The sequence below is a fragment of the Hyperolius riggenbachi genome, chromosome 5 (assembly GCF_040937935.1).
Source record: "Hyperolius riggenbachi isolate aHypRig1 chromosome 5, aHypRig1.pri, whole genome shotgun sequence".
In the NCBI taxonomy this organism is placed as follows: Eukaryota; Metazoa; Chordata; class Amphibia; order Anura; family Hyperoliidae; genus Hyperolius; species Hyperolius riggenbachi.
Genome location: NC_090650.1, coordinates 203,544,972 through 203,672,014, shown reverse-complemented (window position 1 = coordinate 203,672,014; position 127,043 = coordinate 203,544,972). Strand labels below are relative to the sequence as shown.

Genomic DNA, 127,043 nt, shown 5'->3' with positions numbered 1-127,043 from the left:
ATAACAGTCCTTCCCTCTTGGTGCCCAGGGGTGCCCCCGACCTTCCAGGAACCTAGAAACACCCATGCCCAGCACTTACTTCCCTGGGATGGGATCCAGCGCTGCAGATCTTCCCCTATTATGATCATACAGTGGGCTGCAAAAGTTTGGGCAACCTTGTTAATTGTCATGATTTTCCTCTATAAATCGTTGGTTGTTATGATAAAAAATATCAGTTAAATATATCATATAGGAGACACACACAGTGATATTTGAGAAGTGAAGTTTATTGGATTTACAGAAAGTGTGCAGTAATTGTTTAAATAAAATTAGGCAGGTGCATAAATTTGGGCACTCTTGTCATTTTATTGATTCCAAAACCTTTAGAACTAATTATTGGAACTCAAATTGGCTTGGTAAGCTCAGTGACCCCAGACCTATATACAAAGGTGAATCCAATTATGAGAGAGAATATTTAACCTCCCTGGCAGTAAACCCGAGCTACACTCGGGGTAGCCGTTGCAGAGGATTTCTCTGCCCCGGGAGGGATTTTTTGAATAAAAATTGTTACACAGTTGTTGCAATACACAGTGAAATGTGCGTTACCACAGCAATGCGTGTTACCATGGAGATGCCTGTGGCGCTAAAGGGTTAACGTGTGGTGCTTTCCCAGTTTTATAGTGGGAATAGACGGTGCGTTTCTTCCTTATCAATCGAGCCGCTGATGGCTTGATTGATAATTTCCGACGTGTCCGATCACGCGGCGGATCGATTCCGCACTCAATCCCCGCGGGCGGACAATGGAAGAAAAAGAACCGCTGATAAGGAAGTGCCCGCAGGGACGAGCGGGAATCCATCCGCTAATCGAGCCGCCGGGTCGACTCGTGTATTCCCAGCATTAGTAACAGTAATATTGCAGTGTGCTCCCTGCACAAGGCAACTTTACTGGAGCTTAGTGCATCAGGCCCCATGTCACAAGTCAGTTCAGGTATGCTTTACGTCTCAAATTATAAAGGTATGTTACACAAATGCTACCGTAAGGTAGACCCACTGTAGAACACAAGACAAAATGGGCGCTTCCTGTGAAGTACGTAGCTCTATGTGTCGCTACAACAAAAACTGAGCTACCACCCTCATCCGCAAACAAACAAAAACCAGGCTTATGTGTGTTAATTACTTTAAATGTAGTCTTTTCAGGCACGCCACCCATCTATTCCTGCACCAACAGTCTTTTTTATATCTAAACCACTTTATACTTACTAACTCTGTTCCTGTGACTGTACTCCAGCCGTGCCTACATGTACACCCAGTCTGCGTTACTGAAGAGCAGCAGCCGATTCTGTAATATAAAATGGCTGCTGGTGCAGAGATGGACTGGTGGCTTGCCTGGATGGACAGCCCTTGGACGTGAGAGAAAAGCACATGCAGAGACAGCTCCCACCGCAGTGTAGTGCCTCCAGTATAAGGAGCCAGTATAGTTGCCCCCAGTATAGGTAGGTGCCCCCAGTACAGGTTAGCTAGGTGAGTGCCTCTAATATAGGTAGCCAGAATAGTTCCCCCAGCATAGGTTAGATAGGTAGGTGTCCCCAGTATTGGTTAGTTAGATAGGTGCCTCCAATATAGGTAGCCAGTATAGTTGCCACCTGTATAGGCTAGCTAGGTAGGTAGGTGCCCCCAATAACTGTTAGATAAGTAAGTGCCCCCAGTATAGGTTAGATAGGTAGCTTCCCCCCCCAGTATAGGTTAGATTGGTAGCTGCCCCCCCCCTGTATAGGTTAGATTGGTAGCTGCCCCCCCCCCTGTATAGGTTAGATTGGTAGCTGCCCCCCAGTATAAATCGTAAATAAATAGTAACTCACCTCCCTGGTTCCAATGGCCGATCACTCACTCGCCGCTCTCCTCTCTGCATAGACACTGATACACACGCTGCTGCCTGTTTAGCAGGAAGCAGCGTGTATACCGGCTATGCAGAGAGGAGACCAGAGGCACGTGAGCGGCGATTGGAACCTGGGACGGAGGTGAGTAGCTGTGTATAGCGCTTCCCTGCGCTACCTCTGCATCTGAGGGGGGCACAAAGGGCGGCCCGGGGAGTGGAAGGGAGGGAAAGGTCGAGCTGCGGCTCCCCCCTCTATTACAGCACTCCCCTTCCAATAGCGCTCACGGCAACCGCACCGCTGCACGGCCCCTAGAAACGGGCCTGAGTCAAAAGATGATAGTGTGGTCTCAGCCAATCACATGATGGCCCTGTAAGAGAACTTTCTGTACTATCTTGATGGCGACCATGATGATGCATACAGACCGTCCCTAATTACAAACAACTCGAATTACAACGTTTCAGTGGTGCAAAAAAAGTTGTCTTCATGTATAATATATACAATACTGTTTATTACGTATTTTTGCTGTTCAATGTTGCAGTATTGTATGAACGGTTATTAAAAGTTAAACCACTCTGCGACCACAATTGTTGGTGAATCAATTCTGGTGAATCCTTTGCACCTGCGCAGTAGAGCGGATAAAAATGGGTTCGGCTATTTCCGCCTTACCCGAATGAAGAGCCACTAGTGCGCCTGCACAGGAGGTAAATATAGCCTGCGCACCCTTGTCAAGCTTGTCGGGGGAGCCAGCACTGGATTCCACGAAGCTACAGAAGACTGGGAAGCCTCATTGGGACCCTAATGCTTCCACCTCCCAAGGTAAGTATCCCCCAGAGGGTTTTTTTGTTTTGTTACAGGGTCTCTTTAAGCAGGTGTCTGAGCAAAGACCTCTTATATTGTCTAAGGGCCAGTGCACACCAAAAACCGCTAGTGGTTAAAGAGATATTCTAAACATGCCTAGCGTTTCTTGGAGCATTTTGTGTAGCAGATTTTATGTTTTGTTACAGTAAAGCTGTAACTGAACAGCTTCTGCAACAAAAACTCTTGGAAAAAACGCTCTGATCTAGCATTTTTCAGAGCAGTTTTCACTTTCCTATACTTAACATTGAGGCAGAAACGCCTCAGAAATCTCGAAAATGCTGGAGGACCCTTTGGGGGAAAAACGAGCTGCTCTGGTGTGTACCAGCCCATTGACTAACATTAGCCAAGCGTTTCTCCCCCCCGAAAGTGTTTTAACCTCTTGAGGACCGCAGTCTTAAACCCCCCTAAAGACCAGGCCATTTTTTACTTAATTGACCACTGCAGCTAGCTGCAGGGTCGCACAACTCAACACACAAGTGACTCCCCCCCCTTTTCTCCCGACCAACAGAGCTTCCTGTAGGTGGGGTCTGATCACCCCTACAGTGTTTATTTTTTTATTACAATTATTTACATTATTTTTTTTAGTAATACATTTTGCTATTTTTCTAAAATCCCTCCCCCCAGCCAGCCAATCCTGGCGATCAGCTGTCATAGGCTTCTGCCTATGAAAGCCAATCGCTCTCTAGTGTTCCAGAGGGGACAGCCGTGTCACAGACTGTTAGACAGTTTTGCCGTCTAACAGTCTCCCGAGCTGCGATCGCCGCTCGGAGACTGAAGGCGGGCGGAGCTCCGCCTCCCAGGCAGGAGATGCGTGCACAGCCTGCGCCTGATCTCCTGCAGTAGCCGGCACCAGGACTTGACGCCAATTGGCGTTAGGCAGTCCTGGGGCTGCCCCCGCGGTCACACCCATTGGCGTGACGCGGCCTTTAGGTAGTTAAAAACACTCAGAACCACTCTTGGTGTGCACCAGCCCTAAGGAATAAAGGTGATAGATGCAGCAGAAAGGTTTCTGGATTCGGACTCAATTTTTGTCCCCGTAATCTCTTCTGCCAACATTCTCACCTAAGACCAGAAACCCTTCAGCTTCGGACATGGCCACCAAATATGAAGAAGATCCCCATCTCCAGCATTTATCCTAGATGACAGAGATTTTATGTAGCTTGGCCGGGGTCCGATACCAGCCAGATAAGGGTTTAAAGTTTTGTTCATGGGTAATAACATTGAGCAAACTCTTAGGCAGGGGTCACACTTGTCTTTCAGTTTTCTACACTTTTCAGAAAACTGAAAGGCAAGTGTGACCCGTGCCTTACAGCAGCTATTGTATTTATAGAGAAAACTGTCAAATTGCGCAAGATATTAGTTTTTTTTTTGCGTGCTAAATCTGCAAAGTGCAACTTTGCCAATTGATTAACATGAGTTCTCAGTTGAAATCAGTTTTTCTATGCATAAAACGTGCACAAAAGCTGGCAAGCGTGACCCCTGCTTTATCGTCTAGTTCTATGTCACTGCTCATCTGAGAACTCTGCACCTAGCCAAGTATCCCAATTACGGTTAAACAGATAGGTTGGTTGAAGTGTATCATTCAAAAGAGGAGTCTTCTAAAAATGTTATTTGTATGGCTGTTGAGATGATAATCTGCCTGGTGTATGCAAGGCTGTTTTGTTCATTTGATTTTAATTCTACTGTATTAGGCCAGGTTTACACTGTACCAGATCAAAAGTGATCCTGTAAAATCTGTGTTCTTTTTAAATGGATCAGTTACCTAGCGCATGAATTTTTCACCTAGTGCATTCAGGTCCCTGCATTGTATTAGAAGCATCAGGCTCCCGTTATCTTGCAAAAGAACAGTGGCAATTCACCCTGAGCACCAAGGAGGATTTTCATTGGGCCACTGCTCAGTGAACCAGTGAGAATCCTTCCTCGGAATGAGTGATTTCCATTTGTTTATTGCAAATTTATGGAAGCCTGATGGGGTTTAGGTCAGTATACCAGCTTTTCTTCTGTGCAGGGACCCAAATGGACGGCAGCAAGTGAGCAGCATAGTGAAATCACCACACTTTGCATATGGGGGGGGGGGGGGGGGGGCACAAAAGCGTGTGTAAATGTGCCTATCCACAGGGCACCTTATGTGCAGAGCTATATGGTAACTTCCTATAATGTCCTGAATGAATTACACTATTTTACTCCATGGCTCTACTGATTGTAAACTAGCTGCTGATCTTTGCTTGAATAATGTGATTTGTCCACTAACGTCTACAGTTGTAAATGGATTTTCCACACTCAATCATCCCTCTGCTAAAGTATTGATAAAATCTTAAAACATTCATGATGGAAGACTGATGACTCATTTTTGTAATGTTAATTAGTATATTCGTACACATTACAGCAAAATTTGTTTAGGTGATACCTTTACTAACTGTACAAGATTTCTTTGCAAGCTTTTGAAACTTTACGTTTCTTCTTTAGGCATGTTTCAGAACTGGATGAGAACCAGATTGATCTGATCCAGTTCTGAAACATGCCTGAAAAAGAAAGCTTGCAAAGAAATCTTATACGGTTAGAGTAGGTTTACACTTGTGGCTCAGTTTTGTGGCCCGGACCAAAACCGAAGCCATGGATACCAATGTTAAAAATAGCAGCAGTCTTGACTCCCTTTCAAAACTGATCCGTGCGCGTTCCGGGGGATCCGTTTTGAAAAACTGAACGGACGGTCCAGATTTGCAGGATTTTCACAGACCCCCAGCTACACGGAGGGGTAATGAAAACCTATGCAAAAACAGACCTCCCTCTACACAGACATCTTTGGACACAGAAACTGATCAGTTTTCTGTATCCCAGCCCTGTCTGTGGGTGGGGAGGGTGCCACCATGCTGGAAGGGGTAGCGTCAGGAAGGGAGCAGCGTGCACTACCAAATTCTGATCACTTTCTTCATATAGTTGAGACCATTTGGTTGTCTCTCTTCCCTGGCACTTTAGTATTTTTGTGTATATATTATTCGGATTTGTGCAATTTATTTATCTCTGCTTAATTTAAAGGCACAAGTGTCACTTTATTATTATTGTTCACTGTTTTGGGTATAATTTTTATGACATAAGAGATGTGCTAGTGTGGTTTATTCCATTAAGAATGGTTTACCTTGGTCTGTTTACCACTTGGCTTTTCATTGAGGTTTTGTGAGATATTGTGACTTCTGTAAATATTGGATTATTGCATTATTTTTATGTACACCGCTGCTATCACCTCAGGTGATTTTTATCAATTTTTTAATCTGGTTACTATTTACCAATAAAGTTTGTATTATTTTTGGAATACTATTGAGTGGTCTGGTGCTGCATATATTGGGTACTTCTCTTTTGTCTTTCTAAGTTCAAATTGCCCAATTAGCACATTCCCCCTAGCATAATTTATAATCATTTAAGATGGTGCTTGTCCACAGTTGTTGTCTAAAAAGAGAGCCTGTCATGACAGGCTATGGCTTAATGCTGCAGGATCCAGGGTCTCGGGATTAAAAACGTATCCGATCTTGTCTTAATTTTATGTATTCTTTCTTTTGCCTACACAGTGAGAGAAGTTAACTTAGGACAACTTAAAGGGAACAGCTTATAGGGGGATTGTTGAGGTCAGGAGAGAGAAACACAAAAGGGAGAGTGTGAAGCGGATAATAGGACAATCAAGTGGTAGCCTGGTTGACTGGGATTATGTAAATTTAGATATGTGATCAAGGGAAAGCACCAGAATAACAAAGGGTGGGTTTCTCCCCTTCAGTTGTTTGTGAATACTAATTATAACGACAATGATGTAATGATATGGTGATAAGCTGTTCATAATGGGTGTGTACTGTTATTTTTTTGCAAAAAAATTAAATAAAGAGTTAAAAAAAACAACCAAAAAAACACTTATTCGATCTGATGTAAATCTGGGCTTAGGTGACACTACACCCCATCCTCAGGAACGCAGTGGTGGCCATATTTCCAAAGTCTGGGAGCAGGCCAAGGAAAAAATCCGCAAACGCTGCAATTCAGGGAGGAGGGGTTCGGTGGAGGGTGGGGTTGGAACAATTATTTGCTTGAATGAACTACGTCGGACGAGGTGTTTAACAATGTTGAAGAATAATGTTCCTCAGTCATCAAAAAGGCAGCACGGTTAAAATCTCTTATTAAGCCATGTAATTGGCCGTTAGCATTCCAATAAGTTTTGGCCAAGTAATCAAATGCAGTCCTATGAGAAAATGAATTCATACATTCTTTTGATATCAGCTATTCAAGCATTAGATGTTCCCAGTTGTATTTATTCCTTAGATAAAGTAGAGAGGAGTCTGAACCACATTTGGTTTGTTATAGTTAGAGTCCAATCTGAGATATTTTGCCTCACTTTTCCGGCTTTTTCTGACACCACGTAGTGGGAGGAAGTGAGGGAGATTTCTACAAGATGAATGCTGACAGAAAAAACAATAAGTATTTAAGGTTTTCCACTCTAAAGGGGGGGGGGGGGGGGAAGGATTGCTTTCCTGCCCTGTAGATTTCTTTCTCACCTACTCTCCTTCATGAAACCTGTGCCAATAAACAGAAGTACAATTCTCTACAAGTGACCCCAGGTAGCAATAAATATAGATTTTTACTCTTAATTGCTCTATCGAAACTCCAAGTAGTATCTTTGGGCGGGTGCAGTTAGGTTTTCATTCTGTCTGCCTGTGAGACACACTAGCTTACGCATGAACACAAAGTCTTCCTCTGGCATTAGCCCCATCTACCCAATCCTCATATTGGAGCTAAAGATAGCTTTGGTTGTCCCAAAATTATTATTTCTTTTAGACTTGATTAGTCTGAATCAGAACTTCTGTGGTTTGATTTGTGCTTTTTGTTTTTCTTCTTTTTCTCTTTCTTCTTTTTCTTTTTCCTTCGTTTTTTTTCACGTGAACTGTCACTGCTATCACTACTCTCAGACGTCGTATCCTCAAGGAGTTTCTTGAGCTGCTGTACTCTAAAGAAAGTAAAAAAAATGAAAATAAGAACACAATTGCATATATGCATTTGATGGTTGACTTGAAAAAAAAAAATTAACGGCAGGTTAAACATTTTACGTAACCTTTAGGCTACTTGCACACCAAGTCGTTGCGTTAGGTGCTACGTTAAGGTCGCATAACGTGCACCTAACACAACGTATGGTGCTGCAAGAGCCGACGGTAGAGTGAGCCGCGTTAGGCGGCTCGATTCCTATAATGTCTCCTAGAGTGGCGCTGATTGGCCAGCGGGTCCACGTGATGCGGAGCGAGACACTCCGCATCACGTGGTCCCGCCGGCCAATCAGCGCCCGCCAGTGCAGTGAATATTAAGTAGCCATGTGCGCGGCTACTGTAGCTGGCTCTCCCCGCTTCCTCTCCGCCCCCCACTGCGCATGTGCAAACAGTCTAACGCGGCTATAGCCGCTCCAACGCCGTAGCATGCTGCACTTTGTGGAGAACGTGCAGCGTTACATGTAACGCAACGTGGGCTGTGTGAACAGCCCACTTGTGTTACATTGCTGTGCGTTGGGGGAGCGTTACAGGCGCACGTTAGTCTTGGTGTGTAAGCAGCCTTAAAATGTGGATGTCACCTTAAACATGAAGCAATATTCTTATTCCTGAGATTGTTATGGTATAGCAAAATATAGTGCAGAAACAGCTGGAATTTAATGTCAGCAGAGTTTGACAGCCTTGGAATTACAGTAAGGGCCCATTCATACTAGTGCGATTAGCGGGCGATTCCTGCTCATCGCCGAAGCGTTAGCGCAAATAGTAAGTATGGCATTGATGTCACTGCCACGATTGCCGCCGATCACAGGCCATTCATGATTAGCGGCAGTCGCCAAACGCGTCACTTGCAGCATTTTTTTGCGATTTGGGAGCGATCGCAATTAGCATGCTATAGAAGCGCTAATCTCGATCGCTCCAAGAACGCGTATTTGTCGAGTGATTTTCCCACAATAAATTATGAAAAATCACCCACGCAAAACGGTAGCGCTTTTAAGTGTGAATCGGCCCTAAACACCTTGGATTGAGATTAACTTGGTTTTAGAGCGCTTTGTAATACAAGCAAAAATGTTTGTGAAATTCTGACTTGCTATACACGCAACGTCTTAATATACAAGCAAACAAAAAAGTGTACATGCATCACGTCATCACTACTGAGCCGATATTTCTTCTCCCTTTGGTGCTGCAGGATTGTATTTTATTGAACTTAATCTGTGTGCAGAGACTATGCAAAATCACAATTCCATGACATTCTGAAATTTAGGAAAAATAACTGTCAATGGAAAAGTTTCTTGTTAAAGCCACACTAAAAAAAAAAAAAAAAAAGGTTGGAGTGAGCTAACAGATGACAATGATTCTGTTAATTATAGTGAAAGTATTGTTTGCATTTTTAATACTATTTTACCAACTGTTTTTGGATTGTGGAACAAATCACCCGAGTTTCCATGAATTCTTATGAGGAAATTTGCTTTGATATAAGAGTGCTTTGTATTACAAGCGTGTTTCCAGAACGAATTATCCTCGCAAACCAAGGTTCCACCGTACTGTTCTTGCAGGACCATAAAGCCCAAATCCACAAAAATGTTACTTTCCCTTCCTTCCTACGGTACACTGGGAAGTGGCCACACCCAGAAAGCACTCTGTTCATTCTCCCATAATCCCCACAAAGCTCCAATAATGTCACACAAGACATCTGGCCAATACTTTGAGGTCTTGTAGAGGCAGCCATGTAATAGTGGCAAACTAAACTCCTACACTATCTTATGATGCACGTGTTACCACTATCAGAAGGGGGTATGGTTGTTATAGCCACTCACCACCCTCTCTTGTACAAGTGATTGGCAGAGCTGACTCTATGGCATAGAGTAACAATTTGAGGGGCATGGTTTTGTGGGTGGCAGTAGCAGTGGTGTCTGGTATGTGAGGCAGGAGGTTGTGGAGTCAAGCCTGCCACTCAACATTCCTTACATTATTCCCTATGGCAGGGAGCTGTGTCCCAGGGAATAAGCAACATTCAGACAGCCAGAAGTTGGGGCAGTTGAAAGGAGGCGCATGTATGGGGAACATTACATTATTATCTAGTTTGATTCAACTGGCATTGTGTTATATAAATACCGGTAGCTGTAGCTCCAAAATTAACCCTTGCACTTTCTCACAGGTAATAAAATAAAATTCTGACTTTTGAAATTGACATGTGTTTAGCATTTTCTGAACAAACCACTTTGCTTTCTGAATTCTTGCTGAATCTAACAACTGGAACCTGTCAGACTGTTCTGGGATCACTGCTTTATCTTTGCTCCACTTCTCCTGTGTCTTCCTTATAGGGAGATCCCGAGGCAGAGACAACAAAAACAATAGATTCTTACCTAGGACCATGTCCTCCGGGAGACCACTGCTGCTGCCCGGGAACCACTTTATGATCGTGCCCACACTACTCTTCATGCACGTGCACGGCTACACTGCGTCTGCACAGTAGCACGGAGCCGCGCGTGTATGATCGGCTTTGGTGTACTCGTGCAGTATGGCTTTGGTGTAATGGTTAAGGGCTCTGCCTCTGACATAGGAGACCAGGGTTCGAATCTCGGCTCTGCCTGTTCAGTAAGCCAGCACCTATTCAGTAGGAGACCTTAGGCAAGTCTTCCTAACACTTCTACTGCCTATAGAGCGCGCCCTAGTGGCTGCTGGTCTGGAGCTTTGAGTCCGCCAGGAGAAAAGCGCGATATAAATGTTATTTGTCTTGTCTTTGCTTGTGCATGAAGAGGAGTGGGGCCACAATAACATATCCAACAACGTCTTGTTGGATATGTACTGGAAGTACACGCGTGGCAACAGTGGGGGCTAGGAGGACATTAAAGCGGACCCAAACCAAACATTTTTTTAATTAAAAATATTTAGTTGCACCACTCTGACACATACAAAGATAAATAAACACTGATTCAAACCTATGATCATTTCAGTGCATGCTTTTTACCCTTCTCTTTTCATAGCTAGGGTTATACTAGGGGCAGCCATTAGCAATTTCTCCACTGCCGGACACCATCTACTCCACCAGTTTGCCGGAAAAATCCCGGCAATTTGAAAGGAAGGGAGAGGTTCCTCCAATAAATGTAAAATATTTTATATTTGTCATCATGCAGCTGAAAAAAGGCTGCTATTTATTATTATAATTTAGAAAATAGATTTTATTTCTGAAATCTTGTATTTTTAATTTGGGTCCACTTTAAGAGCTTCCTACTTAGAAATTCAAGAGAATCCAATTTGGGGGCGCATGTGCGGCGCACTGAGAGGACGACACACCTGGATGTGGCTCCGGCCAGATGGAGTTATTAATGCCACTTTCTGGGGATTAACAGCCACTATTTAGCAACTTTTTCGACAGCATCCCCGAGAGAAACGGTCTGTGCATGCCACCGAAGCGCCGGCAGTCCATTACCCCGCAGCAGAAGCTTGTACAAGACTACTTTCTTCCCCCACGAGAGTCAGCTGTGCAGTCTCAAGATGGCCGCGGCTCACCCACAGGCTCTGAAGGATCCGTAGCAGATTCGGGCCCAGACTGGACAACATCCAGGCCAGAGAGACATCGAAGCCTTACGAAGCAGGACCTTGAGTACAGTCTGGACAACATGTACACCAGATTGGCAAGTAAGTTCCAGTCAGAACTTCATAAACTTGAATCCTCACTGACGCATGAGATTACACTACTTGGGGAACGCACTGACCGGCTTGAATCTAAGCATGACGCACTTTTAAAAACGCATACAGAACTCCAAGCAGATCACGATCTTATGAAAGAGACTGTTACAGGTTTGCAATCTCAAGCAGAGGACTTAGAATGTCTCTGCCATTTTTTTTGCACTGGTTCCTGATGCGCAAGATGGCATATTCACGTGTGATAGAATCCACAAAGCCCTTAAAGTGAACCTCCGGACTAAAAATCGACTCAGCAGCACTGAAAAGGCTTTGTGTTTCTTTAACAGTTTCACAGCATCAGAACTTTGTTTCTCTTATACAAGCCTCATTTTTAGCTGCACAGAAGAAAACTGCCCGGGCTTTTTTCCCCTGATGCTGTGCAAAGCATGATGGGATTTCTGATTTTGTTGTTCTCGTTCTGCTGTTTTGGTGCATTTTTTTTTTTACATTTTGAATTTGACATTTGAAGCCTAGCGTGTGCAGCTGGGAGGGGTAATCAGGACACAGGATAGTTGGAACTGTGTATCCTGCTCCTTGTCACCTCCTTTCAACCAAAAAGATGGCTGCCCCCATGACAAAGATGGCAGCCCCCATAAATCACAAACATTTGCCTGTTCTTTTAAAACAGGGTGGGTAAGAGATTATATTACCTATCTATTCTAATTAACATAACTAATGTAACTTAATGACAGTATGTTTGTTTAGGCTGAAGTTCCCCTTTAAAACACAACTAGGCCCAGAGCAACCGCCAAGTGACATAGTACTATGTAGCAAAGGAACAGTAGTGGGACTGGCACTCAAGTGATTCCTGGAACACAGCAGCTGGACCCTGGTTTCAAGCAGTACGTGCTCTAGGTCTCATACACCTTAGTATTTTCCATAGAACAAACAGCAGACCTGGCACCGATTTGCACTTTTCTAAGAGTTTCCTTTAATCCAGCGGGTACAAGCAATACATAAAGAGTAGGTAGGTGGTCGGCCACCTACCTACTCTTTATGTATTGCTTGTACCCGCTGGATTAAAGGAAACTCTTGGAAAAGTGCAAATCGGTGCCAGGTCTGCCGTTTGTTTTATGGAAAATGACATAGTACTATGTTTGAAGGCTTTTCTTATCCTGAAAGAATCAAGGGACGCAACCTTACTGGAATATGAAGACCACCGTATTTCTATATACCAGGATATATCGCCGGTGACATTGGAAAAATGACAAAAAATGAAGGACATAACAGCGGTGCTGCAACAAGCCCCCAAAAAAATACAGATGGTGATTTACCATTTCGCTTGGTGGTACAACAGAATGGTGTTATCTACTCCGCTATTACACCTAAAGAATGCCACCGCCTCTTGTCAAAGCTAGGCCTGGAACCTCCAACACTTCCTCCTACTCCAGCTAAGAATAGTAGGCGACCTCTTTCTCCAATCTGGACACCCCGGCGATCCCCAAAAAATAGGGATCGACGATATTCAGGCGATTAAGAACTCTGGCTTGAAGGGTATCTGATATACATATATGTCTTTAATGCATTTTTCCATCTCATGCACAGTTAGTTAAATTTTGCCTTCATAGCGGTATGTTTCTCCGACCTCGCTCGTGCTTCATTGCCACCCCCTTCGGTTGTTCGTTTTTACTGCAACTGGAGTATTCCAGGTCATCCAGCCCTGTTTTGGACTGGACCTGGAAGGGTTTTCTTTTCTGGTATAGCTAGTCAGGCTATTTTCTTCCTTTATGCTCATTATGCAGTATTGTTGGTTTTATATAAGTTTCCTTTTAGTTTTAGTTTATCTTTTTAATTTTGTGATATTATTGCTGTCCACTCGGAGATGTTCAATTCTCTACTTTTGGGGCAGGAGACCTGCATTTGGGGGAAGGGATGGGAAGGAGACCCCCGTTGCCTTGGTGATGTACCTTTATGATTACGATACTACTGATTTTAATGTTAGTAGAATATGGCATTGAAACTTATCACTCATAATGTACAGGGGTTTAATTCCCCTCAGAAAAGGCATAAAGCTTTTCAGCAATACAAATCCCTACAGGCAAATATATTGTTTCTATAAGAAACACATTTTGCTCGAGTAGATCCTCTGCGGTTTACAGATAGAACATATCAAAGTTTATGCTACTACATTTTCCACCAAGGCAAGGGGGGGTCGCTTTACTTACATAACAGTTTCCTTTGAGCACACTCAGACTTCTAAGGATCCTGAAAGTCGCTATATTATAGTGAAAGGCTTGCTAATGGGTAAGGAGGTTAGTTTGTGTAATGTGTATGCTCCTCAAACTTCACAGGCACAATTCTTTAAAGATATGTTTGCTAAACTAGAAAGCCTGCTATCTGGTCATCTGTTACTTGCGGGCGACTTTAACTGCATTAGCAATTCATTAACCTATTTTGGTTCCTGGACGTAGAAACTACGTCCAGGAACCATGCGCGCTACAGAGGCCGATCGCGCGCATGCACGCGCACTCCAGGCCGCGGATTCGGTAGCCAAGGAATCAATGTATCGGGCTATGGTGCCTGATCACTGATTCCTCTCCCCCGCTGAAAAAGCGACAGCTTCTCTTGGAAGCTGTGCTTTTTCTGGCTGTTCCCTCCCCGATGAATCACTCTAAGCGTGTGTTACGCTTAGAGTGACGTCATGTAAACAAACTCATGGCCGCCATCTTGTGGCCAAAAAGTAAAACTACAACTAAAATTTAAAAAAAATTAAACATAACATACAATTACATTATAAAACTATACTTTACATCCCACCCTCCCAAAAATACCCAAATAAAATGTTTAATATAAAAAAAAAACCATTACAATAAAAAACAAAACAAAAAAAACATGTAAATATTTAACTAAGGGTCTAAACTTTTTAAATATCAATGTAAAGATGAAATATTTCTATATTTTTTTTTATTTTAAACTTGTAAATAGTGATAGATGCAAAACGGAAAAAATGCACCTTTATTTCCAAATAAAATATTGTCGCCATACATTGTGATAGGGACATAATTTTAACGGTGTAATAACCGGGACATATGGGCAAATACAATACGTGAGTTTTAATTATGGAGGCATGTATTATTTTAAAACTATAATGGCTAAAAACTGAGAAATAATGATTTTTTCCATTTTTTTCTTCTTCCTGTTAAAATGCATTTACAGTAAAGTGGCTCTTAGCAAAATGTACCCCCCAAAGAAAGCCTAATTGGTGGCGGAAAAAACAAGATATAGATCAGTTCATTGTGATAAGTAGTGATAAAGTTATAGGCTAATGAATGGGAGGTGAACATTTCTCAAGTGAAAACGACGGAACCTGAATGGGTTAATTGATAGAAATTCAGCTTCTACTCAAGGTAGAGCTTTTCCGAGAGCATTGAGGAAATTGCACAAGACATATCAATTAACTGATCTCTGGAGAGCCTTCCACACGGGAGATAGAAGCCATACCTACTTTTCTCACCCTCAACAATCAAATGCTCGATTGGACTATATAATGGTTTCTTCATTTTTGTTGGCTAATGCCACACATGCTGATATCCATGTCTGCGTCTGGTCCGACCACCACCTAGTCTCAGGTAGCTTTAAGGGGTTTGGGTTCCCAGTCTCTCCATTATCATGCCGTTTAAATGATTTGCTCTTGCAGTATCAGTTTAATGTAAATGAGATCCAAGATACTTTGGAAAATGATTTTATACTTAATAATAATGGGAAAGTTTCACCAGAGGTTTTATGGTCAGCCCACAAAACAGTAATACGAGGCAAGTTAATCTCCATGACAGTTAAACGCCAGAAAGAGCGCCTGGCTAGGATTCAACAATTATCTACTGAGTTGAATGATCTTTATCGCAAGCAGAGTTCCGCTGTAGATTCTGTGTTAACAGAACAAAATCAGAGAGAAAATAATAGAGCTAGAAAAACTTTAAAATTTGCTAGGGCCAAATTCCTTTTATATGGTAACTCTGCAAGCACTATGTTTGCTCGTAAGTTGTCCCAATATTACAAACCTCCACATGTATATAGGCTACAATCTAGATCAGGCACTCTTGAATCCTTGCCAGGGAAAGTTATTGAGATATTTAAAAATTATTACACTAAGCTTTTCGCAGCCCCTGAGAAGGGAAATTCTTCTAAAATACAGGATTGGTTAAATTCAGTTTTGCTCCCCACTTATCTTCATCTCATTTAGAAACACTGAACGAACCTATCAAAGCATCAGAAGTGATTGAGGTTATAAAATCTTTAAAGGTGATGAAATCGGCTTACACTGGTTAATACCCATAGGGAAATTATTCAAGAAATTAATATGTTCTTTGATTATAATAACGACCTTTATAAGCGCTGTACTATCTGGGAAGCGTTTAAAGCTTTTCTTAGGGGGAATCTTTCTGAGGGAAGTTAATAAAATTAGGTCTAAGACTAGAGTGAGACATGTCCACTTGATTAGGGAAGTGATGGAGACGGAGACTGCTTATGTTGCAGATCCTACTGACACAAAAAGGGCTTCTTGGGTCCAAGCACAGGACCTATTGAATGAGTTCGTAATTACCAAAGCTAATCATAAAAGGCTGTTTCTTAAGCAGGCCTTTTTTGAAAATGGCGATCAAACAGGTCATCTACTTTCTGTTATTACAAAAGCCCAAACACTGTTAAGTCATATCAGTGCATTAGTAACGCCTAAAGGGTTGTGTCGTAAAGAGGTGTGCAGGTTGGCACTACAGCAGGTGTAGAAAACTTGAGTAGGGAGCTGGCAGGACCCACTATGCTTCAAACAGTATGGTTGCAATTGCGTGCTCTGGTATATGAAATAGTATTGCTGTGCAGAAGGAGGAGAGGAGACTGGCACTGCAATCAGCTGTTTATTCCATACTATATAAGGTGCATTCAAAAATCACATATTCAGTGTGAAAATATAGACATACCAGTTAGATGGAGCAATGTGGGTGACGGTGGGTGCTGGGCACTGTGTGCCCAACGGCCGTTTCGCGCGAACGTGCGCTTCAATGGAGGCTCTGGTGCGGGCTGGGTGCTGGCCGGGGATTAAATGCATACCGGGGTCAGCGTTCGGCATTTTACCCACTTATCTTTATTGCACTGCCTTCTCAACTTTGGCCACAAGATGGCGCACATCCTTTCTCGGCTTGCCGATTGTATGCAATAGCATCCAGCAGCCACCTAATAAATGTGGACTGCTCAGGCAGCCGTAGAGGGGAGGTGCTGCCCTCCAGGAAGTCCTAGCTGGAATGCGGATGCGTTCCAGCGCGGAATTGGAGATCGTAGGAAGAAGTGGGCGGTCTCTATCGGCGCGGATACGCCGAACGCTGATCCCGGTATGCATTTAATCCCCGGCCCGCACCAGAGCCTCCGTTGAAGCGCACGTTCGCGCGAAACGGCCGTCGCACCCACCGTCACCCACATTGCTCCATCTAACTGGTATGTCTATATTTTCACACTGAATATGTAATTTTGGAATGCACCTTAAATAGTATGGAATAAACAGCTGATTGCAGTGCCGGTCTCTTCTCCTCTCTCTCCTCCTTCTGCACAGCAATACTACTTCATATACCAGAGCACGCAATTGCAACCATACTATTTGAAGCATAGTGGGTCCTGCCAGCTCCCTACTCAAGTTTTCTACACCTGCTGTAGTGCCAACCTGCACACCTCTTTACGCCACAACTCTTTAACTGTATGAATAGGTTAGAACACGCAGCATGTCGATGAGTGTTGCTCAAGATTGTGATATGCACTCAGAATCTAATACTGAAAGTTCGGACAGTGGAAACGAATTGGGAGCAGCTGCAGTAGCAATTGGCAGGAATGACGTTAAGAGCTTCTTCAAGAGCTCTTCATCATCGTCGTTATCCATCAAAACGGTGGGTGCTAGGGTTGCAGAGACCAGTTTGGAGAGATTGAGTGAGAAGGAGATTAAATTATTCTGGACTGTTACGACATTACAACAATATAAGGACGACCAGATTACAGCAAGAGGATTCAGACGGTATGTCGAACCATCTGAATATCAAGAGGACGAGGAATTTGTTAAAAAGTGGTAAACGGCCTACCTAGAGCACGCGGCAAGGCTACAAGATATCGTCTTAGAACGATCCAGACAGGAACAGGTCAAAACGGTCAAGGAAATAGAAGCCGTCAAGCTCCACTACCAGGAGTTGGTAGATCGAACCCAGTATACTAAAACACTGAAGAAAATCGATCGAAAACTTAATGTTGTTCAAGATACCATAAAAGAACGCAAATTGCGGAAGTTCCAAAGGGATAAGGACGATTATCATCCTAAGAAGTACTTCTCCTGGCAGAGAGGAGGTCGACCAAGGGTCCCCAAGAGGGGTGGGGGCCATTGGACCACGGACACTGAGTCAAGCGACGAAGACGACAAGAAAGGCGGCAAAGCCACAGGCGACTCAGTAAATAAATTGGACGGAGAGAAACGTACCCGCCCTTTAGCCGGAGCACAAGGAGAGGGAGAGGCAAGGGCAAGAAACAAAAGGAAAGGAAAACATCTTTCTTGGGAGGACAAAAAAACTCCCAGGAACCAGAAGAAAAAGAGGTTTTAGATTTGTCATTGCAGTCGGAGGACAGTCTTCTTGAAGTTATTAACTTATCCCACTACTCCCTCCCAGAAGGAACGACTGACCTATTACAGAAGGGTTTAAATTACAGCCTATCAACAGATTTTGACTTCGCTAATTTTAAAATAGATCTCTATAAGAACATTAGGAGACTGAATATTAAATTACACTTTCTTAACCACTTAACGACCGCCCCCAGCCGATGGGCGGCGGCAAAGTCCGGGCCCAAACGACCGCAATACGCCCATCGGCGGGGGCGGCATCAGCGGTGGCTGTGCGGCGATCGCGTCATCAATGACGCGATCGCCGCCGGCAATAGGCTCCGCCCACTCTGCACGGAAACCCGCCGGCCAATTAGCAGCGCCGGCGGGTTTCAAATGCGGCGATCCGGCCAATCAGAGGAGTATAATACACTTTGTTATTGTAACAAAGTGTATTATACTGGCTGCCTCCTCCGCTGATGGTCACTCGTCGTGCGACCATCAGAGAGAACGGCAGCCCTTACTGTGAGCATATCAACACCCGTTTTTACCCACACAGACCACCCGATCGCCCACCCCAGCCCTCAGAACCCCCCCTGCTCACCCCAGCACACCACATTTTGCACCCAAGCACCCCCATAAAACCCATCAATCACTCCCTGTCACTATCTAGGGACGCTATCCCCTAGGTTAGGTCCCTAACTGCCCCCTAGGGTCCCCTGATCACCCCCCCTACCCTCAGATCCCCCCCAGACCCCCCTCCCAGACCACCCCCCTGTATAGTGTATACAGCTATATAGCTGCCTTACCCACTGATCACCTGTCTATCACCCATCTATCACCTGTCTATCACCCCTTGTCACCACCACCCATCAGCGCAGACCCTAAACTGTCCCTTGGGGGCACCTGATCACCCACCCAGACCCTCAGATTGCCCTCAGACCCCCCCCTCCTGATAACCTCCCCAGTGCATTGTTTACATCTATTCTCCCCTGTAATCCCTCACTGATCTCCTATCGTCACCCCCTGTGTCTGCCACCCACCAGATCAGGACCCAGTCTGCCCCGTGCGGGCACCTAATCAACCCCCCACACCCTTAGATCGCCCTCAGCCCCCCCCCCCAATCACCTTCCCAGTGCATTGTATTTGATTGTGCTGCAATTGTATTTGATTGTGCTGACATTCAATTTCATTGTGCTGACATTCAATTTCATTGTGCTGTAATTGTATTTGATTGTCCCGTGATTTTTTTGATTGTCCCGTGATTGCCCTTTGATTGGCCTGTGATCGTCTTTGATTGTCCCGTGATCGGCTTTGATTGTCCCGTGATCGGCTTTGATTGCCCTGTGATTGCCCTGTGATCGGCTTTGATTGTGTCGTGATTGGTTTGATTGCCCTGTGATTGCCCTGTGATTGGCCTGTGATTTGCTTTGATTGGCCTGTGATCGGCTTTGATTGTGTCGTGATTGGTTTGATTGCCCTGTGATTGACTTTGATTGTCCCGGGAATTGAGTGCCCTGTGATTGGCCTGTGATTGCCCTGTGATTGCCTTTGATTGTCCTGTGATTGTTTCTGATTGCCTCCGATTCCCCACTCGCCACCACCCCCCTGTCACTATCCAAGTGATCTAAAAACAGTGAAAACTGTCACTTTTTTAGTATCACTAGTGTTAGCAGTTAGGCCAGTTAGCTAGGCCCCTTTGTAAGTGTCAGTTAGTGCTCAGCCCACTGCACCACAGTCACTAATTAGCGTCATCACTGTCGCTAATCAACATTGGTACTATATAGTATCTGTAAGTGATCATTACTGATCGCAGTCAGATCTATTAGGGTCACTAGGATCCACAAAAAAAAACGCAGTGTTTGCCCGATCAGGCCTGATCGTTCGCCTGCACTTGCGTTCAGCCCGCCCCACCGCAGTGACAGAATTTTTTTTCTGATCACTGCAAAAAACACTGTACAATAGCTGTGGCACTGTAAACCTCAGTTTTGATTTATTTTTTTTATCAAAACTCAGTGAGCACAGCTTTCTACCTCTCAAATACTCCCTTTTGCTAGGTAGGTGCTCTTTTTTCTGCGTAGTCTCAGAGGAATACCCCCTAAATTTAGCAGCCCACCATGGCAAGAAAGGGGTATTCCGATGATGAGGTTCTCAGGTACATGGCCCAGTCGGATGAGGACGATTGGGACGCCTCATTCGACGAATCTTCCGGGTCAGAGTTTGAACCTGAATTGAGCAGTGGCTCACTGACCGATAGTGATGACGAGGTTGAGGTCCCGGCTAAAGCCAGGCGTACCACACCCCATGTTGTTGGACTGCAGGTGGCGCAGGATCAGCCTCAAGGGCAGCAGAGTGGTGTTCGTGCTGGTCTGAGATTTCATAGTGGGGCAGGCACCAGCAGCACAACATCTCCTGGACCTAGCACCAGTACTTCCGTAGACCCTGGTGAAGTGGCGAGCACCAGCATGGAAGTTGAAACTGGTTCGGTGGCACGTGCAGTAAGATCCCAGTCGCAGCCACCAAGAAGACGGGCCCGTACTACCCCTAATTTACCAGAGGTGCTGGCAAACCCAAATTGGCAATCCCCTGATTCCGCCGCACCCGTACTTCCCCCTTTCACCGCCCAGTCTGGAGTCCAGGTGGAGACAGATAATCTAGGATCGGCCCTAGACTTTTTCTATCTGTTCTTCACCCAGGATCTCTTGGACTTAATTGTGGCAGAGACCAACCGTAAGGCCACACAATATATAACCGCCAATCCAGAAAAGTACCTTGCCCAGCCTTTTCGGTGGAAACTAGTCCAAGTTTCCGAAATGAAAATTTTTTTGGGCCTTCTCCTTCACACGGGACTAGTAAAGCAGAATGTGTTGCGGTCTTATTGGTCTACGGACCCAGCACATCATGTTCCCCTGTACTCTGCTGCCATGTCCAGGACACGATTTGAGAACATCCTGAGCTTCCTGCACTTCAATGACAACGAAACCTGTCATCGAAGTGACCACCCTGCTTTTGACCGGCTCCACAAAATTCGACCCCTCATAGACCACCTGTCATCCAGATTTGCAGATGCTTATACCCCTGACCAGGACATCTGCGTAGACGAGTCCCTCATACGCTTTACCGGGCGCCTTCGCATCAAACAGTACATCCCAAACAAGCGCGCCCGGTATGGGGTGAAACTGTATAAGCTCTGTGAAAGGGCCACAGGCTATACATCTTATTTTAGGGTCTATGAGGGAAAAGACTCAAAATTGGAGCCGGTCGGATGCCCTGACTACCTGGGGAGCAGTGGAAAGGTTGTGTGGGACTTGGTGTCACCTTTGTTCCAGAAGGGGTACCATCTTTTTGTGGACAATTATTACACAAGTGTGGCCCTCTTTCAGCACTTAAAAATAGAAAAAATCCGATGCTGTGGCACCGTGCGGCCTAGTCGCCGGGGCTTCCCCCAACGGCTCATTACCACCAAACTTCAACGGGGGCAGAGGGCCGCCTTGTGTGCTGACGACCTGCTCGCGGTGAAATGGAAGGACAAGAGGGAGGTTTACTTCCTGTCCACCATTCACGCAGACACGACAGTTGAAATTCAACGGCGAACTAAGGTCATTGAAAAACCCCTTGTCGTCCACGAGTATAATACTAACATGGGAGGGGTGGACTTCAATGACCAGAGGTTAGCGCCCTATTTAGTTGCTCGAAAAACAAGACGCTGGTATAAAAAAGTGTCTTTTTACCTCATTCAATTGGCAATTTACAACAGCTTTGTTCTCTACAGTAAGGCTGGGAGAACTGGCTCGTTTATTCAATTTAATAAACAGATCGTGATGGAACTCCTGTATCCAGGAGGTGCCGTGGCCCAACCCCAAGATGCAACTAGCCGGCTACATGGAAGGCATTACGCCTATCCAATTCCGACTACCCCAGGTCAACGAATCCGAAGAAAACGCTGTCGTGTCTGCAGCAGGGCTGGAATAAGGCGTGACACCACTGTTTATTGTCCCACCTGTCCTGACCAGCCTGGCCTATGCCTAGGGGAGTGTTTTGAGAGGTACCACGAGCAGGTACACTATTAGAGAATAGGGAACTCCACACACAGCGGTAGGCACACAAGGGTCTCTCAGTGCTATTTCACACTGCTGCGATGCGTTAGGGCAAAATGCCTAGCAAAAGTCACACTTTGCGGTCCCCCCCTACGCCGGAAGTGCTTGACTTAACGCTAGTGCATGCCTACGTTACTGCGTGGCTTCTGTGGCAATATCGATCGGCGCGGAAGTCATGTTAGTCTATGGCGACGCAGTTCATTACTAGGCCGAATGCTACTCTTGTGGTATTGCCTGAAGGTCTGTTTTGGACGATACGGTGCGGCGGGCTCGACCCACCGGATATGTCAATATGCAGTGTGAAACCAAACATCGGGTTTCCAGAGACCCTAATACACAGGGCTGCCAGAAACCTCTCCTTTCACTTGGGACAAATTGCGGAATGTATTTCGCCACAACTCTGTGCGATTTGCACTTCGCACATTGTTCCATGGGGGAGGAGAGGTTTGTCCTCGGGAGGTAAGTTAAAAAAAAACAAAAAACAGGTAAGCAAAGAAGTTAATGTTTGGTTTGCAATGTTAAGTTTTTTATTAAAAAAGTTCAAAGGTTATTAATGTTAATGAAGTAATTGCTTTGCTGCTTGCTTGTTTTTTGGGTTTTTTTTTCTCTTTTTCCATCCAATAACCTTCCAGGTGGACCGAGCGAACGACTAACCAGCTGCAGTACTGATGGTGCATCCTGACAGAACGTTGCGCGTCTGTCAGCTTACACACAAGTCGGTGCATGCAGCGCTGCAGGACGAGATTTCTCCTCCGCAGTCAAAAAGATACGTTTGCCGAGGCATATGGGCCGAGGAGTGGTGTTGGGGATTCATATGCTTTGGCAAACACTTTGTATCAAAAAAGAACTCTGGCAATGATTTGTTCATCCACATCGATCGGTGTGAATGGATAAATCAGGTTTGCCAGGGCATACGAGCTGGTGGGTTTGGATTTTTGGGGCGGCAGCTCCTATGTCCTGGCAGACGCCTTCCCCTCCTTTTTGTATTGTTTTGTCTTTTTTTCTATCCAGACCGACCAATCAGCTGCAGCACTGATGGTGCATCCTGACAGAACATTGCGCGTCTGTCAGCTTACACACAAGTCGGTGCATGTAGCGCTGCAGGACGAGATTTCTCCTCCGCAGTCAAAAAGATACGTTTGCCGAGGCATATGGGCCGAGGAGTGGTGTTGGGGATTCATATGCTTTGGCAAACACTTTGTATCAAAAAAGAACTCTGGCAATGATTTGTTCATCCACATCGATCAGTGTGAATGGATAAATCAGGTTTGCCAGGGCATACGAGCTGGTGGGTTTGGATTTTTGGGGCGGCAGCTCCTATGTCCTGGCAGACGCCTTCCTCCTCTTTTTTTTTTTTCAAAATTTTTTGGCATCCACATTGATTGATTGTTTGACGTTCATTTTTCCTTTCAGCCCACAGTGCATTACCCTTATGCCCAATATAAGGAGTATAGCAGAAACTCCTAATACTGGCCATACATGTAATGATTGCAGAGACCCTAAAATGCCAGGACAGACCCCACGAATGATGCCATTTTGGAAAGAGGACACCCCAAAGTATTCCGTGAGGTGCATGGTGAGTTCATAGAATGTTTTATTTTTTGTCACAAGTTAGCAGAAATTGTGGTTTTGTGTTTTTGTTTTTTTTTTCACAAAATGTCATTTTCCGCTAACTTGTGACAAAAAATAAAATTTTCTATGAACTCACCATGGCCCTCATGGAATACCTTAGCGTGTATTCTTTCCAAAATGGGGTCATTTGTGGGGTTTGTTAACTGTCCTGGCAAGTGGGCGGGGTGCTAAATTTTGAGCACCCCTGTAAAGCCTAAAGGTACTCATTGGACTCTGGGCCCCTTAGCGCAGTTAGGGTGCAAAAAAGTGCCACACATGTGGTATTGCCGTACTCGGGAGAAGTAGTATAATGTGTTTTGTGGTGTATTTTTACACATACCCATGCTGGGTGGGAGAAATACCTCTGTAAATGACAATCTTTTGATTTTTTTACACACGATTGTCCATTTACAGAGTTATTTCTCCCACCCAGCATGGGTATGTGTAAAAATACACCCCAAAACACATTATACTACTTCTCCCGAGTACGGCAATACCACATGTGTGGCACTTTTTTGCACCCTAATTGCGCTAAAGGGCCCAAAGTCCAATGAGTACCTTTAGGATTTCACAGGTCATTTTGCGGAATTTGATTTCCAGACTACTCCTCACGGTTTAGGGCCCCTAAAATGCCAGGGCAGTATAGGAACCCCACAAATGACCCCATTTTAGAAAGAAGACACCCCAAGGTATTCAGTTAGGAGTATGGGGAATTCATAGAAGATTTTATTTTTTTGTCACAAGTTAGCAGAAATTGATTTTAATTGTTTTTTTCCACAAAGTGTCATGTTCCGCTAACTTGTGACAAAAAATAAAATCTTCTATGAACTCACCATACTCCTAACGGAATACCTTGGGGTGTCTTCTTTCTAAAATGGGGTCATTTGTGGGGTTCCTATACTGCCCTGGCATTCTAGGGGCCCTAAACCGTGAGGAGTAGTCTTGAAACCAAATGTCGCAAAATGACCTGTGAAATCCTAAAGGTACTCATTGGACTTTGGGCCCTTTAGCGCAGTTAGGGTGCAAAAAAGTGCCACACATGTGGTATTGCCGTACTCGGGAGAAGTAGTATAATGTGTTTTGTGGTGTATTTTTACACATACCCATGCTGGGTGGGAGAAATACCTCTGTAAATGACAATCTTTTGATTTTTTTACACACGATTGTCCATTTACAGAGTTATTTCTCCCACCCAGCATGGGTATGTGTAAAAATACACCCCAAAACACATTATACTACTTCTCCCGAGTACGGCAATACCACATGTGTGGCACTTTTTTGCACCCTAACTGCGCTTAAGGGCCCAAAGTCCAATGAGTACCTTTAGGATTTCACAGGTCATTTTGCGGAATTTGATTTCCAGACTACTCCTCGCGGTTTAGGGCCCCTAAAATGCCAGGGCAGTATAGGAACCCCACAAATGACCCCATTTTAGAAAGAAGACACCCCAAGGTATTTAGTTAGGAGTATGGAAAGTTCATAGAAGATTTTATTTTTTTGTCACAAGTTAGCGGAAATTGATTTTAATTGTTTTTTCCCACAAAGTGTCATGTTCCGCTAACTTGTGACAAAAAATAAAATCTTCTATGAACTCACCATACTCCTAACGGAATACCTTGGGGTGTCTTCTTTCTAAAATGGGGTCATTTGTGGGGTTCCTATACTGCCCTGGCATTTTAGGGGCCCTAAACCGTGAGGAGTAGTCTGAAAATCAAATTCCGCAAAATGACCTGTGAAATCCTAAAGGTACTCATTGGACTTTGGGCCCTTTACCGCAGTTAGGGTGCAAAAAAGTGCCACACATGTGGTATTGCCGTACTCGGGAGAAGTAGTATAATGTGTTTTGGGGTGTATTTTTACACATACCCATGCTGGGTGGGAGAAATAACTCTGTAAATGGACAATCGTGTGTAAAAAAATCAAAAGATTGTCATTTACAGAGGTATTTCTCCCACCCAGCATGGGTATGTGTAAAAATACACCCCAAAACACATTATACTACTTCTCCCGAGTACGGCAATACCACATGTGTGGCACTTTTTTGCACCCTAACTGCGCTAAAGGGCCCAAAGTCCAATGAGTACCTTTAGGATTTCACAGGTCATTTTGCGGAATTTGATTTCCAGACTACTCCTCACGGTTTAGGGCCCCTAAAATGCCAGGGCAGTATAGGAACCCCACAAATGACCCCATTTTAGAAAGAAGACACCCCAAGGTATTCAGTTAGGAGTATGGGGAATTCATAGAAGATTTTATTTTTTTGTCACAAGTTAGCGGAAATTGATTTTAATTGTTTTTTTCCACAAAGTGTCATGTTCCGCTAACTTGTGACAAAAAATAAAATCTTCTATGAACTCACCATACTCCTAACGGAATACCTTGGGGTGTCTTCTTTCTAAAATGGGGTCATTTGTGGGGTTCCTATACTGCCCTGGCATTTTAGGGGCCCTAAACCGTGAGGAGTAGTCTTGAAACCAAATGTCGCAAAATGACCTGTGAAATCCTAAAGGTACTCATTGGACTTTGGGCCCCTTAGCGCAGTTAGGGTGCAAAAAAGTGCCACACATGTGGTATCGCCGTACTCGGGAGAAGTAGTATAATGTGTTTTGTGGTGTATTTTTACACATACCCATGCTGGGTGGGAGAAATAACTCTGTAAATGGACAATTGTGTGTAAAAAAAATTAAAAAATTGTCATTTACAGAGATATTTCTCCCACCCAGCATGGGTATGTGTAAAAATACACCCCAAAACACATTATACTACTTCTCCTGAGTACGGCAATACCACATGTGTGGCACTTTTTTGCAGCCTAACTGCGCTAAGGGGTCCAAAGTCCAATGAGCACCTTTAGGCTTTACAGGGGTGCTTACAATTTAGCACCCCCAAAATGTCAGGACAGTTAACACACCCCACAAATGACCCCATTTTGAAAAGTAGACCCTTCAAGGTATTCAGAGAGGGGCATGGTGAGTCCGTGGCAGATTTCATTTTTTTTTGTCGCAAGTTAGAAAAAATGGAAACTTTTTTTTTTTTATTTTTTTGTCACAAAATGTCATTTTCCACTTACTTGTGACAAAAAATAATATCTTCTATGAACTCACTATGCCTCTCAGTGAATACTTTGGGATGTCTTCTTTCCAAAATGGGGTCATTTGGGGGGTATTTATACTATCCTGGAATTCTAGCCCCTCATGAAACATGACAGGGGGTCAGAAAAGTCATAGATGCTTGAAAATGGGAAAATTCACTTTTTGCACCATAGTTTGTAAACGCTATAACTTTTACCCAAACCAATAAATATACACTGAATGGGTTTTTTTTTATCCAAAACATGTTTGTCCACATTTTTCGCGCTGTATGTATACAGAAATTTTACTTTATTTGAAAAATGTCAGCACAGAAAGTGAAAAAAATCATTTTTTTGCCAAAATTCATGTCTTTTTTGATGAATATAATAAAAAGTAAAAATCGCAGGAGCAATCAAATAGCAGCAAAAGAAAGCTTTATTAGTGACAAGAAAAGGAGGTAAAATTCATTTAGGTGGTAGGTTGTATGAGCGAGCAATAAACCGTGAAAGCTGCAGTGGTCTGAATGGAGAAAAAGGCTCTGGTCCTTAAGGGGCGAAAAGACTGTGGTCCTGAAGTGGTTAAAAAACAAATTCCAACTAAAGAGCAGCACACTATGTGTTGGGGGAATGCTAAGATCGGCCCTTTGGGCTTCAGTCCAACTATCAATTGGACAAGTCAAGATCAGCAAAACTTGGAAACTCTTATGGAGCTTGAGTCTCAGGCTAATGCCAGCACAGAGAATCCAGTAACTGGCTTTAAAGGGACTCCGAGCTCTGAAAAAAATGGAAAGTTGTACTCACCAGGGGCTTTTTCCAGCCCAGTGCTGGTCGGGAGGTCCCACGCCGGCGTCCTGGCTCCTCTCCTTCTCCCCGCTCCGGAATGGCTGGCAGGCCGCAGCCCGGGCGACACTCTCCCGAGTGTCGGGCTGCTTCTTCTGCATATGACGCGGATTACGTCACACGCCGGCCGCCTCGCGTCATCACGGCGGCCGGCGTGAAAGTACTGCGCATGCGCGAACAAAGTGCGCATGCGCAGTACTTTCACGCCGGCCGCCGTGATGACGCGAGGCGGCCGGCGTGTGACGTAATCCGCGTCATATGCGGAAGAAGCAGCCCGACACTCGGGAGAGTGTCGCCCGGGCTGTGGCCTGCCAGCCATTCCGGAGCGGGGAGAAGGAGAGAAGCCAGGACGCCGGCGTGGGACCTCCCGACCAGCACTGGGCTGGAAAAAGCCCCTGGTGAGTACAACTTTCCATTTTTTTCAGAGCTCGGAGTCCCTTTAAACCTTGTAAGTCATTAGCACTGTTCCCAGTCCAGGCAGGCTCCAGCCTGGACATTTTCCAGAAGATCATTGAAAAAGAGTTAAAAGCAGAGATATATCCAAAGGTTGAAAGCAATCTATCCGCCTCTGAGCAGAAGGCCTTGAAATCCCTGGAAGGGGTTTGGAGGCGCCCAAGGTATAGCTAAGATTACTATATATAGGTAAGAAATCTTACCTTATTTCAATCGAATTTCAGAATAATGAACATTTCTCGAGAGGGTAGTTTAGATTTTAATATGCACATTTAGACAACGCGTTTTGCGGACACACTCCGCTTCATCAGGTCAAATCGCAGTGCCTTAGGGGTTAGAACTGTGTAGATGACAGGCGCCCAGGCTCATCTACACAGTTCTAACCCCTAAGGCACTGCTATTTGACCTGATGAAGCGGAGTGTGTCCGCGAAACGCGTTGTCTAAATGTGCATATTAAAATCTAAACTACCCTCTCGAGAAATGTTCATTATTCTGAAATTCGATTGAAATAAGGTAAGATTTCTTACCTATATATAGTAATCTTAGCTATACCTTGGGCGCCTCCAAACCCCTTCCAGAAATTTATAGCGGTCTCCTATGCGGGAGTCCGCTTTAGTCTTGTATCCCAATAGAGTTAAAAGACTATATAATTTTTTCTTTGGAGCTGCGACCGTGACTTCTACCTCAGAGAGAAAGGCCGAGTGAGGACGGTCCTTCCTCACATGCGATTATCAGTGGTTGCTTGGAGTGCAACCCACACTTGTGAGTATATATACACCACCTCACATTTTTTCCATATAATCAGACGATATTGCACTATCGGGCTCCCGGTGTCCCTGTGTCTTTTTCTCGTACCAAAGAAGGCCTTGAAATGGCTACGGAATCGACCTGATCTACAGATAAGGAGAGCAGATAAAGGGGGAGCAATCGTTGTGATGACAGCAGAACAATATCGTGCTGAGGCACTAAAGGCTCATACACACATCAGACCATAGTCTTTTGAAAATGAAAGATCACAGATCTGTTTTACCCCCTTCCATGTAGTATGAGAGCCATACTCTACACAGTCTATTCTATGGAGCTGAACTCCCCATCAGAAAAAAAACTTTGCAAGATGCTGCACACACAGATGCTGTACAGACACAAAAGATCTGTAGCTGCAAAAGATCTGTTCCTGCCAAAAATCCAACCCTGCAAATTGCAATGATAGTCTATGAGAACTGCAGATCATCGTACACACATGATTTAACTGACATTCATCTGCAGATCAGATCCACCAGGTTGGATTTTCAGATCTGCAGATCTGTCAGTTAAATCATGTGTGTATGATGATCTGCAGATCTCATAGACTATCATTGCAATTTGCAGGGTTGGATTTTTGGCAGGAACAGATCTTTTGCAGCTACTGATCTTTTGTGTCTGTACAGCATCTGTGTGTGCAGCATCTTGAAAAGTTTTTTTTCTGATGGGGAGTTCAGCTCCATAGAATAGACTGTGTAGGTATGGCTCTCATACTACATGGAAGGGGGTAAAACTGGTCTGTGATCTTTCATTTTCCAAAGACCATGGTCTGATGTGTGTATGAGCCTTAAGACAACTTGAAGATCCTAAGACATATCAAAGCCTGCCCCCGGACCCCACCCTCCGCTACCAAAATCTACTTAGATCACTGCTAAGAAAGGGTGCTGAACAAGGAGTGATACCATCCACCCTGGCCCATGGCTTGATGCCTACACATCCAACTAAGCCTATTTGGTACCACATACCTAAGGTGCACAAGTCCAGGACCAATCCCCCGGGTCGCCCCATTGTCTCTGGCATGGGGTCGACCACGGAAAGGCTGTCCAAGTATCTGGACCATGTCCTGAGACCTTTGCTTAAATGGAAGGTTCAGGGAGGGTGGGTAAAAAATAAAAATCAATTTCCACTTACCTGGGGCTTCCTCCAGCCCGTGGCAGGCAGGAGGTGCCCTCGCCGCCGCTCTGCAGGCTCCCGGTGGTCTCCGGTGGCCGACCCGACCTGGCCAGACCGGCTGCCAGGTCGGGCTCTTCTGCGCTCCAAGGCCCGGAACTTCTGCGTCCCACGCCGGCGCTCTGACGTCATCGGACGTCCTCCGGGCTCTACTGCGCAGGCGCAGAACTACTGCGCATGCGCAGTAGAGCCCGGAGGACGTCCGATGACGTCAGCACGCCGGCGTGGGACGCAGAAGTTCCGGGCCTTGGAGCGCAGAAGAGCCCGACCTGGCAGCCGGCCTGGCCAGGTCGGGTCGGCCACCGAAGACCACCGGGAGCCTGCGGAGCGGCGGCGAGGGCACCTCCTGCCTGCCACGGGCTGGAGGAAGCCCCAGGTAAGTGGAAATTGATTTTTATTTTTTACCCACCCTCCCTGAACCTTTCCTTTAACCTGGTCCCCTCCCACCTGGCTGACACAATTGATGTCTTGAAAGGTTTGGAGGAATTCCCTTGGAACCAAGGGGACTTGTTAGCAGCTATTGATGTCGAGAGCTTATACAGCCGTATCCCGCACAATCTAGGTCTTAGAGCGATACGATCATTTTTGGACCGCACCGGAAAGGACGTGGCAAATAAGGATTTTATATGCGAGTGTTTGCCATTTGTGCTAACACATAATGCCTTCACTTCTGATAGTAAGTGGTACTGGCAAACCTCAGGCACCGCCATGGGCACAGCTGTATCATGTACTTATGCCAACTTATTTTTAGCTTGGTGGGAGGAGGAATACATCCACTCCATCAACAACCTGTTCGCCGGCCAACTCAGGGCATGGTCCAGGTATGTGGACGATGTCCTAGTGTTTTGGTCCGGGACTTGTGACACCTTCAATGATTTTATGTGTTACATTAACAGTAACACGGCTAATATGACTTTTACTGCCACAATTTCCAAAGAGAGAATAGCTTTTCTGGATCTGGAGCAGATTGCCGAAGAGGATAAGCTCATTCCTAGAGGCTACCGCAAAACTACTACTACTACTTATTTTAGCCACTACCTCCACTTGGCACGCTACATTTTGAGTGCACAGTTTGCAATATATTTAACCCATTCGCGTTCCGTCGTTTTCACTTGAGAAATGTTCACCTCCCATTCATTAGCCTATAACTTTATCACTACTTATCACAATGAACTGATCTATATCTTGTTTTTTTCCGCCACCAATTAGGCTTTCTTTGGGGGGTACATTTTGCTAAGAGACACTTTACTGTAAATGCATTTTAACAGGAAGAATAAGAAAAATACGAAAAAACATTTCTCAGTTTTCAGCCATTATAGTTTTAAAATAATACATGCCTCCATAATTAAAACTCACGTATTGTATTTGCCCATATGTCCCGGTTATTACACCGTTAAAATTATGTCCCTATCACAATGTATGGCGACAATATTTTATTTGGAAATGAAGGTGCATTTTTTCCGTTTTGCATCGATCACTATTTACAAGTTTAAAATAAAAAAAATATAGAAATATTTCATCTTTACATTGATATTTAAAAAGTTTAGACCCTTAAAGGGGCACTACAGCGAAATACTGTAAAATTTAAAATATGTGCAAACATATACAAATAAGAAGTACGTTTTTTCCAGAGTAAAATAAGCCATAAATTACTTTTCTCCTATGTTGCTGTCACTTAAAAGTAGGCAGTAGAAATCTGACAGAAGTGACAGGTTTTAGACTAGTCCATCTCTTCATAGGGGATTCTCAGCAAGGCTTTTATTCTTTATAAAGATATTTCCTAAAAATGATTTAAACAATTATGCTGGCCAGCTTCCCTGCTCCCTACACAGTTTTTTTGGCAGTTGGACAGAGCAACTGCCATTCACTAAGTGCTTTTGAAAATAAATATATCCCTGAGAATCCCCTATAAAGAGATGGACAAGTCCAAAACCTTTCGCTTCTGTCAGATTTCTACTACCTACTGTAAGTGACAGCAACATAGGCGAAAAGTAATTTATGGCTCATTTTACCCTGGAAAAAATGTACTTCTTATTTGTATATGTTTGCACATATTTTAAATTTTACAGTTTTTCGCTGTAGTGCCCCTTTAAGTAAATATTTACATTTTTTTTTTTATTTTTTTATTGCAATGGTTTTTTTTTTATATTAAACATTTTATTTGGGTATTTTTGGGAGGGTGGGATGTAAACCATAGTTTTATAATGTAATTGTGTGTTGATTTTATTTTTTTTTACTTTTAGTTGTAGTTTTACTTTTTCAGTTTGTTTACATGACGTCACTCTAAGCGTAACACACGCTTAGAGTGACGCATGGGGGAGGCAACAGCCAGAAAAAGCGCAGCTTCCGAGAGAAGCTGTCGCTTTTTCAGCGGGGGAGAGGAATCAGTGATCGGGCACCATAGCCCGATTCATTGATTGCCTGGCTAACGAACCGCGGGTCGGGAGCGCGCGTGAACGCATGGTTCCTGGACGTAGTTTCTACGTCCAGGAACCAAAATAGGTTAATAATTCACGTATTTAGTGCACGCGATAATGTAATGCCTACACTTAGGCCACTAATTTGCTATGCAACGTAATAAATTAATGATTCCAGTGTCACATAAGCAGGTTCCTGCCCTTAATCACTATTTTATTATGTTTTATTATGTTTTACCCACTTATCTTTATTGCACTGCCTTCTCAACTGTGGCCACAAGATGGCGCACATCCTTTCTCGGCTTGCCGATTGTATGCAATAGCATCCAGCAGCCACCTAATAAGTGTGGACTGCTCAGGCAGCAGTAGAGGGGAGGTGTTGCCCTCCAGGAAGTCCTAGCTGGAACGCGGATGCGTTCCAGCGCGGAATTGGAGATCGTAGGAAGAAGTGGGCGGTCTCTATCGGCGCGGATACGCCGAACGCTGACCCCGGTATGCATTTAATCCCCGGCCAGCACCCAGCCCGCACCAGAGCCTCAGTTGAAGCGCGCGAAACGGCCGTCAGGCACACAGTGCCCAGCACCCACATTGCTCCATCTAACTGGTATGTCTATATTTTCACACTGAATATGTGATTTTTTTTTAATGCACCTTATATAGTATGGAATAAACAGATGATTGCAGTGCCGGTCTCCTCTCCTCTCTCTCCTCCTTCTGCACAGCAATAACGCCTAAAGGGGATTTAGTTTTTGATAAGCTGGGTATTGCGAAGGAACTTCAGAGGTTCTATACTGATCTAGAGTGGATTACACTCCTGAGGAATTAAAGAGCTATTTGAACTCTATTCCCTTGCTCAATCTCGGTGATAAAGACAGAGCCATGCTGGATGCACCTATTATGCTGGAAGAATTAGAAATTGCGGTTGGTTCGTTCCCTGGCAATAAAGCTCCGGGGTGCGACGGCCTTCCGATTGAGGTGTATAAGCGCTACTCTGAATTGTTACCACACTTATTAGAGGTATTTAATGAATCATTTTGTAGAGGGGCTTTACCAAAATCCATGTCTGAAGCAACTATTTTGATTCTGAAGCCAGGGAAGGATGGCCTTAAGGCAGACTCATATAGACCTATATCCCTCTTAACCGCTGATGTCAAGATACTGTCGAAGGTCTTGGCGAATAGATTAGCAAAAGTGATAACATCTATAATAAAGCCGGATCAATCGGGCTTTATACCATCAAAATCTACAGCCATTAATATCAGGAGAGCTTTTTTGAACATACAATTGCAGGCAGATAATGGGGGAAATAGGGCTATTTTGTCGCTTGATATCGCCAAGGCCTTCGACAGTGTGGAATGGCAATACTTATATGCAGTGTTAGAAGCGATGCACTTTGGTCCGTCTTTTATTCAATGGATCAAAACTATTTACAATGCGCAGTTAGAGACACTGCGTTGAAAGTAGCTACACGTTGGTATCATGTTCCAACCAGGTAGCATAAGAGGTTTCCTCAGGTATCTCCAGTGTTTTCGGGGTTGTCAGACAGATGGCTCCATGATGCACATATTTTGGGAGTGTCCAAAGGCGTTTGTGCTCACGGCTGGGTTCTCTCTTAACCTCCCCGGCGTTCTATTGAGATCGCCAGGGAGGCTGCGGGAGGGTTTTTTTTTTAATTTAAAAAAAACTATTTTATGCAGCCAACTGAAAGTTGGCTGCATGAAAGCCCACTAGAGGGCGCTCCGGAGGCGTTCTTCCGATCGCCTCCGGCGCCCAGAATAAACAAGGAAGGCCGCAATGAGCAGCCTTCCTTGTTTGGCTTTCCTCGTCGCCATGGCGACGAGCGGAGTGACGTCATGGACGTCAGCCGACGTCCTGACGTCAGCCGCCTCCGATCCAGCCCTTAGCGCTGGCCGGAACTGATTGGTCCGGCTGCGCAGGGCTCGGGCGGCTGGGGGGACCCTCTTTCGCCGCTGCTCGCGGCGGATCGCCGCAGAGCAGCGGCGATCAGGCAGCACACGCGGCTGGCAAAGTGCCGGCTGCGTGTGCTGCTTTTTATTTGAGGAAAATCGGCCCAGCAGGGCCTGAGCGGCAGCCTCCGGCGGTGATGGACGAGCTGAGCTCGTCCATACCGCTCAGGAGGTTAAGCAAGTTATGTGAAAAACAAATTAGGTTGGATTCTATGCAAGCTTTACTGCTAGCTCCTAATCCTCTGATACCGAAACTTTGGAGGAGAGAATACTTTGTGTTATTGTGCTCGGTGTTGTGGGTAATTGCATGCTCCTGGAAACAACCAGATCTTAATTTTGAACTCTCTCGAGGGTGGACAGCATCATGTTAACCGATTTTATTTTTCATACAATGTTTGATACTATAGAGAAATTTCATCTACACTGGGATGACTGGCATTCCCAAAGAACCAATATGCAATCTTCATAGTTTACTTTGTTGTTCTGTACTTTATGTTACATAATATTTGGATTATTCCAGATGGACATTATGGAAGATTTCTATTTATGCACTTTTGCTAAATACTTCTTTTATCTAAACAAACACAGAACATTTATATCGCGCTTTTCTCCTGGCGGATTCAAAGCACCAGAACTGCAGCCACTAGGACGCGCTCTATAGGCAGTAGCAGTGTTAGGGAGTCTTGCCCAAGGTCCTCTACTGAATAGGTGCTGGCTTACTGAACAGGCAGAGCCGAGATTCGAATCCAGGTCTCCTGTGTCAGAGGCAGAGCCCTTAACCATTACACTATCCTGCCAACATTCTGGAATAATAATGTTATTGTACTTTTTGATATTTTTATATTCTCAATAAACCTTTAGTGAAAGAAAAGTATCCAATTTTTTTTTTATTTGCTTCGGGTGCACTTTCATAAGCTCTAATGTGGCTAATTTTACAAGAAGGAAAACTGAAAAAAACCACACAGATTTAGCTCAAGCAACAAATGAGGCTTGGTAGGTAAATCAGTATATAGGATGGCTTATGAGACAATATACTTTTTTTTTTTTTTTTTTTTCTTTATTAAAACAAAGTACTGGAAAAATTACCTCATTTGTTTTTCTTTATTCTCCTTTTCCTTCATTAAGCCATACATTGGGTCTTCATGCGCCTACAGAAATAAATACACGCACTTAACACATACAGTGCACTGTAACAAAACAAATCAATTAACTGGAAATACAGCTGGAGGTATTCAATTGCAATTCCAGATTGGCAGCTAGTGACAATCTAACGGAAAATTGTATACTCACCTACCGGTAATTTTCCTTTCCTGCTGTAGTCATGGCAGCATACGAATGGGTAACCTTGCCCCCAGCTTGCAGGTCTTTTAGCTATACATTAAAGTCACTCCTCCTATACCCTGCTTTTTGTTTTTAGCCAAGCGAAAAGGTCTCCGTGACCATTCCATTTACCATTCCACTCAACCTTGTATTACAGGTATGGCCTCAAATGCAAAAAAAAAAAACAACAACTTTAAAAGCGCAACCCCACCAAGCCAGGAAGGCTGAATAGAAAATTGTGGCGGGTAATACGCATGCTGCCATGACTACAGCAGGAAAGGAAAATTACCGGTAGGTAAGTATACAATTTTCTGTTTTCCTGCAGTATTCATGGCAGCAAACGAATGGGATATAACAAGCCAAGATTCACAGAAGGGTGGGAGACTAAACTGTGCCATCAAAATTGCAATTTATTACAAATACAACACAATCCTCACATTATACACAATGTGTAGAGTTAATCCACTCCAAAATATAAGTCATGTCAAAAGAATCATCAATTTGCAGACATTCACGTTCCTTTTTTAAACAGTTAATACAGTATTCAATATTGCTGTACCAAAGTCTCTAGTAGTTTGAACTGCTGGGTCAATTTTGTAGTGTTGCACAAAGGCGTGTGTTGATGACCAGTTAGCTGCTCTACAAATTGTGTCTGGCGAAACCTTAGCGTAGGCAGCCCATGATGTTGATACAGATCTTGTTGAGTAAGCCTTTATCTCTTTCGGAGGTTCTTGTCCCTCCTGCCTGTAGGCCGAAGTAATTGTTTTAACCAGCCATGTTGCAATCGTCCTTACTGATGCAGCTTGTCCTCTTATTCCTGAGGGAACAATGAAGAGTTTCTCCGACCTCATGTCTTTTCCACATATAGCTTTATAAGTATAGGTATGTCCAGAGTATTAGGATTTGATTCTCCTTCTAGAACAAAAGATGGAAGTGTCCACTCCTAATTAAAGTGAAAGCTTGTAGCTACTTTCAGAATGAAGTGCTGTACTGGTCTTAAGACTATTCTGTCACTGAACAAGGTAAGGTTCCTTATGCGATAGTGCTTGGATTTTTGATACCGGTCTGGCTGAAGCAACCGCTACCAAAAATAGTATCTTATATGTTAAATTTTGCAAGGTGCAGTCCTTTAAAGGTTCATAGGGTGTTTTAGTTAGTGCCTTGAGTACTAAAGATAATTCCCACTGTGGAAATATGTTCTTTCTTGGCAGTCTGATCTTATTTAAAGCTCTGATAAACTGTATAAGTGGATTAGTTGCCCATCTTATATCAGTTAGGGCAGAGATAGCCGATATGTGTACCTTTAAAGTGTTCAGACCTAACCCTAAATCCAATCCCTTTTGTAGAAATTCAAAGACATTTACTGGCTTAGGTTGCATTAAATCATCCTGTTTTTGCCCTATAAATTGTTCGAACTTACTGCAGGCTCGGAAGGTCACTACTATTAGTAGTGACCTTCCGAGCCTGCAGTAGTGACCTTCCGAGCCTGCAGTAAGGTTTCCAGGTCTGCCTGCGAACAGCCTATATCCATCAACTTTTTTTGTTAAATATCCAGACCTTCAATTTCAGTTGCTCTGGATGCAGTACTGGCCCCTGTGAGATTAGGTCTCTCCTCTTCGGTATTGCAACTGGGGGTACCCTGGCAAGTTATTTCAGTAGTGGGTACCACGGCCTGCATGGCCAATCCGGAATTATTGCTATTACCCAGACTGCCTCCAATTGAATCTTGCAGAGTATCTTCATGATTAGTGGTGTTGGGGGTATACATACCCCCATGAAAAATTCCACTGGCAAGTCAGAGCATCCCACTGCTCTGCCTTCTGTTCCTTGAACCTCGCAAAATATCGGGGACATTTGTGATTCTGTGATGTTGCCATTATGTCCACTTCTGGCGTCCCCCATGTCCTGCAAATGTCCATAAAGACCTCTTGGTTCAGGGACCACTCGTTGTTGTCTATTTTTGTTCGACTCAAGTAGTCTGCCCTGTAGTTCTGGATTCCTGGAATGTGAACAGCCCTCAGAGATTGAACCGTTTCCGAGGCCCACTGCATTATCGGTGTAACCTCTTTCAGTAGCGTGTGACTTCTCATTCCACCCCGATTTTGAATATACGCCACTGCAGATGCATTGTCAATTCTCACAATCACATGTGATGCCCTCAATTCCTCCGAGAAATGAGTAAATGCTAATAGGGCTGCCCTGAATTTCATAACGTTCGCTGTTAGTCTCTTTGCTGAAAACTTCCAGCATCCCTGAATGTAATTGTGGTCGATCCAAGCCCCCCATCCAGTCATACTGGCGTCTGTTATTATCTTTGACTCCGAGATTCTCAAGGTCTGATGATTCCTCAGATAATCTGAATGTAGACACCAAGCGAGTTATGATCTTGTTTGATCGGTTATCTCTATCATCTGTAAGTAACTGTCCGTACTCCACTGGCTCAAAAGTTCCTTTTGAAAAATTCTTGAGTGCCACCTTGCCCACTTGACCATGGGAATTGTCGAGGTCAGAGTCCCCATTAATCTCCTGGACCGACCACCTTTGGCCCTGTAGAAAGTTCTGTATTCTTGATAGCAATACCGCAATCTTTTACTCTGGCAATTTAATCACATTTTTCTCTTGCAGAATTGTGCACCAAGGTATATCAAAGTCTGTGTGGGCTCTAACTGGCTTTTTTCCAGTTGATCAACTAGCCAAACTCCTGTAGTGTTGCTATCAGCCTCTTCCTGTGCTTGATTAGTTTCCCTGTTGTCTGCAATAAGTAAAACATTGTCTAGATTATGATGAACCTTCAATCCTTGATGTCTTAGATGAGCTATTACTGTTACCAGTATTTTTGTGAAGGTGCGTGGAGCGGTCGAAATGCCGAATGGCAGACTGGGGAATTGATAATGGTTGTGTCCTATTGCGAACCTGAGTTATTTCCTGAAGTCCTGATGTATAGGAACATGAAGGTATGCATCTGACAGATCTATAGATATTAGCCAATCCAGAGGCTGTATAACTCTTGCAATTGTATGTATTGACTCCATCTTGAATTTGCGAAAATGACGTGGTTTAGGCGTCTCAAATCGAGTGCTGGCCTTAATTCCCCCGATTTTATTGTGACAAAGAAAAGTGGGGAGTAAACTCCCTTGAACCTCTCCTCTTCTGGTACCTGCACAATCGCCCTTTTTAGTAAAAATTCTTGTATATAAGAGGTGAGTGTCAACAATTTGTTCCTTTCGAGAGAGATTTTTGTTGGTACAAACAGACTTTCTGGTGGCGGACTTGTAAAGCTCCACCTGTGGCCCGAACTTATGGTATCTATTACCCACATATCCGTTATGTGCCTCACCCACACCCTGTGTAATGATTGTAGGGGTGCTCCCACTGTGTGAGTGTGGGCTGGCGAAATCTTAGAATGATTTATGGACCTGAGTGCTGGCTTGGTTAGATCTTTGCTTACTGAACTTGGAAATAGCAGATTGCACCCCCTGCCATGGTCTTCCCCCCCCCCCCCAAACAGCTGGGTTATCTCTTCCTCTGAAACAAAAGGATCTTTTGTCTGATGAGCCAGGCTGCCTTCTGGTCCTTCTCTCCTGTGGTATTAACCCACTCTTGCCACCTGTAACCCTGGATATTGCAGTATCCATTTTCTCTCCAAATAGATGCTTTCCATCATATGGTATTTTACACCAGGTGACCCTAGAATTGTTGTCTGCTGCCCAGTGCCTCAGCCACATAGCTCTCTTGCATGTTACTGTGTAAATCATGGATCTAGAAGCGCATCTCACAACATCTATGCCAGCTCACCTATGAAGTCTGCCGCCATCCTAAATTACTGTAAACCTGCAATAAGCATGTCCTTCTCATAATCTTCTCTAAGACCAGTTTCCATATTATTGGTCCATGCATTTATGGCCTTAGCAATGGAAGTTAAAGCAATACCTGGTTTGCAAGATGCTCCCATCGTGGCATATGCCTTCTTTAAGTCTGTATCCATTCTTCTTTCCAGGGCATCCTTGAAAGATACCGAGTCCTCAAGTGGGATAGTGGCGTGTCTGGCTAACCTGACAATGGAAGCATCCACTGTTGGGGGTGACTCCAACTTGGTGGGTAGTTCTCCCTCAAGCGGATATAACTTAGAGAATCTGTGAGCCAGTTGAGGTTTTCTTTCCAACTTTGACCACTCCTCATTTACTAATTCCTCTGTCTCCTCCATTATCGGAAACGTAGGCACTTCCTTTTTGAGAGGAGGATAGTACTTAGGTTTCTTCTTGGGGGGTTCAAGAGACTCATCCCATCCAATAGCCTCTTTAACTGATTTAACCAAGTGTGGAACCATAGCAAAGTAAAAACTTATTCATGATTATCACAATCTGCCGTATCTTCATTTTCAATCCCCGGCGGTGCCTGAGAGACTAAATTCCTCTGACCTAAAGATTCTTGAACTGCCTGTTTAACTAAAGTCTGAATGTCAGGCATTTCCTCCTCTTCATAAATCGGTAGTAAATATAAACAGTTAGCACAGACTAGCTTGTCCGGGAGAGAGTAATCACAACAAGCCCAACATGTATTTGTGTCAGGGGGGTTAGTATGTTTCGTTTTACTAGTGGCCTTAGCGCATGTATGTGGCGCGTCCTTATGCATTTTCGTTTTGTCTTTAGCCTCTCTGGCGGTAGAGAGGCTGAGAAGACAAAGCAAAAAGAAAAAAAAAAGAAAAGGAAAAAAATCCTTAATAGGTTTGTTACCTCTCTTTTATTAAATAAATATATTTCCAATACTATAGAATTGTGTAACAGTCATGCCCTTACCCCTCAGGGATATGCTGGCTACCTTCCTGGGCTACTGACTCCATTTCTCAGCAACTAATAGCTGCAGAGAAAGAAGCATGAATGTAATACTGAGCCTGGTACATGAAAAAGGAAAAAAAACAATAAAACCTGAAATAAGGCTAAAAAATATTACCTACCAAGTAATCACCAGTCAGCAGACCCAAACGTAAATGCTGGATAGGAACACACCCTGCAAAACATTTGTCAAGAAAAGCGTTTGCCAACCTAAAACCTCATTGCCAAAACAGATCTACACTGACCAGCGAACATATGCAAAAAAGTATGGAAAAAGAAAACCCAGAGTTCCTACCAGATCAGCAGCAGTGAGACAATCCGCAGCTATGCCGTGTCAGCGTCCGTGTCCTCCGAGAGCGCATCCAGCACATAGAAGCCTCCGCTGAAAGTTTAAGTAGTGTATTTCCGGGACATGCGGCCTGCATCACTTCCTGCTGGTGAAACGCACAGAGAGCCGCAACCAGAAGTAGAGACTCTATGACCTTCTGAAGTGCCGAAATTACGGCGCCCAGCACAGAATCGGGGGAAAAGCCTCTGTATGGGAAAAATAAAGCACAAGCTTCACGCAAGTGATCCCCTCCAGCATAGGGGTCCCCAACAGCGCTCCACATTGGGCATGACGTGGGGCTTCAGAGCAGGAGAGATTGAACCTGGTCTGGAAAGCTGCAAGAATAGCCTAGGTAAGGGCAAAAATGATTAAAACTGTATTTCCCAAATGGGATAGACCTGAAGTAGAAACAGGAAATAAAAAAGCAGGGTATAGGAGGAGTGACTTTAATTTATAGCTAAAAGACCTGTAAGCTGGGGGCGGGGTTACCCATTCGTATGCTGCCATGAATACTGCAGGAAAAAAAATCATACAGAGAGGATGAAGCTCTGTCAACATCCAGTAAATTCCATTATGTACTTATATTCCATTATGTATATCATTGTCTGTATTATTTTGTATCCCAGGTTTGTTTCTTACTTTGTACAGCGCCACGGAATAGGTTTGTGCTTTATAAATCAATTAATTTCGTAATTGTTGTAACGTTAAGAATTAGCAGTCCAGTATTATTCAATCAAATCTGCACAGTCTACTTGCATTATAATGCTAACTTAAAGTGCACGTGAACTGGCATTATGTTTTTTATATTGGGTCTCATAATGACTACCACCTGGGCAATAACACTATTCAGAGCATTAGGCCAGTTCACCTTTTGACCTCTGGCCAAGTTGTACTTTTTACCAGTTAACCTAAAACACACTGCCTCTAGGTATAAATATTGTATACTACCCCACATCATGTTCCCCCCCCCTCACGCCAAAAAAAAAATTCCTTTAGATTGTAAGCTTGCTAGGGCAGGGCTCTCTCACCCTTTTGTGTTTTGGATTTTGTTGCACATTTATTCATATTAATTCTGTCACTGTTATTACCGATTCTGTATTTTGTACCAACTCAGTAATTTGTATACTGGTGTATATCATTGTCTGTATTATTTATTTTGTATCCCAGGTTTGTTTCTTACTTTGTACAGCCCCACAGAATAGGTTTGTGCTTTATAAATCAATAAAAACTAGTCTCTTTCCTCAACAATATACTGTATTATAGACAGGGGATCTAGTTAAAGAAAACCTTAATGACTAATACCAGAACATAATAAATGATCGAAGACAACCATTTTTACATTAATCATCCTGGTTTCAGCATCAGAAGCACTTCTTATAACTATAGATTGATATATATTGGTATGTAGCCCAGCCCTTCCAGACAATGTTTAACGTACACTTCAATCTGAGCACCTATGAGTCTCACCTGTGCTATCCCCTGGCCAGGTAGCAACAGCCGGTGCTCCTCTCCTGCAGGTACACCACCCCTGCAAAGCAACAACGTATCCAATATGTAGAAGAAGGCACTCCACAGGCTCCAAACTTGCGTTTGACTTCTTTATTCGAGCAACAGCACACACTACATGTTACGGGTACTCTGACCCTTCATCAGGTGTAACCGCCCAACACCACACCACCCCTTATATAGGACCACCCACAGGAAGTACAACCCCCTGAAAGTCCAACATTAGTCCACAGGAAGTTCTATAAAATAAATTATTATTGTTCAACGTACAGTAGGCTTAATGTCACACAGCGCTCAACCTCAGAAGACTCTGGGAGATCAATTGATGTTTCTGCTCTTCACAGATTAGGAAGGGGTGGGGAGAGGGGATTCCTATTAATTTGTTTCACACCAACAGCAGCACTATACTTCTGCTGAGGCCCACATTGGTATTGCGGTGCTTGTACCCAGCAGCAGGAGAAATGCAACGACAGATGCAAAACGATGCCAGTGTGACCAGCTGCCACCCAGTGTATACATCCAGGATATGCTGGAAATGCAGCGACGTGCATCAATGCAAGTTTGAAGCAAGCTTAATACTTTCAGCCATAGTCCCCAAACAAGCATACAAATCAGGTGTTCTGATTCAAGTTTGACTGTATTTGCCACATACTTTCTTCAGGTGTGTGATTCAGATAGCACTGATGCATGAAAGATCAGTACGGTCAGTCACAGCAACACCTGTGTGACTGACTGTACTGTGTTATCCGTGATATCTAAGCGCCCCCCCCCCCCCCAAAAAAAAGAAAACCAGTGTCAGACAAATTTGTGACTGTACTGTGTGTTCAAGGTGATCTCCGTGTGCCCCCCCCCTCCCTCCCTCCAAATACATTTTTGATAACATCCCTTGGCTGGTCACTGCTGTGCACTGTTACTGTGAAGAAAAAGAGAGATTTGTGCCAATACCCCTTGGCTGGTCACTGCCTGGCCTGCTGTGTGTTCAATGTGTACTGATTGTTACTGTGTCACTTAAAGGGAAGGTCCAAGCAAAATAAAAAAATGAGTTTCACTTTCCTGGGGCTTCTACCAGCCCCATGCAGCCATCCTGTGCTCTCGTAGTCACTGCTGCTCCAGTCCCCCTCTGGTAGCTTGCCGACCTCGGAGGTCGACGGGCCGCATTGCGTACATTTTTACGCATTCCCGCTAGTGCAGGAACATTAACACATACATTTTTTACGCATTCCCGCTAGTGCAGGAACATTAACACATACATTTTTTACGCATTACTGGTTCAATGCGTACATTTTTACGCATTAGACCAGTAATGCGTAAAAATGTATGTGTTAATGTTCCTGCACTAGCGGGAATGCGTAAAAATGTACGCAATGCGTCCCGCCGACCTCCGAGGTCAGAAAGCTACCAGCGGGGGACTGGAGCAGCAGTGAGTGACTACGAGAGCACAGGATGGCTGCATGGGGCTGGTAGAAGCCCCAGGTAAGTGAAACTTTTTTTTTATTCTGCTTGAACCTTCCCTTTAAACATCTGTGTGACCGTAGTTGCAGATTTCTGTGTCCTAAAAAAATAGATTTGTTCCAATACCCCTTGGCTAGTCACTACCGGTTGTATGATCAACAAGTACTGTTACCGTGTCACTTCAACATCTGTCTGACTGTACTGTGCATTGTAGGTGATCTCTGTGTGCCAATAGCCCTTGGCTGGTCACTGCCCGCTGTGTGATCAACATGAACTGTTAACATGTCACTTTACACTCTGTATGACCGCACTGTGTGTTCTGGGTGATCTCTGGTGTGCAAAACAAACAAAATTAGATTTGTGTAACGATTGTGGAACTTTCTCCGTGATCAGCGCACAACGCGTGCGCTGACACGGCGGAAATCCTCCACAAGCGTGTAATTGCAGGCACCCAGCAAAAGGTGCTACGCACCTGTAGAGGGAAATTCCTGTCGGCAGATCGCGCTGGGGAGTGCAGAGGAACCAATCCTCTGTACCTCCACAAATGCCAGACAGGAATTGTACGAAGCGCAGAACGCAATCGCAAGAGAGGCGATTGCGAATGAGAACGAGCAAAGGGACAGGTTGTATGTGTGTGCGCCAACCTAGTCGCCACCCCGCGACCGCGCACACACAACAGCAGATATGAAATAGGAACGCGATCGCCAGACGTGACACAAGGCAGATCAGAATAGAATACGTGGGTAGCAAAGGCACAGCAAATAATACAATGAGAAGATGCGGAAAATAACAAACGCTAGCTAACCGCGAACACCGCACTCATTCGCAACAGTGCACGTGGTTATGCGCGGTCTCCACGTGATAAGCACAATAGAGACAAGCACGCCTAACTAACCATCGACAGACAAACATGAAACAGAGGACGCGGACGCTTGCTTAACGGTTACCTCACCGAGCCTCCAGCAAGCGGTCGTAGCAGACAAGACAGACACACGAAAACAGGGACAAGCGAGAGATAGGATCCACAGCACTAGCGAAAAGTGGCTAGCGCGATCCAGGTACAGAGTAGCAGAACAGAAGGATCCACAGCACTAGCGAAAAGTGGCTAGCGCGATCCCAGGAGACAGAACAGAAGGATCTACAGCGCTAGCGAAAAGTGGCTAGCGCGATCCCAGGAGACAGAACAGAAGGATCCACAGCGCTAGCGAAAAGTGGCTAGCGCGATCCAGAGAGGCAGAACAGAAGAGATAGCTGGTAGCAACCGCTGCACCAGCTATGCTCCAAGAACAGAGATCAGAACGACTTCCTATCGACCACCGCTGGGACAGGACAATCGCAACAGACAAACAAAACAGATAAACAATCCTAACTGCACTAGGGAAATCTGCCTAGCACAGTTTCCAGGAATTACTCTAAGCTGAACTTCAAACAGAGTAAGGCTGACACCCCACCAGCAGTGTTACATAGGACGAAATCCTTATGAACAGCGAAGCATTGTGGGAAACACATAGTACTTATAGTACACGCCTCCAATGAATGTGGCCAGGCAATTTGCATGACAACGTATGCAAATTCCTCAGCAAGCACAAGCTGCAAAACTGACAGAAGCTCTTCTTTCCAGAGTCCTGCAGCATGCAAACCTACACAATGGTCAAAAAGCTGCCTGCCTGCACAGGCAGCTGAGCAAATCATCACAGTACCCCCCCCCCCCCCTCCATGGTCGAATTCCAGACGACCCTCAAAAGTGCTATTAGCAACAGACTCAAACTGAAGACTCATGAAGGTCGGGACAGCCCGACAAGGTCCAATTCCAGAGTCAGTCCACCCGAAACCGACCTCATCGGAAACAAAAGCCACCGAAACATGCCCATCAGCACTACAAGTCTCAGCGTAACACCCATGAGGACTGTGGATACCAGAGAGGAAGCCATCGACACCCTCCAGACAATGCCCACCACCTTCCAAGGAGCGTCCGAAAATACCAAACTTGCCACAATACCTGTTCGAAGTGTCCCTTAAAACACAAAAGCCACCGTTGATCTTATCCAGGGTACCAAGCAAAATTTCTCCCGGAATCTCCCAGAACCTTTTGAAGCTCCACACAGATCCCAAGAGGGCAGAACAATCACCAGGCTCACATGAAGAATTACCAAGAACCCCCATGGAACCAATGACAATTCCGGTTTCAGAATTACGAGGACACCCATCAAGATCAAAACTTTCAGGGACCACTTCTGGGCATGCAAGCAGGCAGGCTAAATCAGAACATGTCTCCACCGAGGAAGCATCTGAGTACGCTGGTAACCGAGGCACACTTGGGCTTTCTGGGTCACAAAGCACACTGGGGTACACCAGCACAGGAGAAACCTCAGGACATGTCGGGGAACTGCCAACCTCAGAGTCCGGCATGACCAGACCAAAACCAGGACCGGGCAGAGAATCATCACGAGCAATGGTCTCAAGCACTGGACTTTCAAAAGAAGACTCGGATTCAAATTCGGAAATTTCTGTGACTGCAATATCATCATTGACTACACATGACTAAAGCTCCACCAGAGCTGAAAAGGTAGCCAGCAAGGCAGCAATGCCTACGGAAGAGGGCAACACCTCAGAAGTACTTGGGGGGCAGGAGACATCTCCTACAAGTTCTGCACCCTTTGGGAGGAACTCGGAGACCTCCAGAACATCAAACAAGACCTCAGGAACATCATTTTTCAAGTTTTCTAAGAAGGATTCTGTACTATCCATGTTACAGGGCAAAACTGGAACTTTATTTTGTGAACAGGGCAGATGTTCCACCCTAAACTGAGACTGAATTTTATCATCATGAGTGGAACGTACAGGAATATTCACTGAACCACACACTGACTCCCTAACTTTAATCTCGCTGCACCCAGAATTCTGCGTAGCAGTCAAACTAGCTTGCAACTCCAAAACTGCAGAAAAACAGGTAAAAATAGCAGCAATACCTAGACGAGCCTCTAGGGGCAGGGCAGGAGATATTGTACAAGGCAATATTGACTCATCCAGAGTACAGGGTGGAGAGTCAGAACTTTCTTCAAAGCAAGAAAGGGACTCCCAAATGTCAGTGTGATTGGACATCATTTTGTTATTCATGGTACAGGGCAGGCTCAGAGAAACTTTCTCTGGACCCAGCAGAACTGTTTCAGAGTCAGATTCGCAAAACCGAAGTGCTGTCTCACTCTTAGATTCGGCTAACAATGTCAAATCCGAGGAGCCAGAACGCAAAACTTGCGAATCAAAATTCACTTTAGGTTGTGAAACGGACGCTTCCATAGCGCAAACCTCCGCGATCTGCGGAGCAGACTGCAAGGCATCTAGGACCGAAACACTGGAACAACTGTCATCAGGCAACGGGCCCTTACAGGTGTGAACAGGGTGAGACAGAGACTCATCTGTAGAAGAAATAGCGACATCAACAGGATAAACTTTATTAGGCATATTAATTTTACTTTTGACGCTGCATAGTTGAGACATTTTCCCCATAGCAGGGTCACAGACGGAAGATCTCAAAGATCTGTTTCTAAATGACAAAGGATTCCACACATCCTTGAGGAAACCGGCAGACTCATGCCGATCACAATCTGCAGGAACATCCGAGAAAAAGGCATCAACCACAGCGGCACACTCATTCATTTCAGATTGCACAAAGTCAAGCCTCACATGCTTTACCCCAGAAAGGCAGAAACAATCATCCGACAACGATGTCTCTTTATTGGAATCAATTGGTTGGTGTGTGTGCAACTCATCCAAAATCGTTTGCCATACATAGATCACCAGATCCACATCATCCTTGTCACATTCATCGGAATCAATCAGAAGGTACATTGAATCGAGAAAAGCATTCAAGACATTTTCGCTTTTTGCGATGTAAAAATCGCAAAAGGCTTTCCAATCAAAATTGAATTCTTCCAGCAAGGCCCCAACATCCCAGGAAGCAAATGGGGGTTCAAACAGGCCAGTATCTAGATAATCTCCATATGGGTGGAGTTCAGGAACAAGAACAGATTTTTTAACTGCTTTAATATAGTGTGCGATCCTACCTATAGCAGGATCCACATAAGCTCTGGATTGAGACAAAAAACCAGGAGACAGATCAACATCATTGTTATACTGAATGGTTTTGCACATTTCAGGCTTGACAGAAATAACCTTTTTAATTTGTGGTTGCTATGGGCAACGGATCTTTCCGCTGGGAAGCCTTCCTAGATCTTTTACGTTTAGACTTAGAGGCTTTGGATGGCTGCTTTTTAAAACCTGAAGTGGCAACTGACACATTGAACTGATTGTCATACTGAAAGGTTTTGCATGGAAGGGAAAGATCAGCTGACTTATCAGCAGCTACACAATCAATCAGAGCAGGTGGTAAGCTAGGCAGTTTAAACCAGTGAGAAAATATCACTGCAAGAAACTGATACAGATTATCATTCCAAGAATTGGTTTTTAGCACATCATATGCCCAGGTGAACAAATCGTTTTTTAAGAGCACATAGGCAAACAGAAGAGCCGACGTGGACGGATCAGAAATCTGAAAGGTGGGATTCAGACAAAACCTCACACATTCAGAAAGAAATTCCGCCTTGGTCTCTGAATTAAGTCTTTTAAAGCTCTTAAAGACACAGGACCCAAACTCGACAAAATCGTACAAATCAGAATTTCCGTCTACACTGGGGTTTTGGGTTGGGCTGTTCATACTGTAACGATTGTGGAACTTTCTCCGTGATCAGCGCACAACGCGTGCGCTGACACGGCGGAAATCCTCCACAAGCGTGTAATTGCAGGCACCCAGCAAAAAGGTGCTACGCACCTGTAGAGGGAAATTCCTGTCGGCAGATGATGCTGGGGAGTGCAGAGGAACCAATCCTCTGTACCTCCACAAATGCCAGACAGGAATTGTACGAAGCGCAGAACGCAATCGCAAGAGAGGCGATTGCGAATGAGAACGAGCAAAGGGACAGGTTGTATGTGTGTGCGCCAACCTAGTTGCCACCCCGCGACCGCGCACACACAACAGCAGATATGAAATAGGAACGCGAGAGGTGCGATCGCCAGACGTGACACAAGGCAGATCAGAATAAAATACGAGGGTAGCAAAGGCACAGCAAACAATACAATGAGAAGATGCGGAAAATAACAAACGCTAGCTAACAGCGAACACCGTGCTCATTCGCAACAGTGCACGCGGTTATGCGCGGTCTCCATGTGATAAGCACAATAGAGACAAGCACGCCTAACTAACCATCGACAAACAAACATGAAACAGAGGACGCGAACGCTTGCTTAACGGTTACCTCACCGAGCCTCCAGCAAGCGGTCGTAGCAGACAAGACAGACACACGAAAACAGGGACAAGCGAGAGATAGGATCCACAGCCCTAGCGAAAAGTGGCTAGCGCGATCCAGGTACAGAGTAGCAGAACAGAAGGATCCACAGCACTAGCGAAAAGTGGCTAGCGCGATCCCAGGAGACAGAACAGAAGGATCCACAGCGCTAGCGAAAAGTGGCTAGCGTGATCCAGAGAGGCAGAACAGAAGAGATAGCTGGTAGCAACCGCTGCACCAGCTATGCTCCAAGAACAGAGATCAGAACGACTTCCTATCGACCACCGCTGGGACAGGACAATCGCAACAGACAAACAAAACAGATAAACAATCCTAACTGCACTAGGGAAATCTGCCTAGCACAGTTTCCAGGAATTACTCTAAGCTGAACTTCAAACAGAGAGTAAAGGCTGACACCCCACCAGCAGTGTTACATAGGACGAAATCCTTATGAACAGCGAAGCATTGTGGGAAACACATAGTACTTATAGTACACGCCTCCAATGAATGTGGCCAGGCAATTTGCATGACAACGTATGCAAATTCCTCAGCAAGCACAAGCTGCAAAACTGACAGAAGCTCTTCTTTCCAGAGTCCTGCAGCATGCAAACCTACACAATGGTCAAAAAGCTGCCTGCCTGCACAGGCAGCTGAGCAAATCATCACAATTTGTTACAATTAACCTTGGCTGGTCACTGCCTGCTGTATTCAATGTGCGAGACGCCCGCGTCCGGCCAGAGGACGCCACACCTCACAGCAGCAGACAGTGAGCCCAGAATCCTTAGACTCCATGTAAGTGCCAAGGATCCCTACAGGCACGAGCAGCCAAAGAAAGTAAGCGCCCTGCCAGACTTGTGCCCTCTTGCCGCCACTAGCACCTGCCACATTCTAACTTCACAGGCAGTTGAATAAAAAAATAAAAACAGAGAATGAGCCATCCTCTTCAGGTGTTTCCAGATGGAAACAGAGCTGGGACAAGGTCCTCCAGCACCCAAGGCTGAGACACCAAAATGCGCCCCATCATCCCTCCCACCCCAGCTGTCACACACTGATTGCTATTAGACTAAGAGGGCCACAGGGCCCACAACCTCCCCAACACCTTAATATCTGGCTTGCACTCACTGCCATGTATCCCCTTTTTCTTATTTCTTTCTGCTTCAAACACAATTAGGAATGACAGCTAAATGAATTGTGCGCCCCCTCCTACACTGCGCCCTGAGGCTGGAGCCTCTCCAGCCTATGCCTCGGCCCGGCCCTGGATGGAAACACAGATGAACTAAGGGCATAGGGGAGGGATGAGCTTTTAATCCTTTGTTTCCAAAGAGGCGAATTCTGAGAGCCTCCAGTTGTCCTGTATGACGGCTGGACAAAATATAGTTAAATAATGCCATTGATTAGACTTCACTCACAGGGGTATGTAAATAACCACTTCGCATCCAGACCTTGTTTCCCCTTTATGGACCAGAGCAGTTTTGACATTTTAGCTTTGTCCCTATTTAATCAGCAATAACGTTATCACCACTTATGACAACTAAATGAAATACATCTTGTTTTTTTCCAAACTAACTAGCCTTTCATTGTATGTCATTGTTTTCCCTCAAACACTTTTGTTTTCTATGCATTTTAATAGGAAACAAAATAGAAAAAACACATTATTTCTCAGGTTTTACCAATTCTGGTTTAAAAATAAAAAAACACACATTTTATTTGGCTATTTCTACTGTTTATCACAAAACTGAAAATTACCTTCCAGTCACAATTTATGGTGAAGATATTTGATTATGAAATAATGCTATGGTGTGTATTTTTCACTATGAACTGAGAAAATACACATTTTTAATAGTAAAAATCAATCTTATTGGCTCTGGGAACATATATTTAATTAGTGCTGCATCAAATAGTGCGGAGGTTTTGCACAGGCGCAAGCCCAATCGTGCACAGCTGTGCCTTAGCTACACGACTTATATCTACGTCCTCGTGGCTTAGATGAAGTCACAGAGGATGTAGATATACTGGAGTGGTGGAAAAAGTGGTCAGATGACTGAATGAAGACTTACCACTCTGAACTGTTCAATTTTCTGGTTGCCTTTAATAAAGTAGGGACACTCCCGATCGCCAGTTCTGTGGCCATACTGTTTACATCTCCAACCTTTAAAATATAGCAGAAAAATTGGGAAAATTAAAAGATCTGCAAACAAATCTCTGTATCCGTCATAGTACAATGGCCAGCTATGAATCTATTATTACCATATACAGTATATGTATACAACCGTCAGTTTGTTTCATTTTACTCATAGGTAATTGGCAGAGGTTTCCATCAGGGCAAATTAGATTACTACAAGATATTCATAATCTTGGCTTGTATGCATATTTAATGAAAATTGTATGCAGCTTACAACTAGGCCAATCAAAAATTAGCAAATCCAAGCTACATACAATTTGCATAAAATTTGCATGCAAGCCAGAATTATTAGAATCTCACTGACCATTTTGAATGACTAAAGTGATCAGCAATAACAGCCCTTGTTAAGAGCATTTTTAATATTACCAGAGGAATAAAACTTTCTGATGTGGTTTTGGTTAGATTCCATACATAGGCATAACTGTGGAAAGTAACAACGTAAAGACATACCTGAAGTGACATGTTGCATAATGAGATACTTATGAATACACATTTTACATCATGCTGACATGTTAAACTCTTAGGGCCCTTTTCCACTAGTGGCGATTGCGATGCTGAATCGCAAAATCGCAAACCGCTAGCGATTTTTAAATTGCTGCGGTTTGCTTTTTAACATAGGAATCGCGGTAGGTTATTTCCCCTACCGCGATTCGTTTTTGACTCAAACACAATCGCACCGCGGAACGATTTTTGCCACGATTTTGCTATGCAATGCATTGCATACCAAAATTGCGATCGCAAACGCCGGGAAAATTTGTTCACTTTGCTGAATCGCAATCGCTAGGGTTTAGCGCTAATGCTAGCGATTGCTAGTGGAAAAGGGCCCTTAAGGTTTCTTTCACAATTGGTACGGTGCGATTGTCCTGCGGCAGAATAGCCTGGGCAGGACAAACCCACAGTACTTTGTCCCCTTTCACTTTACCCTGCGGCAGAGTGTGCCAACAGGGTAATATGCCACCCACTTAGTGATATACTTCCTACCGTCACTCTGCACATGCTCTATGGTGATCACTCGTGCACACTAACCACATTGCCACAGACTTACATTGCTGCATAATCTGTGTGCGGTAGGCACGGATAATACGGCAATGCACTGCAGAGTTTGCGGCAGCTTAGCGTTAATTTATTCATTTCTGCGGCACTGTGTCGCACCCAGGGTAGTGTGCAGAGTCTCATTAAGACTAGTGGCTATTGCGAGGGGTAAGTGGCGGGGGAGAAGACCACATTGCAGATCGACACGGTATGTGAAAGGGGCTTAAAATGCAAAAATTAGAACCAGAGATTCATCACACTGAAGAGATAGCATTTACATTATAAATGCTGTGACGCAACTTTTCGTCATTCTATTTGTTTCTTTTTTGATACTACAGATGTTCTTAATTGCCGTTTGTCCCAAACTCTGCATTTTCAACGTTTTGACTCCGTAGAAGCGGCTGTGTTTTAAGTTGTGAAATGTGCCTTAGGCCATGTTCATTTACACTTTGTGACTCGGACGTTTAAAGGGGAACTTCAACCTAAACAAACATACTGTCATCAAGTTACATTAGTTATGTTAATTAGAATAGATAGGTAATATAATCTCTTACCCACCCTGTTTTAAAAGAACAGGCAAATGTTTGTGATTCATGGGGGCAGCCATCTTTTTGGTTGAAAGGAGGTGACAAGTAGCAGAAGACACAGTTCCAACTATCATGTGTCCTGATTACCCCTCCCAGCTGCACACGATAGACTTCAAATGTCAAATTCAAAATGTAAAAAAACAAAAATGGCACCAAAACAACAGAACGAGAACAACAAAATCAGAAATCCCATCATGCTTTGCACAGTATCAGGGGTAAAAAGCCCGGGCAGTTTTCTTCTGTGCAGCTAAAAATGAGGCTTGTATAAGAGAAACAAAGTTCTGATGCTGTGAAACTGTTAGGCCCGGTTCACATTAGCGGTTGCTATCCGGAATCGCCGTGCCGGAGCTGGACCGCATGCGGACCGGACGAAACGGACGCACGGCATAGCAATGAAAGTCTATGCGACCGTTCACATGCGTCCGTTTCGTCCGGACCGGAGCCGGACCGGATCCGGACTCCGGCGTCCGTTCCAACATGCGCTAATTTTTTGGTCCGGCTCCTCCGGGTGACGTATCCGGACCGGAGCCGGACTGTTGCATCCGGCCAATAGAAACCAATGAGAACCGGAGAGCGCACAACACACTGGCTATAAAAACCGGACGTTCTACCCCACTTCCTATGCTTTCTCTATGGTATGGTGGCCATTTTGGATGGGGACCACATGGGCCCAGCGTTCACAGAGTGGAGCAGCAGTGACTTCATGCTGGAGCTCTTTGGCAGCAACATGTTGCATGATGGATCTGATAACGAGGGGGTGAGGCCCTACACAGCAGAAGACCTCATCCTACAGGTGCAGCAGGTACCAGCCCTGTGGGACAAGGGGGATGCGGACCACAGCAACATCAAAAAATGCAGAGGCCTGTGGAAAAAAATTGCCAAGCTGTATGTGGAGGACTTTGAGCACTTGAGCAAGAAACAGCAAGCCACAGAGGGTATGTTGACTAGAAGTTTTTGGGGGGGCTTGTGGTTAGCTTGTGATGTATTCCACTTTTGCTATGGATTTGTGTCACCCACGTGTTGCCCATCCACCCGTGGCCCACCCACCTGTTCCCCACCCACCTGTACACCACCTGTGATGTATCCCACCCACCTGTACCCCACCTGTGATGTATCCCACCCACCTGTGATGTATCCCACCCACCTGTGATGTATCCCACCCACCTGTGATGTATCCCACCCACCTGTACCCCACCTGTGATGTATCCCACCCACCTGTGATGTATCCCACCCACCTGTACCCCACCTGTGATGTATCCCACCCACCTGTGATGTATCCCACTCACCTGTACCCCACCTGTGATGTATCCCACCCACCTGTGATGTATCCCACCCACCTGTACCCCACCTGTGATGTATCCCACCCACCTGTGATGTATCCCACCCACCTGTGATGTATCCCACCCACCTGTACCCCACCTGTGATGTATCCCACCCACCTGCGATGTATCCCACCCACCTGTACCCCACCTGTGATGTATCCCACCCACCTGTGATGTATCCCACCCACCTGTACCCCACCTGTGATGTATCCCACCCACCTGTACCCCACCTGTGATGTATCCCACCCACCTGCGATGTATCCCACCCACCTGTGATGTATCCCACCCACCTGCGATGTATCCCACCCACCTGTACCCCACCTGTGATGTATCCCACCCACCTGTGATGTATCCCACCCACCTGTACCCCACCTGTGATGTATCCCACCCACCTGCGATGTATCCCACCCACCTGTACCCCACCTGTGATGTATCCCACCCACCTGTGATGTATCCCACCCACCTGTACCCCACCTGTGATGTATCCCACCCACCTGTGATGTATCCCACCCACCTGTACCCCACCTGTGATGTATCCCACCCACCTGTGATGTATCCCACCCACCTGTACCCCACCTGTGATGTATCCCACCCACCTGTGATGTATCCCACCCAGTGTTGCCAACCGTCCGTCTATGGACGGGCAGTCCGTAAAAAAGACCTGAAATTTCCCCTGTCCGTACTGCCCGTCCTTTTGGGACAGGCGTCCGTTAAAATAACTCTCTGGCACTGCTGCTGCTATAGGCAGCCAGGTCCTTTCTCCCTTTACCTCCCGCCCTCCAATCAGGAGCTTCTATTTTCCCCTTGCCTCCCACCCCCCAATCAGAAGCTTCTTTTCCCCTTCCCTCCCGCCCACCAATCAGGAGCTTCTATTTTCCCCTTTCCTCCCGCCCACCAATCAGGAGCTTGTTTCCCCTTCCGCTCTCCAATCAGGAGCTTTCTTTTTTATGCTGGTGCCCTCCTCCAGCCAATGAGAGAGGCAGCCAGCAGACAGAGCTCGCCCTCCACAAACTCCGTTGCGTCTACAGTAGCACAGCAGGAGTGAGAACTGCCTACTGCTCACAGCCGTGTTCTTTAGATCTCAGCCAGCCAGGTATAAATTAGTGTAATTTCTGTGAGATTGTGTCGTCTGCTCCGGGGTATATGACCTCTGCAGCCAGGAGCAGATGACACAGAATTCCTCTGCTTATGGTGTGTGTGACATAATGCAGAGCCCTGACAAGCAAGGCAGGGCTGCATGTCACACAAAATGCTAATAATGGATGAAAATCTGCCCTAAAGTTATGCTGTGCAACTTAGTGTACTATTGCAGTCTAGCATTGCACACACAACTTTTGTTTTATTGTGAGGTGCATGTATTTTCTATTATTGTTTCATAAAGGAGATACATAAATTATATCAGCCATTTCTCAGTGAATTATATAATAGGAAATAAATGTACCTTACAATAAAACCTTACTGCACCACCAAGGCAAGATTTGGACATATGAAAAATATCATAATAACCTACCCCTCTGAGGTAGATGGCTGACCAGGGTTGCCAAGCATCCATATTTAGAAGCACTGTCTATCCAAATGCTCCCCAAAATCACTTGTCTGTTCTTACCCGTAGTGTGTGCTCCTGCTGTCCAGTGCGCTTTCAGACAGCTATCCTATGCGCATGCGCTTGGCATACATGCTTCGCTGTCCTAGGTTGTTATTTGTGGGTGGTGGAACATCGTCTAATTACTTTTAGGGTTACTTTACCTGTGTTTTAGGAGAGAACTGTATTTGTGTTACTCTGTTACATAACAGTTAGCTCAGCCCACATCCTGTCGTGGCCACACCATTTTTTTGCCACGGCGCGCTATGCGCGCCGCACTCCTATTCTGGTCCAACCCCCCCAATCAAACGTGAAAAACCCAATGTGGCCCTTGAGTCAAAAGTTGGCCCACCCCTGGATTAGAGTAGACTGTGAGCTCCTCTGAGGACAGTCAGTGGCATGATAATTTACTCTGTGAATTGCTGCAGCAGATTTAAGTGCTATTTAAATACCTAATAATATGGTAGGACATTAGACTATGACAGGATTAAATTGTGAGCTCCTCTGAGGATTAAGTGACATGACTATGTACCCTGTAAAGTGCTGCAGAGGATGTCATTGCTATACAGGACTGTTGAGTTGGTACAAAAGTCATCCAACTCCGATGCCTTTTATGAAACCACCAACTCCAGGTACCCAAATATTGCTCTGACTCCTCCACTCCGACTCCACAGCCCTGGCTATATAAATATTTAAAATAATAATAATGGCCAGAGCTTAGCGCCACCCACAACTCTACTTAAAAGTGCGCTTTTAACTCCGCCCCCTGTCCGTCCAAAATTTTGAGTGTCCTGCTTTTTGGGGCCTTTTGTCCGTCAAAAATTAGAAAATAGGTTGGCAACCCTGATCCCACCCACCTGTACCCCACCTGTGATGTATCCCACCCACCTGCGATGTATCCCACCCACCTGTACCCCACCTGTGATGTATCCCACCCACCTGTGATGTATCCCACCCACCTGTACCCCACCTGTGATGTATCCCACCCACCACCCATACACAATGACCAATTATTAAACATCAATTGTAAAAAATTAACACATTTAATCACTTAAAAACTTGAAACTACAAAATAAACACATTTCAAAAAAACATATCAAAAACCAAACATTCACCCTCGTCCTGGTGGTGTGTTAAAATAAAGTCTCAGTCGGTCCCTGTTCCGCAGTGACACTACCCTTGGCCTGGTTGCATACCTCCGCAGGGGCATTAGTGGAAGCACATTCGGGGGTTCCGGAGTCTCTCTTTCCTCCTGCCGCACAAAGTTGTGGAGGATGCATGCTGCCTTCACCACGACAACTGCGTTTGCCGGTTTCAGCAGCATGGGCGTGTGGAACACCCTCCACTTTGACACCAGGATCCCAAATGTGCACTCCACCATTCTCCTTGCACGGCTCAACCGAGCATTGAAGTGTAGCTGGCTGGCATCAAGTCCCCTGTCTGGGTACGGACGCATTACATGGTCGGACAGGGCAAAGGCCTCGTCCCCCACAAACACATAGGGGTAGGCCGGTGCCCTTGTCCCAGGCCAGGGTCTGTCACGGGGGAGACGCAGTCTGCCTTCCTCCATCAGCCGGCAAAGGGTCGTACGCTGGAAAATTCCAGAGTCATTGGAACTACCGTACGACCCCACGTCCACGTACACAAACTTGTAGTCCGCATCTGCCACTGCCATCAGAACAATGCTAAAGTATTTTTTATAGTTGAAATAATGGCTGCCACTCCCAACGGGTTTCTGAATCCGGATGTGTTTCCCATCCAGTGCGCCAACACAATTAGGAAACTTGCACTCGGTCCAGAAGCCCTGGGCGATCTCCTCCCATTTCTTGGTGTCTGGCACTGGCATGTATCTGGCCCTCAGTCGCGCCCAAAGGATCCTCGATGTCCTCAAGACGATGCCTGCCACCGTGCTCTTCCCAATACGAAATGTCACATGTAGCGATGTATATGTTTGTCCAGTTGCCATGTACCTACAAGAGAAATAATCAAAATCAATTTTTCATGTCGTTACAGGAGAAAGGTTCAAGACAAGGTGGCGCAATATACGTGATGCATACGTAAAATTTCTACGGAAGAAAAAAACTTGCCGAACGAAGTGGCAGTGGCGGGGGAAAGCGACAAAAAGACTACCAATTTGCCAAGCAATTATCTTTCATAAATGCAAGCTTGGAACCTAGACTTTAAGTACCACTACTGTGGGCAGGAACTGAGAATTGATTTTAGCAGACAACTACCATGACTTCGGCCATGTATTGAACTGGCCTCAATTCCCATGGCTTTAGCGAACTTTTCTCAAAAGCTTTATCAAACGTTTGGTAGAAACGGTTGATAAAGTGTTTGATTAGTGTTTGCTAGCTCTGTGAATTGACGCCACATGCTGTTTGGCACACCAATAAATATTGTTTTTATCTACAGGACTGAAGACAATTTGGAGCAAGAGGAACCTACCCAGGAGGCACGCTTCAGCAGTGAGGAGAGCGTGTTGGATGATGAGGTCGCCGATGTCACATATTGCCCCGAGGAGAGGAGTAGGAGGAGGGAGTCCTTCGCTATCCAAGCTCTCGGCTCTGAGGATGACTTGGGAGAAGAGAGCTTGGATGTTGAGGTTGCAGGACCGAGTGTGGCAGAAGCAGCACCTCCACAATCGACCGGTATGGAAGCTCCAGGGGACCAAGAACAAAGAGAGCACAGAGAGACTGCAGCACAACAAGCGCACAGGACAACCCCGACGCAGGCCAGAGGACGGGAAGATGCTGCCACCCCACCAGTGAGGACCACCCCACCAGTGAGGCGTAGAGGTACCCTCCCCCCAACAAGGAGAGAGACAGAGTCCGAGATGTCCGGGGCTGTCTCCGGACTTCTCAGTATTCTGCAGAGCCACCAAACTCTCATAACCCGGCAGTTGCAAGATGAGGACAGGGGCCATATCATGGAGCAGTACAAGTCCCACATCACTTCACTGCAATGTGAGCTCGAAGCTGTACATGGGCACTACAGGGACGAGCTTAAAATGATGCATGAGATGCACAGAGGAGAAATCGACCAACTGCGTGCGCAGCATCATCAGTCGGTGGGCCAGCTGCAGAACATGATGCAGCAAATGCATCAACAAAGCAAGGAACTGCTGAAATTGCAGGCACACCCGTGTTTTCACACTGTGATGTCTCTACTACCATATTTGGAAAAGGTGCCTTCCCAAAACATGATGGCGTGCCATTCCACTTTGCTGGACGCGATCAAACAACACATGGACACGCCATTGTTGCAACCACCAATTTTTAGACCCCCACAACCTACAGCGGTGCCCCCCTGGCAATCTTCATCACAGATGTACACCGGCTACAGAGGCAGTCAATATGGGCCACCGCTGTCAGGGTCCAGCTCATCCACGACCAGCACCCAAGAGAGTCCAGATTTCCAGGCAGCAACTCCCACCTTTTCTAGTAGTGGTGCCGATCCAATTTGAAAAAAACAGTCATATTGTTCCTGGACATGCTCCTCTGAATACCAACCGATCCTCGGAGGAAGGATACCATCCCAAGGCTTTTTAGCCCAACCTTTTCCCTGCCCCATCTCCTTCAACCAAGGTTCAGAGGTGTTCAGATGACCATGTCAGGGAACTTTTGTTTTTGCTGGACTTGAACTTTAGGGCCTGGTGTCCCCGAAAGACACTACCTGGGTCACAACCTTGTGCCTGTTGCACTGCACCTGTAGTCCTGCACCTGTGCCTTTGATTCCTCTTGTTCCTTACTTTGTTGTTGTTCCTAACCACTTGCACAAGACCCTTGGAACCATGGATGAAGGACACCTTGACTGGTCGGTGAGAGGGCTAGCCTTTTCACTGACCTGTGTCCTTCATCCATGGCTCAGAGGGTCCTGTGCCAGTGGTTAGGTTTTAGAAGCACTAATTTAGGGCCTGGTGTCCCCGAAAGACACTACCTGTAGTCCTGCACCTCTGCCATCAGCTTCTCTTGCTCCTCACTTTGTTCTTGTTCCTAACCACTTGCACAAGACCCTTGGAACCATGGATGAAGGACACCTTGACTGGTCGGTGAGAGGCCTAGCCTTTTCACTGACCTGTGTCCTTCATCCATGGCTCAGAGGGTCCTGTGCCAGTGGTTAGGTTTTTGAAAGCACTTCAATTTTAGGGCCTGGTGTCCCCGAAAGACACTACTTGGGTCACAACCTTGTGCCTGTTGCACTGCACCTGTAGTCCTGCACCTCTGCCATCGGTTCCTCTTGCTCCTCACTTTGTTCTTGTTCCTAACCACTTGCACAAGACCCTTGGACCCATGGATGAAGGACACCTTGACTGGTCGGTGAGAGGGCTAGCCTTTTCACTGACCTGTGTCCTTCATCCATGGCTCAGAGGGTCCTGTGCCAGTGGTTAGGTTTTAGAAGCACTAATTTAGGGCCTGGTGTCCCCGAAAGACACTACCTGTAGTCCTGCACCTCTGCCATCGGTTCCTCTTCCTCCTCACTTTGTTCTTGTTCCTAACCACTTGCACAAGACCCTTGGAACCATGGATGAATGACACCTTGACTGGTCGGTGAGAGGCCTAGCCTTTTCACTGACCTGTGTCCTTGATCCATGGCTCCGAGGGTCATGTGCCGGTGGTTAGGTTTTGGAAGCACTAATTTAGGGCCTGGTGTCCCCGAAAGACACTACCTGGGTCACAACCTTGTGCCTGTTGCACTAGACCTGTAGTCCTGCACCTCTGCCGTCGGTTCCTCTTGCTCCTCACTTTGTTCTTGTTCCTAACCACTTGCACAAGACCCTTGGAACCATGGATGAATGACACCTTGACTGGTCGGTGAGAGGCCTAGCCTTTTCACTGACCTGTGTCCTTGATCCATGGCTCCGAGGGTCATGTGCCGGTGGTTAGGTTTTGGAAGCACTAATTTAGGGCCTGGTGTCCCCGAAAGACACTACCTGGGTCACAACCTTGTGCCTGTTGCACTAGACCTGTAGTCCTGCACCTCTGCCGTCGGTTCCTCTTGCTCCTCACTTTGTTGTTGTTCCTAACCACTTGCACAAGACCCTTGGAACCATGGATGAAGGACACCTTGACTGGTCGGTGAGAGGCCTAGCCTTTTCACTGACCTGTGTCCTTGATCCATGGCTCCGAGGGTCATGTGCCGGTGGTTAGGTTTTTAAAGCACTTTAATTTTAGGGACTGGTGTCCCCGAAAGACACTTGGGCAGCTATGCCCTGCAACTCTTCCCACACAAAGTTGGTGGTTGGTGTTCCTCAACACTGACCGGGCTATACCATAGAAATGTTTTGTCTTCCATGTTGGAAGAATATTTTCATGTTGAAAAGGTTAATAATTGTTTTTGAAAATAAAAAAAAAATTGTTTTTACATACCTCAGTGTGATGAGTAGTAGTTCTTGTGGTGTGACTGCTCTCCTGAACGTGGTATCCTTCTTCCTTAGGTCATCCTTCACCATCTCCAAGAGGGTATCAAACCTGTCAGGAGATGGAAAGGAAGAAGCTGTAAAGTCTGTTGTGGGACAAGGTGTTGGGTGGAGGATGGGGGAGGTGTGTTTACAGAGGTTTGGGAGTGTTGTGGAGGGTGGGGGTGTAGTGTATAGCTAGGTATACAGGGGTGTGGGGGTCAGGGTGGTGTGTTTAGCTAGGTATACAGGGATGAGGTGTTGTGGGGGTGAGGGTGGGGTGTTTTAGGGATGGTGGGGGTTGGTGTATTTAGGCCTAAATACTTACAGGGGATTAGACATCCGAGTGTAGCTGTAGAACCTCTGTGGGTGTCGTCTGAGGTCACGGTAGAGGGCCTGGAACTCTCCCTTCCTCTGCCTCCTGGCTAGTAGAGGGTGCACCCACCATCTCCTGCGAGGAGCACGCCTTCTCCCCACATAGTAGTAGGTGAACAACAGGAAGGAGAGAATTCCCAGGTAATAAGAGTAAAAAATGACTGGATCCATGGTCCCAACTGCAGTCTCTGTATCCAAGGATGGTCTCCACACGTCCACCTGTCTCCAACAATGACCCCAGAGCTTCTGCTGACCTCCCAGAACCCCAGGTATTTATACAGGTTGTTATCTCTTTAAGAAACCGGATCCGGACCGCAACCGTGTTCACACCGCACGGAAAACGGATGCAAACGGACCGGATCCGGACCGGAACCGTACGGATCAGGTCCGGTCCGGATCCGGTGCGGTCCGGACATCCGGTGCGGTTTTTACAAAACCGCAAGTGTGAACGGGGCCTTAAAGAAACACAAAGCCTTTTCAGTGCTGCTGAGTCGATTTTTAGTCCGGAGGTTCACTTTAATGTGCTGATTATACCCAGTGCTCTCCCCAGGATCAATTAAGTTGGCGGGCCGCCCAGGTGAGATAAGGCTCCCGCCCAGCTGCTTTGCAGCCTGCTTACTTGCAGTGTTGCCAACTTAGCTACTTTGTCGCTATATTTAGCGACTTTTGACACCCCTCTAGCGACAGTTTTTAAAAAAAGCTACTAAATACAAATCTGCCGACTTTTTGTCTCCTGTTAGTGGAGACTTGGGAGACTCTGTAGCCAGGGACGTCACTCACAGTAGCTCCTTCCTGCTTCCATCGCAGGTGCTCTTGCAAGTTGCTGGTGTGAGCGGGGCGGTGAGTGATGTGTGGGGGTGGAGCCGTAAGAGGTGCTGATCGGCTCTGCTGCTTGAGTCAGAGAGTGACGGGGGTGGAGCCGTTATGCAAATTATGTGATGACATCATCTAGGGCGGGGTTGGGGGCGGAGCGGTTATGTAAATTACGTGATGGCGCCATCCAGCGACTTCTAGGACAGCCAATGGCTACTTTCCTTACTGAGGAGTTGGCAACACTGCTTACTTGCATATTAGAAAAGCCAGCGCTGTTCTGACTCTGTAGCAGATTGCCCAGCAAGCTCCTCTGTGTACGAGATCTCGCCTTTCCGGCTGGCTCATACACTCATAGGCTCGGCATGGCAATAGGCGGCTATCTGTTTCTACTGACTGCAGAGTGCTCCTCCAGGAACGAGGCACATTACAAGCAGTCTGCCTGCACGATCACAGGGAAGGGACGCTGGAGCCTGTGTGGCTAAGGCAGGGCTGGCCAAACTACAGCCCGTTTGGAATGGCTTTGTAATTCGGGTATTCAGTGCCTCCTTTCCTCCTCACAGTTAGGTCACGCGTCTCTCTCCCTCCCCACCGAAGCTGTACACGTAATTTCTTGCCGTACTAACTTGGCCATCTCTGTGAATTACGGCACTTCTATATGACTGAAGAGGGGAGTGCAGGCAGTCACTCACTTCCTCCCTGGGTGTCAGACGCACGGAGCAGATATCTACTCGCTGCAGAAAGCGGGATGTCTTGGCTGCTCAGAGAGCAGAGCACACAGACAGCAGCACTGAAGGGTAAAAAGCCTTCTGATCTGACAGGCAAAAAAGCTGTGACCTTAGGTCAGCTTGCACACAAAGCTCTGTCCAGACGTTTATTCCCACCCCCCAGTGGCGTAGCTAAAGAGCTGTGGGCCCCAATGCGTGTTTTACATTGGGGCCCCCCCAAGCACTCTATACATAACAATTGATACAGCGCATCAAAACCTGCCAATGGCAGCTACAGTGTCAGAGGTGTAAGAAGAGGATGGGAAACAGTTTTTTAATGATTACCACTATTCAAAGTATCTATAGAAGTCATTATTATTATTTTTTTCTTTCCTTAAGTGATTATTATGAGCACAGGATCAACAACAGAGAGCTAATAATGTAGTTGAGTGCGGTCCCTTCGGGGCCCCTCTGGCCCAAGGGCCCCGATGCGGTCGCAACCTCTGCAACCCCTATTGCTACGCCCCTGCCACCCCCTCTTTTTTAACCCTTAGTATACACTAATAAACCTCTGGAATCTCAAGGGGCCACTATGTCCTTTCAGACTATGCTAAACTTTGCATTTTCTCAAAACAAAAACAAAACAAAAAAAACCCCAGCTCATATCTGTGTGAGTTTGCAGCTTCTCAGTCTAATCTGATCTGTAGGACATGCTGAGCCTTGTGGTTCCACAACAATGGGGGCCAAAAACAACAAGGAACACGTAGAGGAATCAACCCCAAAAACACTGACGGAAAAAAAGTGGTTGATCGGTACCATTAATGATGCCCAATACGTATAAATGCCTAGCTCTGGACATGTGTGAAAATGACCACTTTACTTACGGTAAAGTCTTTTCCAGTAGTCATGAGGACAGCACCCCTGGATGAGACTTGTCTCCCTTCCCACTGTGGACAGGAAACTGTTAAAAGAAAAATTTGCATAAGCAATAGGCAGCCACATATAAGATACTACACCTGCCACAGTACCTCAGTTAATAAAAAGATGACACGGACATTTAATGATGCTTACACAAACTTATTTCTCTTTCCTACCCAAATAAGGGCGGGTTGCAGGGGTGCTGTCCTCATGACTACTGGAAAAGACTTTACCGTAAGTAAAGTGGTCTTTCCCAGAACGTCATTTCGGACAGCACCCCTGGATGAGACGATATACAAGAGTTAAAACCTTAGGGTGGGACCACAGCTTGCAAAACTTTCCTTCTGAAGGATAAACCTGCAGAGACAGATACATTAAGGCGATAGTGCTTTACAAACGTATTGTGACTTGACCAGGTCGCAGCTCTGCAAATCTGATCTATAGAGGCCCCTGCCCTCTCTGCCCAAGAAGTCGAAATTCCTCTTGTGGAATGAGCCATGATAAAATTGAATTGCTCCCCCTGTGTCTGATATGCTAATGAAATAGCCCAAACAAATGTATAATCTGTGTAGGATTTAATTAAGGAAGATTTCTCCCAATTAATGATCCAACCTAGATCTTGTAGTAAGACTACTGTCGTAACAATCTGATCTCTTACCGAATTGGGAGATGTCCCCCAAAACAGAAAATCAAGGTAACCCAAAATGTTAACCTTTCTCTGTCTAAGTGTAGCCAGAACCCCAGACATTACCTTCATAAACAACCCTGGAGCTGAGGATAATCCGAAGGGCAAAGCATTAAACTGATACATTCTTACCTCTTCCTCCATCTGGATGGCAAACCTTAAGTATTATTGAGAAGACAGATGTATCGGTAATTGAAGATACGCATCTTTTCAGTCTAGAAAGGCTAGGAAATCGTCCTTCTGTAAGAGATGAATAATAGATCAAATCCATCCTGAATTTTCTGTATTTTACCTTCTGGTTTAGACTCTTTAAATTTAGTATGAACTGATAATTTCCCTGTAGCTCCTTTACTAGAAAAAACACAGGGCAATAGAATCCCTGTCCTCTGACATTTCGGTACTTCTCGAATTACCGTTTTTTTCTAAACAGGGAAAGGACTTTCGATTGTAGGGCTGAAAACTTTATTTGGTCCTGCAAGCGGGGAGTAATGCAAAAGCTCTTAAAAGGAGGCTGGCTGAACTCTATTCTGTATCCCTCCAAAAAAAAAAAAAAAAAAAACACCTTAAAGGCTCTTTCCCACTAAGACGTTGCGTTAGATGCGACGCTAAGGTCACATAACGTGCCCCCAACGCAACGCATGTGAGCTTTGAAGTTGGATGCTATTTAGAGCCACGTTATGCGTCTCCTGATGGGTCTGTGATGCGTACTTTTTGACGCATACTATCGGACGAAAACGGCGCATGCGGCAAAAGACTGTGGAGAGCACGTGATCGGAAAACTCCGCATCACGTGGTCCTGCCAGCCAATAAGCGGCCGCTCCAGGAAGTTAATACTGCAGTGCATATTAATTAGTCATGTGGCTGGTCACAACAGCGGACTCTCCCCTCCTCTCCTGCAAGAAAAAACAAAAAACACACATTATTGAGCATATGCAAACAGTCTAATGCGGCTAAAACCGTGTATAACGCACAGCATGCGGCACTTTCTTTAAACGTCCAGCGTTAGAGTGTAACACAACGTGGGCACTGTGAACAGCCCATTGATTTTTCATTACTGTGAGCTGGGCTGCGTTACAAGCTGCTCTAACCTGCGCCTGTAACGTCCCACTGTGAAAGAAGCCTAAATAACCAATATTTTGTGCACTGTAGTTGCCATGTTTTGAAGTTTGCAATTCTCCATCTCACTGGAATACTAGCGTCATTGCTTATCTGACTTCTTGGTAAAAGTGAAGTTGGACTTAGGGCCGGTTCACATTACAAACGCGGACGGCCACGCATGCGGAACGCAACGCGTACGAACGCACGCCATCCGTGTTTGCATGCGTTGCGTGGCTGATCCCATCACTGAAAAGTGAATGGGACAGCCGCGCGTTTTTGCTAAATCTGCGTGCAGCATGCGTTCCCGGACCGCACAGGTCCGGAACGCATGCAGTGTGAACATCAGACAGTGCACTCTATGCACTGTCTGATGTCGTGCGTGTTGGCCTTCTGCACGCGTTTCCAAAACGCAGCTGGAAACGTGTGCAGTCTGAACAGGCCCTTAGGCTTCTGTGACTTGTAGAGAGCCCATCTCCTGCCCTTAGAGGACTAGGGATCTGACTTATTCTTAGAAGGAGGGACGAAAGGACCGTTTACTTTGAAAAGGTCCTTTCTTAAAGGAATACTATCGATACCCAAGTGTTCTAAAATGACAATGTACAAATGTCTAAGTTGCTGTGTAAACATTTTCCTACCTTTCATGTTAAATATCAGAGGCAAAAGCTGTAATTTACTGAGGGTAGGATTAGCTATATTGGGACAAATAAATTGCAGAAGGGGTGTCTACTTCAATGCACAGCCAGAGTTGCATATCGGACTACAGAAAGCAAATATCAAACAAACTCTGAAAGCAAAAAACAGTATGAAAAGCTGTAACAATTAGTTACATTTCCTCTGCTCTCTACAGACACTTCAGTCCGAAACAGGACACAGAAGCTGCAGCGGTTCTCTCTGTCACACACAGTTATCTGATCAAGTGTGAGGGGAATTTCCCCTCTCCTCATGGCTCAGAGTCAGTTTTGTCAGTAAAGTTTGAAAGCATTTTGATAACAGTAAACAAAGAGGTTGCTACTAAAATGTATACACCAGTACTTAGCAACACTTCCCAAACAATTCCTGTGTCAATTGAAAATATGTGAATCGATAGAATTCCTTTAACAGGAATACTTTTTTTTTTTTCTTTAATGTGTGTCTGCCGTTCTGTCTAGAGGGTTGTCTAACTGACTCAAACAGCAGACCCCCTTCACAAGGTACACCACATAACTTGATTTTGAAGAATTGTCATCATTCCAAGTTTTAACCCATACACCTCTTCTGGCTGAATTAACTAATGCCGTAGTTCTGGCCATAAGTTTAACCGTATCATCTGAAGCGTCCACTAGATAATTGGAAGCATTCCAAATTTCCCAGAAATCCTCAAAAAAGTAGGTCAGTTTTGTTTGATACCCTTGAAAAATATGGATCTAATTTAGGCGGGGTTCCCCAAAACCCTGATCTTCAGGAGAACAACAACATTTAGATAATTATCTGGGCCAAAAAAAAAACTTTTCCTAGATTATCCCACTCCTTAATCCTAATCTTAAGAGTAGAATGGACTGGAATAAGGCGAGAATGAGGATCCGCCAAACTCTCATACATTTGATCCAAAGGTGTCAAAGATTTCTGCTCAGACTTAATACCTATTAGTAAGTCTTTCATTAATTCAGGAAAAAAACATTGCGGTTAGGGCTCTTTTCCACTATGAAATGCGATCGCAACCGCATTTGCGATCCCAATCGCACTTCAATTCCCACTATGCGATTGCGCTACTATACTTATAGTACAGCTCAATTGCATACAATGCAGGAGGATGACGATTGTGCTTTGTCCAAATCGCATCGCAATCAGATTGCACTAATGGAAATTGCTGCTGCAGCTTCCATTGGTTTAACGTACCTCGTGATCAGAATCAAATCGTAACTCGCAGAGTAATGAAAAAAAAAGGCCCTTAGTCAGTTTTACTCAAATCTTCCTCCTAGTTTGATACATTTTCTCTGTGCAGAGAGAGTTACTATAAAGGAGGCAGCCCCAGCATTCCTTTACATGTGCATTTTTGTTTAAATTGCCTCTCCTTGCCCTGAATCTGTCTAGTTCTTTTAAACAATCTATTTAATTGCTGCAGCTTAGAAGAACTTCAAGAATGTTACACATGCAGGCTTTCTAATGTGAAATTTATCTGAAAACAGGTACCCAAGGGGTTAAAAACACAGCCTGGGTATTCTGGGATGCAGTTTGTTTTGCTCTCACTGCAGCTGCCTGGGAGGTCTGTCTCTCCATTAGCTTGCCTGTTATGGCTAGCTTATCGCCTTCTCTAAACAGCCTGGGTTTCTCTGCTCACATTTGCCTGCTTTAATTTTTATGAATTAACCTTCAGTGACCTGTGTTGGGATAATCTCCGCACAAGTTGTTAATTTCCCGCACCTGCTCAGGAATTATAGATTTTCATGCGGACACAGGTTTTATGAATGCACACTTTACTAAATGGTGGGTAAAGTCAGCTGTTTTGAGCATTACCGCATGTAGGAATGCTCAATAAATAGAGGCCTATGTCTCTTGGAAGCAGGAGGCATAGTTAGAGGTGCAGACAACATAGGAGATGATGGATTAGCTATAACAGGTAGATAAGCCATAGCAGTACTAGTCCCAGGCCCATCTGAAGCAGCTGAGGCGGTAGAAGCAATAGCAGAATCTTTAATTTCCTATTGCTGTGGGCCTTCTCTGTACAATACTGGCACAATTTCCATTCAGAGTTGCCAATCCATGCTGACTGGACTGAGTAAAAGATTTTTCAGACTTTTCAACCTTCTCAGTCTTATGTCTTTTGGGGTATAAAACATAATAAACGATAGCCAGCCATTAGACAAATCCCTCTATACATAACATACATCCAGCCAAGCAGAAGAAACATAATCACATCTACTTGCCAGAGAGGGATCCTGGGCAGATTCAGCAGATTGTGCAGGAGGTGACCCAGAGGCGTCCTCCATGATCCCAGCCACAAACCAGAGTGCATCATGGACTCTACAAACTTATACCTGTGCTGCTGATTTGATGCAGCTGATCCAATTATGCATGCGGCCCCTGCCGGCTAAGCATATGCTTAATCAGCTTCTTACCTTAAGGAATCAGCTGTATGCCGATTCCTAATCACCGCCGCGGCCCCTGCCGCCCGGCTCAGACTTCAGATCACGCGGGACGCCAGCGCGTGACTACCTCCGGTTCAACTGGAAGTGAACTCTCTCCAATGCACGCACCTGCGCGCATAAAGTTGCTGCCTCCGATGGAGAAGCCTCCTCCACGCTGCAGGGCTCCGACTGTTCACTGAACAGTGCTGCTTGGAGCCCTGGAAACCGCTGCCCCTGCCGCCTGACATGGATGGCACTCCTGGAGACCTCTCCCATGCATCCCGTCCGGGACAGGAAACTAAACTGAGGTACTGTGGCAGGTGTAGTATCTTATATGTGGCTGCCTATTGCTTATGCAAATTTTTCTTTTAACAGTTTCCTGTCCACAGTGGGAAGGGAGACAAGTCTCATCCAGGGGTGCTGTCCGAAATGACGTTCTGGGAAATATGTCTATTTCACCTGCACTGTGAACCAGATTTGTGTACTGCAAATAAAGGCTATTTTTTGTTTTGTTTTTTTAAAAAGCAAACAAAAAGCACTGTAATAGCACATTGAAAACAACCAAAAAACAGTTTTTCCTGGTTTATCTTAAAGAGAACCCGAGGTGTGTTTAAAGAATGTTATCTGCATACAGAGGCTGGATCTGTCCATACAGCCCAGCCTCTGTTGCTATCCCAAACCCCACTAAGGTCCCCCTGCACTCTGCAATCCCTCATAAATCACAGCCGTGCTCTGAGGCTGTGTTTACACCTGCAGTGTCAGTCTCAGCTGCTCCCCCGCCTCCTGCATAGCTCCGGTCCCTGCCCCCGTCCCTTCCCTCCAATCAGCAGGGAGGGAAGGGATGCAGGCGAGGACTGGAGTTCTGCAGGAGGCGGGGAGAGCAGCAGACTGACACTATAGAGATAAACACAGCCAGCTCTGACAAGCTGTTTGTCAGCAGCGTGGCTGTGATTTATGAGGGATTGCAGAGTGCAGGGGGACCTAAGGGAGGTTTGGGATAGCAACAGAGGCTGAGCTGTATAGGCAGATCCAGCCTCTGTATGCAGATAATATTCTTCAAACCCACCTCGTGTTCTCTTTAAAGAGAATCTGTACTCGAATATTCTTACACTAAAAAGCATACCATTCTATTCCTTATTTTCTCCTGTGCCCCTCTGTGCTGTTTCTGCCACTTTCTGCTGTAATCCTGGCTTGTAATTAGGCAGTTTTAGGCAGTGCTTACAAACAAACTAACCAGCTTGTGATAGGCTCACATAAACAGAGTGTGTGAGTCATACAGAGTGTGCAGGGGGCCTGCAGAGGGTGTGTATCGCTTCTATCCAATCACAAGCAGCCCTGCACATTCCACACATTCCAGCCTTAGCCCGACAGACACGACTGAGGAAAGGAGATAAGATTTATTACAGAGACAGTGCAATTAGGAAAGGCTGCAGTAAGCCAGAGCACATTAGAACAGGCATAGGAACTTATAGGATAGAAGAACTAAGGCTGAAAAATTTGTTACAGAGTCTCTTTAAAGCAAGAGTCTTATGGAGGCTCAGTGTTTTCCCCAGGGCTCCATCTGGCTAATTTTGGTAAGCACCCGGCTGACATCGGCTCGTTTCCTCCTTCTCCTATGCTGTAAGCAGAGCGTATACGGCTCTGCATTCCCCCTGTTGCGCCCCACCCGGCTACTTTTTCATGCCACCCGGCTGAAAAAAAAATTCTGGGGAGAACACTGATGCCTGTCTATTATTGATGTCTATTTACAAGCTACGTTTTATACTATTGGAATGATATATATGAGCCTTTAAAGATGCACTCCAAATTTGTTTGCTGATTTATTAGAATTCTAGACACGATTAGCGGTTATAACAGGTGCCAAAACTACCAGTTATAGACACTAATTGTGGGTACTAACATGGGCACCTATGGCAGCAGCCCAAGCTTCCTGCTTCCCAATAAAATAGCAGGTGCCGGAACAGCAGCAAAGTTATGAGTGCGGATTGTGGTGGTTGGGTGTAAATGTGGGGGTGGGGGGCTGTTAGGCTTAAATATTAGTTGGGGGAGGGGGCGGTTCATTAAGGCATCAGCTGGGAGGTTGGTTTGGGTTAGGTACCTATTGTAGGGGTCCGTTAACTATTTCAGCCGTACGGACACGAGCCTCACATCCGTGGCAGGTGCTGCTGTAGCTGCAGGGATGGGAGGCTCACGTCCGTGCAGTCTGCGGGGCTGTGCACGCGATCATGCGGGCAGAAGCCCGCGATGGTCTCAGCGACAGGGGAGATTGGTAGCAGAAGTCCTCTGAGCCAACCCGTGCATGTCCGCCGAGAATGATCACTATTTATTTTACTGTTTATTTAAAAACAGTGATATCCCTAATTGGTGCCGCCATGCTGCCTCCTGCTTGCTCGTTTCTGCCGCCGATCGTTAGATGAATGATTGGGAACTTTGTTCCCATTCATGCATCTGCTCTGTAGGCCCCCGTAATCATAGGCATCAATGAGATGCCTGCGTCAATTCCGAACTAACAGCCACGCATTACTTCCTATTTAGCGTACTTATTTTACACGAATAGGAAATAATGTGAGAGGACATCTTGCGCCAAATAGTAATATTACACCGACACATTAGGGAATACATTTTTTTTATTATGTAGGTCAAGAGGGTATATTATTACATTTTGGGCTTGTGATTAGTGATGGATGTAAATCTGAAAAAATGCACCTTTATGTCCAAATAAAATATTGTCACCATACATTGTACTAAGGATATAATTTAAACATTGCAATAACTGGGACAAATAAAATGTGTTGCTTTTATCCACAGTAGAACATTTTATTTTAAAACTATAATAAACTGAAAAATAATTTTTTTCTTCTTTTTAGAATAATTCTTAGCATAATGTACCAACAAAAGAAAGCCTAATTAGTGGCGGAGAAAACAAGCTATAGCTCATTTCATTGTGATAAGTAGCGATAAAGTTATTGGGGAATGAAAGGGAGGAGCACTGAAATGTGAAAATTTCTCGTCCATAAGGTGAAAACAATCCGCGGGCTGAAATGGTTAAAGTGTACCAGAGCAGCCGCCAGAGAGATATGTAGAGGGCGTTCTTCATTTGCGCAGACTGGCCACGACTGGCTAAAGTTATGGGACCCGGTACCGAAGAGGGAGAAGACTGAGGATGACGATGTGGGAGAGATCCATGTGCATCGGGCTGGAGGAAGCCCCAGGTATGTATAAAACTTTTATTTTAGCTCAGGTTTCCCTTAAAGCTAATGTTACCCCATTAAAAAAAAAAAAAAGTCAGATACTCACCTAAGGAGAGGGAAGGCTCTGAGTCCTAATGAGCCTCCCCTCTCCTCGTGCCCGGTGGATCCTCCGTGCAAATCCGCCGCTGCGGGGACTTCGGAAGTCTTCGGGAGCACTCGGGCTCCCGAAGGGCGGCGGCTCCATACTGCGCAAGCGCGAGTGCGTCAGACACGCGCAAGCGCGTCATAGAGGGCAATCGCGCATGCGCAGTATGCAGCGTCCCGTCTTCGGGAGCCCGAGTACTCCCGAAGACTTCCGAAACCTCCCTTCGGCGGCGGAAGTGGCAGTATTTGACCGAAACAGTCGAATACTGCTAAGGGGGATCCTGCGCGGGACCGGGCACCGGAAGAGTAGAGGGAAGGCTCATTAGGACCGAGCCTTCCCTCTCCTTAGGTGAGTATCTGACCTTTTTATTTTTAACTTGGTAAACATTCACTTTAATGGCAAAATGTCCCCACTGCTCCTACAGATGTGCAAAAATAATAATCATTTAAGAAAAGAGCCTCAAATGCTCAATACAACTTAAGGTGCCAATACATCAGACGATATTCCCGTAATTGCTTCTGCACCAATGGTGATTGGACATGCAGGGATCCAACTCTGGAGTAACAAGTGCTTGCAAACACTCCACAAGATCCGCACTATCAAAGTTCTATCTTTATTAATCCATAAATGTGGGTTGCTGCAAAACAAGCACTGTTGGTGGTACTGCAGGACAGGGTTGGGGAACTCTGCTTTAAAGGATACCTGAACGAGGCAAAGCTACCTGAGGTAAGCACATGCTGGATCCACATACCTCTGTGTGTTGTCCGTTCCTCTCCTCATTTACCCTGATCCCTGTAATCACTCCCTGAAAAATTGGACTTCATGCGAAACGAGTTTACCTTAAGTAGCTGTGTCTCGGGTATACTTTAAAGATGAAGAATTACCTATACAGCTTACTGTTGATAAAACTACATTTGAAAAATGATCTGTGAGATCCCGTCTTTGTAATCCAATGAAACAAAAAAAAAATTATTAAATACTAGGAAGAAATATATTATCACCTACAGCTTGCTATAGGCTACAGACTTACAGAAATCGCTTGCTAACTTAGAAAACATTCCAATCACAACTGCTGCCAAATGGACGACTCTCAATATTACTCACATTGCATAACTTTCACTTCTTTGCCCAGAGGCATCCACAGGCCCCTAGTGGGGGCATGAGCCAGGAAATCTCTGGCATGTTCATTGCCAGGTAAGTCTGGTATACAATCTTCTGGTTTAGGTTCATCCTCCTAGGTGAAAAAAAAGAAAGTATATAGGTTAACAAGAATTTATGAATAATCTTAAAGACTTAACTATGCTTTTGTACAGTGTTAAGAATCACAAGACAGATTTTTAAGACTTAACAGAATTAGTCAAGTGACTATGTCCTACTTTGAAAGTCAATGGGAACCATATTCTAAAAGAAAAAATTTTTTTTTTTAAAAGCCAGTTACTTACCTAAGGAGAGGGAAGGCTTTGGGTCCTATATAGAGCCTTCCCACTCCTCTCCCCATCCCCGTTACAGCGCTGGCTCCCCATAGCAGCATTCAACCAATTTGGTCAAATGCTGCTGTCTCCGCCACCGAAGGACCCGAAGATGGGCCAATCCATACTGCTCATGCGTGAGCGCCCTCTATCGTGCGTGTGCAGTGGAGCTCCAGAGGACTCTGGCTCCAAAATACTTCCAAAGTCCCCCACAGGCGATTCAAACTGAGGAGCTGCAGCAGCAACATAGGCAGCTTTAAGGGCTCACTGCAGGGACGCACAACTCAGCACACAAGTGATTCACCCCCCCCCCCCTTCCCCCTTTTCTTCCCAACAACAGAGCTCTCTGTTAATGGGTGGGGTCTGATCGCTCCCCCAATGTTTTTTTATACAAATATTTTTCTTATTCTTTTCTTACTAAAAATGCCTATTTTTTTCCCACCCTTCCTCCCTCCTGCCCTATGTCCGCCTATCACAGCGATCGGCTGTGATAGGCTTCAGCCCATCACCGCCGATCGCTTGTGTCCTCCAGGGGGACAGCCGTGTCACACGGCTGTCCCCAGTACAGCGCTGCCTTCGACCACCGCACTGCACAGGTATTTAGATAGCGTTTTCCTTGTCTAATAGTCTCTAAACGGCGATCGCATTGGCGCACACACTCTCCTGCTAGCCCCATAGCAGGACGTTCACGCCAATCGGCGTGGAGCGGTCCTGGGGCTGCCGCCGCGTTCACACCAATTGGTGTGTAGCGGTCAGCAAAAAACAGAAGGAATTTACAATAATTTAGCTTTAAGTGAACATCTTTGGTTACCCACAATGCACAGCTACTGAATATGCAAATTATCTCTTTATGCCCCTGAAGCCAGGCTCGCATCCAGAACCTGGTGTCTAGCAAGCCTATAGCCACATCAACAACACATGCATACAGCCTGTTTCAGGACTTTTGGTCCTCATCCGTGCATGGCAGGGATTGATATGGCTCTATGAGATACGGCTTGGGCCAGTACAACAGAGTAACCAAGCAGCTCGGGGTGACGGTTTTGGGTCAGCCTGAGCTGCTTGGTTACTGTATTGTACTGGTTCAAGCCCTATCCCATAGATTTTTCCTTTTAAAATAATGCCAGTTGCCAGACTCTCCTGCTGATCTTGTGTCTCTAATACTTTTAGCCACAGCCCCTTAACAAGCATGCAGATCAGGTGCTCTGACTGAAGTCAGACTGGATTAGCTGCATGCTTGTTTCAGGTGTGCGATTTAGCCACTACTGCAGCCAAAGAGATCAGCAGGACTGCCAAGCAATTGGTATTGTTTAAAAGGAAACATTCATATCCCTCTCAGTTAAGGTTTCCTTTAACGACAAACCGTAACCAAGAATTGAACTTGTACTGATGCTTACCACTCCCCCCCTCCTCTGCCCGTAATTGCCCTCTGGCACCATCTTCCTGTCGGCCACCACTGCGCTTGCACTGGCACGTCTGCACGCGTTGCCATGCGTAGAGCAATGATGCCATGCGCAGAGCGCTCTCGGCCGCGGTTTCGTACTTTAGAACACGTCTAGCCGGACCAGTGCCGACGTAGTGATGCTCAAGCCAGCCAACCGGAGGACTGTGCCGGAGGGCAATTACAGGCAGTGGAATGGGCAGACTGGGGGAGGGGTGACCCTGGTGAGCATCAGGACTGCTCACCATACATGCCTGCACCCCCCTTTTCTCATATTCATTTGGGCTCTGGTATCCTTAAACTGTGTTTGTGCAGAATCCTTCCAGCTATGGGAGTTGTACTGGGGCGGTGGGCACAGCCAGGACCATACATGCATCGTGGCCTGCAACTCGGCTGGATCGCAGACTCCACTGCAGTGCAACAAAGAGGACCGGACCGACATGGAGGGTGCTAACCGACTAGAGGGGGCTGGAGGAAAGCCCCAGGTAAGTATATGTATGCATTACATAAAGAAAATCCTGAGATCTCTTATGAGGAGACAAAGTTGTCCAAAACCGATTACTAAGAGGTTCAGAACTGTCAGAATAATACTAACTAATGTTGGTGACAGCTACATAGGAAGAAAGTAATTTACACTGCAAAACTCAGATAGCCAGCAGCTAACACAACGTACCAAAATAAATGAGACAGTCGGTACCACGTATCCAACAGGCATGTGGGTTATGCCCCTCTGCCGGCTTTAAGGACAATCTCCTAGAGGGGTCCCTACGTTAACGTTGGATACATTCGCATCCTACACATGCAACGGGTGTGTCCACAATTGGACATGTCCGATATAGGAAAAAAATCCTGAGAACAAACTTACCTGAGATTGCCCACAGGGCCATCAGCCTCTAACCTCATAGGGTGCAGCCTGTAGTTCTGTAACCATCACAAACTGCAGACAAGTGTAATGCATTTTGAATTTGAGCAGGTCATTTATTACTTGAATTACTGCTGTGCTGGAGTAGTAAAGCTTCCAGAACCCAAACTGGAAGGTGTCATATGTTTTTATCTGTTAGCCTGCCCTTTGGTTTGCAATTGTCTTTTTACCATTTTTTGACAAAAAAAAAAAAAATGCAGTTTTTACAACTGGTCTGTAGTTTGCCCCAGATTCAGAGGTCAATGGGTTTATTTAGGAGCCGTTTGAAGTCCAGCTTACATAGTTACATAGTTATTTGGGTTAAAAAAAAAAAAAAGACGTCCGTCCATTGAGTTTCACCAGAGAACAAAGTACAACACCAGACCGCTCCCTCACATATCCCTGTTGATCCAGAAGAAGGCGAAAAACCCTTACAAGGCATGGTCCAATTAGCTCCAAAAGGTAAAAAAAAATTCCTTCCCGACTCCAGATGGCAATCAGATAAAATCCCTGGATCAACATCAATGGGCATTACCTAGTAATTATAGCCATGGATGTCTTTCAACGTAAGGAAAGCATCTAAACCCCCTTTAAATGCAGGTATATAATTTGCCATAACTACTTCCTGTGGCAATGCATTCCACATCTTAATCACTCAATTAACTCAACTTAATTAACTTTTACGAACCCTTTCCTAAATAAATGGCTAGCACGTTTTTCCTCCATGCGCAGATCATGTCCTCTAGTCCTTTGAGAAGGCCTAGGGACAAAAAAAAACTCATCCGCCAAGCTTTTATATTGTCCTCTGATGTATTTATACATGTTAATTAAAGCGTCTTTTCTCTAGACTGGATAAACCCAGTTTATCTAACCTTTCTTGGTAAGCGAGACCTTCCATCCCACGTATCAATTTTGTTGCTCGTTTCTGCACCTGCTCTAAAACTGCAATATCTTTCCTGTAATGTGGTGCACAAAATTGAATTCCACATTCCAGATGTGGCCTTACTAGAGAGTTAAACAGGAGCAATATTATGCTAGCATCTCGAGTTTTTATTTCATTTTTAATTCATCCCAAAATGTTATCTTTAGATGCAGCTGCTTGGCATTGAATACGATTATTTAACTTGTTGTCGATGAGTACTCCTAAGTCCTTCTCCAAGCTTGATGTCCCCAACTGCATCCCATTTATTTTGTATGGTGCTAGATCATTGGTACAACCAAAATGCATGACTTTACATTTTTTTAACATTGAATTTCATCTTCTTTGGTGCCTCTGGGTGCCTGTATGCAAGGCCTTAGATAACTGCCTACTTCTAGTGTATTTTGTGGTAGTTGTAATTAATGCTTGCACAGATGGCTTACACTCAAGGAAGAGGGTGGTAACTAAAGTTAAGCCACACCTCTCCCCAGCTATGTCCTCTCCTGCTCTGGTCACATTTCCTGACATTGTGTCAGGGCCGGATAGAGGTAGCAGGGGACTGGAAGAAAAGACCAGGTATTCAAGTCTATAAGTCTCACCCAACTTCAGGAATAAAGCACTAGAGAGAGCAGACAACACTGTTGATGTGATAAAGCAACATTTGTTTGTAGCCTGACAACTAACTGATGTACAGCAATCGACTCCAGGGTTGCTTTAATTCCGCAATACAGGTGCACCATACATTACATCACCACAAAGCCATACTATAACAATACCTTAATCAATCCAGGAGGAGGTTTCTCATAGCTGAAATGAAAGAAACATTTTTAAAAAAAATGTTAACAGTGAAGAAATGAAATACCAACTATAAACCATATTTAAAAGCCCAGAATCAGCCTTGTGATTGAGATGGAGCTTGGATAGACTGAACAGCTATCTGTGAGCTTCCCAAATACCTCCTCCTATCCCATCCCCACCCAGATGATGTAATTAGGGAACAGTTGGTAGAGGGCACCAGCCAGTCTTTCACTGAGAACACAGATGTTCCTGCCCGGCCACATCCTCGCTACTAAGAGAGATTCTTTATTTGTAGCCAGCAATGCAATACTGCAGCTCTGCACAGTCTCATACAGCCCTGTCTAGTTCTTCTCTGCTCAGAGTGCAATAAAGCATTTACCTTTCTTTGATACAAGTGGGATGTGGATGTGAGTGTGTGTTTAACCTTCCTGGCGGTAACCCCGGGCCAATTTGTATAATTTTTTTTTTTTTGCAACACGCAGCTAGCACTTTGCTAGCTGCGTGTGCACTCCGATCGCCGCCTCTCCGCGCCGATTAGCCGCCGGCCGCCCCGCCCCCCCAGACCCTGTGCGCTGCCTGGCCAATCAGTGCCAGGCAGCGCTGAGGGGTGGATCGGGACTCCCTTTGACGCCACGACGTGGCGACGGGGGAAGCCCTCTAGGCTCCTGATCGCAGCTCGCCGGAGTAGATCGAAGCGGGAGGGGGGGGGGGAGGGGGGGATGCCGCTGCACAGCGGCTATCATGTAGCGAGCCCTGGGCTCGCTACATGATTAAAAAAAAAAAATTAAAAAAAAACAAACACTGCTGCGCTGTCCCTTGGCGGTTTTTAATAGACCGCCAGGAGGGTTAAAGTGAACCCAAGACAATCCTGGGACTGAGAAACAGATACTTACCTAAGAAGAGGGAAGCCTCTGGATCCTGTAGAGGCTCCGTGTCTCCCATGCCCCTGCTGACGCTCGCTGGGACCCTCTGGAAGATCTGGGCTGCACGCCTCTTCAGGTACGAGCGCGGACGTGCTGCACTGGCGCTAGTACAGCTGGGCCTGCACAGTGGCATGGGGCAGCTCCGCCTTACTACACAGGTGGGGCAATACGTGAGCAGGCCCAGTACAACTGCATTTTTACATAAAGAGACGTGCGACCAAACTTATCAGATTTCTTGGGGGGAGGGGTCTGCAAGCGGTCCAGAGGCTTCCTTCTTCTGAGGTAAGTGTCTTGCTTTCTAAACTCTAGTACAGGGAGTGTACAGGGTTATTTTAGCTCAGACTTTGTTGATGGGGAAAAAGCAAATGCCCAGACTATGTTTACAGTTATGAGATAAACGAGCAGAGATATGGTGGATGTTTAGGACCAGTTCAGGAGGGCATATGAACCAGTAGCATGGCATCTTGCTGAAATGTTTCTCTGCTAGTCAGCAGAAAAGCATTGGTCAACCTGCGGGTGGTTTCCCAGCACGTTTTTACTCCCGGCGCGCTTAGTGGATTCTGACTGCTGTATGTACTGACCAGGACGAAACGAGACAACGGACAACCGGTTAGAAAGCTGCATTTGCACAAACGTTGTTTAACAACCGCGCTTGAACAAAGTCACAGCTGTCATTTATTGCCTGTTATTGCGCCCTTCTGAACAGGCCATTACCTGTAGGAATGTGTAGTTGGATGCAAAGGAAGAGGCTTGGGTCGATATGGCCACCCTGCTTTCAGGGCCATTATAAGCAGTCAGGGAAACCGATTCCGGGGACTTCAACCACGAGCAGGTGTGATGTGTGGTAACCAGTGGTTACCGAGACTCTCTGCTAGCTCGGGCTGAAAGACTCTGGGTTCCCCCAGCCAAAAATGAGAAGCAGATGAAGCAATATCTAGTGATGTACTGTAATCTTTATCTTCCTAACCGTAAGTTTTAAAATTAACTACAATATAATGTGACAACAAATAAAATCATTTTATAAAAGTTAAATGTATTAATGAGGAACTGTAGTGAAAATGACAATGATTAAAATAGCTTATTTTTTTTACAATATTAATTTGTAGACTATTTAGTCAGTGTGTGCCTATCATAAAATGTAACTCTCCCTGATTTACATTCTGAAATATATCACTGGTGGCAACATCTTGAGTTCTGCCAGGTGATCAGTACGGAATGTTCAATTACTGAGTTGTTCTGTGCACAGATGGTGATGGTGCTTGCTTGGCAGTTGGAAAAAGCTGTTATTTCCCACAATGAAAATAAGGTTCACAGACAGCAAACTGTCAGGACCATGGTCAAGGCATCACACTGTGGGAGGGGTTTCACCACAATATAAACCAAACAGACCTACCTGATGATCTATTTGAGAAAAGTTTAAGTTTTCTCACAGGAAAAGGGGTATTGGCTACTGGATGGGATGATGTTCAATTCTTGGTTAAAGGATACCCAAAGTGACGTGTGACATGATGAGATAGACGTGTGTGTACAGTGCCTAGCACACACATAACTATGCTGTGTTCCTTTTATTCTTTCTCTGCCTGAAAGCGTTAAATATCAGGTATGTAAGTGGCTGACTCAGTCCTGACTCAGACAGGAAGTGACTACAGTGTGACCCTCACTGATAAGAAATTGCCCTTTTTACCTCTTTCTTGCTCTCAGAAGCCATTTTCTGCTAGGAAAGTGTTTTATAGTTGGAATTTCTCATCAGTGAGGGTCACACTGTAGTCACTTCCTGTCTGAGTCAGGACTGAGTCAGCCACTTACATACCTGATATTTAATTATTTCAGGCAGAGAAAGAAAAAAGGTACACAGCATAGTTATTTGTGTGCTAGGCACTGTACATACACATGTCTATCTCATCATGTCACATGTCACTTCGGGTATCCTTTAAAGTTCCTCTAAAAGTTTTGTCTCTGGGGCAGCTCAGGCAGTGCCCTGGTGAGAGACACTTGAGCTAGGCTAAACACCTTCCTACACCCTCCCTGATGTGTTTAAAATGAGATGAAAAAAGTTCAGTAAGCTGTGGTTTCTTACTGCAGGAAAAAAGCAGCACATTGAATGCCAAAGTCCTTTGAGATTAATCACATTAAAGTAAACCTGAGAGTTTTGCTGCGCCATCTGGATCCTCCACAATTCACCCCAGAAAGTCCTTCAGTTGGGGCCAGTCAGTGCAGGCGCAGTTCAGCCATGCGCACTCCCCCATCATACTCCAATGGCGGGAAGCAGTCTGCGCCGCCAGGAGCTTGACGGGGTGCACACATATCCTGGATCTTTCGCAATTGGCAGAACGATCCCGGACGTGGAAGCACAATGGGGGAGTGCGCGGGCAAACTGCAATGCATGGGCGATTCACCGGGATCGATTGCGGAAGATACAGGAGGCGGCGGAGGACGGCGAGGGAGCAATCAGCCTGGAGGAAGCCCCAGATATGTATACATTTTCTCTCCTAGCCTATCACAGGTACAAGTTAAGGGTACGTTTCCACTGTGCTCAGCATGCATCTTGTGAGACGCGATGCCAACACAGCTGTCAAGCGTTTCGCAGCCGAATCTTTCTAGCCGCACTATGCACAGCTATGGGATTCGGATAAGTTATGCGAGATTATGCTGCATGCCGTCATATTTTTTCCCGCCCACAAATTCGGATGCTCTGTGTTAAGTTCTATAAGCTGCCAAATCCCGTCCGAATTCGTGGGCGGGGGAATCGGCCCGTTTTCACACAAGTGGAACCCTATCCTAAAGGATACATGAGGCTTAATTGATAATGATATAAGGACAGACTTGCCCACACCTGCCCATGAAATGACCTTTGATTCAATTACTCTGAGCCCCTGAAATAAAGGGATTGTATTAAAATGTTTTAGTTGCCTCACATTTTTATGCAATTGTTTTGTTCACCCCACTGTAACCACTTAAGGACCAGGGGATTTTTGTTAGATCTGTGCTGCGTGGGCTCTCCAGCCCGCAGCACAGATCGTGATTTAGCCTGGGCGACCAGACTTCCCCCCCCTTTTTTCCCCACTAGGGGGATGTCCTGCTGGGGGGGTCTGATCGCCGCCGCTCTGTTGTGCCTTGCGGGGGGGCTCCTCAAAGCCCCCCTCCGCAGCGATTTCCGCCCTCCCTCTCCCTCTCGCTGTGGGCGGCACAGGACGGAGATCAGTTCTGTGCCGCCTCTTATAGGCTTCAGCCTATCAGATGCCGGATGATTGCGAGATATGCAGATGAAGTCTGTTAAACAAGGTGTGTATGAGGATCTGCAGATCTCATAGACTATGAATGCATTTTGCAGGAATGGATCTTTTGCAGGAACAGGTCTTTTGCAGATAATGATCTTTTGAATGTGTACGGTCATCTTTGTGTACAGCATCTTGCAAAGATTTTATCTGATGGGGAGTGCAGCTCCATAGAATAGACTGTGTAGAGTATGGCTCTCATACTACATGGAATGGGGTAAAATTGGTCTGTGATCTTGCCTTTTCCAAAGACTTTTATCTCAAGTGTGTATGCAGCATAACTTTTCAGTTAAAATTCACTGTGGAAATGTAAAGAACCAAAATGAGAAAAAAAAAAAGTTGTCTCTGTCCAAATATTTATGGACCTAACTATCTGTAAGGCTACTTGCAGACCAAGACGTTGCATTAGGTGCCACGTTAAGGTCGCATAACGTGCACCTGACGCATCGTATGGTGCTGCAAGAGAGGATGGTAGCGTGAGCCGCGTTAGGCGGCTCTATCCTTATAAGGTCTCCCAGAGTGCCGCTGATTGGCCGGCGGGACCACGTGATGCGGAGCGAGACACTCCGCATCACGTGGTCCCGCCGGCCAATCAGCGGCCGCCAGTGCAGTGAATATTAAGTAGTCATGTGCGCGGCTACTGTAGCTGGCTCTCCCCGCCTCCTCTCCGCCCCCCACTGCGCATGTGCAAACAGTCTAACGCGGCTATAGCCGCTCTAACGCCGTAGCATGCTGCACTTTCCCGACAACGTGCAGCGTTACATGTAACGCAACGTGGGCTGTGTGAACAGCCCACTTGTGTTACATTGCTGTGTGTTGGGGGAGCGTTACAGGCGCCTGTAACGTCCCTGTGTGGAAGCAGCCTAAATGATTTTTACCTTTCCGTGCAGTTTTTTTTGGCAGCATCACTTTATTAAACTATGCATACTTACAAAATCTCTACATGTTTGATCTTCTGAATTTCATGGGAATTATGGCCACTGCCACTTCTCTTCCTTTTCCTGTCACTGTGGTCTTCTTTAGAGTGACGGCTGCTACTGCAGTGCGCAGGACTTCTGTCCGGCGACTTTTCCTTTCTTTCTCTGTGGGACATTCTTGTACTTCTGAGATGCTCTTTCACATTAATGATACTTAGATAGTCAAGCACCGTAAATAGGAAAGAAGAATTTGATCAGAACAAAGACAAATACCGGATACTCTATCACTACATAATGGTCTGCTGACACTTTTCTAAACAAAAACAATTATTCACTGCTACATACAGTGATATGCAAATGTCTGTAAATCCATGACCACATAATATTTCAGACATAGGCCTCAATTTACTAAGCATTACCGCATTCGGCAATGCAGGAAAAAGCTGATTATACTGATCACCTTGCCAAATTCCAATTCACTAAACTTATTACCGCAATCAAAATTAAAACGACCAACTAGAGAGACTTGTGCGATAAATACATCAAGAAATGTCAAGAAAATGCATTCCACAAAGATTAAAGCATTCTTTAAATCAAGTAAAAGTGCTTGGTATTCATCTCGCGCTCTGACCAGCCCGTAACTCACAACATCCATGCGGTAAAAGTTGACAGATGTAGCAGACAGCCAATAGGGAGAGCCAGACAGCCTTTCTCTCCCAATTTTATCCAATACTCTGGAGGGCGGGATATCGGAATGGCAGAGCAGGAGGAGACATTTCAAAAAGGCTTTACTGCATCCCTTCAGATATGCATACCTGTATACTAATACACAGAAGAGCTCTCTCTAGTTGGTATAGATGCACATCTAAAGGGATGCAATGGGCAGAAAAATGACTCATGCACAGACTTGCTAGAAAAGACTGCGGCTAGGCTCACAGTGGTCAGTTGCAAAACGCACAAGTCAAAATGTGTGAGAACTACAATGAAGACTGGACATAGACTTTAATATAAAGTCTGCATGCAGCGAGTTAGAATAACGCAACCCGTTACTGTGAACAGGCCCATAGAATTGTATGGGCAGTTAGTTGACATGCAGAATTATTCTGCAATGCAACTGACCACCGTGAACAGGGCCTCATACCTTGCTGCCTGACCTTCTCCACAACTGGCGAGACTACTAAACAAGGCTTAGTTAACTGAAGCATGATTTTTTTTTTGTGTGTGTGTGTGTGTTTTTTTCTGTATTTTACAAAACTTTTACCCCATGTGAGAAATCTTAGTGAATTTGGGGGAAAAAAAAAAGTGCAAAATACCAAATGCGGTATTTTACCGACCTAAATTATTTTTACCAAACTGCCTTTAGTGAACTGGGGCCAATGTGTCTCCATAACAGTACTCACAATTATGATGCTTGCCAACGTAATTCCCCCATCACAGTGACCCCCATTGATCTAGTGCGCCCCCAAGCACAGAGATCTACGGTTTATGAAACCTCCGACTCCAGGTACCCAAAATGGCTCCGACGTATAATACCAGGTATTTGGTACAAAAATCATCCAACTCCCGACTCCTCAGTTTATCAAACCACCGACTCCAAGTACCCAAAATTGCTCAGACTCCTCGACTTCACAGCCCTTGGGATGAATGCTAATTTGAAGTTTACAGCAATTTCTTTGTTTTACAGGAAGCAGGATTCCGCTGGGTAGAAACTGACCTTTGAATTAATCAACTGTCAATCATTAAAGTACACCTCAAGGGAAAAAAGGGTTAAAAGACAAGACTTATTGTTACTTAGCTGACCTCCTGCCTCCGAGAGCCAAGCTCAGTGCACAGTAGCCTTGGCAGCTGCATAATTCAAAATTAACTGGATCTGTGCATGCCCAGGATGATGCCGACCACGGCTGCGGAAGCATTTACAGAAACAAGTGCTGTAATAACAGCGCAGGAGATTTGGGCGAAGCTGGCATCACCATAGATCGTAATAGGAATTAAGGCTATAGTGGCACACAGTGAGTAACTTCGGCGTCGTCAGAAAACAGAGCAGAAGTTACTGTTAAATAGTAATTAACGCCGCCGGGACTTGTGCCGAAGCAGGGTAAGCCGTATATTGGCTGTATCCTGCGCTCAAGTCTCCCAGCGGCAATTTCATATGTATGCTTACAGAAAGGGCATACAAATGGGTTGTGCATTCACTCTCAACATTCCAAACGGAGGCTACAAAGGCTAGACAGAGGGGTAGGCTGGTCACAGTAAGGAGATTGGAGGTGGCAGGATAGTCTAAAACATCACTTAAGGTAAGTATATCTTTTAAGCCTGGCAATCAAAGGCCAACTGAAGTGAGAGGTATATGAAGGCTGCCATATTTATTTCCTTTTAAACAATGACAGTTGCCTGGCAGCCCTGTTGGTCTATTTGGCTGCAGTAGTGTCTGAATCACACCAGAAACAAGCATGCAGCTAATCTTGTCAGATCTGACAATAATGTCAGAAACATCTGAACTCCTGCATGCTTGTTCATGGTCTATGCCTACAAAAATTAGAGGCAGAGGATAAGCAGGACAGCCAAGCAATCTGCATGGTTTAAAAAGAAATAAATATGGCAGCACCCATATGCCTCTTGTTACAGTTGTCCTTTAAGGACTGTCTCAAACAATATAGAATACAGAAGGAGCCCGCACAGGTCACCTAAAGATCTGGCACGCAGGATCTCTGGCGACGTCCAACCAACCACCCTATTGTTCTCCTCCTCACCCTGCTGCATGCCACTCCATGGTGTGCTGCGTGTCATACCCCCTCCCTCCCCCAGTAATAGACACTTTGCTAGCCTAGTGGTTAGAGGTAGCCTAGTCTGTCCAGTAGTTGACCCTGAACTGTTGCCCGAGAGACTGATTCGCGATCCATGTGGGTAACAGTACTCGCACGCGTGTATGAGGGTTTAATCTTGCAAAACCGATTAGCCCCATGCAAACTTCCAGTTTGGCCCAGAGGTGGTAATGGCTGATACACACCATGCAATTTCCCCTCAGAGCGATGGCTCGATCGATAATGTCCGGCATGTCCGATCTGCATCTGTCTGAGAAATGGATCGATTTTGAGATTAGTACTGCAGAAAAGTGATCTTTTTCTAAATCAAAAGCAGATCAAAAATATAGTGTGTATAGGAGGCTCGTGATGTCCCCTAAAGATCTGTCGCGCAGGATCTCTATGTGCTGTGTGTTGCCCCTCCTCTCCCTTCCAAAGTAACAGGTGCTTTGCTAGTGTAGAGGTTAGGCCGCATTCTCACTTGAGCCTTTTCAGCTTCCCCTTTGCTGATTGCCAGCAATCAGCAAAGCGCTGCAGCACAAGTAATCCTTAGGGATTACTCACACTGCGGCGATTGTGGTGCGTTTGGGATTTCCGCCAATTACAAACGTGATGCATGCACTATTTTCCCGGTGACTGCGTTGCAATTATTCACTGGAATGAGAATCGCAAAACGCAATCACAGAAAACCAGGAATTGCTAGGCACTTGCAAAAGTGATTTGCGATTCTGTGTCTGAACAGGGCCTTAGAGGAAGCCTGGTTTGTCCAGCAGTTGGCCCGAGAGATTGAGTCAAGACCCATGTGAGTAACAGTACCCGCACGCATGTAGGAGGCTTTAAAGAGAACCTGTACTGAGTAAAAATATTTAAAATAAACACGAAGTAACTTCAAATGAACATTACATAGTTACCTTGCCATCAGTTCCTCTCAGAAGCTCACCAGTTTCCTCTGACAATAATCCCATCCAGTTCTGACAATATTTTGTCAGATCTGAAATATATCAGTTGTTGTCAGTAAAATATCAGTTGCTGTCAGTTATAGCTGAGAGGAAAACTGATGTACCAGGTAATGTCCATGTTTCCCTATGGTTCAAGTGGGCGATGTTACAGATTAACTGTGTGCTGACCAGAAAGCTGTTATGGGTACAGGTCATTTTCAAAATGGAGGCCGGAAAATTCCCTTGATCACAGTGAATAAACAGGATGCGGGAGAGGAGAAAGACACCGAGGAGTAGACTACATGGAAGGTAAGTATGACTTGTGTATGCTTATTTTGACTTTTAAATTTTCAGTTCAGGTTTTCTTTAAGCTTGCAAAACTGATTATCCCCATGCAAACTTCAGTTCAGCCCAGAGTTGGTAATGGCTGATACACACCATACAATTTTCCTGTCAGATCAACGGCTCAATTAATAATTTCTGGCATGTCTGATCTGCATCTGCTCGAGAAAAGGGATCGATTTCGTGAAGGGGTACGATACCAGTACTGCACAAAATCGGCCTCTCTCAATCGGAAGCAGATAAGACATTCCAGAAAATATCAATCGAGCTGTCAATCTGACAGGAAAAAAAACAACAGGAATCTTATCAGTTTGTTTAGGATGTCCAATAGTGGAGTGCACGTATGTAAGGGCATATATGATGTAAGAACAAGAAAAAAAAAGTCCCTTTGAGACTCATCTTGATAATATTAATATAATATACAATGAACTACAACAGCTGGTGGAAGACTTGTGCATGGCATGCTGCTGCATAGACATATATACCATTACGTATTTCTTTCCCAACACGGTTTACATGGCAGTGCACTGAGCTGGATACATACAACACGGCTGTTTAGTTTACAGTTTATGTCAAAACAAACCTTGCACATACTTTCCTTTGCGCACAGCTCTAGTGGCCAAACACACGCTGTACGAGGAAGGCGGCGGACGATGCAATCTTCCCAAAACACTAACGTCGCAAGAGGTCTACCACTGAATGTCCGTCAGCAACTTTGCAGCAGCCATTTTTCTGTAGACAACGAACCATTATGCTTTGTACGTCCTACTCCGCAAAAATGGCTTCTAGCTCCTGGGATGCAAACAAGAACGAAAGGAAAGGCATACACACCGTGTAAAACAGTAATCAGCTCCCCTGCTGGCCATTTACGGAACTGTACGTGGGATATAGTTCTGTATTGTTCGTTTCTTATGTGAATGTGATGTTCAACCTTATTTGGAATTTGATTGCTAACTTGATTGAGATCTGTCCTGCCTCCATATACAGACAAGAAGAGAGACAAATCACTCCAAGAGTGACACGAAGAGACTCAAACAAAACATTTTTAGTGGAGTAAAAAAGTAAGAATCCATTGAGGCAAGGTACTTAATGGAATGTTGCGTAGCGTAGCGACTTCATGGGAACATCTTAACAGAGAAACACCGTAAGGCTCCCTGCACACTGCAAATCCGATTTGCAATTCCAATTTTGATTCTGATATGCAATTCCGATTTTCCCTGAATGCTAGCAACAGTAAAACGCAGAAAAAAATGCAGCATACAGTAACGATTATAAATCGTAATCGGATGTAAAAAAACTATTAAAAATCAAATTAAACCTAATAGTAAGGGCCTGTTTCCACTAGTGCAGTTCTAGGTGCAAATCTGCAGCGTTACCACACTGGCGAGAGGATGGGGAAACGCTGCCTATCTTTTCAATGGCTTTGCTGTCCAGATCGCATTGCTATGAGATTTCTGCAGCACTCACCCAAATCCCTATAGCCGTACATGGTACGTCTTAGCGTTTCAGGCTGCATCCTTATTGCACAAGAGGAGCCACAGCCAAATCAGAAATGGCCGCAGCTCCTAGTGGAAATCGGCTTTTGATCTACGGAACGCTCATGCCGGTTTCACACCGGAAACTGGCATTCTTGCAATGCTAAAAATAGACTTTGGGAATTACTGTGGTAATGTGCGGTAATTTCACTCCTGGCTGCAAGCCAAGCAGGAAAGTGAGGTTCTCTAGCATTCACTACCTGTGGCCGAAATTCTAATTGCGCAGAAGTGTATTGTAAAAATACGCGTGCACATTGACTGCAATGCGGACACGGATTTTTTAATTTTTTTTTTAAACTGCATTGCCATAGACTTAGGCCCCTGTTCACACTTGCGTTTTGGCATGCAAACGGACCGGATCCGGATCGTATCAGGACCTGATCCGGATTGGAACCGTACGCATCTGGATCTGGTCCGTTTGCATCAGGACTGCTTCAGGCTGCCATCCGGATCCGTGGGGGGAAAAAAAATACCTTAAAATTTGTTGGGGTCTGCAGAAGGTGCACCTGGTGCACCTGTAGAATCAGGTCCTCCGCTGTAGGCCTCACCTCCACCTCCGACATACTGCCAAAACAGCTCCAGCACGTGTGTCACTGCTGCTCCACTCCAGACATGCTGGGCCCATGTGTCCCCATCCGAAATGGCCGCTATAAATCCTCATAGGAAGTGGGGTAGAACGTCCGGTGTTGTCTCCAGTGTGTTCTGTGCTTCCTTTCCCATTGGTTTTCTTTATCCGGATGGTGCAGTCAGGCTCCGGTCCGGGTGCGTGGGCCGGATGAGCCGGACCAAAAAATAGCGCATATTGGAAAAGTGTCCGGAGTCCGGATCCGGTACGGCTCCGTACTGTACGGAACGGACGCGTGTGAACGTCCGCATAGCCTTTGCATTGCTATGCGGAACGTACGTTCCGTTTGTACAGTATACGGTCCGGATCCGATCAGGCGGATCCGGACAGGGAACGCTAATGTGAACCGGGCCTTACATAACTTCTGGTCGCCACGCAAGCTAGCCTTCAACAAGCTGTTGCCCGTGCGTCAAATTAGAGACTTCAGGCCCATTGCATCACACCACGCCAGATATGAAATGCCCCATAGACTTTCATTGGTGTAGGCTAGCGTTACCCTGCAGCAAAAAAGGGTAACGCAACGAGACACCCAACACACTGCATGCAGAGCATTACTGCATAATGCGCGCATTTACAGAGGCCTTGAAGCATACTTTTCATTGTATGCCACCTAAAGGTTGCATAACACACACAGTTCCCAGGGACAGGAAATGTATCAATGGATAGAGAGATGGCAACCCTCACTCTTCCCAAAAATGTTATCAGAAGGCAATTCCCCCACCAACCAAAAAAAAATAAAAAATATCTCAATCCTCTGATATCCAAACTTTCTTTTTTCTATTCCAGTGTTGGGCTTTACCACATCATGATCAAGAACGGATAAAAGATTGCCCAATCGGTTCCACCCCACTTGGCACTTAGATATATACAAAACGAATCACACAGGGTTTTTAAAGGAACAGCATCAGTCTTGAATTCTTCATAAATATTGTGTCATATTGATTGCAGTCGAATAGACAGGGTATCCAATCCCAACACCAACAAATGCCTGACACGTGTTTCACGGCCCAAGGCCACTTCCTCAGAGGCAAACAAGTGCGTTCAGTCGAGATAGGCCGAACAATCCATCAAACAGATAATAATGAATCTTGAATTTACAAAAGTGGCACCGCTGTTCGGAGAAGATAATCCGTCCACTATGTTGAAATTCCTCAGGGGGTAGCAATGTTTTGCCACCTACTTGCAAACATTTAAAAAGAAATGTACTCCAGGTTTACCAGCCAGACCACATAAGTGGTTCTTGCTAACTTCATCAGAATTTGTGGAATATATTCTTAATATCACATATGGACCGGCTTCACTTATTTTCTGGAAGAGCTGATGAGAATTTTTTCTCATGCTTACTGGCCTATGAGCCTGAATCATGAGCACATTACATAAGAGAGTTAAGCTGGTACACACTTTCAGTTATGATTGGCCAATCGCTGGCCAACTTTAACACCTCCATGAAATGTGGGAGCTTACCTGCACAATCTGTTCATAGTATTATATATCTGTTCACCCTCATACTACCCAGAGGTGGTAAAATTAGTCAGTGATTGGCCAATCATAATTGAAAGTGTGTAGCAGGCTGAAAGGGACACTGAGGAGTACCCGAATTTAAAAGACTGCACTTACCTGGGGCTTCCTCCAGCCCACTGCAGGCCGCAAAGTCCCCCGGCATCCTCCTGGCTCCTTTTCTTAAACCACTCATGCGCAGTACTGTCACGCCGGCCGCCGTGATGACGAGCAGCATAAGGATTCAGGGAGAGCCGGCCTGTCGCTGGTAACGGGGGCTGGCGGAGGCGCACGGAAAGGAGCCAGGAGGATGCCGGGGGACCTTGCGGCCTGCAGTGGGCTGGAAGTAACCCCAGGTAGGTGCAGTCTTTTAAATTCGGGCACTCCTCAGTGTCCCTTTAACTTAAAGCAACCTAAAGCCTAGTACATACTGTCAATTATGATTGGACATTTTCCGACCAATTTTACCACCTCCATGTAATATGAGGGTCGACAGATATTGAATACTATGAGCAGATTGTGTAGGTAAACCCTCACACTACATGGAGGTGGTAGAATTGGTTAGTGATTGGCCAATTATAATTTAAAAGTGTGTACCAGGCTTTAGGCGAGAAAAAAAAGACCATGGGATGCGTACACACACACAATTGTGATTGGCCAATTGTACCACTTCCATGCCAACAGATTTTAAATGCTATGAATCGTTTGTGTAGTAGCTCTAATACTACATTGAGGTGGTAAGATTGGCAAGTGATTGGCCATTCAAAATTGCATGTCTGTGCATAAGAGTGCATACACACAACCAATTTTAATTGGCCAATCACTGACCAATTTTATGACCTCCTTGTAGCATGAGGGCCAACATGGCACTTAATATACTTTAAAAGGGGAACTGAAGTGAGAGGGATATGGAGGCTGCCATATGTATTTCCTTTTAAACAATACCGGTTGCCTGGCTGCCCTGCTGATCTATTTGGCTGCTGAAGTGTCTGAAATACACACCAGAAACAAGCATGCAGCTAATCTTATCAGATCTGACAATAATGTCAGAAACACCTGATCTGCTGCATGCTTGTTCAGGGTCTACGGCTAAAAGTATGGGCCAGTTTCCACTTGTGCTGCACACGTCAGCAAGACGCACGGCGGCACTTTCGAGTCTGTGGGTACGCAGACGAATCCCATCAGCCGTGCCATGCACGGCTATGATATGCGCAGCCTCCCGCACAACTTCGGATGGAAAAGTCGGCCAAATCGCTAGCGCAAGCGATTCGGCCAACAGCGCTATCCATCCCTATGGCAGTTTCCCTGTGTGATTCGCCTGAGGGGAAACTTTGCTGATTCGGCCCGGTTTCTACGCAAGTGGAAACGGGCCCTTAGTGGCAGAGGATCAGCAAGACAGCCAGGCAATGCGCATTGTTAAAAAGGAAATAAATATCCCTCTTGCTTCAGTTCAGTACAAGTTATGAGTAGTTATGGCTTGAATAATCTTTCACTGCCATCTGGTGGACAACAGTACAAACTTCCTTCTATCTAGAACAATATAGCAGCTAGTGTTGTTTTGATACTGTATCATTTATTTTATTAATGGCTAATGACAAGCAGTGACATAAATTGTTCTGACATGTAAATACTGGGTGATAAGGCAAGTTGATGTGGGTGCTAAGGTGTAGTTGGTACTTAGGTCCAGAGGTTCATATGGTGTAGTGGGAGTTAAGCTGCTGTTGATGCTAACAAACAGTGGGTGCCAAGTTGCAGTATTGGGTGGAAACTTGCAGAAAGTGTTAGGCCCCATTCACGCTAGAGCATTTTGCCGCGATTTCGGCAAAACACTCAAACGCTAGCGCTTTTTAAAAGCGCTAGCATAATGAAACCCTATGGGCCCGTTCTTACTTGGGCGATTTGCGCTAATCGCCGCAAATCGCCCAAAAATGGGCAAAAACAGGAAACGCAAACGCGTCGCCTACCCAATTTTCAGGCAATTTCCCGGCGATTACGTTTCAGTGCTATAGAAGCGCTAAACGCGATTGCGGCAAAATTGCCACAGTGTTGAGTGATTTTTCCACGTGAAGTAGCGGAAAAATCACTCCTGCAAAACGCCGGAAAAAAATCTCCGGCGTTTTGCGTTTCTAAGTGTGAATGGGGCCTCAAGCAATATCAGGTGTCAAATTGCATTAGGCGCTAAATAGTCATGGGTGCCAAGTATCAGTAGGTGCTTTGTAGTATCAGATGCCAGGCTACAGTGGTTGGTGGTAAGCAGTATTAAGCTGGCCACTAACGGTCCAATTTCTAGTGAAAAATCGTTCGAGCGATCAGAAATTCTGATCGGACGAAAAATCGTTCACTACACCATCAACTAACCGATCATTGCTTCCTATCTATCACGACCACCAAGAAAATCCAAATTGGGCGGCATTTTTTTCACTTGTTCATAATCGATTGTCTCCACCAATGGAGATCATTTACAACCAATCCGATCAGAATTTCTGATCGCTCGAACGATTTTTCGGTACAAATTGGACCATTGGTGGCCAGCTTTAGGAGCCAAGTTGCAGTGGGTGCTAACCAGTACTGAGTGCCAAAATAAAGTGTGTACTACTAATCAGTACTACTGTGTTTCCCCTAAAATAAGACAGTGTCTTATATTCATGTTTTCTCCAAAAGATGTGCTAGGGCTTATTTCGTATCAGGAATTGTCCCTCAGAAGAACATTTCCTATTCCTTTGTACTGTGCTGTTCCAGTTCTGTGTATCCTCCTACTTTCCCCACTGTGCCGCCTCTTCCTTTGCTGAATCCAAACAGCACCTTCTCTGGGAAAAAGGAAAGGGGGTGGAATCTGTTTCTACATCAGCTCCATGTAACGATTGTGGAATCGTCTCCGTGGTCAGCGCACCAGACGTGCGCTGACGCGGCGGATTTCCTCCACAAGCGTATAATTGAGGACACCCAGGCTAGGTGCTATGCACCTGCAGAGGGAAATTCCTGTTGGCAGGTGGAGCTGTGGAGTGCAGAGGAACAGCTCCTCTGCCCTACCACACACGCCAGACAGGAATTGTACGAAGGGAAGAAACGCAATCGCAAGAGAAGCGATTGAGAGTGAGCACAGAGACAGATTGTGTGTGTGTGCATAAAATTAGTCGCCAACCCGCGACTGTGCACACACCACAGCAGATAAGAAGCAGGAACGCGATCGCGAGAGGTGCGATCGCCAGACGTGACACAAGGTACAGCAAGGCGGAGCACGAGAGTAGCAAAGGCACAGCAAATAATACAATAAGGAAATACGGAAAATAACAAACGCTAGCTAACCGCGAACACCGCACTCATTCGCAACAGTGCACGCGGTTATGCGCGGTCTCCACGTGATAAGCACAATAGAGACAAGCACGCCTAACTAACCATTAACAGACAAACATGAAACAGAGGACGCGAGCGCTTGCTTAACAGTTACCTCACCGAGCCTCCAGCAAGCGCAGCAGACAAGACAGACACACGAAAACAGGGACAAGCGACAGAAGGATCCCCAGCGCTAGCGAAAAGTGGCTAGCGCGATCCCAGAAGACAGAACAGAAGGATCCCCAGCGCTAGCGAAAAGTAGCTAGCGCGATCCCAGGAGACAGAGTAGCAGAACAGAAGGATCGCCAGCGCTAGCGAAAAGTGGCTAGCGCGATCCCAGAAGACAGAACAGAAGGATCCCCAGCGCTAGCGAAAAGTGGCTAGCGCGATCCCAGAAGACAGAACAGAAGGATCCCCAGCGCTAGCGAAAAGTGGCTAGCGCGATCCCAGGAGACAGAACAGAAGGATCCCCAGCACTAGCGCTAGGGCGAGTGCGATCCAAACACACGGCAGACAGAACAGATGAGGTAGGCAGAAACAACCGCTGTTCCAACCTACACTCCAGACTCAATCAGAAGGATCCACAGCCGCTAACGCTAGGGCTTGTATGATCCAAACACAAGACAGACGGAACAGGCAAAACAGATAATACAACCTGACTGGACTAGAAGGGGAGCCTAAAGCAACCCCCAGGAATTAACTATACTAGATAGCAATGGCTGGTAGAGATGGGCCGAACGGTTCGCCTGCAAACGGTTCCAGGCGAACTTTGGGGGTTCGCGTTCGCCTGCATCAGGCGAACTTTTGCGGAAGTTCGATTCGCCCCATAATGCTGTATTGAGCAAAATTTTTACCCTCCATTTCACTGTCAGCAGACATGTTATTGTCAAACACCCTCCTTTATACCATTTGACTCAGTTGTCTGCCTACACTAATTAGTTATGGGACAGCTGCTACACACTCTGCTAGGGAAATTTTAATTGGCCACCTCCCTCCTCCCCTTCTACCTATTCCCTCCTACCGGAGGTAGGAGGGTCTCTTCTGCCAGTGAATTATACTATTTTAAAAACCAGTATACATCATACCATAGCTGGTACATCATACCATAGCTGGGAATACATACATGAGTATACATCATACCATAGCTGGGGATACATACATGAGTATATATCATACCATAGCTGGGAATCGAACCCAGATCTCACTGTGTGGTGGGCACGTCACCCTAAGCACTGTACCACTACAGAAGTAAGTGAAGCTAGCCTAAAATTTAACATTTATGCTCAATGCAATAGAACCATTAGGTTGCTTAAAGGAGAACTGTAGTGAGAGGTATATGGAGGCTGCCATATTGATTTCCTTTTAAGCTATACCAGTTGCCTGGCAGCCCTGCTGATCTATTTGGCTGCAGTAATAATAATAATCCAAACATTTGTATAGTGCTTTTCTCCTGTCGGACTCAAAGCGCTCAAGAGCTGCAAGCCACAGGGACGCACTCAAGAGGCCACCCTGCAGTGTTAGGGAGTCTTGCCTTGAACTCCTTACTGAATAGGTACTTGACCTAGCCAGGATTCAAACCCTGGTCTCCCATGTCAAAGCCAGAGCCCTTAACCAGTACACTATCCAGCCACTGTAGTGTGAATCACACCAGAAACAAGCATGCAGCTAATCTTGTCAGATCTTACAAAAATGTCAAACACCAGATCTGCTGCATGCTTGTTCAGGGTCTAGGGCTAAAAGTATTGGAGGCAGAGGATCTGCAGGATAGCCAGGTAACTGGTATTGCTTAAAAGGAAATCAATATGGTAGCCTCCATATACCTTTCACTACAGTTCTCCTTTAAAGGGAACCTTAACTGAGAATGATATGGATGTTTCCTGTAAACAATACCAGTTGCCTGGCAGTCCAGCTGATCTTTGTGACTGCAATAGTGGCTGAATCACACCCTGAAACAAGCATGCAGCTAATCCAGTCTGACTTCAGTCAGAGCACCTGATCTGCATGCTTGTTCAGGGGATGTGGCTAAAAGTATTAGAGACACAGGATCAGCAGGCGATTCAGGCAACTGGTATTATTTTAAAAGGAAAAATCCATATCCTTCTCCGTTTAGGTTCCCTTTAAGGATTTGTAGCATAAAAGCCAACTCACATTGGCTGGGATTTGAACCTGGGTCTCACTGTATGGTGGACAAGCACACTAACCACTATACCAACTGAAGCTGGCCTGAAATTGCTGGCCTAAAAGTTACTATTTATGCTCAATACAAGAGAAAAAGTAGACAAGACAAATAACACAAAAGAGAAGGCCATGTCTGGCTAAATAGCTGTAAGCAGTGGCTGCATGGTGTAATGGATAAGGGCGCTGCCTCTGACAAAGGAGACCAGAGTTCAAATCTCAGCTCTGTCTGTTCAGTAAGCCAGCACCTATTCAGTAGGAGACCTTAGGCAAGTCTTCCTAACACTGCTACTGCCTATAGAGCATGCCCTAGTGGCTGCAGCCCTGGTCCTTTGAGTCCGCCAGGAGAAAAGTGTGATATAAATGTTATTTGTCTTGTCTACTTTTTCTCTTGTATTGAGCATAGTGTTGGGCGAACAGTGTTCGCCACTGTTCGGGTTCTGCAGAACATCACCCTGTTCGGGTGATGTTCGAGTTCGGCCGAACACCTGATGGTGTTCGGCCAAACTGTTCGGCCATATGGCCGAACTAAGAGCGCATGGCCGAACGTTACCCGAACGTTCGGCTAGCGCTGTGATTGGCCGAACGGGTCACGTGTAGTGTTGGGCGAACATCTAGATGTTCGGGTTCGGGCCCAACATGGCCGCGTTGTTCGGGTGTTCGAGCCGAACTCCGAACATAATGGAAGTCAATGGGGACCCGAACTTTTGTGCTTTGTAAAGCCACCTTATATGCTACATACCCCAAATTTACAGGGTATATGCACCTTGGGAGTGGGTACAAGAGGAAAATTTTTTTAGCAAAAAGAGCTTATAGTTTTTGAGAAAATCGATTTTAAAGTTTCAAAGGGAAAACTGTCTTTTAAATGCGGGAAATGTCTGTTTTCTTTGCACAGGTAACATGCTTTTTGTCGGCATGCAGTCATAAATGTAATACATATAAGAGGTTCCAGGAAAAGGGACCGGTAACGCTAACCCAGCAGCAGCACACGTGATGGAACAGGAGGAGGGTGGCGCAGGAGGAGAAGGCCACGCTTTGAGACACAACAACCCAGGCCTTGCATGAGGACAAGAAGCGTGCGGATAGCAATTTGCGTTTTGTCGCCATGCAGTCATAAATTTAATACAGATGAGAGGTTCAATAAACAGGGACCGGAAACGCTAACCCATCACAGATGTTCATTGTTCATGTTACTTGGTTGGGGTCCGGGAGTGTTGTGTAGTCGTTTCCAATCCAGGATTGATTCATTTTAATTTGAGTCAGACGGTCTGCATTTTCTGTGGAGAGGCGGATACGCCGATCTGTGACAATGCCTCCGGCAGCACTGAAACAGCGTTCCGACATAACGCTGGCTGCCGGGCAAGCCAGCACCTCTATTGCGTACATTGCCAGTTTGTGCCAGGTGTCTAGCTTCGATACCCAATAGTTGAAGGGTGCAGATGGATTGTTCAACACAGCTATGCCATCTGACATGTAGTCCTTGACCATCTTCTCCAGGCGATCGGTGTTGGAGGTGGATCTGCACGCTTGCTGTTCTGTGTGCTGCTGCATGGGTGTCAGAAAATTTTCCCACTCCAAGGACATTGCCGATACCATTCCCTTTTGGGCACTAGCTGCGGCTTGTGTTGTTTGCTGCCCTCCTGGTCGTCCTGGGTTTGCGGAAGTCAGTCTGTCGGCGAACAACTGGCTAGAGGAGGGGGAGGATGTCAATTTCCTCTTTAAAGTCTCCACAAGGGCCTGCTGGTATTCTTCCATTTTGACCTGTCGGACTCTTTCTTCAAGCAGTTTTGGAACATTGTGTTTGTACCGTGGATCCAGAAGGGTATAAACCCAGTAATTGGTGTTGTCCAGAATGCGCACAATGCGTGGGTCGCGTTCAATGCAGTCCTAGGCCGAAGAGGTCATAGCCTAGGGTCACAAAAACCTGTTTATTTGGGCTATTTCAATGGTAGTGATGGTGACGTACATAAATCTCAGCCATGGCCGTTAGCAACGTCTGAATTTCACGAAATGTCTCATGCAGGTAGAAGACATATTGTTAGACTTGGATTCCAAAGATGGGGTCCCTACATCTCTGCAAACCAGAGTTACAGGGGTCCAAAATTGGTAAAATCCCCCATAGGCTTTCATTGGGCCTCCTATTTACAGTTCCAAAATCTCACATCTTTTCAAAGGGCAATTGATCAGCAGTGGCAAATTTTCTAGCATTGTAGGGACCCTTAGGGGGAACATGACTGGTGAGTTTCGGGCCCCTAGGCCGAAGAGGTCATAGCCTAGGGTCACAAAAACCTGTTTATTTGGGTTATTTCAATGGTAGTGATGGTGACGTACATAAATCTCAGCCATGGCCGTTAGCAACGTCTGAATTTCACGAAATGTCTCATGCAGGTAGAAGACATATTGTTAGACTTGGATTCCAAAGATGGGGTCCCTACATCTCTGCAAACCAGAGTTACAGGGGTCCAAAATTGGTAAAATCCCCCATAGACTTTCATTGCCTCCCTATTTCACTTTCCAAAATCTCACATCTTTTCAAAGGGCAATGGCTCAGCAGTACCAAATTTTCTAGCATTGTAGGGACCCTTAGGGGGAACATGACTGGTGAGTTTCGGGCCCCTAGGCCAAAGAGGTCATAGCCTAGGGTCACTCACAAAAACCTGTTTATTTGGGCTATTTCAATGGTAGTGATGGTGACGTACATAAATCTCAGCCATGGCCGTTAGCAACGTCTGAATTTCACTAAATGTCTCATGCAGGTAGAAGACATATTGTTAGACTTGGATTCCAAAGATGGGGTCCCTACATCTCTGCAAACCAGAGTTACAGGGGTCCAAAATTGGTAAAATCCCCCATAGACTTTCATTGCCTCCCTATTTCACTTTCCAAAATCTCACATCTTTTCAAAGGGCAATGGCTCAGCAGTACCAAATTTTCTAGCATTGTAGGGACCCTTAGGGGGAACATGACTGGTGAGTTTCGGGCCCCTAGGCAAAAGAGGTCATAGCCTAGGGTCACAAAAACCTGTTTATTTGGGCTATTTCAATGGTAGTGATGGTGACGTACATAAATCTCAGCTATGGCTGTTAGCAACGTCTGAATTTCACGAAATGTCTCATGCAGGTAGAAGACATATTGTTAGACTTGGATTCCAAAGATGGGGTCCCTACATCTCTGCAAACCAGAGTTACAGGGGTCCAAAATTGGTAAAATCCCCCATAGACTTTTATTGCCTCCCTATTTCACTTTCCAAAATCTCACATCTTTTCAAAGGGCAATGGCTCAGCAGTACCAAATTTTCTAGCATTGTAGGGACCCTTAGGGGGAACATGACTGGTGAGTTTCGGGCCCCTAGGCCAAAGAGGTCATAGCCTAGGGTCACAAAAACCTGTTTATTTAGGCTATTTCAATGGTAGTGTTGGTGACGTACATAAATCTCAGCCATGGCCGTTAGCAACGTCTGAATTTCACGAAATGTCTCATGCAGGTAGAAGACATATTGTTAGACTTGGATTCCAAAGATGGGGTCCCTACATCTCTGCAAACCAGAGTTACAGGGGTCCAAAATTGGTAAAATCCCCCATAGACTTTCATTGCCTCCCTATTTCACTTTCCAAAATCTCACATCTTTTCAAAGGGCAATGGCTCAGCAGTACCAAATTTTCTAGCATTGTAGGGACCCTTAGGGGGATCATGACTGGTGAGTTTTGCCACTGCTGAGCCATTGCCCTTTGAAATGGTTTGAGATTTTGGAACGGTAAATAGTAGGCCCAATGAAAGCCTATGGGGGATTTTACCAATTTTGGACCCCTGTTTGAGAAAGCGCGGTGGAGCCGCCGCCATGAACCAGCGGCGGGCGGCTCCTTCCGCATATGGCAGCAACTCACACGGAGAGGCAGCCGCCTCCTCACATCTTGAGGCGGCTACCTCCGTGAATCAGCCAGCTGAGAGCGGCGTAACCGCCGCGCTGGATGCGGCGATTAGCCGGCAGGTCCCCGCTGCGGAGACACCGCAGAGCGGGGCTGTGCTGGTTGGGACTCGTAGTCCCTCAAGATTCAGAGTGACGCGCGCGCGCGCACTCAGACAAACTTTATGACACCAGGGAAGAGTCAGCTGACCAGGCTGATCAGCTGACCATAGCTTCACTTCCCATTGGTCCAGCAATCAGGGAGGTGCTGGGGGACACCTAATGTGTATATATACTGCTGGCTGTCCATTCATCTGGTGTCTGGCGTTGCGTTCACATACGTGGGAGCACCCAGATCCGTTAGTCAGATCCTTAAGTGTGCCGGGACCGGCTGGAGCCGTAATCCTACACTTAGTTAGAGATTGATAGCTAAAGTACTAGTTTAATTGTGATTATTTGTTATGACTCTTGCCTGCCTCGACTATTCTCCTGAACTCTGACCTTGTACCTCGTTATATCTGATACTCTGTTGCCGACCCCGGCTCGTACCTTGACTCCGCCTTTGCCTACTGATTTTGTACCCCGATATCTCTGATACCTCGTTACTGAACCCTGCCTGTACCTTGACTCCGCCTTTGCCTACTGATTTTGTACCTATCTGTCCGTGTGTATACGACCTGGCTTGTCCGACCTCGAGAACCGACCTCACGATTGGAGGCGGTTCCCCGTCCTGTTAGTGATACTCCCGCCTGAGTGTCACTTTCGGACTTTCCTTCCCACTGTCAGTCTGACTCCTCCCGTCTTGGAGAGCTCAGACCTGCGGGAGGAATCTGTGCAGTTCTCCTTGCTGCACTGAGGCTTGTCCTCTGTATTACTGTTGCACCAATCACAACACTCTACCCAGGTGACCAGAGGTTAGCTAGTATATCGGATTATCGGTGATACTGCAGATCACATATAATCTGGTATACGTCTGTATTTCCCGTGATACTGCAGATCACCGGTAATCAGACCTCTCTGTGCTTCACCGAGCGTTACAGAACGCCAGACCACAAAAACGATGGAATCACGCACTGATCCTCTGACTGTGCTTGCCACTTCGGTGGATAACATTCACCAAGCACTGGGCCAGCACAAAGCCTTAATTGATGCCTTATCAGGCTCTGTGAAAACCCTACAGACATCAGTTGATTCAGTGCGATCCCCTCCTAGTGATGACATACGTATGCCTGTACCAGATAAGTTTTCCGGCCACAAGTCTGACTTCCGGAATTTCAGGAGTAGAGTGTTGTCATATTTCGAGTTAAGACCCCGATCCTCGGGGACTGAGACCCAACGGGTCATTTTTATTAAAACTTTATTGACTGGAGACTCCCAGTCTTGGGCCTACAATTTGCCTTCCACCGATACTGCCCTGACCTCGGTGGAGGAGTTCTTTAAGGCCATGGCCATAATCTACGACGACCCTGACCTTGCTGCGTCCTCAGAGCGGAAGCTCAAACTTTTACGGCAAGGCAGAGGTTCGGTCGAGGATTATGCGGCGGAATTCCGTAGGTGGTCCGTCACCTCTAGATTTGATAATTTTGCCCTTATGGATTACTTCTTGTCTGGGTTGTCGGAGGAGGTCTCCGACCTAATGTTAACCGTGCCCGAGCCCAAGACAGTTGACGAGGCGATATCATCGGCCATTCGCGTAGATCGCAGGCTACGCCATCAGAGACAGGCTAGGAGTAGTCATCGGGTCAGGGTGACATCGTACGCAGTACCGGCTGCTGCATCTTCAGTAACAGCATCTCCGTCCGTCTCGCCCTCTCCGGCCTTGCCTCCACCAGAGCCAATGCAAATTGGTCGATCAAAACTGACCCAGGTGGAGCGGAGGCGGAGAATGACGGAACAACTGTGCCTATACTGTGCAGAGGCAGGGCATAGGGTACGAAACTGCCCTAACAGGTCGGGAAACGGGTCTGCCTAGGAGTAGTGGGGGGTGGCACCCTAGGCACACAATCCTCACCCCTTAAAGAAAGAAAATGAATTCTCCCTTGTACTGTTACATGGGAGGATAAGTCCGTAGCCGCTGAAGCTTTTCTTGACTCCGGCTCAGCGGCTAATTTTATGAATTTTGAGTTTGCTCAGGAGTTGGGTCTACCACTCACTCCCGTGACACCCCCCATTCAGGTCACGGCAGTAGATGATTCCCCTTTGCAGCGGAATTGTCCCCTGTCACAGACTCCGCTTGTAAAGCTCACCATTGGGGTATTGCACGGGGAACATTTGCAATTTTTTGTTTTACATATGTCAACCTCCACTATTATCCTAGGCATGCCTTGGTTGCAGGTTCATTCTCCGCAAATTGACTGGGCCACAGGGCAGTTGACAGCATGGTCACCTCATTGTTTTCAGCAGTGTTTGGGGAGGCTGACATTAGGTCAGACCAAGGTGCAGGTGGAAGGCGTACCGGAACAGTACTCGGATTATGCCGATGTATTTTGCCCCAAGGCGGCAGATAGATTGCCCCCACATCGCCCGTTTGATTGTCCCATTGACCTTCGTTCAGGTTGTATGCCTCCTCGAGGCCATTTATATAATTTATCTGGCCCCGAAAAACTAGCCATGCAGGAGTATATCCGCGAGAACTTGGCCAAGGGCTTCATTCAGCCGTCCCGATCACCCGCTGGGGCAGGCTTCTTTTTTGTTAAGAAAAAAGATGGGGGGTTACGGCCGTGCATCGATTACCGTGGCCTCAATAAAATCACAGTGAAGAATCGCTACCCGCTGCCACTTATAGACGATTTATTCACACAGGTCACAGGGGCTAGGATATTTTCAAAACTGGATTTACGGGGGGCATACAATTTGGTGCGTATAAGAAGGGGCGACGAATGGAAGACGGCCTTCAATACCCCTGATGGGCATTACGAGTACAGGGTAATGCCCTTTGGGTTATGTAATGCCCCGGCCGTCTTCCAGGAACTAATCAATGAGGTTTTTCGAGAGGTGTTAGGGAAGTTCGTTCTGGTCTATTTGGACGACATTCTCATTTTTTCTAACAACCTCTCGGAACACAGAACCCATGTCAGGATTGTATTAGACAAACTGAGGCAGAATTTGTTATACGCCAAACTTGAGAAGTGTATTTTTGAGGTCACGTCGGTTGCCTTTCTGGGATATATAATCTCCACCTCAGGTCTGTCTATGGACCCTGCCAAAGTCTCCGCGGTCCTGGAGTGGCCGCAGCCGGTGGGGTTAAAATCACTACAACGGTTCTTGGGGTTTGCGAACTATTATAGAAGGTTTATAAAGGGGTACTCCACGGTGGTCGCCCCTCTCACTAGCCTTACTAAAAAAGGGGCAAACACCACTCATTGGCCTCCTGAGGCCTTACAGGCGTTTTCTAAGTTAAAAGGGTTGTTCTGCTCAGCACCTATACTCAGACATGTGGACACTTCCTTCCCATTTATTGTCGAGGTAGACGCCTCGGAGGTCGGGGTGGGAGCTGTGCTGTCCCAGCGTTCAGGTCTCCAGGGTAGATTACACCCGTGTGCCTATTTTTCCCGGAGATTCTCTCCAGCAGAGAGAAACTACGATATAGGCAATAGGGAGCTCCTAGCCATCAAATTGGCCTTCGAAGAGTGGCGTCACTGGCTAGAGGGAGCTGAGCACACCATCACGGTTTATACCGACCACAAGAACCTGGAATACATCGAGGGGGCTAAAAGGTTAAGCCCAAGGCAGGCTCGATGGTCGCTATTTTTCTCGAGGTTTTCATTTTTGATCACATATACGCCAGGTAGTAAGAATACCAAGGCAGACGCACTCTCTAGGTGTTTCGAACCGGAGACAGCACAGCCCTCTGTCCCCGAGACCATTGTCCCACGAAGAGTGGTGTTGGCCGCTACCGAGACTTGGGGGGACTGGAAAGAGACTTTGAGTCCCTTCCAGCAGGATATCCCGGAAGGAAAACCTGATGGGGTGTTATTCGTCCCGTTACCGTTTCGTCTCCAGATCTTGGAGATGGTCCACTCTCACAAAAATGCGGGACATCCTGGAGCGTCTAGAACGCAAGATCTCGTGGCCAGATGTGCATGGTGGCCTTCGTTAGCCGCTGACTGCAAGGAGTTTGTTAGGGAATGTACAGTGTGCGCAAAAAGCAAGCCCTCCCGCCTAGCATCTGTAGGTACATTGCAGCCGTTGCCCACCCCGAGTGAGCCATGGACCCACCTGTCCATGGATTTCGTGGGAGAGCTTCCGAGATCTGAGGGCATGTCGGTCATCTGGGTGGTGGTCGACCGTTTTAGTAAAATGGCCCACTTCGTGCCCCTGAAAGGACTCCCCTCGGCCCAAGAACTGGCCGATTTGTTTGTCAACCATGTCTTTAGACTACATGGCATTCCAGAAGACATTGTATCCGATCGGGGAGTCCAGTTTGTTTCGAAATTTTGGAGGGCATTTTGTCGCCAGATGGGCATGAAATTGTCATTTTCTTCGGGTTACCACCCACAGACAAATGGCCAGACGGAGAGGGTCAACCAATCATTGGAACAATTTTTAAGATGTTACGTTGCAGAAGCACAGAATGATTGGGTTAAGTTTTTGCCTTACGCAGAATTTGCGCACAATAATTTAAAGAGTTCCTCCTCAGGATTCTGTCCGTTTCAGATAGTAACCGGGAGACTACCTAAATTCTCCCCATTGCCAGTCGCCTCCACTCCGTTTCCAGCTTTGGAGGCTTGGCAAAGGTCATTTAAAGACATGTGGTGGACCATCAAGAATAATCTCATAAAAGCATTTCAGAGTCAGAAGGGTCAGGCTGACAAGAGACGCTCCTTAGAATGGAGATTCCAACCAGGAGATTTGGTTTGGGTGTCTACCCGTCACCTGTCACTAAAACAGCCTTCTGACAAACTCGGTCCCAGGTTCGTGGGTCCATTCCCAGTGACTAGGAAGATCAACGATGTCACATATACCGTTGATCTTCCCACCAGCATGCGGGGAGTGAGGTCTTTCCACGTATCACTTCTCAAACCCGCAGTCCAGATGGGTCCCACTCCTCCTCCTCCTGTTTTGGTCGATGCCCAACCCGAGTATGAGGTAGAGAAAATCATAGATTCACGTACTGTACAGAATTCAGTGCAGTATCTCGTACATTGGAAGGGATACGGCATTGAGGAGAGGCAATGGGTTCCTGGGAACCGCATGCATGCGGACGAGTTAGTGAGGGTATTTCATACTGTACATCCAGAAAAACCTGGAAGGAGCTGTCCGGAGTCCACTCCTCGGGGGGGGGGGGTACTGTGAGAAAGCGCGGTGGAGCCGCCGCCATGAACCAGCGGCGGGCGGCTCCTTCCGCATATGGCAGCAACTCACACGGAGAGGCAGCCGCCTCCTCACATCTTGAGGCGGCTACCTCCGTGAATCAGCCAGCTGAGAGCGGCGTAACCGCCGCGCTGGATGCGGCGATTAGCCGGCAGGTCCCCGCTGCGGAGACACCGCAGAGCGGGGCTGTGCTGGTTGGGACTCGTAGTCCCTCAAGATTCAGAGTGACGCGCGCGCGCGCACTCAGACAAACTTTATGACACCAGGGAAGAGTCAGCTGACCAGGCTGATCAGCTGACCATAGCTTCACTTCCCATTGGTCCAGCAATCAGGGAGGTGCTGGGGGACACCTAATGTGTATATATACTGCTGGCTGTCCATTCATCTGGTGTCTGGCGTTGCGTTCACATACGTGGGAGCACCCAGATCCGTTAGTCAGATCCTTAAGTGTGCCGGGACCGGCTGGAGCCGTAATCCTACACTTAGTTAGAGATTGATAGCTAAAGTACTAGTTTGATTGTGATTATTTGTTATGACTCTTGCCTGCCTCGACTATTCTCCTGAACTCTGACCTTGTACCTCGTTATATCTGATACTCTGTTGCCGACCCCGGCTCGTACCTTGACTCCGCCTTTGCCTACTGATTTTGTACCCCGATATCTCTGATACCTCGTTACTGAACCCTGCCTGTACCTTGACTCCGCCTTTGCCTACTGATTTTGTACCTATCTGTCCGTGTGTATACGACCTGGCTTGTCCGACCTCGAGAACCGACCTCACGATTGGAGGCGGTTCCCCGTCCTGTTAGTGATACTCCCGCCTGAGTGTCACTTTCGGACTTTCCTTCCCACTGTCAGTCTGACTCCTCCCGTCTTGGAGAGCTCAGACCTGCGGGAGGAATCTGTGCAGTTCTCCTTGCTGCACTGAGGCTTGTCCTCTGTATTACTGTTGCACCAATCACAACACTCTACCCAGGTGACCAGAGGTTAGCTAGTATATCGGATTATCGGTGATACTGCAGATCACATATAATCTGGTATACGTCTGTATTTCCCGTGATACTGCAGATCACCGGTAATCAGACCTCTCTGTGCTTCACCGAGCGTTACACCCTGTAACTCTAGTTTGCAGAGATGTAGGGACCCCATCTTTGGAATCCAAGTCTAACAATATGTCTTCTACCTGCATAAGACATTTCGTGAAATTCAGACGTTGCTAACGGCCATGGCTGAGATTTATGTACGTCACCATCACTACCATTGAAATAGCCCAAATAAACAGGTTTTTGTGATCCTAGGCTATGACCTCTTCGGGCTAGGACTGCATTGAACGTGACCCACGCATTGTGCGCATTCTGGACAACACCAATTACTGGGTTTATACCCTTCTGGATCCACGGTACAAACACAATGTTCCAAAACTGCTTGAAGAAAGAGTCCGACAGGTCAAAATGGAAGAATACCAGCAGGCCCTTGTGGAGACTTTAAAGAGGAGATTGACATCCTCCCCCTCCTCTAGCCAGTTGTACGCCGACAGACTGACTTCCGCAAACCCAGGACGACCAGGAGGGCAGCAAACAACACAAGCCGCAGCTAGTGCCCAAAAGGGAATGGTATCGGCAGTGTCCTTGGAGTGGGAAAATTTTCTGACACCCATGCAGCAGCACACAGAACAGCAAGCGTGCAGATCCACCTCCAACACCGATCGCCTGGAGAAGATGGTCAAGGACTACATGTCAGATGGCATAGCTGTGTTGAACAATCCATCTGCACCCTTCAACTATTGGGTATCGAAGCTAGACACCTGGCACAAACTGGCAATGTACGCAATAGAGGTGCTGGCTTGCCCGGCAGCCAGCGTTATGTCGGAACGCTGTTTTAGTGCTTCCGGAGGCATCGTCACAGATCGGCGTATCCGCCTCTCCACAGAAAATGCAGACCGTCTGACTCAAATTAAAATGAATCAATCCTGGATTGGAAACGACTACGCAACACTCCCGGACCCCAACCAAGTAACATGAACAATGAACATCTGTGATGGGTTAGCGTTTCCGGTCCCTGTTTATTGAACCTCTCATCTGTATTAAATTTATGACTGCATGGCGACAAAACGCAAATTGCTATCCGCACGCTTCTTGTCCTCATGCAAGGCCTGGGTTGTTGTGTCTCAAAGCGTGGCCTTCTCCTCCTGCGCCACCCTCCTCCTGTTCCATCACGTGTGCTGCTGCTGGGTTAGTGTTACCGGTCCCTTTTCCTGGAACCTCTTATATGTATTACATTTATGACTGCATGCCGACAAAAAGCATGTTACCTGTGCAAAGAAAACAGACATTTCCCGCATTTAAAAGACAGTTTTCCCTTTGAAACTTTAAAATCGATTTTCTCAAAAACTATAAGCTCTTTTTGCTAAAAAAATTTTCCTCTTGTACCCACTCCCAAGGTGCACATACCCTGCAAATTTGGGGTATGTAGCATGTAAGAAAGCTTTACAAAGCACGAAAGTTCGGGTCCCCATTGACTTCCATTATGTTCGGAGTTCGGGTCGAACACCCGAACATCGCGGCGATGTTCGTCGAACGTTCGCGAACCCGAACATCTAGGTGTTCGCCCAACACTAATTGAGCATAAATAGTAAATTTTAGGCCAGCAATTTCAGGCCAGCTTCAGTTGGTATAGTGGTTAGTGTGTTTGTCCACCATACAGTGAGCCCCAGGTTCAAATCCCAACCAATGTGAGTTGGCTTTTATGCTACAAATCCTTAAAGGGAACCTAAACGGAGAAGGATATGGATTTTTCCTTTTAAAATAATACCAGTTGCCTGAATCGCCTGCTGATCCTGTGTCTCTAATACTTTTAGCCACATCCCCTGAACAAGCATGCAGATCAGGTGCTCTGACTGAAGTCAGACTGGATTAGCTGCATGCTTGTTTCAGGGTGTGATTCAGCCACTATTGCAGTCACAAAGATCAGCTGGACTGCCAGGCAACTGGTATTGTTTACAGGAAACATCCATATCATTCTCAGTTAAGGTTCCCTTTAAAGGAGAACTGTAGTGAAAGGTATATGGAGGCTACCATATTGATTTCCTTTTAAGCAATACCAGTTACCTGGCTATCCTGCAGATCCTCTGCCTCCAATACTTTTAGCCCTAGACCCTGAACAAGCATGCAGCAGATCTGGTGTTTGACATTTTTGTAAGATCTGACAAGATTAGCTGCATGCTTGTTTCTGGTGTGATTCACACTACAGTGGCTGGATAGTGTACTGGTTAAGGGCTCTGGCTTTGACATGGGAGACCAGGGTTTGAATCCTGGCTAGGTCAAGTACCTATTCAGTAAGGAGTTCAAGGCAAGACTCCCTAACACTGCAGGGTGGCCTCTTGAGCGCGTCCCTGTGGCTTGCAGCTCTTGAGCGCTTTGAGTCCGACAGGAGAAAAGCACTATACAAATGTTTGGATTATTATTATTACTGCAGCCAAATAGATCAGCAGGGCTGCCAGGCAACTGGTATAGCTTAAAAGGAAATCAATATGGCAGCCTCCATATACCTCTCACTACAGTTCTCCTTTAAGCAACCTAATGGTTCTATTGCATTGAGCATAAATGTTAAATTTTAGGCTAGCTTCACTTACTTCTGTAGTGGTACAGTGCTTAGGGTGACGTGCCCACCACACAGTGAGATCTGGGTTTGATTCCCAGCTATGGTATGATGTATACTCATGTATGTATCCCCAGCTATGGTATGATGAATACTCATGTATGTATTCCCAGCTATGGTATGATGTACCAGCTATGGTATGATGTATACTGGTTTTTAAAATAGTATAATTCCCTGGCAGAAGAGACCCTCCTCCCTGAGGGAGGAGGGAATAGGTAGAAGGGTAGGAGGGAGGTGGCCAATTAAAATTTCCCTAGCAGAGTGTGTAGCAGCTGTCCCATAACTAATTAGTGTAGGTAGGCAAATGGTATAAAGGACCTTGCTTGGAGGAGGGAGGGTCTTCCAGCAGTGATGTGTATTTCACTCAATTAGGTGGGGCTCCAGGTATTAGAGCTTTTGAAACATGTTTTCTATCATTTTTCCAGTTGATAGAATTTTTTAAAATTTTGAAAGTTCGCCTCCCCATTGAAGTCTATTGCGGTTCGCGAACTTTTTCGCGAACCGAACCTTTCGCGGAAGTTCGCGAACAGGGTTCGCGAATCTAAAATCGGAGGTTCGGCCCATCTCTAATGGCTGACACTCCAGCAGTGTCCATCAGGAACAGACCATGGAAGAGAAATGTCCAGCAAAGCATTCTGGGAGCAGAATGCTTTTATAGTGCCAGTCATCAAAAGAAGGCAGGTAACGGATTTGCATGACTAATGTATGCAAATCCCTCAGCAACACAAGCTGCACAACTGACAGAAGGTCTCCTTTCCAGAGTCCTGCAGCAAGCAAACCTAAACAATGGTCAAAAGGCTGCCTGCCTGCGCAGGCAGCTGAGTGGATTCTCACACTCCACTTGGTGTTCAAACACCTCTATACTTGTCTAAAAATGCTCCTCGTATCTAGAACTCCCTGTAAACTGCAGGCCAACATACTTGCCCGAGGAGTTCTTCTCCTACGTCCTTGATGGCGTGTACATTCCATCTGATGCCGAGGTCAAAACTGCCCTGTGCAATCTCAGTGATACCCTCACACAATTGGAGATGGCCATCCCTAACTCGATGTTCATTGTTGTAGGGGATTTCAACAGGGCAAACCTCTGCCAAGAGCTGCCGCAATTCCATCAGCACGTCCCCTGCCCACTAGGTACGCTAACACCCTTGACAACTGCTATACAGTCCTGAAAGATGCACACAAGGGCAGAACTTGGCTCATCTGACCATTGCCTTATCCACCTGATACCACGTACAGGAGATGCCTAGAAGCTGCAAAACCGGTGCTTAAACGGACTCTGAGCGCTGAATAAAAACAAAATTTGGACTTTCCTAGGGCTTCCTGCAGCCCCTTGTAGCCCGCGAGGTCCTCTGGCATCCTCTTTCCCCTCTCCTGGTCCCAGTGGCAGCTCTGGTAATCAGGACTCTCTGGTGAAGTTGTGCATTCTCTAAAGACTGAACCGCGCATGCACAGGAGGCTTACGGCAACCGGCGTGATGACGCAACGGGCGTGCGGCGGGTGCGCCCACGCGAGACTACACCAGAGAGTCGCCGATTACCGAAGCCGCCAGCAGGACCAGGGGAGGGGAGAAGAGGATGCCAGGGGACATCATGGGCTATGTGGGGCTGGAGAAAGCCCCAGGTGAGTCCAAATTTCGTTTTTTATTCAGCGCTCAGTGTCCCTTTAAGTCCACCAAAGTGTGGTCAAGTGAGGCTAAACTACAACTTCAAGCCTGCTTTGACTGTATGGACTGGAAGGTCCTGAAAAGCGCCAAACCTGGACAAGTGGGCAGATAACATATCCTCGTACATCGGTTTCTGTGAGGACTATTGCATACCAACAAAAACCTTCAAACTCTATCCGAACGACAAACTGTGGTTATCCATTAAACTATGGCAACTGAGGAGATGCAAAGAAGCTGTGTACAAGTCCGGCAACCAGAAGGGCTACAGGAGAGCAAAAAAGAACCAACCTAAACAAGGAACTGAAAGTTGCTAAAATGAGCTATGTGGAAAAGCTGAATCAGAACCTCTCCTCAAATAACTCACATGCTGTTTGGAAGGGGCTTAAAGGACAACTATAACAAGAGGGATATGGAAGCTGCCATATTTATATCTTATTAAACAACTAGTGACCTTAGCCTGTTTAAAAATGGGCTAGGTCTGTCACCACTCCACCGTGCGCATGCACGCGCGCCCGTCATGTGCACATGCCCGCCACACGCACACACGCCCGCCCCTTCTGACCCCTCAGCTCTCAATGTCTCTGCGTCCCTCCCTGCACATGCGCAGTGCAAAAAAGCGCTGACACAGGGACATAGCGAACGCAGAGACACAGGGATGTTACAGTGGGTTGCAAAAGTATTCGGCCCCCTTGAAGTTTACCACATTTTGTCACATTACAGCCACAAACATGCATCAATTTTATTGGAATTCCACGTGAAAGACCAATACAAAGTGGTGTACATGTGAGAAGTGGATCGAAAATCATACATCATTCCAAACATTTTTTACAAATAAATAACTGCAAAGTGGGGTGTGCGTAATTATTCGGCCCCCTGAGTCAATACTTTGTAGAACCTCCTTTTATTGCAATTACAGCTGCCAGTCTTTTAGGGTATGTCTCTACCAGCTTTGCACATCTAGAGACTGAAATCCTTGCCCATTGTAACGATCGGTGAAGCACAGAGAGGATCTGATTACCGGTGATCTGCAGTATCACTGGGAATACAGATATATACCAGATTATAAGTGATCTGCAGTCTCACCGATAATCCGATATACTAGCTAACCTCTGTTCACCTGAGTAGAGTGTAGTGTTTGGTGTAACAGTAACACTTTGAGGACTAGGCCTCAGTGCAGCAAGGAGTACTGCACAGATTCCTTCTGCAGACCTGAGCTCTCCAAGACGGGAGGAGTCAGACTGACAGTAGGAAGGATGTCTGGAAGTGACCCTCAGGAGGAAAGGTCGCTAACAGAGCGAGGAACCGCCTCTAACGGTAAGGTCGGTTCTCGAGGTCGGACAAGCCAGGTCGTACACACACGGACAGATAAAGTACAAGAACAGGAGGCAAAGGCGGAGTCTAAGTACAGGCAAGGTTCAGTAACGGGGTATCAGAAATATCGAGGTACAGAATCAGGAGGCTGAGGCGGAGTCTAGAAACGAGCCGGGGTTCGGCAACAGGGTATCAGAAATATCAAGGTACAAGATCAGAGTTCAGAAGGGTAGTCAAGGCAGGCAAAAGTCATAACAAATAATCACAATCAAACTAGTACTTTAAGCTATCAACAAAATCTAGCTAAGTGTAGGATTACAGCTCCAGCTGGTCCCGGCACACTTGCGGATCTGACTACGGATCTGGGTGCTTCCACATATGTGATCGCACGCCAGACAAAGAGCAAGTGAACAACCAGCAGTATATATACTCTAGGACCTTTCCAGGACCTCCCTAATTGCTGGTCCAATGAGAGCAGTGGAATTTGTCAGCTGACCCAGCTGGTCAGCCGACACCCTTCTAACTGCTATTTAAACTCTGCCTCTGTGCTCGCGCGCGTGTAAGTCTGAATCTTGGTGGACTATCAGTCCCAGCCACACCAGTACTGTCTTGCAATGTATCCAGTGAACTGAGTGCGGGAGCCGCCTCCGATGCGTATTCCGCCGCTCTGCCTAAGCGGCATGCGGCGTTTTTTCCGCGTTGTGACGCCATGCTGGACGCGGAAACAGCCGCCTCGCCTTGAGAGACAGCGGCTTTTCCGCGTTTCATCACAGTACCCCCCCCTCGAGGAGTGGACTCCGGACAACTCCTACCAGGCTTCTCGGGGTGTAAGGCATGAAACTCTTTCCTCAACTCATCCGCATGCATGCGAGTCCCCGGTACCCACTGTCTCTCCTCAATGCCATATCCCTTCCAGTGTACCAGATACTGTACCGAGTTCTGGACAATGCGAGAGTCCAAAATTTTCTCTATTTCGAACTCAGGATGACTATCCACCAGGACAGGAGGAGGAGGAGTAGGGCCCACATGGACTGCAGGTTTGAGCAGGGATACGTGAAATGATCTCACCCCACGCATGCTGGCGGGGAGATCAACGGTATAAGTGACGTTGTTGATCTTTTTGGTCACAGAAAACGGACCCACAAACCTGGGGCCCAGTTTGGCAGAAGGCTGCTTCAGGGTCAAGTGACGTGTGGACACCCAGACTAAATCCCCTGGCTGAAACTTCCATTCCATGGAACGTCTCTTGTCCGCTTGACCCTTTTGACTTTGGAACGCTTTCTGCAAATTATCTCTAACAATTCCCCAATTGTCCCTGAGTAACCTCTGCCAATCCTCCAGTGCTGGGAACGGAGAAGAGGCAACTGGCAAAGGGGAGAACTTGGGCGACCTCCCTGTCACAATCTGGAACGGGGAAAAACCAGAAGAAGAACTCTTTAAATTATTCTGCGCAAATTCTGCAAAAGCCAGAAACTTCACCCAGTCATTCTGTGCCTCCGCAACGTAACATCTTAAAAACTGTTCTAAAGACTGATTAATTCGTTCAGTCTGCCCATTCGTCTGTGGGTGGTAGCCTGACGAGAAAGACAGCTTCATGCCCATTTGGTGGCAAAATGCCCTCCAGAATTTAGAGATAAATTGGACTCCCCGATCGGACACAATGTTCTCCGGAATGCCGTGCAGCCGGAAAATGTGGACGATGAATAGGTCAGCCAATTCTTGGGCCGAGGGGAGTCCTTTCAAAGGCACGAAATGGGCCATTTTGCTGAAGCGGTCGACTACCACCCAAATGACCGACATGCCTTCAGACCTGGGGAGCTCACCCACAAAATCCATGGACAAGTGGGTCCATGGTTCACTCGGGGCGGGTAAAGGCTGTAAGGTACCGACAGGTGCCTGCCGGGAGGGTTTACTTTTGGCACATACCGCACATTCCCTGACATATTCCTTGCAGTCTGATGCCATAGAAGGCCACCAAGCACACCTGGCAATCAGATCCTGCGTTCTGGCAGCACCAGGGTGACCAGCACTCTTATGGGCGTGAAACATTTGTAAGACCTGTAGACGAAAAAACAGTGGGATAAACAAGACCCCCTCTGGTTTTCCCTCAGGGACATCCTGCTGAAAGGGACCCAAAACCTTTGTCCAATCCTCCCAGGTCTCTGTGGCTGCTAACACCAGCCTCTGCGGGATGATGGACTCAGGAGCGGGGGGCTGTGCTGTCTCTAATTCGAAACATCTGGACAGGGCATCTGCCTTGATGTTTTTGCTGCCTGGAGTGTATGTGATAATAAATCTGAACCTTGTAAAAAATAATGACCAACGGGCCTGTCGGGGACTTAGTCTCTTAGCCCCCTCGATGTATTCCAGATTCTTGTGATCAGTATACACCGTGATCGTGTGTTCTGCCCCTTCTAACCAGTGGCGCCATTCTTCAAATGCCAATTTAATGGCCAGAAGTTCCCGGTTGCCTATGTCGTAGTTTTTCTCTGCCGGTAAAAACCTCCGAGAGAAATAGGCACACGGGTGCAACCTTCCCTGCAGCCCAGAGCGTTGAGACAGCACAGCCCCTACTCCAACTTCTGAGGCATCAACCTCCACAATGAATGGGTAAGAGGTGTCTACGTGTCTCAATATGGGTGCAGAGCAAAACAATTTTTTCAAGTGAGAAAAAGCTGCCACAGCCTCAGGAGACCAGTGGTTGGTATCTGCCCCCTTTTTTGTGAGACTGGTAAGAGGGGCAATCATCGTGGAGTATCCCTTTATGAACCTCCTATAGTAATTCGCAAAACCTAAAAATCTTTGCAGGGGCTTCAACCCCACTGGCTGTGGCCATTCCAGGACAGCTGTGACCTTGGCAGGATCCATTGACAGGCCTGAGGTGGAGATCACATACCCTAAAAATGTGACGGTGGTCACCTCGAAAATACATTTCTCCACCTTGGCATACAGCATATTTTGCCTCAATTTGTCCAACACGAATTTAACGTGGACCCTGCGCTCGGGGAGGTTGTTGGAATAGATTAGTATATCGTCAAGGTATACTAGTACAAACCTACCCAACACCTCCCTGAATACCTCGTTGATTAATTCTTGAAAGACGGCTGGCGCATTGCACAACCCGAAGGGCATCACTAAGTACTCGTAATGCCCGTCGGGAGTGTTGAAGGCCGTCTTCCATTCATCACCCTTTCTAATGCGGACCAGGTTGTATGCACCCCTCAGATCTAATTTTGAAAAGATCTTAGCGTTGGTGACTTGCGTAAATAAATCGTCTATCAATGGTAACGGATAACGATTCTTCACCGTGATTTTATTCAGGCCACGGTAGTCGATGCATGGTCGCAGCCCTCCGTCTTTTTTCTTAACAAAAAAGAATCCGGCCCCTGCAGGCGACCGGGAGGGGCGAATGAACCCTTTGGCTAAATTGTCACGAATGTACTCCTGCATCGCTATTTTCTCTGGTCCAGACAAATTATACAGGTGACCCCTAGGGGGCATACAACCGGCACGGAGATCGATGGGGCAATCGAAAGGGCGATGAGGAGGTAACTTGTCAGCAGCCTTGGGACAGAATACATCCGAGAACTCGGAATATTGCTCGGGAACCCCCTCCACATGCAACTTGGTCTGACCTAACGTCACCTTCCCTAGACACTGTTGGGAACAGAAGTCTGACCAACTAGTTAATTGTCCTGTAGCCCAATTAATCTGTGGCGAATGGAGCTGCAGCCAGGGCATTCCTAAAACAATTGTGGAGGTGGTCATGTGTAATACAAAGAAACTTAGACTTTCGTTATGCAGAACCCCAATAGTGACTTCCACCTCTGGTGTCTGAGACAGCGGACGGTCCCTTTGCAGCGGGGAGTCGTCCACAGCAGTAACCTGGATAGGTGGTTTTACTGGGGTGAGCGGAATGCCCAACTTTTCTGCGAACTCTGAACTCATAAAGTTAGCCGCGGAGCCAGAATCAACAAAGGCTTCTGTGGCTTCAGATTTGTCCCCCCATGTAATCATACATGGAAGGAGCAAACGTTTTTCGTTTAAGGGTATGAGCCGGGCACCTAGGGTGCTACCCCCTACCACTCCTAAACGGTAGCATCTTCCCGGCTTGTTAGGGCAGTTCTGTACTATATGCCCCCCTTCAGCACAGTACAGACACAGCTGTTCGGTCATTCTCCGTCTTCGCTCTACCTGGGTCAATTTTGACCGAGCAATCTGTATCGGCTCGGATGGAGGCAAGACGGGAGAAGGTGAAATAGTAGGAGGTGGAGTCACTGGGACCGTAGTGTAAGATACCCCTCTGACACGGGAACTACCCCTGGTCTGTTTTTGGTAGCGCAGCCTGCGGTCGATTCGGATGGCCGCTGAGATGGCCTCATCGACTGTTCTGGGCTCGGGCTGGCTTAACATCAAATCAGAGACCTCATCGGACAGCCCTGACAAGAAACGATCTAATAGGGCATAAGTGTCCCACCTAGCCGTAACTGACCACCTCCTAAACTCGGCCGCGTAATCTTCGACCGGACCTTCGCCTTGACGCAAAAGCTTGAGCTTCCGCTCAGAAGTCGAAGCAAGGTCCGAATCGTCGTAAATTACTGCCATAGCTTTAAAGAATTCCTCTACAGAGGTAAGAGCTTTGTCTCCGGCGGGCAGGCTATATGCCCAAGACTGGGAGTCGCCAGACAACAAAGTCTTTATAAACGTGACCCTCTGGGTCTCAGTACCCGAAGATTGGGGTCTCAACTCAAAATAGGACAATACTCTACTCCTAAAATTCCGGAAGTCAGATCTGTGGCCGGAAAAGCTTTCAGGTACAGGCATACGTATGTCAGAGCTAGGAGAGGATCGCACATGATCCACTGATGTCTGGAGGGTTTGTACAGACCCTGATAGGGCATCAATAAGAGTTATGTGGGCGCCCAGTACTTGATTGATGTTGTCCACCGAATTGGCAAGTACACCCAGACAATCAGTGTTTGCGTCCATTTTGTATTTGGTCTGGCGTTCTGTAACGATCGGTGAAGCACAGAGAGGATCTGATTACCGGTGATCTGCAGTATCACTGGGAATACAGATATATACCAGATTATAAGTGATCTGCAGTCTCACCGATAATCCGATATACTAGCTAACCTCTGTTCACCTGAGTAGAGTGTAGTGTTTGGTGTAACAGTAACACTTTGAGGACTAGGCCTCAGTGCAGCAAGGAGTACTGCACAGATTCCTTCTGCAGACCTGAGCTCTCCAAGACGGGAGGAGTCAGACTGACAGTAGGAAGGATGTCTGGAAGTGACCCTCAGGAGGAAAGGTCGCTAACAGAGCGAGGAACCGCCTCTAACGGTAAGGTCGGTTCTCGAGGTCGGACAAGCCAGGTCGTACACACACGGACAGATAAAGTACAAGAACAGGAGGCAAAGGCGGAGTCTAAGTACAGGCAAGGTTCAGTAACGGGGTATCAGAAATATCGAGGTACAGAATCAGGAGGCTGAGGCGGAGTCTAGAAACGAGCCGGGGTTCGGCAACAGGGTATCAGAAATATCAAGGTACAAGATCAGAGTTCAGAAGGGTAGTCAAGGCAGGCAAAAGTCATAACAAATAATCACAATCAAACTAGTACTTTAAGCTATCAACAAAATCTAGCTAAGTGTAGGATTACAGCTCCAGCTGGTCCCGGCACACTTGCGGATCTGACTACGGATCTGGGTGCTTCCACATATGTGATCGCACGCCAGACAAAGAGCAAGTGAACAACCAGCAGTATATATACTCTAGGACCTTTCCAGGACCTCCCTAATTGCTGGTCCAATGAGAGCAGTGGAATTTGTCAGCTGACCCAGCTGGTCAGCCGACACCCTTCTAACTGCTATTTAAACTCTGCCTCTGTGCTCGCGCGCGTGTAAGTCTGAATCTTGGTGGACTATCAGTCCCAGCCACACCAGTACTGTCTTGCAATGTATCCAGTGAACTGAGTGCGGGAGCCGCCTCCGATGCGGATTCCGCCGCTCTGCCTAAGCGGCATGCGGCGTTTTTTCCGCGTTGTGACGCCATGCTGGACGCGGAAACAGCCGCCTCGCCTTGAGAGACAGCGGCTTTTCCGCGTTTCATCACACCCATTCTTCTTTGCAAAACAGCTCCAGCTCAGTCAGATTAGATGGACAGCGTTTGTGAACAGCAGTTTTCAGATCTTGCCACAGATTCTCGATTGGATTTAGATCTGGACTTTGACTGGGCCATTCTAACACATAGATATGTTTTGTGTTTAAACCATTCCATTAATGCCCTGGCTTTATGTTTAGGGTCATTGTCCTGCTGGAAGGTGAACCTCCGCCCCAGTCTCAAGTCTTTTGCAGACTCCAAGAGGTTTTCTTCCAAGATTGCCCTGTATTTGGCTCCATCCATCTTCCCATCAACTCTGACCAGCTTCCCTGTCCCTGCTGAAGAGATGCACCCCCCCCGAGCATGATGCTGCCACCACCATATTTGACAGTGGGGATGGTGTGTTCAGAGTGATGTGCAGTGTTAGTTTTCCGCCACACATAGCGTTTTGCATTTTGGCCAAAAAGTTCAATTTTGGTCTCATCTGACCAGAGCACCTTCTTCCACATGGTTGCTGTGTCCCCCATATGGCTTGTGGCAAACTGCAAACTTCTTATGCTTTCTGTTAACAATGCCTTTCTTCTTGACACTCTTCCATAAAGGCCAACTTTATACAGTGCATGACTAATAGTTGTCCTATGGACAGAGTCTCCCACCTGAGCTGTAGATCTCTGCAGCTCGTCCAGAGTCACCATGGTCCTCTTGACTGCATTTCTGATCAGCACTCTCCTTGTTCGGCCTGTGAGTTTAGGTGGATGGCCTTGTCTTGGTAGGTTTACAGTTGTGCCATACTCCTTCCATTTCTGAATGATCGCTTGAACAGTGCTCCTTGGGATGTTCAAGGCTTTGGAAATCTTTTTGTAGCCTAAGCCTGCTTTAAATTTCTCAATAACTTTATCCCTGACCTGTCTGGTGTGTTCTTTGGACTTCACAGTGTTGTTGCTCCCAATATTCTCTTAGACAACCTCTGAGGCCCTCACAGAGCAGCTGTATTTGTACTGACATTAGATTACACACAGGTGCACTCTATTTAGTAATTAGCACTCATCAGGCAATGTCTATAGGCAACTGACTGCACTCAGATCAAAGGGGGCCGAATAATTATGCACACACCAATTTGCAGTTATTTATTTGTAAAAAATGTTTGGAATCATGTATGATTTTCGTTCCACTTCTCATGTGTACACCACTTTGTGTTGGTCTTTCATGTGGAATTCCAATAAAATTGATTCCCGTTTGTGGCATTAATATGACAAAATGTGGAAAACTTCAGGGGGCTGAATACTTTTGCAACCCACTGTATATAAAGAGATACCAGTTGCCTGGCTATCCTGCTACTCCTCTCTGCCTCTAATACTTTTAGCTACAGACCCTGAACAAACATGCATCAGGTGTTTCTGACATTGTTGTCAGAGCTGACAAGATTATCTGCATGCTTGATTCTGGTGTGAATCAAACACTATTGCAGCCAAATAGACCAGCAGGGCTGCCAGGCAACTGGTATTGTTTAACCACTTAAGCCCAAAGGGTTGAATTTTTTTACATCCGAGCAACTTTCACCTCCCATTCATTTGCCAATAACTTTATCACTACTCATCACAATGAATTGATCTATATCTTGTTTTTTCCGCCACCAATTAGGCTTTCTGTGGGTGGTACATTTTGCTAAGAGGCACTTTACTGTAAATGCATTTTAACAGGAAGAATAAGAAAAAAACTGAAAAAATTCATTATTTCTCAGTTTTCAGCCATTATAGTTTTAAAATAATACATGCCTCCATAATTAAAACTCACGTATTGTATTTGCCCATATGCCCCGGGTATTACACCGTTAAAATTATGTCCCTATCACAATGTATGGCGACAATATTTTATTTGGAAATAAAGGTGCATTTTTTTCCGTTTTGCGTCCATCACTATTTAGAAGCCCATAATTTATTAAATCATATTGATATACTCCTTTGACATGCATATTTAAAAAGTTCAGACCCTTAGGTAACAATTTTTTTTTTTTTTATTATTATTGTAATTTTTTTTTTTTTTTTTTTAATTTAAACTTGTATGTGGGTATTTTTTGGTGTGGGAGGTAAACAGGGGGTTTTTAATGTATTTAAATATATTTATTTAATACCAAGTGTGTTTTGGGTGTAATTTGCTATTTGGCCACAAGATGGCCACAATCAAAAAGTCCTGGGAGCGATCGATCTCACTCTCAGGCAGAAGAAAGGAGACCAGAGCTCAGAAAAGCCGCAGCGTCTGAAGAGACGCTGTCGGCTTTTCTCCGGGGGGGTCCGATCAGCGAAAGGGATTTATAATCCCTTTCACTGATCGGTGGGCTAGCGGCCAGCAGCGGGGGCGCGCACGGGGGGGCCCGCGGGAGCACGCGCGACCCGCAGGAGTGCGCGCAGCCCAACTGGACGAAAATTTGGGCTTAAGTTGGGCTTAAGTGGTTAAAAGGAAATAAATATGGCAGCCTCCATATCCCTCTCATTACAGTTGTTCTGAAAGGCCGCCACCAACTACAAGCCCCCCCCTCACCCAGTATGCATGTCCCAGCACTGAGCTCACAGAGAACCTCAGCAACTTCTACTGCAGATTTAAGAACAAGGTGGAATCTGCAGGGCCCCCAGAGCCACCTGCCCCGTCCTCCGCCTTAAGGTGGCCACGCACCATACAATTTTTAAATATCTTTTCAATCCAAGAATTGCAATCACTTTTTTTCTGACTGATTGTGACATTTCAAAAATCTGACCAATGTACCACACACATTACATTTTTCCCCAAATATGAAAAAAAATGATTGCAAACTCAGGAAAAAAATTGCTTGGGTCTGTACATCAAGCAATTGTCAATCTACCCTATACCATTCACTTTTCATAAAAAGTGATCAGAAAAATGAAACACTCCCGATCTCCTTTTAGCGAATAAAAACGGAAAATTCATATTTCTCAAACAAATAAAAAAACTTTTACATTTTTGGGGACAAACAATCAATTTTATTGAATTGCCTTAAAACGTAATTGCTATAAAATCTGATAATTTTATTGTATAGTAAATGGCCACTAGAGATGGCTCGAACCTCCGATTTTCGGTTCACGAACGCGAACTTCAACAAACGTTTGCGAACATGTGAACTTCCACAAACCGCAATAGACTTCAATGGGGAGGCGAACTTTGAAAACTAGAAACATTTATGCTGGTCACAAAAGTGATGGAAAAGATGTTTCAAGGGGTCTAACACCTGGAGGGGGGCATGGCGGAGTGGGATACACGCCAAAGCTCCCCGGGAAAAATCAGGATTCGACGCACAGCAGCATTTTAAGGGCAGAAATCACATTTTATTGCTAAATTGGAGGCCTAAAGTGCTTTAACCTCCCTGGCGTTCTGGGTAATGGTAATATGCATTACTCTTTTTTGTAAAAAAAAAAAAAAAATTCCACTTGCTGTAGCTAGCGTATTGCTAGCTACAGCAGTACGCCACGCCGTCCGCATCCACCCTCCCAATCCCGGCCGGCCAAACTTACGCGTCCGAGATCCTGCGAGAAGCGTGACTTCCTATCGTCGCTTCTCCCGTCGCCATGGTGATGATCGGACATCATGGGGAGCTCCGATCCTTCCCATTGCGCAGCTTGGCGAATCATGATTCGCCAGGCTGCGCTCGGCGTTTCGGGGGGGGGGGGGGCAGCCCCATTAGCGGCGGATCGGTGGGTAGCGGCGGCGTTCGGACAGAACATGTAGCTACCAAAGTGCTAGCTACATGTTCTGAAAAAAAAAAAGTAAGTAAAAAGACCCTCCAGGGGCTGAGCAATCCTCCTTGGCGTACATGGACAAGCTGAGCTCGTCCATACCTCCAAGGAGGTTAAAATATCTTGCATGTGTATGCATGAATCAGGGAGTGTAATTAGTGTACTGCTTCACACTGACAGACCAAACTCACTGTGTAACGCACCGCAAACAGCTGTTTGTGTAGTGACAGCCGTGCTGGACTGGTGCGAACCATGGCCAGAGTGCAGGCGATGGCGGTTTTCAAGCAGAGACTGAGTGTCCAGCTGATCGAATTTGGTTTGTCCACAATGAAGCAACGACCTTATTATCTATCTTCTTGGGTCAGGTGTGCCCCCCAACCCCAACACACTCATATAGCCAGCTGTCATTGCTTCATTGTGATATACAAGCCCCTTCACCGTGGCAAGGTAACGATCACAAAGGGGAATTGACACATGTACATGCCTTTTGTTTTGTTGTTGCAGCTACAGTGCAGCCAGAAAAATTAGGCAGGCATGTACACGCACCTGAAAAATTATTCTAGCAGCGGCCTTAAAAATTCAGAAATCCGCCTGGAGTCCTGGTGGACCCTGTTGGTGGTGGCAGTCAAGCAGCCTGCAGGCAGAGACGCTGTGTGGGGACAGACTTAGTCTTGGGGCAGGCAGCCAGTCACACGGCGTGCAGGCAGAGATGCGGTGTGTGGGGACTGACTTAGTCTTCGGACGGCAGTAACCCTCCGGGATCCATGCCTCATTCATTTTGATAAAGGTGAGGTACTGAACACTTTTGTGACCTAGGCGACTTCTCTTCTCAGTGACAATGCATCCAGCTGCGCTGAAGGTCCTTTCTGACAGGACGCTTGAGGCAGGGCAAGATAGAAAATGGATGGCAAATTGTGACAGCTCTGGCCACAGGTCAAGCCTGCTCACCCAGTAGTCCAGGGGTTCATCGCTGCTCACAGTGTCTACATCCACACTTAAGGCCAGGTAGTCGGCTACCTGCCAGTCGAGGCGTTGGTGGAGAGTGGATCCGGAAGAGCGAAGGTGAGGCGTTGGACTAAAGAATGTCTGCATGTCCGACATCACCATGAGATCGCTAGAGCGTCCTGTCCTTGCCTGCATGGACATGGGAGAAGGTTTACTGGCAGTGGTACCTTTATTCTGTTGTGCTGTGACATCACCCTTAAACGCACTGAAAAGCATAGTTGCCAGCTTGTTCTGCACGTGCAGCATACTTTCTGCCTTCAAGTGAGTTGGTAACATGTCTGCCACTTTGTGCCTATACCAAGGGTCTAGTAGCGTGGCCACCCAGTACAGCTCATTCCCCTTGAGTTTTTTTATATGGGGGTCCCTCAACAGGCTGGACAGCATGAAAGGCGTCATCAGCACAAAGTTGGATCCAGACGTACTATCCAACTCCTCTTGCTCTACTTCAGTGATGTCAGGTAAGTTCTCCTCCTCCTCCCAGCCACGAACAATACCACAGGGGCGTTGAGCAGCACAAGCTTCCTGTGACGCCTGCTGTGGTTGTTGTTCTACTGCCTCCTCCTCCTCAAAAAAAAAAAAAACACCTTCCTCATCATCTGACTCCTCTTCCCCACACAACTCTTCCTCCTTCTCCTCCCCCCTGGTGTTGAGGAAACATCTGGTTCTGATGAGAATTGATCCCACAACTCTTCCTCCTGTAACTGTTCCTGTTCACGCTCATCCACAGCTTGATCCACCACTCTACGCAGAAGGCATACGGGATCAAGTCACTGATGGCGGCTTCACTCCGACTCACCATGTTTGTCACCTCCTCAAAGGGCCGCACGAGCCTGCAGGCATTTCACATGAGTGTCCAGTTCTTCGGCCAGAACATCCCCATCTACCCAGAGCATGTCCTTCTACTGTAGTTGTAGAGATACTGGGTGACGGCTATCTCCTGTTGTAGCAGGTGGTCGAACATCAGGAGGGTCGAATTCCAGCTATCGCAAATCAAGCGCCTCACCAGCAAGTTGTTTCTCCACTGAATATCGGCCAAGCGTGCCATGGCCGTGTAAGACCGCCTGAAATGCCCACACAACTTCCTGGCCTGCTTCAGGACATCCTGTAAGCCTGGGTACTTACACACAAATCTCTGGATTACGAGATTGAGCACATGTGCCATGCAGGGTACATGTGTCAACTTTCCCAAATTCAAAGTCGAAATGAGATTGCTGCTGTTGTCACACACCATGTTGCCGATCTCCAGTTGGTGCGGGGTCAGCCACTGATCCACCTTTTTGTTCAGAGCAGGCAGGAGAGCTGCTCCAGTGTGACTCTCCGCTCTGAGGCAAGACATGTCTAAGATGGCGTGACACCGTCGTACCTGGCATGCAGCATAGGCCCTGGGGAGCTGGGGCTGTGTAGCTGGAGAGGAGATCGCAGCACCAGTAGAGTTGCGCAGCCATTCAGCCAAGGAGGAAGACGACAGCGAAGAGGATGTAGCAGGAGGAGTAGGAGTAGAGGAGGTGGCAGCAGGCCTGCCTGCAAGCCGTGGAGGTGTCACAACTAGGTCCGCTGCACAGCCACGTACTCCCTGCTTGCCATCGGTCACCAGGTTGACCCAATGGGCTGTGTAAGTAATGTATCTGCCCTGACCGTGCTTGGCAGGCCAGGCATCCGTGGTCAGATGGACCCTTGACCCAACGCTGTGTGCCAGAGATGACACCACTTGCCTTTCTACTTCACGGTACAGTTTGGGTATCTCCTTTTTTGAGAAATAATTGCGGCCTGGTATCTTCCACTGCGGTGTCCCAATGGCCACAAATTTTCGGAAGACCTCAGAGTCCACCAGCTGGTATGGTAACAGCTGGCTGGATAAGAGTCCTCCAAGCCAGCTGTCAGATGCCGGGCAAGGGGATGACTGGCAGACATTGGCGTCTTCCGATCAAAGATTTCCCTCACGGACACCTGGCTGCTGCTGTGGGCAGAGGAGCAGGAGACTCTCAAAGTGAGAGGCGGAGTGGAGGAGGTTGGCTGTGATTGTGAAGGTGCAAGGGAGAAAGCGACTGAAGATGATGCACCTGAAGAAGGAAGAGGAGAAGGTGGGTGGCTTTGCTTTTGTGTGCTGCTTTTGCTCAGATGGTCTTCCCATTGCAGTTTGTGCCTTTTCTGCATGTGCCTTCGTAAGACAGTTGTCCCTACGTGGGTGTTGGCCTTTCCACGGCTCAATTTTTGGTGGCAGAGAGTACAGATGGCATGGCTCTGATCTTTGGCATACACACAAAACAATTTCCACACCGCTGAGCCACCCTGGGGTGTGGGTACTATGGTGGCGTCAGCAGCTGACGTTGAAGGGCATGTTGGCTGGCTGTCCATAGGCAGCGGTACATGGTGCCGGACACTGCCACCAGCTGTTTCTGATGACAAGCTCCCCTGCTTCTTTCAGGAACTTGTCTCCTCCTACTCCTCTCTGACTCCCCCTCTAAACTGTCCCCCTGTTCATCTATTGGGAACCCACGTAGCATCCGTATCACCATAATCATCCTCCCCAGCTTCGCTTGTATCAAACACCTCCAAAACTGCACCAACAGGAGGTACTTCATCATCCTCCTCCTCACACCTTACATCCATAGTGTCGCCTAACTCAGACATATAAGGTGGTGTAACTTGCTTAGCGCCTTCATCTTGTTGTAACAATAATGGCTGTGAATCAGTGATTTCTCCACCAAATAACTCTTGCGAAGTGTCAAATGTAGCGGATGTGGTACTTGGATTAGCGCTGGTGGCTGCGGTAGATGAGGTTGTCCTGGGGCCCCTAGTGGCCGGACCGCACAATGCCTTCCAATCGGTTTCAGCACACAGACCATGCAATCTGTGGTCGCAATCGGTGTGCAGAAACCACGGTAATTTTGGCAGCAGACCGACTAGAATGGAGCCTGTGAGTTACGGTAATACAAATTACACACTATTTCAGGGTATAACTGCCACCACCTCTGTTACCATGGGACAGAGGAACCTACTGACTGACTTACTCTAGACCTGCAAATAGAAAACGGTTAAACACACTCTATTTTATCTAGCTATCAACAATAGTAGCGACTCTTCAGGAAACAGGGTTCAGTTTGTGCGGCTAAATAATACGGTAGCTGAAAAAATAAAGGACGTTAGCGTCGTTTATTAAATATGCAATATAAATAATTAATATATACAGAAAATCGTTAAAATCAACAATTATAGAGACAAATAATAGCACAGTATAAACAATAAAAGGAATAAAATACTTAGGTTCGTGGAAATATGTCCTTTCTGGGAAAACTCGTAAAGTTCCTTTGTTTCAGAATTATGAGCAAAGTTCAGACAAGATGGCCGCTAACCACATGGTCCTCTGGCTAGCAGCATGCTCTCGTGAAGATGGGATTTGGAGGACTGAGGGAGGTGTCCCTGGCAAACACTTTTGACAGATCCCCATCTTTGGGTGGAGTCTCAGGTCCGGACAGGGTGCGGTTAATCCCCTGGGTGGGTTCCTGGTGCACACCAAATATGACATTTTCCATATCCCGGCTTACGCTTCCCGCACACACTTAACGGCCACAAATTCATGTTCCTCAGAATATGACAGTTCATATGACATCAAACTTGGGTGCTTTCGCACCCCCGGTTACGAAATAGCAGAATACCTTTAGGTTCTGGGTAGGTCAGTGGCCTCAATTTAATATTAAAATATTCACCAGACCCGGACCAGCAGAATGAGATAACTTTCATACCTCTCATATGAACAGTATTCTTTAAACATGCTAAAATCATATACAGCATTCACTTTCTCTCTGCTGCTGACGGAGCCAGGCCGTCTGGCCTCATGCTGTGAGGGAAGCTCCCTTTGCTGGGCTCACCAAATGGTGGAAGCAATTGACAGCTATCTGAGGTTCTGCCAGAGTGCAGAACCTTTGTTCTCAGGTAATTAAAAATAAACACTAGCCTCTTGGACACAAGAGTTTGTTCCTAGTTCATTAGCAAATCAGCAGAGTCATCCTGCACCTAAGTTAATGCTATTTCTCTGCTGAGAGGAGGTCCCCAGGCTTGACTGCCTGGTATCCACAGACAGACAATCCAGATCTGGCAACGCAATGACAATCGGTGCAGCAAACCGATTCTCACGGCTCTTC

The 127,043-nt window shown here is 46.2% G+C and overlaps 2 protein-coding genes across 5 annotated transcripts; both read right to left on the bottom strand.

Annotated features, from left to right (window-relative positions):
- Positions 1–6,982: 6,982 nt before the first annotated feature.
- On the bottom strand, positions 6,983–87,847 carry RP9 (RP9 pre-mRNA splicing factor). 4 transcript variants are annotated; one of them, XM_068236587.1, is made up of 8 exons: positions 87,623–87,847; positions 85,966–86,030; positions 82,974–83,171; positions 77,822–77,852; positions 73,423–73,552; positions 51,240–51,331; positions 35,489–35,550; positions 6,983–7,695 (listed from the first exon to the last, which is right to left on the bottom strand). In XM_068236587.1, the coding sequence occupies exons 3-8, from the start codon at positions 83,132–83,134 to the stop codon at positions 7,533–7,535; spliced, it is 639 nt and encodes a 212-aa protein (XP_068092688.1). In that variant the 5' UTR covers positions 83,135–83,171; positions 85,966–86,030; positions 87,623–87,847; the 3' UTR covers positions 6,983–7,532. The 4 variants fall into 4 exon arrangements, with proteins under 4 accessions (XP_068092688.1, XP_068092690.1, XP_068092692.1 ...); XM_068236589.1 differs by having other exon boundaries at positions 87,634–87,847; XM_068236591.1 differs by lacking the exon at positions 85,966–86,030.
- LOC137517559 (uncharacterized) lies at positions 56,998–63,101 on the bottom strand. Its single transcript, XM_068234560.1, has 2 exons — positions 61,257–63,101; positions 56,998–57,857 (listed from the first exon to the last, which is right to left on the bottom strand). Exons 1-2 carry the CDS (start codon positions 61,337–61,339, stop codon positions 56,999–57,001), a joined length of 942 nt encoding a protein of 313 aa, XP_068090661.1. The 5' UTR covers positions 61,340–63,101; the 3' UTR covers position 56,998.
- Positions 87,848–127,043: the final 39,196 nt, after the last annotated feature.

Bases quoted from the DNA above. Each gene is read 5' to 3' on its own strand.
- LOC137517559 (XM_068234560.1), bottom strand. From the start codon at position 61,339: ATGGTGAAGGATGACCTAAGGAAGAAGGATACCACGTTCAGGAGAGCA. The intron at 57,858-61,256 runs GTATGTAAAAAC...TTTCTCTTGTAG, and splicing joins CTACTACTCATCACACTGAG to GTACATGGCAACTGGACAAA.
- RP9 (XM_068236587.1), bottom strand. From the start codon at position 83,134: ATGTCCCACAGAGAAAGAAAGGAAAAGTCGCCGGACAGAAGTCCTGCG. The intron at 77,853-82,973 runs GTAAGTATGCAT...CTTTCATTTCAG, and splicing joins ATCAAACATGTAGAGATTTT to CTATGAGAAACCTCCTCCTG. The intron at 7,696-35,488 runs GTAATTTTTCCA...TACTTTCTTTAG, and splicing joins AATAAAGAAAAACAAATGAG to AGTACAGCAGCTCAAGAAAC.